We start from the raw sequence: 103,905 nt of genomic DNA, 5'->3' as shown, positions 1-103,905 counted from the left end.
ACTCCTCCTGGGCCAGTCTCGGCCTCTAGTGCACCCTGGGGGCTCGGCTTCCCAGCATCGAGTCCTCAGGGGGCCAGACGAGGGAGGCACATGGGAAAGCAGGGCTCATGATCATTTTCCACAATGCAAAGTTTCAATGGGTCCTGCTTGCCCATGGAGCAGAGGTCCACTGGTCAGGACACTGGCCGGAACCCACCAAGGTCAGGGACACTCCCTCCCTCTAGAAATGGGTGAGGCCACCAGCATGGGAGCCTTGTGCTGTTGACCAGGCCAGTAGGAGCTCTTGATCCTCTGGCTTCAGCAGGCCAGTCTCTTTCAGACCAACTATGCAGGGCCCAGTGCTCACAAGGACCAAAGCCAGCTTGTGTCCTGAGACGGCCTTTCTGGGGCTGGGGCATCAGGGGGCATGTGCTGCAGGGAGCTGACCCTGACTTCCTGGCAGGGGTCCAGGAGGGAGCTGAGCTGCACTGTCAACCCCTCTCCGCTCATCCCTCCCAGGGGTCTGGGTCTGCAGAGGAATGTGGCTGAGAAGGGAGAGGTACTTCCCAGGTGCTGCTGGCCTCCAGGGGTGGACACCAGGGGCCAAACCACAGCTTCTGTTCAGCTAGGCAGCTCATCTCTCTGGCAGCAGCATGAAGAAGACAGCCTTCAGGAAGCGGCCAAAACTGCAGAGTGCGGCCACCAGCCAGTGTGCACGGAGGCCAGGGTCCATGCTGACCATGCACCCAAGGATGTCAGTCTGTGAGGGAAGATAGACCTGTCAGAGCAAAGCCCAGCCCCAGCCACACGGTCAGCACCAGGCTGCCTGGGGAGGGGCCAGGACTGGACTGCAGGCACTTGAGGATCTGGGCAGCAGAAGGGAGGGCTCAGGTTGGAGAAGGAGAGAGGTCACCTGCACCAGGGCTCCCAAATGCCCCCTGCTTGCCGGCCACCCCGGAGGAGCCTCAACAGCCATCCCACAGGGCCACTGAACAGCTTTGGACCCTTGCTTGGAGTGGGAGCAGAGGCAGGGCTTTCCAGAAGCCAAGGAACCTGGACCCCAGGCCCTTCAGGAGGGATGGGTGCTGCCTACACCTCAGCCCCGCTTCCTGGACTGGCCTCGTGCTGCCCAGCGTACCCCCTGCTGGCCTCCTGGGCCCCGGGGCCTGCCAGCGTCTGCAGGGAGGAGGCAGGAGGTCAGCAGCCTCAGGTCTCTGCTGGGAATACACCCTCCCCAGGCAGCACAGTGTCCAGATGGGACCACAGGCCCAGCAGCGGGGGGACTGAGTCCCACACCCGCTCTACAGGCACAGCCCACCTTCATGCCCAGGCCCAGCAGCATTCACAGTGTGTCCAGGCCCAGGTGGCCCGTGGAGCATGGAGACAGCAGAGGGTCTACCTCCGACACCCTCCCCAAGGCCGTGCAGCCCTGCTCCAGTGGGTGATGCTGGGCTCCGAGGAGGAGAGGGTGCTATGGACAGGACTGAGGGGGCCAGAGTCCTGCCTCTCCCAAGGCCAGGGGCCCGCTCTGCTGGCCACCTTCTAGGGTTCACAGGTCTTTAGCTGGGGCAGGGCATGATGGGGAGGGGCAGGAATCAAGCCAGTGCAGGGTTCAGACAGCAGGAGCCAGCTGGGCACTGCCCCAGTGCCGTCCACTCTCCCTTGCCCTGTGTCAGGGCCCTGGCTCCTGGCACCCCAAGCCACCCCCACAGCCCTGCACCCGGGGCTCACCCATCCACCACGCCTCCTCAGCCAGGCCGCCAGGGTCCTGTGCACAGACTCCCCAGGCAGTCCACCAGGGCATGCACCATGGTGGGCTGGGCCTGCCGCACACAGTCCATGGCCAGTCCTGCAACCACTGCATACGGAGATACCACCTTGCCCCACGTGATGCCTGCAGAGAGAGTTGCTGGTCAGGCACTGGCAGTGAGAGATGCCCAGTGGAGGCCTCAGAACAGCCAGGGAAAGGAGCCAGATGCACAGCACGTGCACTGGGCAAGACCATGTGTGCAGCGTCCAGAACAGCACCTGCAGCCAGAGCAGGTCAGTGGCTTGGTGGGGTGGGCCAAGTGGAGGTCTCCACACCGGTGTACCAAACGCCATCAAACTGCCACTTCAGGTAGGTGAAGGTGCTCTACTCTTCTCACCTCCACACAAAGAAACAGCCCTGAGCTCAGACCACGCACTGTGCAAAACCCTCCCCTGTCCAGCCACACCCAAGCCTCAAGCCTGGCAAGTTGGCCCCATAGGTCATCTGCCAAGGGGCCAGCACGCCTGCTGGGTCCTGGTCCTCCACTGCTGAGCTCCTACCACAGGGCTCTGCTCAAGGACAGCAGGACAACAGGACCTCCTGACCATGCCCAGTCACAACACCAGACTGGACCTCCTGTGTCCACTGAGCCCCAGGTCTCCAGAAGACACCAGTGGAAGGTGAAGGGGATGATTCCCTGGAGCCCAACAGGGGGACCCGAGGTCGTCCTGCAGAGGACTGCACACTCTAGGCGTCCACACTGGCACAGCTGAGTCACAAGGTCATCCTGCAGAGGACTGAGCACTCTGGGCGGCCACACTGGCACAGCTGAGCCACAAGGTCGTCCTGCAGAGGACTGAGAACTCTGGGCAGCCACACTGGCACAGCTGAGCCACAAGGGCATCCTGCAGAGGACTGAGCACTCTGGGCGGCCACACTGACACAGCTGAGCCACGAGGGCATCCTGCAGAGGACTGAGCACTCTGGGCGGCCACACTGGCACAGCTGAGCCACAAGGTTGTCCTGCAGAGGACTGAGCACTCCATTGGTGGCCACACTGGCTCATCTGAGCCACAAGGTCCTCCTGCAGAGGACTGAGCACTCCATTGGTGGCCACACTGGCACAGCTGAGCCACAAGGGCATCCTGCAGAGGACTGAGCACTCTGGGTGGCTACACTGGCACAGCTGAGCCACAAGGTCGTCCTGCAGAGGACTGAGCACTCTCTGGGTGGCCACACTGGCACAGCTGAGCCACAAGGTCGTCCTGCAGAGGACTGAGCACTCCATTGGTGGCCACACTGGCACAGCTGAGCCACAAGGTCGTCCTGCAGAGGACTGAGCACTCTGGGCAGCCACACTGCCACAGTTGAGCCACAAGGTCGTCCTGCAGAGGACTGAGCACTCTGTGGGCAGCCACACTGGCACAGCTGAGCCACAAGGTCGTCCTGCAGAGGACTGAGCACTCTGTGGGTGACCACACTGGCACAGCTGAGCCACAAGGTCGTCCTGCAGAGGACTGTGCACTCTGGGTGGCCACACTGGCACAGCTGAGCCACAAGGTCGTCCTGCAGAGGACTGAGCACTCCATTGGTGGCCACACTGGAACAGCTGAGCCACAAGGTCGTCCTGCAGAGGACTGAGCACTCTGGGTGGCCACACTGGCACAGCTGGGCCACAAGGTCGTCCTGCAGAGGACTGAGCACTCTGGGTGGCCACACTGGCACAGCTGAGCCACAAGGTCGTCCTGCAGAGGACTGAGCACTCCATTGGTGGCCACACTGGAACAGCTGAGCCACAGGGTCGTCCTGCAGAGCACTGAGCACTACATTGGTGACCACACTGGCTCATCTGAGCCACAAGGTCGTCCTGCAGAGGACTGTGCACTCTGGGTGGCCACACTGGCACAGCTGAGCCACAAGGTCGTCCTGCAGAGGACTGAGCACTCTGTGGGTGGCCACACTGGCTCATCTGAGCCACAAGGTCATCCTGCAGAAGACTGAGCACTCTGGGCGGCCACACTGGCACAGCTGAGCCACAAGGTCGTCCTGCAGAGGACTGAGCACTCTGTGGGTGACCACACTGGCACAGCTGAGCCACAAGGTCGTCCTGCAGAGGACTGAGCACTCTGGGCGTCCACACTGGCACAGCTGAGCCACAAGGTCGTCCTGCAGAGGACTGAGCACTCTGGGTGTCCACACTGGCACAGCTGAGCCACAAGGTCGTCCTGCAGAGGACTGAGCACTCTGTGGGTGACCACACTGGCACACCTGAGCCACAAGGTCGTCCTGCAGAGGACTGTGCACTCTGGGTGTCCACACTGGCACAGCTGAGCCACAAGGTCGTCCTGCAGAGGACTGAGCACTCTGGGCGTCCACACTGGCACAGCTGAGCCACAAGGTCGTCCTGCAGAGGACTGAGCACTCTGGGTGTCCACACTGGCACACCTGAGCCACAAGGTCGTCCTGCAGAGGACTGAGCACTCTGGGTGTCCACACTGGCACAGCTGAGCCACAAGGTCGTCCTGCAGAGGACTGAGCACTCTGTGGGTGGCCACCCTGGCTCAGCTGAGCCACAAGGTCGTCCTGCAGAGGACTGAGCACTCTGGGCGTCCACACTGGCACACCTGAGCCACAAGGTCGTCCTGCAGAGGACTGAGCACTCTGGGTGTCCACACTGGCACAGCTGAGCCACAAGGTCGTCCTGCAGAGGACTGTGCACTCTGGGTGGCCACACTTGGCACAGCTGAGCCACAAGGTCGTCCTGCAGAGGACTGTGCACTCTGGGTGGCCACACTGGCACAGCTGAGCCACAAGGTCGTCCTGCAGAGGACTGAGCACTCCATTGGTGGCCACACTGGCTCATCTGAGCCACAAGGTCATCCTGCAGAAGACTGAGCACTCTGTGGGTGACCACACTGGCACAGCTGAGCCACAAGGTCGTCCTGCAGAGGACTGAGCACTCTGGGCGTCCACACTGGCACAGCTGAGCCACAAGGTCGTCCTGCAGAAGACTGAGCACTCTGGGCAGCCACATTGGCACAGCTGAGCCACAAGGTCGTCCTGCAGAGGACTGAGCACTCTGTGGGTGGCCACCCTGGCTCAGCTGAGCCACAAAGTCGTCCTGCAGAGGACTGAGCACTCTGGGTGGCCACACTGGCACAGCTGAGCCACAAGGTCGTCCTGCAGAGGACTGAGCACTCTGTGGGTGGCCACCCTGGCTCAGCTGAGCCACAAAGTCGTCCTGCAGAGGACTGAGCACTCTGGGTGGCCACCCTGGCTCAGCTGAGCCACAAAGTCGTCCTGCAGAGGACTGAGCACTCTGTGGGTGGCCACACTGGCACAGCTGAGCCACAAGGTCGTCCTGCAGAGGACTGTGCACTCTGGGTGGCCACACTGGCACAGCTGAGCCACAAGGTCGTCCTGCAGAGGACTGAGCACTCTGTGGGTGGCCACACTGGCTCATCTGAGCCACAAGGTCATCCTGCAGAAGACTGAGCACTCTGTGGGTGACCACACTGGCACAGCTGAGCCACAAGGTTGTCCTGCAGAGGACTGAGCACTCTGGGTGGCCACACTGGCACAGCTGAGCCATAAGGTCGTCCTGCAGAGGACTGAGCACTCTGTGGGTGGCCACCCTGGCTCAGCTGAGCCACAAAGTCGTCCTGCAGAGGACTGAGCACTCTGGGTGGCCACACTGGCACAGCTGAGCCACAAGGTCGTCCTGCAGAACTGAGCACTCTGTGGGTGGCCACACTGGCACAGCTGAGCCACAAGGTCGTCCTGCAGAGGACTGAGCACTCTGTGGGTGGCCGCACTGGCTCATCTGAGCCACAAGGTCGTCCTGCAGAGGACTGAGCACTCCATTGGTGGCCACACTGGCACAGCTGAGCCACAAGGTCGTCCTGCAGAGGACTGAGCACTCTGGGCGTCCACACTGGCACAGCTGAGCCACAAGGTCGTCCTGCAGAGGACTGAGCACTCTGGGCGTCCACACTGGCACACCTGAGCCACAAGATCATCCTGCAGAGGACTGAGCACTCTGGGTGGCCACACTGGCACAGCTGAGCCACAAGGTCGTCCTGCAGAGGACTGAGCACTCTGGGTGGCCACACTGGCACAGCTGAGCCACAAGGTCGTCCTGCAGAGGACTGAGCACTCCATTGGTGGCCACACTGGCACAGCTGAGCCACAAGGTCGTCCTGCAGAGGACTGAGCACTCTGGGTGGCCACACTGGAACAGCTGGGCCAGAAGGTCGTCCTGCAGAGGACTGAGCACTCTGGGTGGCCACACTGGCACAGCTGAGCCACAAGGTCGTCCTGCAGAGGACTGAGCACTCTGGGTGGCCACACTGGCACAGCTGAGCCACAAGGTGGTCCTGCAGAGGACTGAGCACTCTGGGTGACCACACTGGCACAGCTGAGCCACAAGGTCGTCCTGCAGAGGACTGAGCACTCTGGGTGGCCACACTGGCACAGCTGAGCCACAAGGTCATCCTGCAGAGGACTGAGCACTCCATTGGTGGCCACACTGGCACAGCTGAGCCACAAGGTCGTCCTGCAGAGGACTGAGCACTCTGGGCGGCCACACTGGCACAGCTGAGCCACAAGGTCGTCCTGCAGAGGACTGTGCACTCTGGGCGGCCACACTGGCACACTGAGCCACAGGCATTTGCAGGAGTGCTGCCCAGGGCTGACCGTAACCATCAGTAGTGGGACACTGCCTCCTGTACATCCACACAGTCCGCAGCTGTCCAACTCTAGACATGCCTGTTTCCCCTGACCCACCGGTCACTCCTTACAAACTCTTGCACCTGGAGTGCGGGGTATTCCTGTCCAACCCGCCTCACTCAGCAGGGTGCCCAGCATGGTGCCCAGGGTCCTGCCACCTTGGTGAAGGGCACTGGTCACTTTTGTCCATGATTGATCAGTGTTCCATGTCTGTCTGCCAAGAGAGGAAACTGTGGGCTGTTCCCACCTCTCAGCCAGGATGAAGAAGGCCGCTGCCCATTTCCAGGTCTCTTGGACCTCTGCCTAGTGCTGCCAGGTAACATAGAAACTCCATGTTTAACCCCAGGGACCTGCCAGGCTGTCTGCTAAGAGGCCACATCCCTGGTCAGGTTCCGGTGCTCACACAGCCGCCATGCTTGCAGTTGTGGGACTAACCATCCTGGAATGAGGAGGTCCAGCCCATCTTTGCCTAACAGCTGGTGGTGCTGGACAGTGGTTCATCCTGCTGGCCTGCATGTGTGTGGATGGGGTGGAGCCCAGGACCTGAAGGGTTGAGCAAGTTCTGCTTGAGCCGCACCCCAACCTGCTGGTGGCCATTTGGACATCGTCCTTGGAGAAACAGATACTGCGCTGACCATTATTTCATATGCATGCACATATGCACACAGGCACTAGGGACCGGGCCACCTCCACAGCCCTTGCCACTAGGCCTTGCCCAGGCTTGCTGGGAACCTGCGGTCCTCCTGCTTCTGCCTCGGAGTAGTGGGGATGGAGTGGGAGGCGTGCCCACCACACCCAGCTCCTCTGCCCAGCCTTCACATGGGACGCCTGGTTAGTAAAGGTTTCTAAGAGTCCTTCCTGCTCTTCTTCTGTGTCTTCTCGTCTTTCTGTGGTAAAATATATTGCTCTTATAATCAGGAGAAATAAAACCACTGCTGACTTTTGATCAGAAGTGAAAATAAGCCTGATAGCACATTTAATTTCTGTAGAGCACCAAATGTGGCTACAACAACTCTTCAATGTGCAATTCATTTGTAGAGTAAAATATCTGTTATATGAGGGGGATCTTTAGATAAGTTTTTATATTTTTTGATATGTTTACATTTTCTGTTAATTAAATGTCATCATAATTTGCACTGTTGGCTTTTTAAAAATCCAAGCCACGCATGTTCTATGATTGCAACAAGAGTTGAGCATTGTGTCTAGTGATGAAAATGTGTTCTTGAGAAGAAAAATAGATCCTGGTTTTAGAAAATATGAAAATATAATAGCTTTTGTACAAGGGTTTTCTTTTGTTATAGTGAAAGTCAAGGATTTTTTTCCTTGCTCTTATGGAGGAATAAAAAGAATTGTCTCCCTCTAAGAGTAATTTTTTTATTATCATAGCAATAATTCACTATTATTGTTAGGGGGTAAATATGCCTTGTATAGGAAAACACATAATTTCTTCTTGGGAGTTCCCTTTATAACTTTAGTATTTTCTTTTACTTGAGAATATTCCCATATTTCAGATTATTTCATCTTGAGCTTTGCAATGTAATATTTATTGATCTGTCTTTGTATATTTTCATTTCATAATGTCTGTCTCCCACCTACCTGTCTGAATCAGCTATAGCAAATTTTGAATTTGTTGCTTAAAAAGTAGTTTTATATGTTTCCTCACGGGTTTGTGTTAGTTTCGCATTTTAATCTTCTATTTTGTTAAATTACTCTGAAAGGCAGTATTCCCTTTTGAATCCTGCCTTAGTGTATTGTTATTTTTCTGTGGTTTAAGAACAGATCAAGAAGTTAAAGATGGCGGACTAGAGGGCGGCTGCATTTCATGTTGCTCCAGGACTCAAGATGCAAAAGAGGAGATAGTGACTTGGGACCAACTCAAAGCTGCCGGGTGAGTTTCTCCCATAGGGGAGGGGTCCCGGATGGGGCAGTAGCCCCGGAACGCAGAGAACTTTGTGAAGTAGAGTGACTCGGCGGGACGCCCCTCCCCCGCCGGAGCGGTAAAAACGGACAGCGAAGCAGAGCAAAAAATGGCGGATTGAAGTTTCCAGGACTGCGGGCAGCTTCTCTAACCTAAGGAGACTCGTCTGCGAAGGGTGAGGCTCCCAAGCCCAGGAGGGCGGTCCGGGCCCCTGGGAACGTTGCCTGAGAAGTCTGCCCTGCCCAGGCGGCAAGACACACCTCCCCCGCTGGAGCAGTGAACTCGGAAAGCGGGGAACTTTGCAAAGGAGGTTGTGCGACACACTGCTTGGTTTTGAAGCGATCTGCCAGGGCTCCAGCGGCTGCCAGAGAAAGAGTTGGGTGGCGAGCTATTTGGATTCAGCAACCGCCTGAACAACGGGGAGGGGGCTGTCCTGAGGAGGTGGAGGTGCACAGTGAGTGGCTTGGTCTCCAAGCGCCCACACAGAGCACCAGGTGGCTGCCTGGAGGAAGAGACGAGTGACGGGTCACTGGGGCTTGGAGCATATGTATGAGGCTCCAAGTGACTGCTCAGAGGAGGGGTCGCATAGCCAGGCGATTAGGTGCATAGCACGGTCCGAGCCGGGGATCTTAGCACCTTTTCTTGAAAGAGCTACACAGAGACCAGCTGAGGGGTGGAGCAAAGGTTCCAGAACTGCGGGCAGCTTCTCTGAGGAGGGGCCACCTAAGGAGACTCGTCTGCGAAGGGCAGGGCTCCCAAGCCCAGGAGGTAGGTCCAGGCCCCTGGAAACGTTGCCTGGGAAGGCTGCCCTGCCCAGGCGGTAGTTGTGGACTGAGGGGAACCTCTAGGAGGGGAACGGACTAGCGAGACCTCCCCACCAGGTGAGTCTTCCCCGCCGGGTGAGGTTTTCCCACAAGGATGGTAAAACCAGAGACACAGGCCCAAACAGGCATTGCCTCAGCCTGCAGTCTAGTTCCCCTTTGGATGACCATTGGTCAACAAGTAGAGGCACCTCTGCCCTCTAGCAGAGAATATACCCCACCTGAAGACCACCACCCCTAGAGAGGCAGCTACCTAGGGGAACACCGAAGTATCAACTTCCTCTAAGACTTCAGGCTACTGAAGGATAAGAGGGGATACACTAGCAATCTTCAGGGACATTATAAGTCAAGAGAGGAGATCTGCAACATCTCTGCAGTCCACTGACACCTGAATGACCTGAGAAAATAAGGGAAGAAAATGCCTCAAACAAATCTGGATGTTATATCAATAAAATCCAATGACAGCATGGCAGAAGAAATGTCAGAAAGGGAGTTCAGAATGTACATAATCAACATGATAAGGGAAGCAAACGATGAAATGAAAGAGCAAATGCAGGCATTGAATGAACGCACCAATAGACAGTTAAAAGAGCAAATACAGGAAGCAAAAGACCATTTCAATAAAGAGTTAGAGATATTGAAAAAAAAACCAAACTGAAATCCTTGAAATTAAGGAAACAATAAACCAAATTAAGAACTCCATAGAAAGTACAACCAATAGGATAGAACACCTGGAAGACAGAACCTCAGATATTGAAGACAAAATATTTAACCTCGAAAACAAAGTCGAACAAACAGAGAAGATGGTAAGAAATCATGAACAGAACCTCCAAGAACTATGGGATATCATGAAAAGGCCAAATTTGAGAATTATTGGGATTGAGGAAGGCTTAGAGAAACAAACCAAAGGAATGAACAACCTATTCAATGAGATAATTTCAGAAAATTTCCCAAATCTGAAGAACGAAATGGAAAATCAAGTTCAAGAGGCTTATAGGACTCCAAATACAAAAAATTACAACAGACCCACACCAAGGCACATTATAATGAAAATACCTAACATACAAAATAAAGACAGAATCTTAAAGGCTGTGAGAGAAAAGAACCAAATTACATTCAGGGGGAAGCCAATAAGAATATCAGCAGATTTTTCAATCCAGACCCTAAAAGCTAGAAGGGCCTGGAATAACATTTTTCAAGCCCTAAAGAAAATGCATGCCAACCAAGAATCTTATACCCAGCAAAACTTACCTTCAGATTTGACGACGAAATAAAATCCTTCCATGATAAACAAAAGCTAAAAGAATATACAAAAAGAAAGCCAGCATTACAGAACATTCTCAGCAAAATATTCCATGAAGAAGATATGAAAAACAAAGAAGCAAATCAGCAAAGGGAGGAGATATCCTAAAGGAACTCTCAAATAAAGAGGAACCAAGTCGTGTCAAAAGTAAGCAAATAAATGAATAAAATGAGTCAAATGACCGGGAATACAAATCATCTCTCAATAATAACCCTGAATATTAACGGCCTGAATTCATCAATCAAAAGACATAGACTGGCAGATTGGATAAAAAAGAAAGATCCAACAATATGTTGCCTGCAAGAGATTCACCTCATAGAAAGAGATACCCATAGACTAAAGGTAAAAGGATGGGGAAAAGCATACCATGCAAATGGACCCAGCAAAAAAGCTGGGGTATCCATCCTCATTTCAGATAATGTGGACTTTAAGCCAAAGTTAATCAGAAGGGATAAAGAAGGACATTTCATAATGCTTAAGGGAAGCATAAATCAGCAAGATATAACAATCATAAATATCTATGCCCCAAACAGTGGCTCACCCATGTATGTCAAACAAATCCTTCTCAATCTCAGAAACCAAATAGACCACAATACAATAATACTAGGTGATTTTAACACGCCTCTCTCACCACTGGACAGATCTTCCAAACAAAAATTGAACAAAGAAACCATAGATCTCAATAACACAATCAATAACTTAGACTTAACAGACATTTATAGAATATACCATCCAACCAAGAGTGAATACACTTTCTTCTCAGCAGCACATGGATCCTTCTCTAAAACAGACCATATATTATGCCACAAAGCTAATGTTAGCAAATACAAGAAGATAGAGACACTTCCTTGTATTTTATCAGATCATAATGGATTGAAGTTAGAAATAAATGAAAGAGTGAAAAACAGAAACTCCTCCAACACCCGGAGATTGAACAATATGCTATTATATGATGAATGGATAACAGAAGATATTAGGAAGGAAATTAAAAAATTCTTTTAGGTAAACGAGAACAAAGAAACATCATATCAAAATCTCTTGGACACTATGAAAGCGGTACTTAGAGGAAGATTTATTTCATGGAGTGCATTTAATAAAAGAAGTAAAACTCAAAAAATAAACGACCTAACACTACAGCTCAAAGCCCTAGAAAAAGAAGAACAGACCAACACCAAAAGTAGTAGAAGACAGGAAATAGTTAAACTCAGAGCTGAAATCAATGAAATTGAAACGAAAGAAACAATACAAAAAATTGACAAAATAAATAGTTGGTTCTTCGAAAAAATAAACAAAATTGATAAACCTTTAGCCACACTAACAAAGAGAAGACGAGAGAAAACCCAAATCACCAAAATTCGGAATGAACAAGGAAATATAACAACAGACACGATTGAAATACAAAACATACTTAGAAGCTATTTTGAAAATCTATATTCCAACAAAATAGAAAATTTCGAAGATATCAACAAGTTTCTAGAGACCTATGAATTGCCTAAACTACACGAGGAGGACAAACACAATTTAAATAGACCAATTTCAAGTAATGAAATAGAAGAAGTCATCAAAAGCCTACCAACAAAGAAAAGTCCAGGACCTGATGGTTTCTCAGCCGAGTTCTACAAAACCTTTAAAGAAGAGCTCATTCCAATACTTCTCAAAGTATTCCATAAAATAGAAGAGGAGGGAACCCTCCCAAACTCATTCTACGAAGCCAATATCACCCTGATACCTAAACCAGACAGAGACACATCGAGGAAAGAAAATTTCAGACCAATATCCTTAATGAACATCGACGCAAAAATTCTCAACAAAATTTTAGCAAATCACATACAAAAATGTATTAAAAAGATAGTGCATCATGATCAAGTGGGTTTCATCCCAGGGATGCAAGGTTGGTTCAACATCAGGAAATCAATAAATGTAATTCACCATATCAACAGACTTAAAGTCAAGAATCACATGATTATTTCAATAGATGCAGAAAAAGCATTTGATAAAATACAGCACCCCTTCATGCTCAAAACACTAGAAAAAATAGGGATAGTGGGAACGTTCCTTAACATTGTAAAGGCCATCTATGCTAAGCCCATGGCTAATATTATTCTTAATGGTGAAAAACTGAAATCATTCCCCCTAAAATCTGGAACAAGGCAGGGATGCCCTCTCTCACCACTCCTATTCAATATCGTCCTTGAAACTCTAGCCAGAGCAATTAGACAGACCAAAGAAATTAAAGGGATACGAATTGGAAAAGAAGAACTCAAACTATCCCTATTTGCTCATGATATGATTATATACTTAGAGGAACCAGGAAATTCCACCAGAAAACTCTTAGAACTCATAAGTGCATTCAGTAAAGTAACAGGATACAAGATCAATGCTCATAAATCCAATGCATTTTTATACATAAGTGATGAATCTACAGAAAGAGAAGTTAGGAAAACTACTCCATTCACAATAGCCTCGAAAAAAATAAAATACTTGGGAATCAATCTCACAAAAGAGGTGAAAGACCTCTACAATGAGAACTACAGAACACTAAAGAAAGAAATTAAAGAACACCTTAGAAGATGGAAAGATCTCCCATGTTCCTGGAGAGGCAGAATTAATATTGTCAAAATGGCCATACTACCAAAAGTGCTATACAGATTCAATGCAATTCCAATTAAAATCCCAACGATGTACCTTACAGAAGTAGAACAAGCAATCATGAAATTCATCTGGAAGAATAAGAAACCCAGAATTGCTAAAGCAATCCTCGCAGGAAAAATGAAGCAGGGGGTATTGCAATACCTGAACTTCAACTGTACTACAAAGCAATAGTAACAAAAACAGCATGGTATTGGTACCAAAATAGACAGGTAGATCAATGGTACAGAATAGAGGACACAGACACAAACCCAAATAAATATAATTTCCTCATACTAGACAAAGGGACCAAAAATATGCAATGGAGAAAAGATAGCCTCTTCATTAAATGGTGCTGGGAAAATTGGAAATCCATATGCAACAAAATGAAAATAAACCCATATCTCTCACCGTGCACAAAACTAAACTCAAAATGGATTAAGGACCTCGGAATCAGACCAGAGACCCTGCATCTTATAGAAGAAAAAGTAGGTCCAGATCTTCAACATGTCGGCCTAGGACCAGACTTCCTCAACAGGACTCCCATAGCACAAGAAATAAAAGCAAGAATCAACAACTGGGATAGATTCAAACTAAAAAGCTTTCTCTCAGAAAAGGAAACTATCAGCAATGTGAAGAAAGAGCCTACAGAGTGGGAGAAAATCTTTGCCAATCATACTTCAGATAGAGCACTAATCTCCAGAATCTATAAAGAACTCAAAAAATTCTACACCAAGAATGCAAATCATCCAATCGACAAATGGGTTAAGGAAATGAATAGACACTTCACAGAAGAAGATCTACAAGCAATCAACAAACATATGGAAAAATGTTCAACATCTCTAGTAATAAAAGAAATGCAAATCAAAACCACCCTAAGATTCCATCTCACCCCAATCAGAATGGCGATTATCAAGAACACAAGCAACAACAGGTGTTGGCGAGGATGTGGGGAGAAAGGTACACTCATACGTTGCTGGTGGGGTTGCAAATTAGTGCAACCACTCTGGAAAACAGTATGGAGTTTCCTTAGAAAACTTGGAATGGAACTACCATTTGACCCAGCTATCCCACTCCTTGGCCTATACCCAAAGGACTTAAAATCAGCATACTACAGAGATACAGCCACATCAATGTTCATAGCTGCTCAATTCACCATAGCCAGATTGTGGAACCAACCTAGATGCCCTTCAGTTGATGAATGGATAAAGAAACTGTGGCATATATATACAATGGAATATTACTCAGCCATAAAGAATGATAAAATTATGGCATTTGCAAGCAAATGGACGAAATTGGAGAATATCATGCTAAGTGAGATAAGCCAATCTCAAAAAACCAAAGGAAGAATGATCTCGCTGATAAGTGGATGATGACACATAATGGGGCGTGGGAGGGGTTAGTTTTAGGGTTAGAGTTAGAGTTAGGGAGGGGGCCAAGAATGGGGGAAGGACTGTATAGAGGGAAAAGAGGGATGGGAGGGGTGGGGGGAAGGGGAAAAAATAACAGAATGAATCAACCAACATCACCCTATGTAAACGTATGATTACACAAATGGTATGCCTTTACTCTTTGCAGAGAAAGAACATGTATCCCATTTGTTCACAATAAAAAAAAAAGAACAGATCAAACTATTTTTGTTTATTTTGACAAACAAGCTATATTCCTTCTCTTTTAGAGGAAGAATTATATTGTGTTACTAACTACTCTTTCCTGCAGTCATCTATCCTTAAATCAGTCTGGTATACACAGGACTGCAAATTGGGGTTGTTCCGAGCTACTCTTGTCAACTGCTGTTGTACATACTGTTATGTGTAAGGGCGTAAATATATTTATTATGTTTGTAAAATTCATTCTGTACAATTGCAGATCAAGATAGCTCTTCTGTGATATATAGGATATTATGGTTTAAAGTCTACCTTGGAATACAATTAGAGAACTTAGTATTTTCATGTTCTAAGACCTATTTTAAGTATAATATTTTACCTTTGCAAAAACTTTAATTAAAAATGTTATTTAACAAGGTAAAAAAAGAAAAAAAGAAATGAAATGAGCAGGGTGAACTCAAAGCCCTCAGGGAGGCACAAGGACCAGCAGCAGTGGCCGCTGCTCCCCGGGGCCTTGGTTGTCCTGTCACGGGAGCAGGAGCCTGGGAGCTGCGGCTCAGGGTGGTTACAGCAGAGGAAGCCTGGGTGGCAGCCCCCCAGCAGGGTGGAGCCTGGCAGGCTGCACTCCTGGCAGGAAAGCCAGCTGGAGGGCCAGTGTGCAAGGCCAGTGTGGGCACACCGCAGGCAGAGAGGCCGGGATGGCCCAAGCCAGCAGGCCAAGAGCCCAGCACCCATGAAGACTGGGACTGCCCACCTCTCCTGCCGTCAGCCCTGTGCAGGGGCTTCCTCCTGCCTGCCTCTGGGTGCTGCCCTGACCATGTGACGTCAGAAGCAGCTCCCCTTGCTCTGGCAACTCTGTCCTGCCGGCCCTGGGCTTCCAACTGCAGCCCCTCCCACCTGAGCCCCCAGGCACAGCTCCTGCATCAAGACTTCACTCAGGCCCAGACACCCGGTGTCACAGAGCTTAGATGAGACAGAGCACACCCTACTCTCACCTGGGGGCAGTGCACTGCCCTGCCTGATTCCCACCTGCCCTGTGGATCAGCTGGGCACCAAGCAGATTGCGGTCCTGGGCAGCCTGGCTTCTGAGAGTCCTGCCCAGCTGAGGCCTCACCCTCAGCCCCACCAGGCCCACAAGACCCCCGGCCTTGTCACACAGTTCCCTTCCTCCTAGGCCACCACACTCCCCCTCTGCACCCCCACCCCCGTGGGCTCCTGCATCTCTCTGTCTCCCTGCCGTACTCCGTGTGCTTGTGGTTCCTCTGGTGAGCCTCTGCTAGCAGTTAGGAGGCTGCAGCAGAAACTCCTGGGTCAGCGTCTGACCTCAGGCCACACTGCAGCCAGTGGGCACCAGGCCTGCCTCACCCGCCCACGTCATGAGACCAAGCTCCTTGGGCTGGTGGACGAGAGAGCCATGGACAAGGGCACGTGACTCACACCACAACAGGAGGAGCTCTTTTAGTTTGGAAAAATCTTTAGAAATTGGGGCATTTTATCCCAAAACCAATATTTCTGGCTTTTCCTGGCAATCAGAAGACAAGAGCAGCAAGTGGCCTCCTCTGGTCATGGCCCTAGCACCCTGGTTGCTGGGCCACTCAGGCCCTGGTGGAGCCCCACAGCCGGGACACCTAGTGGCCTTAGCATAAGGTGGGAGACTTACTTTGGTCATGTTTGACTTGAGCCCTGTCTCCAGCATGGTCTCCGGCCATGGTCTAGGTCACTGGGGTGCTGGGAATTCTGGCACTCAGCACGCCTCAGGGACCACCACTTGGCTGATGCCTCTACCTGGCTCTGCCTCGAGGCTTCTGTGTGGAGAAGCCCCCACATCCCCTCAGTGTGGCCAGACCTGTGTGGTGTGTGCTCGGGTCTGTTTGCTGGCCCAGCACCTGGCTCCTGGCTGTGTCGTCTGGGCACCATGTCCACTTACCTCTCATCAGTCATGAGGGCGACTGCCCATGGTGGTGATGAGAGCTAGCTCCTGGCTCTGAGAGGAGGTGTGGTTCTCGTCCCAAAGCAGTGCTGGTCTGCCTGCTGTTCTCACTTGTGTCTCTGAGTGTCTTGGGCGCTGCCCCATGACCCCTGTGGGTGGTGTTCCTGCTGGTTTTCCTCCTCCTTTCCCAGCTTCTGCAGCCTGTGGCCTACCTGTGTTTTCTTCCCTGAGTTCTTGCACTCGGGTGATTGGTCTTCCTTCACAGAAGTGGTTGGACTCAGCATGTGCACCTGCAGTCCCAGCAACTGAGGTGGCTGAGGCCCTGTCTCAGAATGAATAGATAAACCAGGGGTGGACACACCCTTTGCTCTGAGCACCAAGGACAGCATGTGTCTGGGACCAGTGGGTTGCTGAGGGTCAGTCATGTTGCCTGGTGAGATGCTGGCCTGCCCTGCACCTCAGGAGGTGTGGAGCCTGCCCAGTCTCTCTTCTCAGCAGCCTAGAGGGCCACAGGGGCTGTTCCCCACTGCCTGCCCACTCTTCACTGCTCTGGTGGACAGGGGCCACTCACCTGCCTCCAGCGGCCCTGGCCTGGTTCCCTCATCTTCCAGTCACACCCTGGCTCTCCCAGCTGGCTCCTACAGACCCCACGTTCTGGTGGCTGTGGAGTCTGTCTGTGACCTCTCTTCCCTGGTGGCTGTGGAGTCTGTCTGTGACCTGTCTTTCCTGGTGGCTCCCACAGCCCCATGTTCTGGTGGCTGTGGAGTCTGTCTCTGACCTGTCTTTCCTGGTGGTTCCCACAGCTCCACGTTCTGGTGGCTGTGGAGTCTGTCTGTGACCTGTCTTCCCTGGTGGCTCCTACGGACCCCACGTTCTGGTGGCTGTGGAGTCTGTCTGTGACCTGTCTTCCCTGGTGGCTCCTACGGACCCCACGTTCTGGTGGCTGTGGAGTCTGTCTGTGACCTGTCTTCCCTGGTGGCTCCTACGGACCCCACGTTCTGGTGGCTGTGGAGTCTGTCTGTGACCTGTCTTCCCTGGTGGCTCCTATGGACCCCACGTTCTGGTGGCTGTGGAGTCTGTCTGTGGCCTGTCTTCCCTGGTGGCTGTGGAGTCTGTCTGTGACCTGTCTTTCCTGGTGGCTCCCACAGTCCCATGTTCTGGTGGCTGTGGAGTCTGTCTCTGACCTGTCTTTCCTGGTGGTTCCCACAGCCCCACGTTCTGGTGGCTGTGGAGTCTGTCTGTGACCTGTCTTTCCTGGTGGCTGTGGAGTCTGTCTGTGACCTGTCTTTCCTGGTGGCTCCCACAGCCCCATGTTCTGGTGGCTGTGGAGTCTGTCTCTGACCTGTCTTTCCTGGTGGTTCCCATAGCCCCATGTTCTGGTGGCTGTGGAGTCTGTCTGTGACCTGTCTTTCCTGGTGGCTCCCACAGCCCCATGTTCTGGTGGCTGTGGAGTCTGTCTGTGACCTCTCTTCCCTGGTGGCTGTGGAGTCTGTCTATGGCCTGTCTTCCCTGGTGGTTCCCACAGCCCCACGTTCTGGTGGCTGTGGAGTCTGTCTGTGACCTGTCTTTCCTGGTGGCTGTGGAGTCTGTCTGTGACCTGTCTTTCCTGGTGGCTCCCACAGCCCCATGTTCTGGTGGCTGTGGAGTCTGTCTCTGACCTGTCTTTCCTGGTGGTTCCCACAGCCCCACGTTCTGGTGGCTGTGGAGTCTGTCTGTGACCTGTCTTCCCTGGTGGCTCCTACGGACCCCACGTTCTGGTGGCTGTGGAGTCTGTCTGTGACCTGTCTTCCCTGGTGGCTGTGGAGTCTGTCTGTGACCTGTCTTCCCTGGTGGCTCCTATGGACCCCACGTTCTGGTGGCTGTGGAGTCTGTCTGTGACTTGTCTTCCCTGGTGGCTCCTATGGACCCCACGTTCTGGTGGCTGTGGAGTCTGTCTGTGACCTGTCTTTCCTGGTGGTTCCCACAGCCCCACGTTCTGGTGGCTGTGGAGTCTGTCTGTGACCTGTCTTTCCTGGTGGCTCCTACGGACCCCACGTTCTGGTGGCTGTGGAGTCTGTCTGTGATCTCTCTTCCCTGGTGGCTGTGGAGTCTGTCTGTGACCTGTCTTCCCTGGTGGCTCCCACAGCCCCACATTCTGGTGACTGTGGAGTCTGTCTGTGACCTGTCTTCCCTGGAGATCAAGCTCAGGGAAAGCTTTGGTCATAGCATTCTTGTTCATTCCAGAAGAGGTGGAGATCATTCTGACCTACTTGGTCACATCCCCAGAAGACCAGAGACAGACTGAGGGACGAAGGAGCAAGGTCCCTGCCTCTCGTCTGCTTCTCTCTATCTCTGACTTGTGGGCTGTTCAGAGGACAGTGTGTCTCAGGCTCTGTCTTCCTCACCCTGTCTCTGAGGACTGCCTTCCAGGCTTTGGGAATAGGTCTCCCTCGGGCCTCTGGCCAGCTGCAGCATGGCCTACAGCTGGATCAGAGGGACAAAGATGAGGACAGCTGGGTGGGCTGCTTGCCTAGGGAGGGTGGCCAGGTCTGGGGAAGGTGGAGTCGTGCCCACCAAGGCGTGGGTTCAGATGTCCCTTTAGTGAGTGGTGTGGTCCCTCCTGGCCTGGGACCCGGGCCCTGCCTCCTGAGTGGTGTCCAGCTCTGCCATTGCTACTGAGCATCTCCCCACCAGGGGGCAGGCATGGTTCATCCCAGGCCCGGGCCTGCTGAGTAGAGGGACACCCAGGACCTCCTGGTGAGCCTGCTGGCCAACAGGAAGGCTTTCACATGAGCTGCCAGCCTCCAGTGTGTGGGCAGAGCTGGACAAGACTTCCTGAGCCGACAGAAACAGACTCAAGTGCCTGGGTGCACTGACCCCTGGTGCCGCCAGCTCATGCTGGCCTCTGCGAAGCGCCACAGCAAGGCACCTGTGCTGCTCTCCCTGGAAGGCTCAGGTGTGTGTTGGGAGTCAAGGCTGCAGGTCACCACTCTGTGGGGGCAGCAGGTCAGATTCTAGTCCCCTGACTGAATCACTGGCAGACCAGCCCCCGTCCACTCCTCTGTGCCCAGGTCCCTGCGTTGGTCCACTCCTGGGCTGCAGCACTGCCGAGGACCAGGTCAGCTGGTGAGAGCCACAGGCAGGGCTTCGACCTCAGCCTGTTCAGGCAAGGGCCTGGTGAGTTGGCCCTGCTTGGTGTGGAGGCAGGCCAGGCTGTGATGGTAGCCCTGCTGTTGTGGGGCCAGAGTCTGGAAGGCCCAGGTGTGAGGGGAACACCCCTTCTCCATGTTGAGCAGTTGTCAGTCAAACTAAAAAACCAGGAGGAAGGTGCCCAGGCACTGGCCTTTGCATTGGGGCCTCCAGCACTGGGCCTCCAGCTCACCCTCGGTCTGTGCCTCCAGGTCAGCATGGCAGCTCATCTTCAAGGAGCTCAGGCCAGAACCCTCAGAGCCCCTCCATCCCATGTCCACCCACTCTGACCTGGGGTCCTGAGCCTGGCCCTTCCCCCACCGCCCCTCCTGCCATCTGGCCAGGCCACCCCTCCACCTCCACTGTCTTGCTGTGGTTAGTGCCCAGGCTCCTAACAGATGGCCTGGAGGTGGGCGGAGCCCCCTGTACTCCTGCCGTCCCTAGAGTCCTTCTCCAGCCTCCAGACACAGGCCCTGGGAAGAGCCCACAAGAGGCAGCCCCTGCGGGCAGCCTGAGGTGGGGGACGCAGAGGTACTTCACCCTACTGACCTGTGTCACACGAAGCCGCTCGGCAGCACTCAGTACCCCACCCACCATCCCACCTCTGCCCACCCCCAAGCCTCTCAGCCAGCTATGGCGCTGGCTCACCAGGCACAGCTGGGGAAGACCCTGAGCCCTGCACCCCGCTCTCCACCTCCAGGGCCCTGACGCCATGCAGGAGCTGCTGTCCGCCCTGGCCCCCTGGCTCCTCTGGGTTGTGTTTCTGTGGTCTCTCGCGAGGTTCTGACCATGTGGCGCTGCTGGTTCCAGTGGTGCCCGTCTGAGGTGTGCTCTGGCAGCACGTGCCTCCCACGGGAAGCCCAGCAAGATGCGCAGGAGGAGGCTGCTGACTGCTGTCCTTCTGTCCTCAGAGCCTCCCAAGATGAACCCAGTGGTGGAGCTGCTGTCCTGGATGCTGGGCACCTGGCTGTCTGACCCTCCGGGAGCTGGGACCTACCCGACCCTGCAGCCCTTCCAGTACCTGGAGGAGGTGCACATCTCCCACGTGGGCCAGCCCATGCTCAAGTTCTCGTAAGTCCCCCACGCGGGCTGCCATTCTAGGCTGATCCAGAACAGAGAGGGTCCAGAGGAACCTGCAGGCCACCTGAGGCAGGAGTGGTGGCATGGTCTTCCTGAGGCCATGGCGTGTGTGACAGTGTTAGGCAGCCCGCAGGGCCGTCGCTGTGAACCAAACGTGCAGCAAGTGTGTGCTTGTTTCCATCTGATCTCGAGCTGAATTCCCGTGTGGAAGTCAGTCGCCCCAGTGTCTCTGAGAACAAGGGGTGTGGCTTTCCTCCTGATTTGCCCTGAGCTGGTTGTGAACCGAGGAATCCGTGAGTGCTGTGGTTCTGAGTCTTTGCCACAGTGAGGTCCTCAGCGGGGTCCCACAGCACACTCACTGGGAGAACCCTGCTGTTCTGGAGGAGGCAGAGGCTCCCGGGCCTCTGGAATGAGGGCCCTGTGCTCCTCCGGCCTCTGCTGTGTGACGGGGGCAGCAAGTCAGCCTGGGACTCAGGACCAGACCTGTTCCAGGCTGCACAGTGTTGGATAGGATGTGTGCACAGACTGCCGGTTGCGCATCCTAATCTGGAATACTCCACAGGCTAAGCCTTTCCGAGCCCTGACGTGATGCTATTTTGAGTTTCAGATTTTAGAAGCTCCACTTGTATTTATAACACCTCCAGTCTTGGAGAGATTTAGAAGATCTTGTTTAAAAACACTTCCACAACCAGACTCAGCGATCCTTCCACCGCAGCCTCCCAGGCCACTGGACACAGGCACCACCGCTGTGCCCAGGTGTGGCGTTCTTGATTGAGCAGACAAGGGCATGTGACCCTAAGGAGCGTTTGAGTCAGCTTTGCTTTACTGTGACCAGAAGACCCGAGGGCAGCTGAGAAGAGGCAGAGTCTGTGGGGCTCAAGTCCCCGAGGTCTCAGTCCACAGAGGGCCTTCTCCATTGCTCTTGGCCCAAGGTGAGGCAGCGTGTCATGGGGAAGGGTTCCATGGAGGGAGCTCATGGTGGGGGCAGGAAGCAGAGAAGGGCAGTGAGCACAGGGAAGATGTACCCCCAGGGCAGCCACGCCAATCTGCTCACAGTCCCATAGCAGTGGTGGACTGATGAGGGGCCAGCTGTCCACGGGGTGGAGCGTCGAGGGGCCAGCTGTCAGTCCACCATAGCAGTGGGATTCTGGGTGGTAGACATGATGCAGACCAGTGTCGTCAGCCTCTTTGAACTGTGACCTGCGCCAGAGGATCAGAAAGTCCGTCTTGTAACTAGTATGGGAGAGCAGTGGAGTGGGGTCAGGTGCCGGCACAGGTGGGCACACGTGTGCCCTGGACTCCGCAGTGCAGGTCCTTCACACAGGCACCCCAGGCAAGGTGTGGCCGGTGATGCCCAACCTGTCCGAAGTTTGCCGTGAGAGCGGTAGACAGGCTGCGGGCAGCATGGCGTCCTGAGCCATGCAGGGAAAGGGCTTCGGTCTGGGTGCTTGCCCAGCGGAGGGCGCATGCCGGCCAGGGGCCCATGCCTGCTCTGTCTCCACCACACAAACCAGCTCGACTTGGGCTCAACAGAAGGAGGTCCTAGAGCTGCCCAGTGACCATGGTCATTGGACAGCACTGGGTAGAAGGTGGGGAACAGCAGGCCTGGGGACAGTGATAGCCAGCCAGGACCCCAGGGCCTGGAGGGGCAGAGACAGCAGGGCCCAAGGCCACTTGTGTGTCGGGCTGCCACTGAGCGCCTCCGCACCTGGGCATCTCGACTTCCTGCAGGTTCGACTCCTTCCACCCGGACACACGCAGACCCCTGCACAGAGAGTGTGGCTTCATCCGCCTCAAGCCCGACACCAACAAGGTGGCCTTCGTCAGCGCCCAGAACACAGGTACTGCCCACACCCAGGGGAGCAGGGGCAAGGGTCTCTCAGACGACCTCTCAGGTGTACTTGCTTGGGGACTATGGAGGCGTGGTGTGCCTGTGGGCTGCAGCCGCCTCCTGAGGAGGACAGTCTGGCGGCAAGGGCCTTCTCTGGAAGTCTGGCTTGCCCCAGTTGAGGTCCTTCTGAAGTCGTTCATCAGCCACCCTTGCCACCCTCATTACTTCAGTCACTCAGACTGCCAGGTCATGGTGCATGCCTGCAATCCCCAGGACTCGGGAGGCTAAGGCAGAAGGATCCAGAGTTCGAGGCCAGCCTCAGCAACTTAGAGAGGCCCTAAGCCCTGGTGGTCAGTCTCCAGTACCGAAAAAGAAATTACTCTCAAAAAGCTTGCATGACCTTGACCTTGCCCACTTGACCAAAACTGCTCCCTTCCTGGATGTTCAGGATGCACCCAGCCCAGAGTGGAGCTGTTCAGGCCCTGGTGGGCATGGCAGTGGGTGGAAGTCAGGGGGTATGTCCACCCACAGTGCTCCAGCAGGGGCTTCTGGTAGGAGGGGCTGGGTCCAGGGCCTCTGCAGAGGCCAACCCCCCAGAGTACCCATTCTGTACTGTAACACACTCGAAACCCAGAAGGCCATGTGCAGGCGAGAAGGACCTTGTGCTGGAAGTCTCAGAGTCCAGCCTCCTTTGGTGGGAGGATGACTCAGAGTCCAGCCTCCTGTGGGGAGGAGGCTGCTCTCTGGAGCCAGAACGGGAGGCTGCAGCTGAGCTCCACCCTCGCAGGTGTTGTGGAGGTGGAGGAGGGCAAGGTGAATGGGCAGAAACTGGGGATCGCGTCCCACTCCATCGCCAGGATCTCCTTCACCAAGGAACCCCATGTGGAGCAGGTGAGCCCGGCCCTCCCCAAGATAGCTGTGGTGTGTGCGCGATGGCCAGTGGGGCCTCTGCAGGTGCTGCGTCTCCTCCCCCGAGCCCATCTCCCGGGCCTCCTGGCTCCTCCCTGGCTGATGGGCAGGTGGTCGCCAGGCTGCTTCCCTCTCACGAACACCCTCGTGCTTTTGTCTAAGTGTCCAGGTTGGCTCACTGCTGTGTGTGCCGCTGCCCCGTCCCTGGCCTCACTCTGGTGCTGTGAGTCTGACGGCAGCAGACAGTCCCTTCTTCACATTCAAATCCAGCCTTTGGTGGAGGGCTTGCACTTGCTGGGGTCGTGGGTTCTACTGCTGGTGTGTGTGGACACGTGTTCTACTGCAGCTGTCCGCCTGCGGTCTGCTTTCCGGCCTGGCTGGTGGCGGGAGCGTCTCTGTAGCCACCTTTCTCACCAGGTTTCCTTTCTCTCCAGGGCTTGGGTTCTTGCTCCGTGTTTCCTGTGCTCCTGCGGCTTCCTTTACAGTCAGACCCCTGACCTCCCAGATGGGTGCACCTGGTGACCACTGCAGTCCTGGCTCTCTACGGGGTGAGCAGGGTCCCTCACGGACACCGCCGCATGCAGTGTCCTTGGTGCAGGTTCTGGGGCTCTTGTGTCCTTGGTGTCACAGGAGGGTCCCGAGCGCCTCTGTCCACAGGTTCTTTTTATTGAGCATTTCCCTTTCAGGATGGACTTCTGAATAAGACTCGAGGTTCCAAACGTTTACATGGAGGTCACATGGAACGTGTGCATTAGCCTAGGAGCACCAGCTGGCAGGGCTGGCAGGGCTGCTGGCTCTGTGGCCGGTGTGTGGAGAGCTCTCGGCACCTGGTGCTGGGCGAGCGCTCTGCTGCTGGGCACCCTCCCAGCCCACCGTCTCTTGGAGGACTCTGCTTCTCCACTTGAAGCAGCCCATGCAGGAACTGGAAATGTCGGCAGGGTGGGCCCAGTGGGCCGGGGAGGTCCTCCTGCGCTGGCTCCGTCAGGTGGGTCTTCCGTCCCCAGCCGCATTCTCCTAGTCCAGGTAGAGCGCTCTCGGTAGCTCTGCTTTCGCCGGGCAGGTCCCTGTCGCTGGTCAGGCCTCGTGGCTGTGGGAGCAGGGCCTGTGCCCTGGCTGCTGCTGGTGCTGGGCTGCCTCTGCAGGTCCTGCATGCCTGCCTCACTCCCTCTGCCTGGCTCTCCTCCTCAACCACCTGCCCCGCTGCCTCGGTGGTCGGCCTCTTTCTCCTCCTCACACTTGCCAGCGGCCATCTGTTCTTCCAGGGTTTTATTTGGATTTCATTCATTTTTTCTGGAGACTTAGCTTTGGTTTTTATCAATTAAGCAAAATGTTCCTCTTTTGCCAGGGGGAGGAGGCAGTGCACTGGAGTGGGGGCCGGGGGTGCAGCCTAAGAAGCCAGCACCCGGGCCTGGGTCCTCTGCTGACCTGACTGACCACAGGTGGGAAGCAGGCCTGGATCTTCCCCTTGGATCACTGTGGAAACATGTCATCCTGGGGTCGGGGCCCAGATGTGGGAGGTGAGGGACTGGTGCTTGGTGAGCAGCTGTCTGCCCTGCCAGTGCTGCTGACAACCATGCGTTTTAAATTTTTTGGGGGGGCTACCAGGGATTAATTCCAGGGGCACTCGACCACTGAGCCACCTCCCCAGCCCTAGTTTGTATTTTATTTAGAGACAGGGTCTCACTGAGTTGCTTAGCACCTTGATTTTGCTGAGGCTGGCTTTGAACTCATGATCCTCCTGCCTCAGCCTCCCGAGCCGCTGGGATTACAGGCATGTGCCACCGTGCCCGGCCTGGAATTTCTTCACAATGAAGGTGCTGTGGGGGCATGACCTTGCTGCGCGTGAGCTCTGCTGCATCCTGAAGCCTCCGGCCTGGTCATGGTGTCCCCATGCTGTCCTGTTCTACGCCTTGACCTTTGGTGGGAGTCGCAGGCTTGGCGGGTGACGCCATCCCACCACATTCCTGCAGCTCGGGTTGGTTCAGCGTCGGGGTCGTCTGTGTGGACGGTGTGTCTGTTGCTCCTGGTGAATGTTCCTTTGGGGAGCCTCACACAGACTCACACTCCTCTTCTCGTGGAGGAGAAGGTTGTGCTCCCTCAACCCCAGGCCTGAGCGCACCTGCTTCCCCAGGCTGCCTCTGCTGCGGCCACAGGAGGCTCCTTTCTCACACACCTTCTTGGTGCTCAAAAGGGCCCTTTCCTCTGCTTTGTTAGGTGCTTTTCCCTCATCCAGCCCCACTCTCTGCCAGTTACCTACGCCCATTTCCATACACCAGAAACGAGATGCCTGCCGTCTCAGTGCAAGAGCCGCTTCTCCAGGCTGTTTTCTCCGTCTTGGTCCTTTTGCCTTGCTCTCCAGAAAACTTCCTCATCACCGTCTCCACGCTGTGGTGGAATTCTGAGCTGTGCTGGAGGGCTCGTTTCCATGGATGGTCTCCCTCTCCCTCTCCTACCTGCCCTTTTAAACATGCTGCTCTGGTTTCATCCACAGGTACGGCAGCTTCTCCTGCCTCTCTGAGAGCATTTGTTTTCATTTTTGTTTCTGAGATGGTTTCTCTTCTTGCTGCCCCAGCTGATCTGAACTCTTGCTGGGGGCTCTCCTCCTGCCCCTGCCTGCTGAATAGCAGGAGCTGCAGGTGCTGCCTGCACACGGCTTCTCACTGAGGTACTTGTGAAGGTTTTACTTTTCTTTTTTCTCCATTACTTTTTTCCTTCCAAGTTGCTTTCTAATATTTTTGTTTTGATTTTGCGTTTCTTCTTTGAGGTTTCTTTAGATGCATGATGTGCTGAGGGGTCCCACCACTGCCCCCAGCCAGGTTCACGAGGAGGACTGAGCACAGAGTGGCACTGGCAGCTGAGACTCCCACAGAAGGGACACAGGGAAGGCAGGAAAGGGACAGGGGCAGGTGGGTCTGGAGGAAACAGGCTCCCACTCCCCAGGCAGAAGGCACCCCAGGGTCCACCAGAGAGGCAGGTGTGCGGCACTGCAGGCTGCAGGCCCAGGGTGCACCCTCCCGGTGTGTGCTGTGCAGACCCCAGGGGAGAGTTTTCTGCAGGGACCCCAAGGAAGGAGACTTTCCTGCTGCTGGAAACTGGCCCAGCTGCCAGGTTCAGGGCTGGGCATCTTGCCTGGTGGCCCTGCACTCTGGGCCTAGCTAAGGGCCGGCTGCTGGTCTGAGGCACCAAAGCCCTGCTCTGTGAAGATGGGGCAGGTTCTGCAGAGTGTCCACTTCTATGTCCCCTTTAATTTTTATTTTCCATGCATCTGCGACTCAGCCTGTGGACATATTTTTAACAGTTTTTAAAGATATGATTCATGTACTGTAGCAATTAGTTCCTTAAAGTGTGCAATTCTGTGACCTTTAGTGTAACCACAGAGTTGATTTTAGAGCAAATTCACATCCCAAAAGAAACCTGGTGCCCCCGACTGTCCCCCCAGGTCCCCACCCTCTCTGACCCTCAAGAGACACTCATCTGTGTCTCCAAATTGGCCAGTTCTGGACACTTCCAATGTTGGTACCATTTTCTTGTGTCTGGATTCTCTCCACTGAACCTGATGTCCTCAAGGTGTGTCCACAGGAGGGGCTTTCTGTTTATCCACCCGGCACTGACAGGCAGGCTGTGGTCACGCTGCCTGTGGTCAGGAATAGTGCTTAAGGGCCCCCTGAACACACACCCTAGGCCTGGTCATGCCCATCTTTTCTGTGCCATCTGCTGTCCATCCACTTGTGCTGTAGCCAGCCATGTCTGGTAGCAGCTGGACAAACCAGGGCTGCCCTCTGTCCCCCGAGGTTCAGAGAGGACCCAGGACCCAGAGCCACCTTTCCTAGTGTCTGGAAGGAGCTCTTACAGCCAGAAACTGCCCTCTGCAGGTGGAGAAATGGATGTTCAGTCCATGTGCTTCAGGGTACAGTCCTGCCCTTGTGGTTCTGCGTGGGTACCCTGCCGAAGCCATCTTCTTGACCCTCGCACTCTGCCTCCTGAAGCCACACAGCTGCATCTGAAACTCTCTGAGTCCTCTGCCTGTTGTACAGAGGGGCTTGCCTGCCCTCCCAGTGGCATCCTGCTGCCCACACCTGCAAGGAGGTGCCACCTGCCACCTGCTGTCCATCACTGGGTCCCTTAATCTGTCCCAGTTCCTTGGTGGAACACATTTTGGCTGATTGAGAATCTGCACAGTTGGTCAGTTTGCATACGATCCTCCCACCCCCACCCCAGTGTGCAGTGTGATACATGTAGGTGGACAGACAGAATGAGACCGTTGCAGGAAGACTCTGCTCCTCAGGCACCCACAGGGTCCCCTGGGGCATGTCCCTGAGCTGGAAGGCTGGCAAGTGGCCAGAGAGTGCCCGCCTGTGTGTGTGTCTGCCCTTTCCACCAGAGGGACCCAGAAGAGGCGGGGCTGGGGCCAGGAACATGGCCGTGGGCCGAGAGTGGTGCCGGGACATGGGTATGACTGCAAGGGCAGGACCTGGGGGGGTGGGACCGAGGACTGGGGGCATGGCCCGTTGGTTGGCTGCTCCTCTGCAGTGCTTGCTGGGCACTGTCTGGGCACGTTTGGAGACTGGGCCTTGGAGAGTGGACAGGTTCTTGGGGCTAGTGCTGCTGCCCACATTTTTGGTTTGTTTTTTTCCTTGTGCATACTAGGGATTGAACCCAGGGGTGTTTAACCACTAAGCCACACTAAGCCCCAGCACTTTCTATTTTTTATTTAGTGACAGGTCTTGCTAAGTTGCTGTCCTCAAACTGGTGATCCTCCTGCTTCAACCTCCGGAGCTGCTGGGACCACAGGTGTGGCCACTGCACCCTGTTGACATTCTCCCACCCAGACCCACACCAGCCCTCTCTGTCTCCTGTGAGGGTCTCATTCTGTCTCTCCACCTGCACGCGTCACACTGCACTTTGAGACATAGGGGCTTGCCACCCTCCTGGGCTCGAGGCTCCTCTGCCATCCTGTGGGTGGTTGCTTGCCACCCTCCTGGGCTGGAGGCTCCTCTGCCATCCTGTGGGTGGTTGCTTGCCACCCTCCTGGGCTGGAGGCTCCTCTGCCATCCTGTGGGTGGTTGCTTGCCGCCCTCCTGGGCTGGAGGCTCCTCTGCCATCCTGTGGGTGGTTGCTTGCCGCCCTCAGGGTCTGCTGGGTCTGTGCTCCAGGCCTGGCCCACCCCCCTTCTTAAGTGGTGCTTTCTGAAGCACAGAACACTTACCCTGTTATCAGTTCCTTGTTTTGTAGTTAGTGTTTTCTGTGTCCTGTCATATTTTTTTACTTAAGCCAAACTGGAGAGACTTCCATCTCATTTTCCTCAAGAGGCTTCTCGGCCTTTTCTTTGGCTTGAGGTCTGTGGTGTTGGGCAACTGGTCCTTGCAGTGTGCAGTAGTGGCTGGGTACCCCCACCACACTCCCTGTCTCCAGCACCAGTTCTCAAAGACTCCCTTCCACTTGAGGGTTGTGAGTCCATGGATGGGGCTCAGCCTCCAGACTCCACCTTTCTCCCAACCTCACACTTTGTGGATACTGTGCTTTGTATTAAGGTAGCTGATACTCATTGTCTAGCAATTCCATTTTTCCACAATTCTTCTGGCTCTTCTGGGACCCATGTACAACCTGCTTGTCAGTTTCTAGAAGAGCAATTATTGAGATCACTTGAATTTCTAGGTGAACTTGTAAGGAGGCACTATCTTGCTGACCGAGTCCTCAGGTGCAGGCCATGGTCAGCTTCTTCATACTGTGGACATGTGGATGCCTATGCCTCTGAGCAGCAGAAGAGGCAGTGGCAGCTTCAAGCAGCACGAGGCTGTCACCCCATGGGGAGAGGAGGAAGTCGGCCGGTCCATCGTGAGGCTGGACTGACAGGTCTAAGTCTCTCCTGGCCAGGTTTTATGGCCATCTTCAAGGTTTGTTAAATTTTATCTCTGAGTATTTTGTGGTTTTGGCTATTATAAATGTTTTTTTTTTTAATTTTCCAATTATTTTTTGCTAATATATAGAAATAACAGTGGGCCCTTAAATATTCTTGTATCACATGACCTTGTTAAAATCATTTACTTGGGCTGTGGCTCAGTGGTAGAGCACTTGCCTCGCATGTGTGAGGCACTGGGTTCAATCCTCAGTACCACATGAAAATAATAAGATAAAGGTATTGTGTCCATCTACAGCTGAAACAGATATTTTTTAAAAAATCATTTACGTCACTGACTTTATGGATTTCCTCTCTGGGCCTTGGTCCTGGATGCCTGAGTGTCTCTCTGATGCCCTCATTGACTGATTGACACTGGGGATGCTAGGTGGCGCTCTGCCACTGGGCCACCCACAGCCCCTTCTGTTGAGATGGGGCCTCCCTGAGTTCCAGGCTGGCCTGGGTTGCAGGCAAAGGGAGATTTCTCCAGCGCTTCCTTGAAGTGTGGTGAGGCACAGAGTGATGGCATGGCCAGCCGTGGGCCTGCGTGTCACATGGCAACCCTGCTGTGGGGCCCTTCAGAGCACTGTGTGATCTCAGGTCAGTAGTGCTGGGCAGGCCGGACTGTCTTGACTTGAGACCTGAGGTCCATGTGCTCCTGTTCTCATGGAAAGAGCCTCATTGTGATTCTTGTGGATTAGTGGCTTGGAGGTGCTGGTGAGTTTCCAAGGATACATTGGCAGTGAGTTCAGGCAGTTTAATTTAACTTTTGCTAAAGTTTACTTAGATGTTTTGAAAAGATTTCTGATGTCTATCAATCATATCTTCCAAATAGTCATAGACATTAGGTAATAATACCTGCTCCAATATTTTCTTGGAGACCTTTTGTTTTTGGCTCTAATCTAGAGCAGTTATATCCATCATCCTTCCCTTTTTCATCATTCTGGTACTTCTTCTTCCACTCTTTTCCTGTGGTTGGATCTCCTGTTACTTAGATCACGTTTTGTCTTTTTTTCCTCTTGTTTTGCTGGAGTACATCCTCTAACGGCTTCCATGGAAGGAGTGGGAGGTGATGTTCTGGTGACTCTGAAATCCTTTTATTAGAATCATATCCAAATAGAAAGAGGCATCCAGAACAAAGTGACTGCCACAGTCCAGCAGAGTTCCATCATGATGTCATGGAGTTACAGGTGTCACAAGAGGAGGACAGGTGGCAGGTCATCAGCCTCCAGAGGCACCCTGCCTTCTGTACCTCAGGGTCCTCCCTAGCTGGTCTTGCCTTGCAGGCCAGTCCTTGCCCTCCCTGTTGGCCTGCTCTAGTGTGAAGACCCAATCCCATGTTTTGTGACCCCAAGGGGACATCTGGAAGGGCTCCTGTCCCAGATAGTGGCCTGAGGCTCAGTCATGGGCATACCTCATGCTCACGGTGGTCACAGATCTTCTCCAATCTCTGATGTTATTGTGCTGCAGAAAAGGACACCCCTCCTGCCTCCATGCAGCGTGCCTTCCCTCCCAGCTCTGCAGTGAGGGGTGTCATGAGGACTAAGAGGGAGAGGGTCTGAGCTCAGGGTCAGAGGCTGGGTCACATTCTTTGCTTCCCAAAACCCAGCAACCATGGCCAGTCACTTGGTGCCACTTCATACATAAGGAAAGAGGTTCAGAGATCAATAAAGTACTCACTGTCCCATGGTGCTGGCAATGTTCCAATGAGAGCAATGGAAGGGATCACATGGTGTTCAAACACCACACAGCACTGGGGATCATTACTAATCATGAAGGAAGTGAAGTCATTCCTGGAGTCAGTTAATTTGCCAATTTGCGGAGATTTCCAGGGTATGTTTTACCTGTGAGCTGAGGCTACACAGAACTGAGTGACTTCCTGCAAGCCAAATGGGTCCAGAATTTCCAGAGGTTTATTTTACAACAAAGAGTAAAAGCATTAGAGCAGCCTCACTGCCATTAGACTCACCTGGAGGCTGTTTAAGCTCCTGCTGCCCAAGCCTCGCTCCAGCCCTGGGTCCCTGCATCAGCGCTTTTTAAAGTTCCCAGAGATCCCAGCGAACAGCCAGATGGAGAACACCCCCACTGGAGGCTCCCTCTCAGGGTGGTTCTCACCCCTGGCTGTGTTCAAAAGGGGACGTTAAAGACCTCAGGTGCCAGGACTTCACCCAGAGAACTGCATTTACCTGCCCCAGGGCAAAAGTAGCCCAGGTTTCCCCCTGGGAATTAGCTGTGAGGGGCTTAGAATAGGCGTGTGGGGACCCCTGGAGTTTTAGGATGTAAACCCACTTGCAAGGAGGAACCAGGGGGAGCTGATGTCCCCTCTGAAGTCCCTCTTGGCTGCTTGTCTCTGCAGCAGCTGCTGCATTTATTTCCAAACCATTTCCTCTGCCATCATCACTGCCAATGTGGCAGACCTCATGAGCACAGGCTGAGGGCATGATAGATGCAGCCTCTCAGCTCACTGTGACACTCTTCTGGGGTTAAGTGGGAGGGTCTGGGCTGGAGGACTTCCCCTGAGTGCCTGCAAAGACACAGAGGTGGCTTCATGCTCCTCAGTGGTGGAGAGCCCACCTGGAATCTGGGGACCTGCCAAGATGGAGCACAGAGGGTCTCGACTCTGTGAGTGTACCTCCATGGGGGGTGGTCATTCAGAGTGGAAGCCAGCCATTCCCTTGCAAGAGATGAAGGAATGTCAGTCTGTCCTGTGGAGAGAGGTCTTGCTCATGGTGTGGAAATAACCAGCTTGTGCTGCTGTAAATCTCGTCACTTCCAAGTCCACGGAGGAGCCAGGCTGCAGCAGAGTTGCAGGGTTTAGATCCCACTTCTTCTCATCCCAAGGACAGTCTCCCAGGCTGTCCTCCTGTGACTATTGGCTGTTTCTCCAGAGTACCAGGCCCCTAGAGCTGCCCAGCACTTGGGGAAAGTCTACAGTCCTGCCTTTAGACCCCCACCAGTTCCAGGCTGACTGGAACCTGCACCAGAGGCTCTGAAGGGAGGCAGAGGGATTCTGTGTTGGTTTTAGCACTTGCTCACTGTTGACCTCAGACTTTGGATGACAATTCTATAAACTGTCAAATGGAATGATAACTCTTCTGCTTAACAGGACTTTGTGAGGCTCAAACATGGTCACGTGAGCAGATTGGCTTTGAAAAGCAATTCCAAGGCACATAAATGCCAGGGTTTATATTCAAGGCACCATCCCACTGGCTCAGTGGTGCTACAGAGCTGTGTGCAGAGCCCCTGATCCCCCATGGAATCAGGTGTGCAGTGAATTGCCTTGGGAAGCTCAATGTGCTGAGTGTGCACATGGTGAAAAGAGGCCGGTGAGCCTGGCCTCTGACTTTCATGGCAGCCAGGGAACTTGAAATGCTGCAACCCCTCATTCTCAAAAAGCTCTTTATAACCCTTCAGAAGTTTATGTCTATGCAGGTCCACATATCACAGGTATGTGACTAGATGGGCCCATTAAATCAGGAGCTAATGCCTGGTCTAATTAAATGCTTCTGACACTTGTTACCAACTACTGGGGTTGAAGTGAAGTCAGACAAATCGGTGTGTTTTATTGGGGACTTTGAGTACCACTCTAGTGGGACTGGCCTCTCCTGATTTGAGCCCCAGGACTAGAGAAACACAGTTGAAAGATGGATTCGATCCTTAACTGATTTTCATCTTAAGACACAAGCTGTGGGGATTATTACAAAATTACTCCAGTTAATTAAAAAATAAAAAGTTTTGAAGTAATTTATGAGTGTTTGTGCATTTTGTCCTAGAGCAGTCTTTGTGGATATGCTAAACTCGGGGACCATGTGACTTTCCTTTATCACTGACTGCAACACGGAAACTCGGCAAGATTTAAGTATTGACATTGATTTTTCTTTGTCATCAGATGAAACCTTCAGCAGCTCTGAAGAATTTTAGCTAGTCAGACTTGGAAAATTGATCTAGTAAATGTGTTAAATGTTCATTTCTGTGGTTGAAGTGGCTGGGCGATTTGTTATAACGTTCCCGCTTTCCCCCCAAATGCAGCCTAAGCCTTCTACTAATTGATTTTCATGTGGAGGTTTAGTTCTGTTAGAAAGCGATTAGAAACTCATTATTCAAGAAGAGTGGGATGTCGCCTCTCGAGGGGTTTAGGCCTCTTCCTTTATGACCGGCAAGGATCTCCATGCATCCAAGATGGAGTCCCTCTGCCCAGCCCATGCTTGCATATGGCTCCTTTCACTCCCCGGGCTGCCAGTCCCCAATGCTCAACCACCAGGAAATGCTCACCTTACACATCAGAGAGATGACCAGGTGTGAAGACTGGTGCTGGTTCTGGGGATGGAGTGCTACCAGCAGCACACCTGAGCCTGACTGGTGACCCCACGGGATACCTGCAGAGAAGGAGTGGGATGAACCACAGCCCAGGGCAGAGACTCAGGAAGAGAGTCCCCATAGAACAAATGGTCTTCCCTTTCAACACATAAGCTGCAAGGAACACTGATAGTCAAAGAGAAACTTAAGAAACATACCAAACAATCTCAATGTTTGAGACTCATCTGGATCCTGATTCCGATAAACCTGCAAAAAATGTAAGATGTTTAGGAACATTTGAACCCTGACTGGATATTTGGTGTGATGAAGAAATCAAGGTTACGTTCTCCCAAGCATGATAATGGTGTTGTGGTTTTCTTTCTTTTTTAAAGAGCACTTTCAGAGATACACACTGAAATACCTCTGGCGAGGCTGAAGAATTGCTCAAATATAATCTGGTCTAGGGATGGGATGAGAATAGAATGAAACTGAACCCAGCAAGGATCAATAATCACTAGAGCAAGACTGTGAGTATGTGAATATTTGTTGTGGCATCTCTGTGGAACTATTTGAAAACTTCTAGATTGAAGAGGATCTTTAAACAATGGTTTACTTGGAGCCAGGGTGTTGGGTGGAGCCCACCAGAGTATTGAGATCTGAAAGTCCCCCTTCACTCTGTGGCTCCCTGACTTCACATGCCACCAGTACTCAAGGAACCGCCACATGGGGCTGTCTGCTCTCAATGGAGGGCTTCGTTGGATAAGGATGGCGCAGAAGCTTCTGGTTGCCTAGCAGTGATGGGCAGCAAATCAATACTCCACTCTCTAGCACAGCAGTCAAATATTGATTATCTGGGTGATTTGAGATTCAACTTACTGGATGAACAAGTTTTTTTTTCCTGGTTTAATTGATCAGGACCATGACAGGGTGAGCTGAGGGAAGAGATGTTGACAGGAAAGGCCACCATCAGGAGAGGACAGTGAGGAACATGGAGTGTGGGGTGGGCAGTCAGGTTGCCCAAGTTGGGAAAGTTCCGAGTGTCCTGGCCACTAAACCCTCCAACTCTGCTTTCCTACTCGGAAGAATGGCCCCTTAGTTCAGCACCTCTGCAGCTGGACAGCGCCACTGGAAGGCCAGGTTCTCTACTGCTTTCTCTGAGTATACCCAGATGTCTCCTGTTACCAGCTGGGTTAGTGCAACTGACTAACCCATGACGTCGAGGAGGCCAAGGCCCCAGGCTTGAGCCTGGCATTGACTAATTGACTTCAGCCATTGGGCCAGCTTTTCTCTTGGTAGCTTTGTTCAATATGGTAGCATCTACCTTATTGATCATTAATAGCAAGTTGTTTTTTGCTGGGCAAGACAATAGGTATAGATCCATGTAACGAGAACTCTATCCCTCCATTCCATTTGTCCATTCCTGACAAACCTACTCCAAGTGTATGCTTTTCTTTGATGAAATCAGCAATGCCTATTGCTGCCAATCTCATATTCAAAAGAACAGCTGGGAGAATGTGTGAGGGTAGGAAGCCTGCCCCTTTGAATGAGCCAGCTATCATGCTTAACAAACAATTGCAAAACTCAGGGGCAGACAACAGTGAACATTCATCCCTCACTCATCTGTCAGGGTCTGGCTGATCTCATCGGGGCTCATCTGGAGTATCCTTCTTGTGTAACTGGGGTCCACACCTGCTCCATGTGCTTCCATCCTCTGGGGACCAGCAGTCACTCAGGGTGTGCCCTGCTCCCAGCAGGAGATAGGTGAGAAAGGGGCCAAGACCCTTCTCACAAGCACATTTCAAGCCACTGTTCACTTCATGTCTGCTAAGACACCATGGATCAAAGCAAGTCCCAAAGTCAAGCTCGATAATTGGTGAGGCAGGGAAGCAGACTGTCTACAGTGTTTGCTGCAAATGTTTGCTGAATGATATTTAATTAATCATAGCCCCCTTCCTGAAAGGCAGCCTGCATTCTAGCTTAGATGGACCTGAGAAGAACAGGAAGGGGAGGAGAAGCCCAGTGCCACACTGGGATTGCCTTGGCACAGGGGGTTCTGGCTCTGACTCTGTTGCCCTCCCTGGGTCCCTAAAGGTGGTAGGAAGCAAATAACTAATGAAGGAACCCAGCAACTGCTGGCTGCTATCAGTGGGCCCAAGGGACTTCTGGAGGTTGGGAACATGTGCCTGAATCTCTTTTAAGCTGTGCTATTTTGAAACATTGAGAGTTCTGTGTGTTTGTGTGTACATGTGTGCATGCACGTGTGCAAATGTGTGTATGCCTATGTGAGTGTGTCTCCCTCTATTTATAGACTCCTGAGGCAGCAGGGATAAATGAGGGCTTCTTCACCACCAGGCAAGGAAGGTGGAGGGATTGTTGAGTGTCAAAGATGCGTGGAAGATACATTCAAGTTGGCACTGAAATCTCTAGTGCGTGATACAGGTTGGAAAGAGCAAAGAGAGTGGGATTAAAACACTGCCTGGCTAGTTGCTAAATACAATGTTTCCCAGGAGGTGTTCAAAGCAGTTTAAATTCCAGAGCATGGAATAGCATGTGATTCTGTCCTCCTTGTGTAGTAACTACATGGGGTTCTGACTGGGGACTGACACAGCATAGCTGAGAAAGTGAATTCCAATGTATCCAACAGATTTTTAGGTTGGTGCAATAGCAGGTGGGCCCAGAGAGCAGCTGGTTGGCTTTCATGCCTGATCCTCAAAGAATGGGAGATGCTCCCCCTCCCTCCTCCTTGCTGAAAGAAGGCAAGAAGGCAAGAGTTCAGCCCCTGCACACAGAGGACCCCCAGCCCCTGCTCTGCTGCCCACATGTCCCGGTGCTGTTTGTCCAAGTGCAGGATCAGAGAGGAAATGGCAACATTTCTAGGGGTGGGGGAGGGACCACTTGAAGTATCTTTAAGCCCAAGATGGGTATATAAAGACATTCTAGGTTGAGAAAAAGGCAAGAAATAAGCAAAACAATAGTCCAGTACCTGCATCTGCAACTCCTGGCACAACATGCTGTGTAACAAATGGCCAAACACTTTGTGGGCTAATGCAACACCAGGCATTCCTGCTCAGGTCTGGGTGTGCTGGGGTAACTGCCCTCCATGCATATTCTCCTGGTGAGAATACACCAGCCAGCAGGTACTCACAGTAAGCTCCTCTCCTGGTGGTGGCAGATGTGCAAGGGGCAGGCTCAGGTGCGTGGCACTCTTTGTACCTCCCCTTGGGTCATGCCTATTTGCATTCCACTGTCGAGAACACGTCACATGGCCAAGCAAAGTCAAGGTGCAGAAAGTGTTCCTTGCCTTTGGTGGGAAGAACTGCAAAATCACATCATGAAAGGTAGGGACACAGGGAGGTGATGTAGAAGAACTCCCATCTACCTTGGTGACTGAGGGTCACACGCAAGCAGTGAAGCAATCAGCTGGAGTGTGCATGGAGGAGCTGGTGGGAAGACATGAAGGAGATGGCACAGGCAACAACCGGAGCCTCTGGTGCTGTGTCATGGAGCTCGGGCTATTCTAGTGGGCAGTGGGGAGTCTGGGAATGGCTTTAGCTGTGGAGCAGCATGAAAAAGTTGTGTCCTGGAAAGTCACCCTGGGGACTGCACAGAAGGGATCCAAGGTCCCAAGACTGATGACAGTCCAGGGAGAGACCCAGAACTCTCATGTGTGGGCATGTGCACACAACTCTGTCAACAGGTTTGGCCGGCCTGTGGTCATGAGGAAGGAGGAAAAGGCAGACGACAGACTTGAGAAACCTTGGCAGTGAAGGGGGCTTGGCACCTGGAGGGATTGGCCATGTCCACTGCCCTGGCAGATCTCTGGCCTCCCAGGTTGGGGCCTGCAGATCCCAGACCTCTCTTGCAACCAGAAGGAGATGCCAGTCTGCACAGGAAGAGCGAACAGGCAGACAGCATGATCTTCCTGATGACCCAGCGAGCCAAGCCATGGGAAGAGGAGCACCAGGGCATGGGCCCCTCTCTGGTCTGTCACTGCTGGACCCTCAGTGCTGTGTCCTGGTGCCCACAGGTGCTCAGGAGATGGCGGCTGATGGCAAGCTACCTGGCATTTGAGTCTGCAGTTCAGGGAAGACTCTGTCTGGAATGACAATTTGGGGGTCATCCAGGTCCAGGTGGTCGCTGGGGACTGACTTCTCTGAAATAGTGCTTCAAGGAAAGGCTGGTCCCCCAGCCCTCTGGCATTTGTTGTCACCTCTAAATCTTTTGTTCTCCAGCCAGAGTCCCTGCTCCTCCTGCTGGCCCATAGGCCCCCTGCTCTCTGCACCTCTGCTCCCTCCTACAGACGCTTGCCTCTCCAGCCTGTTTTTCTCCTGCCTCTGTGCTTCTCTCATGGAGTTCTCCAGTTTTAAAGCCCACTCTCTCATTTCTCATGTCCTGACATGCTAGCCAGTCTCCAGGACCCCCTTCAGTGTCACCTGCTCTGTGAGCCTATGCTGGTGGCTCTGGGCAGGAAGCGCTCCCTGCTCACTGTCTGCCTCATAGGCACCTCAGCAGCCTGGGGCTCTACACTGGGATGCTGCACGAAGTGCTGCCTGACACCTTTGAGCCTCTCGCTGCCCTGAAGGCCTGACTCAGTCTCCTGGGCTCACCAGATGTGCCTCCCCCAGAACACACACACTGTCCCCTGGCCAGCTCCCTGGGCAGCCAGACCGGATGCACACAGCCTAGTGGTTGGTTCCCTTCCTGCCAGTCAGCAGAGTCACTCAAACCAGCCCAGCATGTCCCCCTGAGGGAGCAGGGGCACCTCTCAAAACCTGCCTCCAGGGCTGGGGTGCAGCTCAGTGGTAGGTGTTTTCCTGGTGTGTGGGAGGCCCTGGGTTCCATCTCCAGCCTTGAAATAAAAAAGAAACAAAGAAAAACAAACCACCGCCTCCCACAGCCAACCCCTTGCAGGCTCACTGAGCTCCCAAATGCTACCCCTGCAGCTCTGCCAGGTGTGAGATGTCCTTCTCCCAGGAGTATCTGCTATTGACAGGCTGTTGTCAATCTCGGCTGTCAGGTGCAGGTATCAGGTGTTCAGCCTCTTCTTACTCTGTGGCAGAGGATTGAGACCATTTTTGCTTCAATCTACCTCACTAAAGTGCAGAGCAGCCTCCTATTGGGGAAGGAAGCTGATTGGATCCCTGTTATGTACTTCTTGCTGTGTGGCCTTGGGTTAGGTACTGAACTCCTCTGAGTCTTGTATCCTCATGGGCAAAAGGAGATTAAGGCTCCTGTGAGGTTTCCTTGTGGGCAATTCATTCATTTGACTGGTATTGATTGCATGCAGTCTGTGTGCTAGGCATTCTCTAGGCTGTGTTACTGACTTAAACACAGTAATGGGACTTGCGGGTTACACTGCAGTAATGGGACATGATGAACAGGAATGGTGGCAAGTGAATAAACAGAACATTGGAAGGTGTATGTGCTGTGGCCAAGTGGGGTGGGGAGGAGTATGGGACATGTGGGGCATGGGGAAGGAGGCCATCTGGAGCAGGCATCAGAGAAGGCTGAGAAGGTGACATTGACCCCAGTGTAAAGCTGAGGAGGGAGTTAGCCTTGTGTACCTCTGGGAAAGGATCATTCAGGCATTGGGAACAGCCAGTGCAAAGGTCCTGAGGCAGAAGTGTGACTGGAGCAGTGTGAGGGGAGCATGGGAGGAGCGGAGGACACAGAGGTAACAGGTCCACCCTGTGGAGCCTGCAGAGCCCCTGCACACCCTGCCATCTGGCTTCCTGTGCAGAGTACATGGTGGATGGGGCGGTAGGAATCCAAGGTGGTGGTGGCTAGGTGGCTAGGTGGGGACAGCTGTGGTCCCACTCAGGGCAGAGTCTTCAGAGAGACCAAGAAAGTGGATGTTTGCAAGGCCTCCGTTCAGGGCGGTGAGGCGGCACACGCTGGCACTAGTCCTGCCTGCCTGCCTGCAGCCCTTCCTCTGCTGCCTGTGGCCTTGGTGGCACTGTCCCTTCCTCAGGCAGCGCCACGTGTTCAGAACGTGCTCGAGTCTGCAGCGCCAAGAGCAGGGCTGGCCCCAGGTGAACGTCCAAACCTGTGACTGGCCTTGACAATGTGTGACCCAGTGACCACGGAGCCTGGGGTCCATGGAACACTCAGAGTCCTCCCCGGCCTCTGCTGTCCCCACCTGAACACCGCGGAGGCGAGGAGGCCCTGAGGCTGCTCCTGACAGCACGTGACTGGTGGGGATGCCCTTTGTGTGCTGGGGTGAGTGGGCTCCCCAGCTCCTCCCAGGTCAGTTCCAGGGGTCAAATGCTGCCCAGCTGCAGAGATTCCCCAAGGCCTTGGTGGCTGTTCACCCCTTTCACGACCCAGAGTGACCCACTCTTCCCACCAGCCCTGCAGGAGGGTGGGCTCGCACATGAGGCCTTGTGTGTCCAGGCCTGGGGCTGGGCCAGGGTGAGCTGGCTTGGGGAAGCTTCCCCTTGGGGGGTCTCCACCTGGGTTCCCCTCTGGGGTCCTGCACCCCCTCTCATCACCGTCACTGACCTGCTGTTGTAGGAGGCCCAGCTCTGCTCGAAGAGGGTTCGCTAAGTGGACAGTGGGAGGGAGCGGGCATGCAGGCTGCCTGTCAGACTGCTTATGTAAGTAAATGGCTGGCTCAGGAAAACATCTCTGAGCACCATCTGTCTTCATCTGAGCTTTGAAAAATCTGGTTCTCATGTCAGTCTCCAAAAACAAGAAGGCGGCCATTGGCCTCCTGCTCTGGGTGGGAATCATCTGCTCTGCTGCAGACTCTTCCTTCTGGCCACAGCTGGACAGTGCTGGGGCCGTGGCCCAGGGGCCTGCCGGGAGGGCCGGGGTCCCTGCTGCCCACAGCTGCCTCACTAATGCAACAGTGTGCTGCTGTTTCCTGTCCTCCACATCCCTGTGAGGTTCCTGGGCCAGGGAGACTGGGCGATGGAGTCACCCTGACTGGAAACCCTCCTCCCAGGCCACCTGGCTCTGTGATGTAGACATCCTACATCTACTAGCCAAGTCCAGGTAGCTCTGAGCAAGGCAGAAGCAGGAGGGTGGGAGGGAGGTGGCTCAGGTGGCCAAGCAGGGAGTCGGTGATGATAGAGAGATGTGACATCCGTAACGGTGACCCTGGCTGAAAATGCTGTGGGGGCCACTGGAGGACAGAGCTCACGCTGGACAGATAGATGCTTTTCAAATGTGTTGGCCTCTCTGACCCTTTTCTTTTGCTTATTATACTCTGATATCAACAGAAGTCCAAGCAGAGAAACAACACACCCAGGTATTTAAGTCGGAGGGACTCAATACAGGGAATGTAGGGAAAGCCAGTCCTGGGCACAGTCCTCGACCCTGCCCCGTCACACAGGGGCAGACCTGGGCCTGGGCATTTCCTCTTCTCTGCCAGCCTGTGCTGCGTGTCCCTTGGGATGTCATTCCCTGCTTTGGCCTCAACAGGGACTGTTGCTGCTCATCCATGTGCCTCACGTGGTGCTGGCCACCCCCTGCCGTATCTGTTCCTGGTGGGAAGGGAACCATCTTTTGCCTGAAGCCTGGAAGGGGCATGTTTACACCGTCTTCTTGTTTCAGCTGTGGGGACACCAATGCTGTGGAGGCTGGTGGTGCTGTCCCTCTCTAGGTGACCACAGCACCGTTCCATCCAGTGTATGTTCAGCTGGTGGCCTGGGGCTGCTGCTCCTGAAGACAGGACCCTCCCTGCAGTGGGTCATTCCCCCACAGGTGGCCACAGGTGTCAGCTGCTCTGCTGCCCAGGAAGATGGAAGAGCTGAGAGTGTGCAGGACAGTGAGGCCACCCAGAAGTTGGCCAGGACAGGAAGCTGCCACCATCAGTGGAGATGGAGGGTCACAGCAAGTGGAGGTGCCAGGGCTTGGGGCTGGGTCTCAGGGAGGGCCACGGGCAGGGTCCCACAGAGAAGGCGCAGCTCACGGCAGAGAAGAGGAGCAGGGACTCTTCAGGCCTCTGCCCTCCAGGCTTCCAGCAGGTTCTTCCTGTGGATTGAAGCCAGTCGGCAGCCAAGGGACACAGAAACCCAGGAAGTAGCCTGCAGGCTCAGACCATGAGCATGGTGCCAAGGGATGGCAGGGAACAGACCAGAGGACCACCCAGACCACCCCGTGATTTCTGTGTACTCAAGACAAATGCCAAAGGGGACCAAGGCCTCGGCAGGGCTGGCTTTCTGTGAGGACTCTTTCCCTGTCACATAGATGCCATCTCCCAGGGTCTCACATGGTCTGCCTTCTGCACCTGTCTGTCTGAATGTCCTCTTCTTGTAAGGACACCACGGAGATGGAATTGGGGCCTACCCACTTGACTTCACACCACCCTCATGATAACTCAGGCCCCGTCTCCAACACAGCCATGCTCTGAGGTGCTGGGGTTGGAAACTCAACCTGTGAATTCATGGGGACACAATTCAGCCCAATGGAGTCCCAGAAGCGCTGCCTCCTTAGGGCCACACAGGCCAGTCCTGCCACAGTGAGGGAGGGGACCACAAAGGGCAAGCATGCCAGCAGGTGAGCTACCTGGGGCTCCTTGAGGCCTCTCTCTTGCCCCCAGGAGAATCCTTCCCAGTCCCTCCATGGGTCTCTGATGATTCTCTGCATGTACACACATGTTCAGTTCTTCCTGCAGACGCACAAGCAAATGAAGTTCACACACACTATCTGCTCCTACTTTCTTTCTTAGCAAGGCCACAGAGAACCCACCATTTCTGCAGCTGGTTTCCCAGATGCCTGAGCTCTTTCCAGTGTCCTGACACTTCTGTCACTAACGACATACCACTGTGATGTGTTGAGGGCCATCTTGGACAAGAAGGCGCCTGGCAGTGAGCCAAAGGGTACTGGCTACCAAAATAAGGAAGTACCCAAAAAGGTTGCTTGCTTACTTGTTCCTTGGAGACTTAGGACGTGTTAACGCCAGGCTCTAGGGTTGGCTATCCAATATCATGCCAGTGTGGACAGCTCGTGATTCATATAGTGCTATGCTGACATTCCTCGGCATGCTCTCCTGCATGAGAGAAAGCTTTGCTATAATTGGCTGATGAGCTAGAAGCCTGGGGGAGGAGAGAGGGAGAGGGTAGAAGGGAGATAGTGGCAGAACAAAGGAGGCAGAAAAACAGGGAGAACGCAATAAATCTGGTCAACTAAAGATTAGTGGTGTCTCCTTTCTCCGTGCCGGTTCCGCTGGACGGAACAAGTGGTGGCCCGCACGGGGAGCTTCTTCCTCCTTCTGCGTCCTCCCACGTAAGTAACTTAAGGTAAGCTATAGGAAAACTAAGTAACTTTAGGTAAGCTATAGGAAAACTGTAGGATAACCCCGGTAAAGGGAGGCCACATAACCCTGGTAAAGGGAGGCCACATAACCCCGGTGAGGGGAGTCTACATAACCCCAATAAAAGGAGGCCACATAACGCCAGTGAAGGGAGTCTGCATAGCCCCAGTAAAGGGAGGTCTTGTAACTCCAGGATGGAGTCACAAGTGTCAAGAAATGATAGGAATCATACAAGATGTACTTAAGGCTAATGGAACTGCCGTAAAATGATCTACTGTAACAGCATATGTAACTACACTGGCCAAGGTAGTCCTTGGTTTTTGGAAGAGGGAGTCCTAAATATTCCACAATGGGAACATGACAAAGAGGATCTTATTAAAACAGAAAAGCAATCCCCATTACCTAGAGGTACTTTTCCCATGTGGCAGCTCATTAAGGAATGTCTAACATCTAAAAAAGGTAAAATAATAACTTTAGTAAAAAAAGGAAATATGTGTCTGGAAGAGATAAAGAAACAACTAAGTGTAACTTCTCATAAAGAGGAAGAAGAGGAGGAGGAGGAGGGGCTTACTGGGGAGGAATTAGAAAGAGCATCAAGGACACGGTTGTCCCATCAGTTATATCAGGAAGGAATACCAATCCCTTCCTGGAGGCAGCCGCTCCCCCTCAAGCAGCCTGCCCCCTATATCCCCCAAAGTACCCTTGGGAGGAGTTAGCTCATGCTATAAATCAGATGGGTTTTTCACCACAGAGAAAAGAAACCCCCCTTAAGGAAACCTCAGCAGTCCCACAATTCTTCCCTGTACTAGAGGACCAAAATAGACAAAGATTCCACCAACCTCTGGATTTCAAAGCAGTAAAACATTTTAAGGAGGCAGTGGCTACATACGGTCCACAGGCCCCATTTACAATTAGTATGTTGGAATCAGTATCGGGGCTAAATCTAGTACCGTAAGATTGGTACTATGTAAAGGCTATGTAAAGCTGTGCTATCAGGGGGGGCAGTACCTAGTGTGGAAAACTGCATGGCAGGAAGCCTCATTAGAAATGGTACACCGTAATGCTGCCGCAGGCTTTCCCCAAAGAAATGTAGAAATGCTAACAGGAGAAGAAAACTATGAAGGTATTCAACAGCAGATTATTTATGATCCTGGGGTGTATGCACAAATTGCTGCTGCTGCCACTAAAGCCTGGAAGTTAACTCAAGGGTCAGGAGATTTACAGGGGCAGTTGTCTAAGGTGATTCAGGGGAGTAACGAACCATTTGCAGATTTTGTTGATAAACTAATCCAAACGGCTGCTAGAGTATTTGGGGATTCAGAACAAGCTATGCCCTTAATAAAACAATTAGCTTATGAGCAAGCAAATAGATGGTGTAAAGAAGCTATAAGACCATGGAAAAATAAAGATTTAAGTACATATATAAAGGTCTGCAGGGATATCAATGATGCAGTCATTACAGGACAAGTAATAGCTGCTGCTCTTCATGGGCCAAATCAGGGGCAATCAAGAGCTAAAGGAATAATATGCTTTAAGTGTGGGCAAGAAGGGCACTTCAGAAGAGACTGCCCTGAAGGACCCATAGTGTCCCGACCCGCGGGACATCAACGCGGAACGGCAAACCTAAGAGAGAAGGAATGAAGGGACAAGAGACGCAGGGAGAGGCAGCAAGACAGGAATTCTGATCAAGCTGCAAATTTTTATTGTTCACACAGGGGTATTTATATGCTCAGGGAATGAGGGGTATGACGAGGTGCAGCCTGGTTGGCTGTGTTCTTCTATTGGGCTCCTGATAGGCTGCAAGTTCGCGCTGGCGGGAAGGTGAGGTTCGCAACGGCGGGAAGGTGAAGTCCCGGAAGAGAAGCAGGGACGGCACCATAGGCGCCATACTGTCAGAATTATCAGCCAGGAGGGGGGAGGGGCGCTGCTGCTTATTGTAAAGGTCAGAATGTTCTCAGAATGAGAACTTCTTGGTCCCTGACACCATAGGACTAAAGCCCAGGGGAACACCTAAGACTGGAGAACAACAAGGGACAAATCAACCTGCCCCAGGTCTATGTCCCCGGTGCCGAAAAGGAAGGCACTGGGTGAAATATTGTACATCAAGATTTGATATAGAGAGATATCCTATGCCAGCCCAGTCAAAAAACAGCCAGAGGGGCCCAACCCGGGGCCCTCAAATATACAAGGCCTTTCAGAATCCCATAGTCCAGATCCCCACTCACAATCCTTTCCGACTATCTCCTCATTGTCCTGAGGAACATCAGGGAGCGGGAGATTGGACCTCTGTGCCTCCGCCCGACTCATTCTAACCCCAGAGATGGGAGTACAAGTGGTCCCCACGGGCATACATGGACCACTCCCTGAGGGCACAGTAGGATTATTGTTGGAGCAGAGTTCCACAACTCTGTCAGGATTACAAGTATTTCCAGGAGTCATTGATTCTGATTATACTGGGGAAATAAAGATTATGTTATCCTCCCCTCGAGGGGTATCTGTTGTTTCTCCAGGAGACAAAATAGCACAAATATTGATATTGTCTGGCCATCATGGGACTTTTCCCAGTTCACAAAGGACTGGAAGAGACAACGGGTTTGGATCTGCAGGATCAGGTGTCTTTTGGGCACAATCAACAAAAAATAGACCCATGCTTAAATTGAAAGTTAATGGTACTCCCATAGAGGGTCTAATAGACACGGGTGCTGACATCTCTATTATAAGACAGAAGGACTGGAACAAATCATGGCCTGTTACAGCATCCAGTACTACCTTACGGGGACTTGGATTTGCCCAAACCCCATTACAAAGTTCAGTTGTGTTATCTTGGGAGGACCCTGATGGGAAAAGGGGGACATTCCAAATTTATGTATTAGCTCACCTGCCTGTCACTCTTTGGGGAAGAGACATTTGAATACAGATGGATGTTGTCATTTCTTCCTCAGTTGAACAAAATATTTCCTGTCTAAACCCAACCATTTTACCAGTCATGGTGGGACAAGGTTATACCCCTGGAAAAGGACTAGGCAAGAATCTACAAGGTATTACCTGCCCCATTCAAGCCGAAGAACAAACAGGGACTAAGGGGCTGGGTTTTCTGGAGGGACCACTGAACCATTAAAGAAAACATGGAAATCCAGTAATCCTATCTGGGTCCCCCAGTGGCCCCTTTCTAAAGAAAAAATAGAGGCGGCCCAGGAAATAGTTAATCAACAATTGAAGGAAAATCATACCATTCCTTCCACTTCCCCTTGGAATACACCCATTTTTGTCATAAAAAAATAAGTCTGGGAAATGGCGACTCTTGCAAGATCTGAGAGCCATAAATTCCAGTATGCAGATTATGGGCCCGGTGCAACTGGGTCTCCCCTCATTAGCTGCTATTCCAAAACATTATCATATCATCTCTATAGGCATAAGAGATTGTTTCTTTTCCATTCCTGTGCATCCCGAGGATAGCCCTCAATTTGCCTTTTCCATTTCCCTCTTTTAATAATGAAGGGCCTAATACTAGATACCAATGGGTGGTCCTTCCCCAGGGAATGGCAAACAGTCCCACTATGTGTCAAATATATGTTGGCCAGGCTATATCACAGACTAGACAAAATTGTAAAGGACTTTATTGTCTCCATTATATGGATGATATTCTTTTGGCTCATAAGGAACAGGAGATCTTATTAGGGGTATTTGATGATATTATCAAAACCCTAGAAAAATGGGGATTACATGTGGCCCCAGAAAAGGTGCAAACCTGCAGCCCTATTACCTTTCTAGGATATCAAATATTAGATACCTGTGTTAGGCCACAAAAAATTCAATTAGCCACAGGAAAACTTAAGACTCTAAATGATTTCCAAAAATTATTAGGTGATATAAATTGGGTAAGACCAAATTTGGGAATCACCACTAGTCAACTTAAGCCTCTGTTTGATATTCTCCAAGGAGATTCAGACCCTACATCCCCCAGAAATTTAACTCCTGAAGGTAGAAAAGCCTTGAGGTTAGTAGAACAAGCTTTAGAAAATGTTCATAGTGATAGAGTTGATCTATCCTTGCCTTTTAGCCTCATAGTGTTAGATTCTGAATACACTCCTACAGGTCTGGTGTGCCAAACTGGACCCGATATGGATCCATTTGCCAGTGTCCCCCAAAAATGTTGTTTCCCCATATCCTGTGATGGCAGCAAATCTAGTTACATTAGGACTTAAGACAGCCCTTCGAGTTTTTGGAATTCATCCTCAGTTATTGTCCCATACACAGCTAAACAGATTGAAATACTAGTTAACAATAATGAAGATTGGGCAATTGTCTATTGCTCCACCATGGCCACATTTGATAATCACTTGCCAAGTTCACCTATTGTCAGCTTCTTCAAAAGACATCCTGTTATTTTCCCTCAGGTTGTTAAGGCTCAACCTATCCCAGCAGCAAATACAATCTGCTGCAAATACAGATTGCTCCTCCTCCAGCACAGCTACAGTAGTTTCTGATAAAGTACAGACTATTATTACTTCTCATAAATCTGCTCAAAAAACTGAACTGGAAGCAATTATATCTGCCTTACAAACATTTCCTGAGAAACCTTTAAATATTTATACTGACAGTCTCTATATTGCCCAGCTTGTGCCCCAGCTTGAGACAACTGGACCCATTAGTCCTCAATCTACCTTACAACAATGCTTTTATCAAGTACAAACTCTTCTGTGGGCGTGCAAAGAACCTTTATATATAGGCCATATCAGAGCACATTCAGGCTTACCTGGGCCTTTAGCTCAAGGAAATTCTACTGCAGACTCAGCTTCTCAAGATCCTCATGTGTTTAACATTGTACAAAATCAATTAATTTCCATAAAGATTTTCATGTCAATGCTACTATTCTCAAAATAAAATATAACATTACAAAAGAACAAGCCAGAAATATAGTAAAATAGTGCCCTGCCTGTGTGCCTCATTTATCTGTTCCTCATTTTGGAGTCAATCCTACAGGACTTCTTCCAAATCATCTATGGCAGATGGATGTCACCCATTATCCCTGAATTTGGTACTTTAGGATTTGTACATGTAACTGTAGATAACTACTCAGGATATACATTTGCTACCGCCCATACAGGGGAAAAGACAAAAGATGTAATCAGTCATTGCCTTCAAGCCTTTGCTACTATGGGAAGGCCAAAATCATTTAAAACAGATAATGGGCCTGTGTATACTTCTTCATTTCAACAGTTTTGCTCAAAGTTTAATATCTATCATTCTACAGGATTGCCCTACAATCCACAAGGAAAAGCTATCGTGGAAAGGGCTAATCAAACATTAAAAGTCTGCTTAACTAAACAAAAAGGGGGAATAGGGGCATTATCCCCTCCCAAGAACAGATTTAACCTTGCTTTATTCCCCCTCAATTTTTTACTTTGGATGCTATGGACTGTACTGCGGCTGATAGACATTTTAGTGGAAAGTCTGGTGGCCATCCACAAGCAATGTGGAAAGACATCTTGACTGGAAAGGACCTGACCCAGTATTAATTTGGGGGAGAGGATCTGTTTGTGTTTTTCCTCAGGACCAACAACAACCTATCTGGGTCCCAGAGCACTTGGTAAGAACTATCCATAAGAAATAAAATGGCACCAAAACACAAAATGATGGTGATGGTGGTAAGCCTGCTGTTGTTAGCCCTTCCTAAAACTTTTGGGGATATATCATTCATGGCACACAAGTTTTCCCTCAATTATTTCCTAGTACAGAACTTCTAGGTATTCCTTACCTACCAGCTGGTTCCACTGTAAAGCCACTTATTACTAGTCTAAGCTTCAAATTAAGAGGTAGTCTTTGCTTCCTCTGGTTAGCCACCTCAGAAACTGCCATAATACAAGGAGGCAATCTCTCTCTCATTCATTAAAGGTACAGTCTAAAGCAAACCTATATATAGAGAAGTAATACACCTGTTTATAGTTATACAGGATGCGAGGCCAATTGCTCTTCCTTTTATCAGGCTTTCCCCCCTACTCCCGTATGTGTCACAACTCCATTTGTGTTCATTCTAACAGTTCTAAGTTTAATATTAACATTACTAATAACAATGATAATGATACCAAGGTCCTTAACTGTGTTTTGTGTTAAGAGTGTTATGTGTCTAGTTGTTGGGATGCTTCACTATTTCCTCTGGCTGTGATTGCCAGGATTCCAAAATTCATTCCAGTCCCAGTGACCTTAATTCATAGTGAGTGGAATTTCCTACCCGTGAAAGCAAAAAGAGATTTTGGTATCTCAGCCATTATAGCCATTGCTGTTGCTGCGGCGGCTGCTGCTGCGGCTGCTGCCACTGCTGCTGGACTTGCCCTAGGAACTGCTATTCCTACTGCTCACGCACTCAACAACCTGTCACAAGCCACTGCCAAAGCATTGACAGCCCAGGAAAACATCAATGTGCATCTCGCCACGGGAATCCTGATTCTAAACCAGAGTGGACTTACTACAAGAACAAGTGGACATGTTGACTGTTACCGCACAGACGGGCTGTTTAGTGCATGCCCAAGCACTATGCATTACCCCTATACCCTATTCTAATATTACTGCTGCTACAAATCTGTCCAAACAGCTTGGAAGCATGCTTAATGGGACATGGACTAAAGAGTTTACTAATTTGACTAGCCTATTAAGAAATTCTATATTTGTGGTAAATAGTACTCAGGTCAAGGTCCTGGGTAGGCCAGAAGCCATTAGTTTCTTACAGTTAGCATTACAATTTGGTAAACAATGAATGGGAAGTTTTGCTATGATGGGATTGTTGTTCTTGCTGTTATTATTGCTGCTCAGATATCTGTTGTCTCTAAGGAGTCATCAAAGACGGCAAGCCTTAGTGGTGTGGCAAGCCCTTACGGCCATGGACCAAGGCTCTGATCCTCAGATTGGTTCTCCCAATGACAGGACTGGTAGTCAATGACGGGTAAGCACAGGGTGGACTTTATACCAACCTAAGACAGGGATCAAAGCATGCCAACAGCTCTTTGACTCCCAATGACGGGTAAGGATAAAGTCTGACTCTGGCACCTAAGACAGGCACAGTCGCTGTCCTTTTCTTTTTATAACAAAAAGGGGGAGCCTGTTGAGGGCCGTCTTGGACAAGATGGCGCCTGGCAATGAGCCAAAGGGCACTGGCTACCAAAATAAGGAAGTACCCCAAAAGGTTGCTTGCTTACTAGTTCCTTGGAGACTTAGGATGTATTAACGCCAGACTCTAGGATTGGCTATCTAATATCATGCTGTGCATGGACAGCTCGTGATCCATATAGTGCTATGCTGACATTCCTCTGCATGCTCTCCTGTGTGAGAGAAAGCTTTGCTATAATTGGCTGATGAGCTAGGAGCCTGGGGGAGGAGAGAGGGAGAGGAAAGAAGAAGGGAGATAGTGGCAGAACAAAGGAGGCAGAAAAACAGGGAGGACGCAATAAATCTGGTCAACTAAAGATTGGTGGTGTCTCCTTTCTCTGCGCCGGTTCTGCTGGACGGAACAGTGACATGCTCTACATATCAGTCATTCCTCACCTGTGCTGGTGATTGTAGGACCAACACCTGCTGGGAAGTTGCTGGGTCAAAGACAACTGGCCTTGGGGAGGTGTCAGCCGGCCACGTTGCTCCTGCGGACCATCTTCCCGGTCCCACTTCTGTATGGACTGTACCCACAGCCTCCCTGACATGACCTAGGGGCCACACTCTCACTCCTGCCAGTCTGATGGGTAAAAAATGGCATCTCCACGTAGTTGTCTGTGAAGTTGAGGTGAAATCTGCACAACACAGGGTGAGCACTTTGGCAGCACTGAGGACATTCACTGTGCTGGGCAGCTGCTGTGTCTGTGAAGGAAACCCCAGAGCCACTGGATGGTCACTCTTCCTCCCCACTGGTCACTGGCCACCACCGATCTGCCATCTGTCTCTGTGGACCTGCCCTTTCTGGATATTTCAAGGAGATGCAATCATGTGCATGTGACCCTTTGTCACCAATTTCTTGCACAGAGCATCACCTGTCTGCACGGTGGCAAGCACAGTCCTTGTCCGTGTGAGTCAGAGCCCTCCTGGTGAATGACCACATTGGGCTTGTCCAGTCATCCACCGAGGGGCCTCTGGTTTTTTCCATCTTCATGTGGCTCCTGTTCATGATCCCCTCATTTTGGGCCAGGTCAGGTGCTTTCTGGGGCCCCTTCCCGAGCAGGCGTTGGCTGAGGTGGGGGCAGGATGCAGCTCAGAGCCTGAGCAGTGTACTAGTGTCCCAGTCTCAGCTTGGCACTCTGTTTGGGTTCCTGGGCCTTCCGGGTGTCAGAGGAGGGTCGGCTTCCTTAGGGACAGCCTTGCCTGGGTGTCTGGGCCTGCTGGAGAGGGAAGGAGGGCCCAGATGCCCCTGTCTGGCACCCCCTAGGCACTGCACGAGCCACCTCCTTGGACCCTGCAGCAGGTCTGGGTGGTTTCTTACTCCCCACCAGAGATGAGGGAACTGCCAGAGCCACCTGGGAACAGGCTCTTAGACAGCAAAGCACCGGATGCCTGGACCTCAGCAGCAGGGCAGCTCAGCACACGCACTGAGGATGTGCCCCATGGCCTCTGCAAGGTCTCCTTCTCCAGATGACTGCCCCAGGGTGACTCCTGCTGCGGTCCCCTCTCCTGGCCCCTCATCCACCAGCCCCTGAGGGCTTCTTTTAATGCATTATATTAGTAATCTGTTACACTTAACAAAATGCTCCAAAGTTAGCAGCTTAAACCAATAAACATTGCTACCTCGGTTTCTGAGAATCAGGGACCTAGGAGTGGCCCAGCTGAGGTAGGTTCTGACTCAGCCTTTCCTGAGATTGTCATCAGGCTGACAGTCAAGGCTGTGACATTCAAAGGTTCCAAGATGGCTCCTCATGTGGATGCAGAATGAGGGTTTTGTTTCTTCTCTGAGTGTGTGAGGGAGCTTGGGTCCCTTGCCACATAGATCTTTCTACAGGGTTAGTTGAGAGTTCTCACAACACGATAGTTGACTTCCATGGAATGAGTAATTTGAGAGAAGGAACAGGGAAGGAGTCACAGTCCTTTTATGACCTAATCTCAGAAATGAAATGTCATCATTTTTGCAAGGTCTATTTGTCAGAAGTGTCTGTAAGTCCAGCCCAGACTGAAAGAGAAGAACTTAAGCTTCAACTCTTTTTTGGTATTGGGATTTGAACCCAGGGATGCTCTTCAACTGAGCTACATCCCCAGCCCTTCCCATTTTTTATTTTGAGACAACATTCCATCAAGTTGCTGAGAATCTCACTCAGATGCTCAGGCTGGCCTTGAACTTGTGATCCTCCTGCCTCAGCCCCTAAGTGACTGAGATTACAGACTTGCATCACTGTGCCTGGCTAAGCTTCACCTCTTGAAGGCAGAAAAACCCACACATCCTCAGGTATAGCTGTGTTCCTTCAGCTTGCTCTAGGTCTTTGCTCTTTGGTGAAGTGTTCAGGGTTCAGCTATGTGCTGAGGTGGTGACCATACTCCTGGGTGGTGGGTTGGGGTCTTGGAACTCACAAGTGGTGAGAGAGGCAGCCATGCCTTTCTTACCTGGGATTGGGAATGCTTGACTCAGCATCCTCGATCTCAACTCACTCTCTCTTCTTATTTTGCTTTCTATTGAAGGGGGCAGACATCCATAACAGACAGAAGGAGGCCACCCCGCTCCTCCAGGGCCTTCTTCTGAAGATGGTCTGGGGAGAATCATAGGAAAGGATGGGAAGGGTTCTTAGTGCAGAGCTGGGGCTTTGACCTGGAGTGTGTGAGGACCCTATGGGATTTTGGGGTAGAATTTAGGGAGTCTGTGACTTTGGACAGGAAAAAAATTTGCTTATTTATTTTCACAAATCTCTGCCTGACATCTAGCATTTCCTTCAGTTACCATTGTAGTCAACAAAACCACAAAGCCTCAGGAGTATGACTTGTACTTTCGGCTTTATCGCAAGCATAGCTGTGTCCCGTGGCAGACCCTGAAACATCCTTTGCACTTGTCACCATTGTGATGTCCCTGGGGTGTGAGGTTATTCTCTAGGTCCTGCTGTTTATCGTGTTAGTGAGACATGACTTTCTACATCAAAGTTTTGGTTATTTAACATTTTGATAACTGTCTTTCAATATTGTTGGTTTTCTTATGATTCTACAAATTTCTTCTGTTCTTTTAAAATGTTCTTCTGAGAAGGGACTGAAGATCAGAAATTCTGGGGTTGTAGGGGAACTTGGGGGACAGACTGGAGCTGTCCAAGTCACATCAGATCATGGAGAGGTGCCGGGGCCCTTAGCAGGGCAGGTGTGGCAGGAACAGGTGACGCTTGTGGATGGCTGCCTGGAGGGGCACTGGAGGGGACAGCTCATGCCCACTGTCCTGCAGATGGGCCCACACCCCCATCCCTGTGCCTCTGGTGTGACGCCAGAGAAAGCCACTCGCCCTCACCGGCCCACCTCTCCCCTCACCCACTCCTTTTTCTGAGCTTGCTGCGCCTGCTGTCATTTCCTTTCCCAGTGAAATCTTTTCTCCTTTCTTCCAGGAGTCTCCTACTCTCCCTCAGAACCCAGCTCACACAGGACGGACGATGCCCCCAGAAAGCAGTGGTCATTTCCATGACTCCCTCTACTGGGGACACATTGTGGTGGCTTTTCCACAACCACCCCATTTGCCTCTGTTCACTCACATGGTTCCTGACACAGTCTACACTTAGCAGATGTCACCAGTGTGTAGAGTGGCCAAGGGAAATCAACACAGGACCCATCCGGGTCAAAACAGCCGCAGGGTCCACGCAGTCTGCCCTGCCCTCCGCCAGGCCCTGGGACGTCCTCCAGCCGTACTCCTTGTCTGGAAGCTGCGGATCGCAGGAGAAGGTTCCCTGGGTGACTCCTCTGGAACTGTCTGATAAACGGCCACCTCTCTAGCCCTTCGAGTCTACCTACAAATAGGAGCGACAGAGCGGCGGTTCCGCGGGGATCAGCCTGCGGTCTGCTCCGCCTGAAGCGCAGAGGAACCGGCCCAGCGCCCAGCTCTTCCACGAGGCCTGAGTGAGGCACAGCGGAGAGCCGGCCGGGGCGCCTCCCTCCGCGCCCTATCCGGGGTGCAGCCGCCCTCGAGGAAGAGGAGGAGGAGGAGCTTGTCGGAAGCTTTTGACGGGGCTCCTGGCTGGAGCCGGGCCTGGGCCGCGGAGGGGGCGGGTTTCTGGACCGAGCGGGGCCTGCGGAGCGGTCGCGGCGTCCGCCGCAGCCATGGCCCAAAGCCCCAGGCTTCCTGCAGCCGCTGCCGCTGCGCCAGCCCTGGACGGCGCCGCCGCCAGGCGCGCAGAGCGGGGCCACCGCAGGCTCCCAGCGGCCTCCCTGGCCCGGGCGCTCCCAGAACAAAGGAGGCCCCTGAGAGCTCCACCTAGTCCCCAGGATGAAATCCCACCACAGAACTCCAGTCAACAGTGGTTAAACCCCAGGTGGTTGTGGCTCCTGTGTTCATGTCGAAGCTGTCTGTGAACACCCCTGAAATTTACCCATCAGTTTATTCTTCGAATTATACAGAATCCTGCCAGGATGGTTGTGAGGATTATCCCACTCTATCAGAATATGTTCAGGATTTTTTGAATCATCTTACAGAGCAGTCTGGCAGTTTTGAAACTGAAATCAAACAGTTTGCAGAGACCCTGAATGGCTGGCTGGGTTACAACAGATGATGTTTTGCAAGAATTTGTGGAACTCATCTACCAACAGGTTACATCTATCCCAAATTTCTCTTATATGGGAGCTCGCCTGTGTAATTACCTGTCCCATCATCTGACAGTAAGCCCACGGAGTGGCAACTTTCACCAATTGCTACTTCAAAGATGTGGGACTGAATATGAAGTTAAAGATCAAGCTGCAAAAGGAGATGTAGTGACTCAAAAACTATTTCATGCATTTGTACTCTTTCTGGGAGTATTTTATCTTAACTTGGAGATCAAGGGAACAAATGGACAGGTTACAAGAGCAGATATCCTTCAGGTTGGTCTGCAGGAATTGTTGAATACCTTCTTCTCTAATCCTACGGATGACAACTTAATTTGTGCAGTAAAATTATGAAGTTGACAGGGTCAGTTTTGGAAGATGCCTGGAAGGAAAAAGGAAAGACTGAAATGGAAGAAATTATTCAGAGAATTGAAAATGTTGTCCTGGATGCAAACTGCAGCAGAAATGTAAAACAGATGCTCTTGAAGCTTGTAGAACTCCGGTCAAGTAATTGGGGTAGAGTTCATGCAACTTCAACACACAGAGAAGCAACACCTGAAAATGATCCTAACTACTTTATGAATGAACCAACATTTTATACATCTGATGGTGTTTTTTCACTGCAGCTGATCTAGATTACCAAGAGAAATATCAAGAATTACTTGAAAGCAAGGATTTTTGTCCAGACTTTGAAGAAAACAGAACAGATTTATCGGGGTGGTGATCCATATTTGAATGATATTGATGATGAGATGGACCCAGAGATTGAAGAAGCTTATGAAAAGTTTTGTTTGAAATCAGAGCATAAATGAAAACAGCAAAGTTAAATTTCAGCATATCAGTTTTATAAAACAGTTTAGGTGTGGTGATTTTGCAGAACACAGGAAAGCAAGAAAATGTGTCACACTAATACCAAATTAAGGATGTTGAGTTATGCTACTAATGTATGCAACTTTAATTTTGTTTAACACTATCTGCCAAAATAAATCTTATTCCCTATAATTTAAAATGTGTATATATATAAAACAGTTTATTAAGTACAATTAATTCCACTGTTTTGACTGCAATAAAATTGATTTTGAGATAAATGAAATGTTGAAAGTAAATTTTGCTAGATGGTTAGATACTTATACCTTAAGTTCTTGAGGGGGAAAAGTCGTAGCCTAGAAATATATATTACTGCAAAAATGTAGCATTCTTTTTTTAGGTATGAGTATTATAGATTTTACTTCAGTTTGACATTTATGTCTCGTACTAATCACAATCATAAAATCTTTAAAGTCTTGGAATATATCAACAATTGATTTACATATGTAGATGATATTTGATACTAAGGACTTTAAAAATGTCATTAATGGAAAAAACAAAACAAAAAATCTTAGAACTCCCCTACTAAACAACCAAAACTCACCCTTCACTGAGAATTTATTGTAATTCAAGAGTTGTTCTTTTGTTTCACCTCACTAACTTCATTGCCCAAAGGCCTAGAACATTATTCTGCTTTTATTTATATGGCTTTCTCACTTTTACTTTGTAGCATGAGTTGCATTGACCTTTTTTTTTTTGAACTAGAGAATTTTACTAGATATTTCAAGTTTTTGTCTGCTTTGTAATCAATATACCTTGAGGATCACTTTTCTAATGCTTCTATAATGTACCACCTCAGCCCTATTTAAGTAGTATTTTTACTTAATGTCAAATCTTTTCCCAAATAACTAAAACTTGTATATAAAAGGGTTGCTTGTAAATATGCATGTAAATAGTTCTGTTAATAACCCACTGTTTTACACTTGGCACATCTCTGTCCGCTAATACAGTTAGCTTTCTCACTTTTCTGCTTGTTTGTTCAGTCTGAATTAAAATTAGACTTTGAAAAAAACAGCGATAACTATCTGCATGGAGGTGTTGTGCCCAAAGGCTCGAGACCCCGCAAAGACCACCAGAGAACATGATCAATGCAAGCAACAAAGAGTCATTTATTAGCAAGCTCGAGCCTGGTCCTCTGCGTCCTCAACCGGTGACACTAAGAGGCCCCAAGCCCTCGCTAGCAGGGTTTTTATAACGAAAGGCAAGCAGTTTTACAGTGTTCTTTTAATTGGTTAACATTTGAACAGCTAAACATTAGTCCTCCTCTGGTTGGGTCCTGCCAATCTATTTGATTCTCATTGGGTCCCACCAGAACTGAACAGTCCTAGTGGAAGAAGGGAGGAGGGAAGGGGTGAACTATGCAGGAGATGAGTCGGGGCTAGGCCCCCCTTCCTTGACAGATAAGGTCTCCAGGCAACCGCACATTCCTCGGACAAATATCTCTTAACAACCTTGGTAAGCACAGGGGCCCAGCAGTCCTGTTTGTCCTGTATTGCCTGCATCTGGGTGATTGAGACAGTTAGCAGCACAGATATCACCCTGCTCTCAACAGAGGCAGTGCGAGGATTAAGAGGAATAATGTGTGCCAAGTGCCTGGTACACAGTAAGTGCTTAACAAAGGGAACAGAGATTCCAATTCCTCCAAGACAGCAAGCAATCAGAAAGGTGCTGTTCATGAAGGTCTGCAGGAGTTCAGAGGAGAGGGAGATGGCACCAGGCACAGGGGCAGGGAAGGGGGAACCAGGTCGGCCTGGGTCCAGAAGCTTGGCTGGGAGGCACCTGGTGGGAAAGGCAGGCTGTTTCTGGGGTTGGTGCACTGTTGGGTTTGGCCAGTGTGTTGGGTCCCGGGTGGAATGAGCACTAACTTTTCCATCATCCTTGAACCTCTTCATTCACACACAATGGAAGTGTTGATTGCAAATTGTCTCTTTCTCTTCATTCTAGAAGCACAAGAAATTTGACTTGGCAAATTCTGTTTAGCTGTTTTTCTGCATGTGGTTTCAAAGTTGTTTTAGAAACCATCCTGTCATCTGTGGTTCAATCTTCAGTCTTAGTAAGACAGAGCTCGATCCCACTTAGTCTAATTAAGGGGAGTTTGGGAAGGCGGTCACCAGCTGCCACCTGTGGGAACCACCTGCTGGCCCCCTCCCTCTTTGTAGGGTCCCGGGGGTCCCTGAGATGGTGCCGACCACTCTCAGGTGTAGACACTGGGATTCTGTGGGGAGACTGGTCTCTCCGGACAGCTGTTCTGAAGCCTCAGTGTATGTCTTCATTCCTTCACGAACTTCTGTGGCCAGCCACACAGGTGCCTGGGCCATTGGGGTTTGCAATCTGGGGCGTGCTTCTAGGCTAGTGATGAGAATCAGGTCCACAGTGTGATGAAGCCCTCCTTTCCTGCCCCTCGTCCCGGCTCCACTCTACCTTCCTCCTCTGCTCCTTGGGATGGGGAGCTTGGGCAATTTGAATGCGGGAAGGCAGAGGACTGCAGTGGTTAAGAGTTGGAGTCCATAGCAGGTGTAGTCCTGGTCTCTGGCTTCTGCCCTGTCAGCTGTTGGGAACTTGAACAAGTCTCTCAGCCACTGTGCCTCAGTTTCCCCACCTATAAAATGGAAATAACAAGGGCACAAACTTCACAAGGCAGTCATGAGCATTTGTTGAATTAATAATTGTAAATTTGTTAGAGCTGCGCCTGGCCTCAGGGGACCTGTACCCAGATGTCAGTAAACCCTCTAGGTTTCTTGTCCTCTTATCCTCCCATGGGCCTGTCCCTCCCTCCCACTGCTGTTCCACTTTGGACTTCTGCCATCCTTCATTCGCTCACCTGGGCTGGGCACCTGCTGCAGACAAGACCCCGACTGCAGTCACGGGGCACACTGATGGGCAAGTTCATCGTGGCTCTTGCCTGGGGAGCTTTATCAGAGGACACTTGCACACTTTCAGTCTGAGCCACCTGGCAAGAAGCATCCCTCCCACCTGCTGATACTCCGGAAGGCCGAGGTTGTGTGGAGGGGAAGCACCTGGCCTAGGCCTCACAGCTGACCGGTGCCAGAGCCCCGTCTGAGCCTCCTGTTGTCCCATCTTGTCAGTCCCCCAGCTTCCTGGAGACTTCTGCGTGCTCCTGGTATGTGGCAGCCCGAGGAAGCCATCCTCAGACATATGACACTCAATGCATCTGCAGGGCTCCCCAGTGCCCTCCATCTCATCTGTGCTGCTGGGACGGGGGAAGGAGCAGGGGGTGCCTGCAGGCTGGATGACCCAGGGCAGTTTGGGAATGCTGCTCTGCTCTCCTCTCCTTTCTAGAAAGGACAGGTAAATGGCTTAGCTGTGACATGATGAGGTGGAGTGTCCCCCGGGACAGCCTGGAATAGCTCCTCTCCCAGGGCCCCCAAGGGAGCCCAATTTGCCAACTCCTGCTTTCCAGCCTCCGGCCTCTGGCACCATGAGAGCATGCGTTCTCTGGCCACCCAGTTTGTGGCACTTTGTTGTGGCCGCCCCAGAAGAACCCCACAGTCCCTTGCCCCTGCTTGTCTCCTGCCAAGAAGGTGTGGCTAGAGAGAGACCCATTTTTTTCTAGTCCTTTTGATACTGCTCTGAAGAAAGCTCATCCAGGGCAGAGCAGACCTGCAGCCCAGAGCACAGGGCTGGTTGAGAGGAGGCAGGAAGGACTCTCCTCAGGCGCTGATGACATGGTTGACTCCCTCTGGCCTTGCACCGAGCCTGCACCCCACTGGGCATCATGGGCCTAAGCATAGTTGACCAGATAGGGGGTGCATGGGAAATGAGGGTCAGGGCTGCCATTGTAGATTTGGGAGCCACCTACCTGCAGGTAACATGTAGGGTTCTACAGGTAAATGGCAGACCAGCCTTATCCACCTGCAGGGCCTGCTTCCCAGGAAACACCATTCTGATCTGAGATCCAGCAAAGATGAGAGCAGTTTCATACCTGGTTCAGCCAGTGTCCCTCCTGGGCACCTCTCTGTAAATTTGATATTTATTTTCATTAATCAAAGTAAGAACCTAATCAGCATTGATTGCCACAGTTCAGATTTTTGTAACTTTGATGTGCGTTTGTGTGCTTTCAAAACACGTGATATTAGTAGGCACATATTCCTGGCATGTGAGCAAATATATGTGATTTTACCTAAATATCCCAGTGTATGCACATGATCTGTGTGTTTTGGTTTTGGGGCTTCATGTCCTGATCCAACATGCTAAGATACTGGGGTTTCCTTAGCCTGGGCCTGAGGTTTGCTTTGATTCTCTTTGCAAAGGTCTCTCTGCATTACCTGGAACATTGGTTCCAGAGAAGTGTGCAGAAGGACAGCAGGACATGCAGTGCCCCAGGCAGGGCCTGGCCAGGATGGTATTAACCAATGAATGCCCAGAAACAGATCCTGTGAGACGTGGCCAAAGGAATTCCAGGTCAGGAGGTGGTGTGAGGTAGCACTCTGAATCCATCAGCACAGGCTTCCACACACAGGGCTGCCATTTCTGCTTGTGGCTTAGCTGGCCCCAGCCCATGGAATGGCCGTGGGAGTCTTAAAGACCTCAAAAGCCCTGGGCAGTACATGTTAACAGGAGCCAGCACAACACCAGGGCTGCCTTTCCCCCCATCTGGGGGTACAGACCACAGGTAGGACAAGGACAATGACGAGGATGGAGGCAGTGAAGGTACCCAAACACTGCCGTTGGTGAGTGGAGTCCCCAGGAGGGAGCACGGGTCAGCAGGTGGGAGTGGAACTGGGGAAATGCCTGTATGCCATAGGCCAGGAAAGTTCTGGGGGGTTTCTTTGTGCAACCTGATAGCTCAGTTGCTGGAGAAGACCCTGGACTGGGGAATCAATGAAAAGAACCCTTGAAAAAGGTCAGTGGGGTCTCCCTGGAATCCCTTTGTCCCCACACTGAAGCATCAACAAGCTCCCAGCTTCCAGGTGGCTTGGCCTCCTGTGACCAGCACCTCTCTCAGTTTAGGCAGCAGATGGTACCCAAGCCCCAGGGCAGCTTGGCGAGGCTTGTCAGTGACAGTGGTCATTGTCTGGGTAGTCCCCAGCCTGGAGATTCTTGGCCCTGGAAGGGATTGGTGGGCAACTGACAATGGCAGCTCACCTTTGCATGAGCAACAGCAACCCCAGGGTGCCCAAGCCCAAATTCACACGTGGAAGACCTAGCTCCTGAGGTGACGCTATGTGGAGATGGGAACATGGGAGGTGATTAGGGTTAGATGAAGGTGTGTGGGTGGGGCCCTTGTGATGGGATTAGTGCCCAGAGAGGAGACACCCGAGAACTTCATCACCTTCTCTTTCCTCCATCTGAACAGGCTAGGAAGAGAACCCACACCAGACCCAACAGGTTAGCCCCTGGCCTCAGACTTTCAGCTTCCAGCCCTGCGAGAACCTAAGTGTGTGTGTGTGTTTTAAGCCACTTGTTTATAGTGTTTTCTTGTGGAAGCTTACGCTGACTCATACAGACTGTGGTAAGCAGGCAGTGTGTCTGTGGGTACTCTGAACTGGGTATCCCAGCATCATCTGTTGAAATCCTAGCCCTAGGACCTATGGCTGACTGTATTTGGAGATACAGTCTTTTTTTTTTTAATGTTTGATATTTATTTTATTAAAAACATAATCCAATGAAGGAAGCAAGATGAACGTGAAGTAAAGTGACTTGCTCATCCTGATCACACAGGGGCTAAGGCAAGACTGGGATTAGGATCCTTACCCCATGTCATTTCTACAATAACCTCTATTATTGTCAGAAATGGAAAGTTGGAGAGAAAGAGAGACCAGTTCACCAAAGACTAGCTCCTCATTATTTTTGCTCAAGCAAGTCTGTGTTTCTAGACTGTCTCCATCCACAGCCATAGACCTTCTCATGGCCCATCCGCCATTTCTATATTTTATCACACTCGTCAGTCAAAGCTCTAGGGATTTATTATAAATGGAAGTTGGACCATCTTGAATCTTTCTTTTCTACCCTCTTCCCTCCCAAAATATCCCTCCAGGGGAAGTCATAAAGCCATCATGTAAGAGGAATGGGGATGAGTGAAAGTAGGTAATGCTTTCTTCAAAACCCTCTGAAACAGCCACCAAATCCTGTTGGCTCCAGTTGAAAATCTGGTGGAAGAGGTAAGAACTTTAGCTCTCATCCTCAAGATTCTCCATTTCTACATCCTGGGGGGGGGGGGGATGTTGATCTTCTTTCATCATTTGGGCTGTGGTTCACTAGTCCTGACTGGTTTTGAAGGGACTTCCACTTTCCTTGCTGCCTTTTCTTTCTGAGTAAGCCATAACTGCAGTAGGAATTTTCCGTGTTTCTTCCCTGACAGAGTAATATTGGCACATGCACTGGGTGCCTGCTTCTTGAGGTGATGTTGTGTGATCAGTCCTTCATCTATTACAACCCCGACCACCTGAGGCCTCAGTTGCTTTTCTCTATTCAACACCCACCAGCACTTGAACAACTTCTTCTTCAGTTCTGTTTGGGGCCAGTTAATCTTTCCCCTGGACCCCCCATGGGTGCTTCCTGGAGATACTGTCTTTACAGTGGCAGCCAAGTCAAAATGAGGTCACTCAGGTCAGCCCTAGTTCAACCTGAGTGGTGGGTGTCTTCATGAGAAGAAATAGGGATTCTAGGCACATTGTGAGGGAAGACACATGTAGACAGCCATCTGCAAGTCAAGGACACCAAACCTGACCATGGCACCACGTCAAGCTTGAGCCCTCCAGAACCTACAGGAAATGAGTCTGTGCTGTGCAAGCCTGCAAGTCTGCAGCACTCTGCTACAGCAGCCCCAGGAAGCCGAAACAGCCGGGCAGCCTCCAGAAGAGACTCCATGATGCTGCCTCCCAGGCGTGAGCCTGTATCCACAGAAAAACAGGACCAGTAGAATACGTATGTGTAAATATTAGCAGATTTACTTTAAGGAAGTGCACAGGCAGGCAACAGGAGCAGGATATTGAGTCAGATGTGTTGCTGCCCTAAGGGTGGACCCAGTCCACACCGTGTCCTGCTCCTCAGCCCTGCCCTGCCTGGCACCCCCTGCCGGGGAGCACAGACGTGGCTTTGGTACCCGTCCACTCAGAGGCACTGCGGCTCTGCCTGCCTTAATGTAGCCCAGCCAGCCAGTGCCCAGGGTGGGACACAGATGGGGTTCTGTTCCCTCCAGGTCCTTCATGTTCTGCACACAGTGACCATGACATCGTCCCTCAAGGGTCCCAGCGGTCCCATGAGTGTTGGCCTCTGGACGACCGACCCAGGCCGATCCAGGCGGGAGCGACCCCAGCAGCCCGTCGGCGGCCAGAGGCATTGCCTTCGTACCTTCGAGAATCACGCATCCTGAGGACGGCCCCTTTGCTCTCAGGTGGCAGGCTCCTTGCTGAACTTCTGCATGGCTGCTGCAGAATCCCAGGCTCCCCTTCAGCAGCAGCCTATGGAGCCCCGCCAGCCCAGCTCCCAGCTGCCATCACTGAAAGGACTAAGAATGGCAACCCCGCAGCTCGTGCCCAGGCCTTGGAGGAGCTGCGGCTGCTTCCCGGGGAGCCTCACTCGCTGACAGATGAGGCCCTGGGAGCAGGCAGCATTCTACTCACTCAGTGGAAGATGGGAGGCAGGGCCACACCCAGGGCTCCTGGCCACCACAGCCATCTCTCCAGTGCCCAGCACTTTGATATGATGCTCTAGTTCCCTTACGTGGTGGGGGGCTTGCTGTGAACTGTAGCAGAGAAGCACACTGGCTCTCCTCAGGAGCAGGAGTTGGGTGAGGGGCCTCCTCCGGCTGAGGGAGGGGGCCCCAGCCTCTGCAGACAGGCCTGCCGTCTCCCCTGGCGCCACGCCTGGTCCACAGCACAGGACCACTGTACCCTCCCTGCCCCTGCTCACTCTGGGCAGCCCTGGTGCTTCCCTTTGTGCCAAGATGGTGAACTGGGCTTGTTGTATGTGGATGCCCTTGAAGTTGGGGCACCCTCACTTCTGGGTTCACTTTCCCTGAGTTCATTCTGGAGGGACCTGAGTACCTCTGACAGGGGAGTGAGATAGGACATTGTCCTCCTCTTCACACCCAGGGCAGAACCAGCTCCTTCCAGATCCTGACTGGGGCCCACCATCTTCCACTCAGCCACACACCCAGCATTGATGCTGGGGAAAGCTAATCCTCAATGGTGATCAATTTAGGTAAAGCTGATAGTTAAAAAATCATCTGCTTAACTTCCCTTCTGCTGGAGGAGAGGCAGTTCAAGTCTTCTGTCTAGGCTCCACTCTTGACTGAGGGGACTCCTCACGGTGGCCTTGGGAGAGAAGCTGCCTGGCCACATCTGTCCCGTGTTCACAGGGCACAGGTGTGGACTGAAGGAAAGAGCTTCTAGAACAGAGGAAAGCCTACAGGGTCCCTGCTGCAGGGCCACATCCACCACCCCAGCCAGGCCTGGCTCTGTCCTGGCTGTGCATCCTTCTCTTTACTCTGCTCGAGTTTGGTCTTTACTTCAGCACTGGAGGGAAAATGCTCCACGAGGGTTGTTGTAGTGGGGTTTTGGTTTTTTAATGCTCTTGTTTATTTAAATTGCTGGAACAGGGTTTGGCTGTGCAGGCAGTTGTCCCACCTGTAGTTGCACCCCATGTGCACACAAGGCCGTGGGTACCTGGCGGGTCAGCCACCCCAGCCCCTTTTTGCCTCTGGCTCCATCTTTCTTACCCCACTCAGAAAGTGCAGCCAAATTGCCGGCCTGTGTGAAAGGCTCTGGCCTTTGAGGGGAGCTCTCTAGGCACCTAATTTCTTTCAGATTTCTTTCTGTCCTCAGAGTTCCCCAAAGGTACTTGTAGAATGTTTGCCATTAAACTGTTGTAAATTAGGGGCTGAGTGTGTGGAGCGTTAATGAAGGCTGAGATTGGAACCATGCCATCCCCAGGCTGGCTGGGCTCAGTCCAAGGAGTCCCTCGCTGAGGCCCAGTTTCTGAGAATCAGGTTTCAGCCTGGCTTTCTTCTCTTTTTTTCCTGTCCTTCCCCTGCAGCTGTTTTCCCCATCCCTTCTCCTTGCCCACCTCTTCCCTTCCTTCCTCCAAACCCACTCCCTGTTCTTTCCTATTTTTCTAGAAGCCATGGTGAGGAACCATGGAATAAGGAGGCCAGGGAAGCCTTTCTTCCTGCCTGTGTGCAGCAGCTCCAAAGAGCTTATTCCACTTTTTTGGGGGGGTGGTGGTGTTCACCTCATTTTTTCTCTTGAAGCCAAAGTCAGAATTAATGCATGTAAAAGGCAGGGAGTTTGGAGAACTGCTTGAGTGAACATGGAGAAATTTCAGCTCTGCCCCCTGTGTTAGAAACGAACATTAGAGAGGTATAATGCAACTTGGTCCTGGAGGCCTCGGCCAGGGGGTCCCAGGACCACCACAGCGCTGACATATTGTATTTATACCTGGTGAGGGAGAGTCTTTGTTTTAAGCAGCTCTATTATGTGTGCATGTAGAGTCCAGGCTAAGCACACAGAAAAGATTCCCACATTTCCAGAAGTCCACACATGATCCCGTGAGTCCTGTGTCTAAGCAGCAGTGTGCGAGCTGCAGAGGACGGGTTCTTTCTAGAGTGGACCTCAGAGCTTGTTTCAGGAATGATCACCTTTATTCAAAACCCTCTTCTGCTCAGAGTACTTCCCACCAATTTTAGGGAGAGCACCTCTGCATCTGCTTTTGCAGATTCCATGTTTCCGAGCGATGCCAACTGTGCACATGCTGAACTTTAATCTGCTGGGCTTTTAGTTAGTAAATGTGAATGGCACCTGTGAAATAATGACAGGTAATTTCAAGCACATGCCCCTCAGCAGACATGGAGCCAGACACTCTGGGCATTGTCTCATGTAATTCCATCTCATTCCCCTTTCAGGGGGAATTGAGGATGGCCGGGCTGCCCACTGGCCAGGCCGCATGGCCACTCCTTGCCTCTGCACCCACCTTGCAGCACCCTGACCCCACAGTGGTCCCCTTACTCTCAAGCTTACCGTGTGACTTCTGAGGTCCCTTCTACTCTGACAACAATTCATTCATCACTTAGTAGTCACATGTATTGAGCACCTGCTGGGTACCAGGATGCCCGCCCTGCCACTTAGGGCAGTACTTGGTGACAGCTGCTTATCACAAGAGCTCATAATTTAGCCTTAACAAATCAGGAGGGGACACGGCCTCTCACTCTGTCCTATGATATATTGCTTATGCAGGGCACTTATTACTGTGGCATAAATAACTTATCAAAATAGTCATAAAGAACTTGGCAGATGAAATGCACTTCAGGGAAGACTGCATTAAGTCTTAATAGGAGGGATTCTTCCGAATCCCAGCCTGCGGCTCCATCTTACCTGCCAAGACTCTCCTCCCACCTCCTCATATCAAGGACTGATGTAATTTTCATTTATAAAATACGGCATTTTTAGATAAATTGTTGAAATTTCTCACAGTTTTCAAATAAAGAAAGAATGGGAAAAGGTGAGAAAGCAGCCTCCTTTGTTGTGTGGTAGAGTGCCTTCTGTATGCTGGGCAGTGCGTGGTAGAGCACCTTCTGTATTCCAGGCAGTGTGCCCCGTGCAGTGTGCCCCGTGCAGTGTGCCCCGTGCAGGACACCAGTGTGCCAGTGTCAGGCTGTCCCCAGGAACTTGTGTGCTGCCAGGCAGACAGGAAGCAGTCCCAGGACAGGAGGCGGGGACTTGGATGGTCACGGGAACGTGCAGGATCTGTGAGGTTGTGTGACGATGGTGAGGTGGTTGCAGGAGTCCCCTCTAAAGAGGGACACAGAGCAGGCAACTTGGTGTGAGTGCGAGTGACCTAGGGGAGGGCTGCCAGGAGTTGGACAGCATGACGTTTCTGAGAGATACTTCTGTCCTCCCTCTAGCCTGCCCAGCAGATCCCCCGGGACCGTGAAGTGGGTCGAGGGTCCCCAAGCAGATGGGCACACCTCAGCCAGGCTGGTGGGTCCAGCCTCCACAGGACTCCTGAAGCACAGGGCTCCCTGTGGCCAGGGCAGCAGGACGGAGGACTTCTGCTCTTCATGTGTGGGCACGGTGCCATCCACGGACCCAGGCGCCTGGGTTGGAAATGTTGGGTGATTTACAAAGTCTCCCCATGAAGAGTGGCCAACCAGGCATGTGAATAGTGACTATTAAATTAATAAATATGTATTGAGCATTTAAATGTGCAGGGTCCTGGGTTCACATACTCCAGTTTGCCCTGGGGTATCGCATAGCCAGTTTAAAGAAACCAACTTTTAAAAGGCTTTATAAAGTGAAGAGCATTTATCTGCCTACCAAGTCCCTCTTATGCTGTATCCTCAAAAGCAGGTCTTGATGGTGCCTCTTTGTGGGAGCAATTTATCAGCAATTAGCATTCATTTCTCACGAAGTTTTACGATTTTGTTTTTCACTAAATTCTTTAAATTCAGACCCTCTTGTAATGCATTCTGGTCTCCCTGGTCGGGAAGGCTTTTCTGTAGGTACACTTTCTGTAAAAACATGCATGTTGATGGTGACTATAGAGAAGGGTGTGAGTTAGGTAGGAATGATTCCTTTCAGCTTTAGAAGATTTTTTAAAAATCACTCAGCTTTCCCCTTTCCCCTTTCCTCCGAGTGGACACGTTTTGTCCACTTGAATAAAAGTTCCTCGTGTGAGACCTGTATCTGCGGAGTGTCTTTTCTGGGAGTTATCGACGAACCAAAACTGCCCCCTTTACATCTAACTAACATCTGGTGCCGAAAGACCCGGGATGGGTGTTTTTTTCCGCTGGCTAAGCAAGCGGAACCCCATCCGATTGCTCCTGCGCCCGCAGATTCAGGCTCACCTTCCATTTACCTGGATGCCCAGTTTTCTGCATACAACACCGGACTCCAAAATTGGTGAGTTCCCCTTAGGCAGGCCCCTGACCATTTAAACACATCTCGGCTACCCGCAGCTCCACCTGCAGTCCGCTGCAGCCCCCCTCCTTATTATAAAGCGGCCAGTCCCCAGCTCCCTCCACCGGCTTGCAGCCTTTCGCTGCCCGCCCTGCGGCTTCACCCCTCGTGGCTCCTGCCACTCAACCGCCGAGGTGTGGGGGTACCTCCTTGGTCCTCATAATTGGTCTTAGTTGTTGGGTGGATGTCTGAATTTTATGGTGCTGTGATTCTTTCTCAGGGTTTGAAGTTCACTCACTTCTGCCGCTGCTAGACCCTCTCGCTGCCCTGTGGCTTTCCCCCCCCCCGACCTCTCGAGGCTCTCTCTCGAAACCCTGGCCAGGTCTTCAAACCCTCTCTCGGCTTTTTTGCCCGGTTAAACAGTGATTTCGGGTGACAACCTAATCATTGTTTTTAACCTCTTGTTGCCTGGCACCGTGGATTCTGGGATGCCAAATCCACTACCCACGTGGGTCTCAGCTTACCATGAAATTCAAAACATCCAACCCAGCAAACTCGCCCCTGAGATGCTTATTAAACCATCTCAAACCCCTTCACCTATTCCTGAATCAGAGCTAAATTGTCCTTTAGATAGTAAGTCAGAATGGTCTATTTATGACACCCTAAATTCTAGCTTTATATTAGGTAAAATTGTATGTCTAATTATGCTAGTTATAATTAAGTACATATATGGGCAACCTGGTGAATGGAAAGGAACTTTTCCCCTTCTTGTTTTTCCTTTCTTTCTTGCTAAACCTCTCTTGGCTTCTCCCCCACCTCTTAACCCTTCTTTCCCTTCCAAGTTCACCTCATTCTGTTTCTCCTTCCGCTCCTCCATTCAGTTCACCAAGTTCCCCAACCATGCGGTCTCATACACACATTCTAGCTCCTTTACTGGAGATGGCTGACATGGAGGGAGTAAAACTTGAACACATTCTCTTGGCTAATTCCTTATTTTCAAATCTTTTCTTTCTTATCTTAGCTCTCCCTACAGATTCAAGAAATTAAAAGGTCCTAAGCATCAAGTCTCTGGTAGAACATATTAGCCCCTTTCAGATTCAGATCTCAGTCAAGGGTTACATTGAAATGTAAATGAAGAAAGACTGTGTAGGAGACCAGTTTCAAACCCAAGGGAAAAAAAGTGTCTATTTTAAATTTCTCCTGGGCTACAACTCAGAATTCTTTTCCCTTTCGCCTTTACTTTCCTTCTCATTTTCTCATGCTTTAATTAATAACCATTATCATTTTTCTTCCAGGACTTTGTTTTTCTTAAATGCTGTATTTTTGAGCTCACAATTTTGATCCTACAGACCTAGGTTAATGATTTCTGATCAGTTCTTTTTATCCAACTCGAGTTATTTTTGAACATCTGCTACCTTGCAATGGAGATAAATATTACAAGGCCTTTGCTTTTGTGTTAAATATAAGCATGCATAAAAATTAAATTTTTAAAAATGGATCCAAATATTTTTAATTCATGTGATTTAATGAGGTTCAACTTAAATTGGGTATACTAATAGAAGTAAAATGTCCTTAAAATTAACTCACAAGTCTCCAAGTGGTCAAACTAATAAAATATCGATGTTTATAAAATGTCTAACATCAATTTTCTAGGAATTTTCTTCAACAAAAAAGAGACAGCAAATACTATTGATACACTTGTCTGATATCTTGGTTTTTCTACAATAAGATGAGTGAATTGGAGTCAACATGTATGGGATTACTCAAATGTGTTTGTTAGAGACATCTAATTAATTTATAAGGTTATTCCATGGAGTAACATACTTAAAACATTATTCTTTGTATATTAAATGTGTTCATATTTTCCAGGTATACAAGCCTTTAAAAGCAGAAAATTTATCAAGCTGCTATTCTCCAAATTAAACTTGTCTGTAATGGTAACCCTATCATTTAATATTCTATTATAGGACCTGTCATCAATAGGGTATATGTAAAATAACATTTAAGAAAGAGTGTAATATGCAGTAGCAAAAATGGAACTCGGCCAAAATTCAAGATAGCTATTGCACAAACTGAATGTTTTACTGTTGGTAATTCTATTTTGTATTTTCCTTGTAAACTCTAATTGTTGCCTGATCAATATTTTTCAGAAGTACTGCTTCAAGAGTGAACACCGTAAATTAACTTGGAATAGTAAGCCATCACCTATAGAACAGATAATGCAAACCCCAATTAGATAAAAGGGGGTAAATAACTGTAAAGTTATAGACATTAAAGCTAAAGCCCAGTACTCTTACTTTATGACTGGTGAGACTGACTTGCTTGATGGTTAAGATCAAACTTAAAGATAGAAATTAAATACAGAGGCCAAGAAAAACTCCATATTTGGGTCTTACCCTCAAAGTCAGCCTGAACCCAGGAAACAAGAGGACTTCTCCAAAAAGCTTTGCAACTCTGGGTCACACAACCTCCTGAGCAAGGAGATTGGTGAGACTGCTAGAGAAAAAGCGACTCAGTGCATCTGCTGCAGAGGAGGGTCACAGAAAAAGGGAGACATCCCTGGCACTTTCAAGGAAAGTCACGTCATCGAAAATACCCTGCCTCACCAATTGCACTATGGAGCTAAGAAACTGCTCTTAAGTTCTCTATGAGTTACCCCTGTGGAAACTTAGCTGACTCTTTAACAGACAGGAACAGGTCACTTTGACCAGCTTGATCTTAAACACCTAGCAAATCAGTGGGCATTTAAAAATAATAGTAACTATCAAGAGAAACTGCTAGAGTCAGAATTTCTGTTTTTAGTCAGCTTAAGACCTACAGACACAAATAGGCTTAATCTATGTTTGCTAGTACTAAATGTTGTGTTCACATTCCTGATGACCTAGACAATGTTGAAGCTCCCAAATGAAGGCCTGTCCTCTCCAGGCTTTGCTAGGCCTTGTTATGGGAACAACTTCTCAGTTCTTCCACCCCCTGTCTTTACTTCCATGTCAATTAATCAACTTGTATTGCAGAAATATCAGGATTTCACAAAAATTGGAGCCTGGCTGCAGATGTGCCTCCAGAGAAACTATCAAGTCTCCAGTTCTTCCTGTCACAATGATACCAGCTCTACGTCCACACCCCAGCAGGAAGTAATTACAGAAGACTGACCTTCCTCCATGTACCCAAAAAAAAATTTTTTATGAAAAAGGAAATGGTATAAAGCCACCTTTTTCTCTCCCGCTACAGGCATCACCTGTCAATCTGTGTTAAGTCCGCCTCTCCCGTTACAGGAATTTCCGGCTTACGTCGCTGTAACCTTCCTGCCCCCCCCCTTACATTACGTTCCAATATGTCATTGGTCCATCAGTCAGTCTGTAATAATTCTCCTCCGTGATTGGTTCCTCCCAGCCCGCGAAATTCCAATACAAAGAACCGTGCGCCATCTTCTTTCCCTCTCTTTCCCCTTTCCCCTTTCCCCCGAGCGGACACGTTTTGTCCGCTTGAATAAAAGTTCCTCGTGTGAAAAAAAAAAAAAATCACTCATTATTCAGGAGTTATGATTTTTGTGTGTATTTGAAACAACTCTCATCTTCTAGTTGCTAAATGAATCCTGCAGCCCATCTAGGATTCCTAGTAACTGGGTGTTCTCTTTGCTTGCCACTGGATCTCACCTGCCCTGAGGGAAGGGGCTTGGTGGCTGTGTGTGTCCAGCAGCCAGACCCCTGCTGCAGGCAAGGGGCCTACTTATTTAATAAATAAACAAAACTTTGGTTCCCTTTTTGTGCATGGGAACTTATGATCCTTGCAATTTTGTAAAGTGGATCATGTCGACCTTAACACTGCCTCACATCCAACTTTTTACTGAAGAAACACCTGAGTCCTACGGGGTCCTTCCTTTACTTGGGAAGTGGGCGATGACTCTGTCTCGAGTTGCTGGGAGGTGGGCTGAGATGACCCTGGCATGAGGTGTCCAGTGTCAGAGTGATGCAGAGGCCAGCAGGTGGGTGGGGGGCCATGCTGAGGGGCAGAGGCAGGGCCCACCCTGCGCATGGCCTCGCCAGGGCCCTGGCAGGCTGAGTAGCCTGGGGCCAGTTCATGCAATGCTTAATATTTGACTTTGAAGGCCACGTGGGCAGTGTTGTCTGAGATTGTGGGGAGCAGGGGTGAGACCACATAGTTTTGGTGGCTCTTGGGAGGGTGGATTAAAGTGGTGGGTGAGGGAGGGAAAAGGAATCAGTGAGCTGAGAGGTAGTGTGGAGTGGAGTGAATGAGTTTGAAAAGCTTTTGTTTTGGCTTTGGTTTTGGGACTAGGGATTGAACCTGAGGGCACTTTACCACCGAGCTACCTCCCAGTCCTCAGTCCTTTTTATTATTTTATGCATTTATTTTATTTTGAGACAGGGTCTCACTAAGTTGCTTAGGGCCTCACTCATTTGCTGAGGCTGGCCTTGAACTTGATCCTCATGCCTCAGCCTCCAGAGTTTCTGGGATTGCAGATGTGCACCACCATGCTTAGGTAAATTTAAAAGTTGTTAATGAGGAGAGAAGTTGAGGGAGAAGGATGAGTTCATATAAACAGCAAGTCTTCTAGTGTGCAAGTCTGAACAGGGATGTCTTAATGGATGTCAAGATTATCAGGCTGCAGAGAGCTGCCCAGGAGGGTTGGGAGAGGGAGTCAGTGATCTTGGCTCTGAGTGGCCTGCTGGATGTTGAGGTAGAACTGTCTGGAAGGCAGCTGGACATGTGTCTGGAGTTTCAGGCAGAAATCAGGGCTACAGACAAATTTCAGTGCATTGAGCTTGTATATGGAAATCGATGTCTTTAAAGGGAATTTGATGATTCAAGAGAGTCTAGACAGAAAATAACCAGGGAAAAACCCTGACAAAGCAAAATTCATCGGACAGGGAGTGGAGAGAATAAGAAAGGAGCAGTAGGGAGGAGGGAGGAGAGAAAAGAGGAGTAAGAGGGAGGAGGGAGGAGAGAAAAGAGGAGTAGGAGGGAGGAGGGGGTGGGGAGGAGGAGGAGGGAGGGGAAGAAGAGAGTGAGGAGGAGCAGGGAGGAGGAAGGATAGAGAATAGGAGCAGTAGGGATGAGGAAGGAGAGAGGAGGAGGGAGAAAAGGGTGAGGAGGAGAGGGAGGAGGGAGGAGAGATGTGAGGGAGGCATGAGAAAGGAGTGAAGAGGAGTGAGGAGGGAGTGGAGAATGGAGGAGAGAATGAGGAGGGAGGAGAGTGAGGAGGAAGAGGGAGGAGAGAGTGGGGAGGAGCAGGGAGGATGGAGGAGTGTGGGGAGGAGCAGGGAGGAGGGATGAGAGAATGAGAAGGGAGGAGGAGGGAGTGAGGAGGAGCAGCAGGGAGGAGAGAAGGGAGCAGAGAGGACACCTGTAGCTCCTGCCTCCTTGGAGTGTGGGTGGGTGGCACACAGGCTCAGGAGGCCCTGCCTGCTGCAGCCTTCCTCTGGGCTCTTTCATAAGCATCTCTTAACAGGCCTCAGGTCGCGCCTTTCTCTCTGGCCCCTCTGCTCATGAAGGCAGGGGCAGCATGGGTGCCCCTGGGTGCCGAGGTCAGAAGAGCAGATGTTTCACAGCAGTCTGAGTCTGAGTGCTGCGAGCTGAGCCAGGTGCCGAGGTCAGAAGAGCAGATGTTTCACAGCAGTCTGAGTCTGAGTGCTGCGAGCTGAGCCAGGCTCAGTGATTCTTGTTTGCATTCAGGATGGAGCCTGGTGGTTGCTTCCCTGTTTTTCCTTTCTGTGTTAGGTACTGGTTCACTCAGTTTTCTGCAGATACGTACCTAGCTCTGGCATGGGCCCCATAATGTGCCAGGTGCTCAGTAACTGCTCATTGAGTAGTTGAAAGGTTAAGAGCCTGGCCTCAGGTTCACACCCAATCCCACTAACTGAAGGTGACTAAAGGAGTGTGGCTCACACTTGTGAGTGTGCAGCTGGGTAGACACACCTGCCCTCACCCCATCTTTGCATCCGGGGGGAGAGGCTGCACCCCATCTCTGCTGGTGGGAAGGTAATAGAGACACTTACTGTTTAACCGTGAAGAGAACCAGGTCTGACTCCCACTTCAGCTCCTGAAGTTACAACTGGGCACCATGAAGTGTGGCTGGGTCTTGGGTAACTGGGAGATCCCAACACCCCAGGGTCCAGTGGGATTTTCCACAGAATCCAGGCATCCGGCAGAGACTCGGGTGGGGAGAGTGGGCAGGAGGGAGGGCAGAAATGACTGGCTCCCAGAGGTGTTGTGGCTCCAGTTCATGATTCCCGATCCTTTCTCTGTAGCTAATTTTTGCTAAGTATAAGAATTCCAGGAATCTTTTAGGAACTGAGGAGACAGATCTCTCCTTATAAAACATCTGCTCTTTGGCTCCTCACAGCTCCACTGTCGGGGGAAAAAAGGGGAACAGAATTGATATGAAACAGACATTGCTTCAAATAATAAATCCCCCTTCACTGATTAATGAGATAATAAATTGAAGGCCAGAGGTGTCGGGCTGCTCAGGAGACCTCTCTCAGCACTGCCTTCTTTTCTTTCCTAAGAGCCATAAGTTCAGGATGGGAGAGCAAGTCACCAGAGCAGAGTTGAGGTGTCAGTGGACGTGGTTACTCCCTGTGGCCCACTAGCCTCAGCCTGTGGGGCAGTTTTACTTTTGACCAGTGCCTTTTTCCTGGTGGTCCTGGACTGAGCACTGAGGGACAGGTGACAGGGTGGGATGAGTCAGGCCTCTGAGGTTGTGCAGGGGATCCTGCAGCCCCCTTCTCCATCCCAAGCTTCTTTCTCCACCTTCCCCACACCGCTGAGTCCCCCGCCACCTCCCTGCACTGTCCTGGGTTTTCAGCCTCTCCCGTGGTCCCACCAGTGTGAACCACCTGGAGTTCATGAGACCACCCAGAACCTTTCTGCTGAGTGTTACAAGACCCTAGGAAGTGGGTTGGGAAGTGAGCAGGCTCCTGGCAGGCATTCCTCCTTGGCCAATGGCTGTGCTCCCTGCACCAGATCCAGTGCCCAGTTCACATCAGGCTCTCAGGCTTTGCTCCATGACACACAGCAGGGCATCGGAGGGATCCAGAAAAAGAAGAGTCGGGCAAGTCTTGGCCATCTTTAACAGCAGGACAGCACAGGGCTGTGGTGTCAGCACAAAGCCCTCCCTGCAGTAGCAGAAGCCACTGGAGCCCCAGGACTGGCACTTGTGTGTCTAGGGCTCCAGAAGTCCATTCTTCCTGCACCTTGCCTTTGCTATGGGGGACACAGGACAGAGGACCTGGTGGCCACTCTTCTGCCTGCCCTCCCCACATCCCTGCTGGCTCTCAGCCCCAGTACGGCACTCTATGGCACTGAGGACACTCCTGGGCACTGGAAGACAGACGTGGGGACTCGAGCAGCGAGGAAAGCAGCTCTGAGCTTGCAGGGTGCTCCAGGCCCTCCTCCTCTCTGTGAAGCAGGGAGGGCTGCTTCCAAGCCTCTGTGGGAAAGCACTTGTGCCACAGGCACCACCCACTTTAGTTGGGGGTCTCTGTTGTGTCCCAAAGAAAATGTGGTGAGGTTAGCATAAAAGCAAAGCGTGACAACCTGGAACCCCGCAGTCTGTGCGGTTGCTTTCTTAACTGCCGGTGATGCAGCCAGGACGGATCAGGGTGCCGGGCAGCCTTTATAAGTGGCCACATGATTAGCACCCAAGGGTGGAGTCCCAGGAGTGCCACTGGACCCCATTTGCTGTGTCCAGTGCCCTCTGGTTGTGGGGACCTGAGGCCTATCATCCTAAATTGTCATGGAACTGGCTCCCCTTACTGAAGACCAGTGGGCAGGCCAGAGCACTTGGCCCTCCTGCCAATAGTAGGCAGTTCTGCCACGGATGGCACATGTGCCTGATCTGTGCTCTTCCGGGGCTGAGCTGGGAGACAGGGAAAAAGAAGAGAAAATCAAATTAGATGTTTGACCAGCAAAATGAATTCTGTCTCCAGCCAGGCTGGCTTGCATTTGTCTCGCTTTTTATTTCCTGAACTTTCTCTCACCATAAATCCTTTGCCTGGTATTTCATCTGCAGAGAGTCTTTAATCCCCCTGCCAGTTTCCCACCTCGGCTGCTCTGTCCCTGCACCCCTCGCCTCCGCCCTCCTGTGCCACTCTGCTCTGCCCCACCGCCTTCCCCTGACTTCCTTTGTCTGGCAGTGTGCAGCATTCCTGGCTGAATGGCTGTATATGCACTTGGCCCTTCTTGTTGAGATTCCTCCCTCCAGCCCTGGGCCGTGTTCAGTCTGTCTTTCAAACATGGCTCTGGCCTCTGTGTGCACACAACCACCATGTGCCTACTTCTCCCTTTGGTTGTCTGTTTAGAAAAGTAAGTCTTGCTCAGGAAAAAAAGTTTCCCCCGAACTTCACCATCCTGGTCTAACTATTGCTGTGCTTTGTGTCCTGGGGTTGAGAAGACTTGGCTCACTTACTCTGCCTGGAGGTTAGGAGCAAGGGTGGCGGGCCTCACGGGAGGGGGTGAGGTGGGAGCAGCCCCTGGACCTGAAAGGGTGGGCATTGGGCCTGCCCTGCACCTGGTCCCCCACTCGCTTCTCCAGCTGACTTTACCTCCAGCCCAGCGGAGCTGACAGTCCAGAACAAAGGCTCCTTTCTTCTGCAGGTCAGTGTTGGGATAGTGTCGGGTTACCCCAGCCCCCACCCTGACCTGACCAGGCAACATGACGTGATATTATTTCTCAGGAGGGAATTTTTTGCCCCAGGTCAAAAGAATGCTAGCTGACTTTTGCTGAAATGAACCATGGCATGGTCTAATATATGTGCTCCTGAAATGAACCATGGCATGGTCTAATATATGTGCTCCTGAAATGAACCATGGCATGGTCTATGTGCTCCTGGTTCAAGGAGGGGCCCGGGTGGCCACTCAGGCTGAAGTCGGCAGTGGGAAGTGGGATCTTTCCCTGCTTGGTCCCACCTCTGGGTGCTGTTGGGAAGTGCCCTGGGGAGGCAGGCTTGGGAGCCGCCCTGTTACTGCCCTCTCACCATCTCTTCTTTCCAGTGTGTTGGTATCGAGCCGCTGCCAGCTGAGACTGAGCTGGGAAGTGGCACCTGCAAGGCCGGCGTCTGGGCGACTACCCCGGCCAGTCCTGGCTTCCCTGTGTGCTGGACGCCTGCTGGTGGCAGGGCACACTTCTCTCAGTGAGGAGCCCAGGCCTTTTGTGGGTAATTCCTGTGGTCCTATGTCTCCAGAAAAGCCCTAGTTCTGAGTCTTACGCTTGCTTATTTTGAATCCATAGTTACAAAAGATTCTACATGGAGAATTGCCTGGTACCAGTCAGGAATGGACAGGGCTCCCACCTCCATACCCAGCACCCTTTCTGGTCCTGGGGGCTCCTCAGAGGCCCAGAAGCACAGTGGCAAGAGTGCTGGGGACAGAGCCCAGCCCGGTGCCTGCCAGCCCTGTTGTTGATTGAGGAGTGATAAGCAAGTTATGTGAGCTCTCTGGCACTTCTGAGGAGCAGGAAACCTTACAGGGTTACTGGGCAGGTTAAATGAATTAATACACAGAGTTTACAGCAGCATGTGGTCCCTGGAGCACCACAGGAGGATTGTCTTAAAGAACCTCTTCCAGAAATAGTTTTTACAAAATATTTTTTATGTATAGAAAATATTTGGTACCATGTATTGAACCCAAGTGCACTTTACAACTAAGTCACGTCCCTAGCCCATTTTTTAAAAGTTTATTTAGAGACAGGGTCTCACTAAGTTACTTAGGGCCTTGCTAAGTTGCTGAGGCTGGCTTTCAGTTTGTGATTCTCCTGCCTCAGCCTCCCGGGGCCTCTGGGATTACAGATGTGTGCAAATGGTAGTGTACTGTGCATATTGTTCTAGATCTTACCTTTTTAAAAGATTATTTTTGCCTGCTTGTTTCTTAGCATTTATGTCTCAAAGATTTGGGTGATGGGTTCAGTCCTGTGTTCTGATTTTTGTTGTAATGTCCTGTTACCCTTCTGTGGGCTGGTCATTGAAGTCAGCTCCTGGATGTGCACCTCAGAACCATGCTGGGTACAGGGAGAGGCTCTAGCCCCCTGCTCCGCCCCTCCCTCTTCTTAGAGCAGACTGTCCTTTGCTAAGTCTTAGCCTCTGCAGGGTGTCCTTTGCCACAAGTGTCCCTCTGAACCTTGCAGGCCCACCTGTCCTCCCTGCCACCCAGCTCAGAGGCCAGGCTGCCACATGCCACTCTTGACTCCCCAGGTGCGCCTGTCAGTCCTGGCTGCTGGCATCTGCAGGTGTCCGTGGGAGCCCGGTGCCCTGATGACCCCAGCAGTCGGCACAGTGCCTGGTGCGTAGCCCATGCTCCATGGTTTTAGCTGATCAGTGCCTGGGAACTTCTGGGTGACAACATAAACATTTCCTTGCCTTCTCCATCTCTGGAGAGTTTGCCTTGGGAGGAAACAAAGAAACCAAAGCCCACTTTGAGCCTGAGACAGGGTCTCTCCAAAGCACACTCTGACTAGTGTGGGGTTGCTGCTGGCCCGCCACTCAGGCACTTGGAGACCCTGGGCTGAGAGAACCTCAGAAGACCTAGAGGCAGGACTCTGTCTTGCCCTGAAGAACTTGAGCAGGGAGCCCTGTCTGCCAGGGATGGCCTTCCGGGGGCATTTCTGTGGAATGGATGGTTGGGGTTGAGGACCTGGGAGCTGAAGAGCCCAGGCCCAGTACGATCCCTGGCACGGTGGTATGAGGGACAGCTGTGCGATTCCATTTCTGGGACCTTCTGTGTGGGTGGGGCGTGCATGACCACCAGGCAAGGTGTGTTCAGGGTGCTGTGCTCTGGAGACGAGCTGGTGCAAACCCATTCATTTTACCGACAGGGAGAGTGAGGCACAGGGACCGGAGGCCTGGCTTAGGACGCACAGCTCTCTGGCTGCAGGGCCTGGGAGCCACATCTGAGGACTGTGGCGCCTGGTGTGTGGCACCATCCACATTCCCTCCTAGAGCCTCTGTGCGGGCTGGCCATCCGCTGATGGTGGGTCTCGCCAGCTTGTGCTCCGTGTGTGGCAACCGCCATGAGGCACGGGCTGCACGGGCACAGTGAGGACGACCAGGTCTTCAGGACACAGCCGGCGGCAGTGGCTCTCACCCACGTCCCCAGCTAGCGGAGACCAATAGCATTTGCTCCATGGGGATAAAGGGAGTTCATGGGCCCCACTTCCAGATGAAGTGACCCTTAGGGAAGAGCGGAGGAGGACCGTACTCCTTTTTCCCTGGTTCATCTTCTGAAGTTCAGGATTTCAACTTCTACTTGTGCCTGAAATTATCTTTCAGATAACCCCAGGAATCTTAGAAAACAGAGTCACTGCCTTCTCTCTAGGTTCAGTTTTCTTCATCCTAAGAGATGAAGTTATAAAAGGATCCCTGTGCTTTTCTAGATCAGCATCTCAGCACAGAGAGGGGCTCCGACTGCCTTCTCAGTGCCGAGCACCATGCTGACCTTTGTGATCAACTGACTTCATCAACCACCAGCCCCCACGCTGCATGAATGGCTGCGGCCTTGATGTGAGCTGCACTGAACGTGACCAGGGTACCAGGCTGACCTGCTGGTGGTTTTCTGGACAGGGACTCTGTGAGTTAGAACAGCATTTATTTGTGCCCTCCCAGCTAAATAAAGCCCCCAGGCAGTCACAAGTGGCATGACACTGAGGGGAGCGGGAGAAGGAGTGGAGGGTTGGGCTGGGTGGCGAGCGACCACGGCCCTGTTACCTGTGGGCTTTGGCCTCCCTGCATGGGATGTGCCTGGCAGGTTCTTGGAGGTTGGCCAGGAGTCGGCACTGCCCAGGGTGATGGCCGCTTGGTTACTGGGGGCCTTCCTGGGACCCCCTGTGCTCTCTGGAGGTGGAAGCCCAGGCGGTGTCAACGTGGACTGGAATGTGGCCTTGTGCACCCTGGGTCGGGGCAGGAAGGTTGGCTTGGTCTCTGCACATGGGCCTCTGGAGCTGCTGCACGAGATCCCCAGTGAACTATGGAATGGTGGTTTTCCAAGGCTGGGCTGTGGAATGGGCTTCAGTGCCCAGGCAAGGATGCCCCGTTCCTGCCCACCCCTCAGTCCTGGTGTCCATCTTGGGTCTCCTGCTGCTCCCTGCCCCCAGAACCTCCTCCCCACCTTCCCTTAGGCCCATTCCTCTGGCATGTAGTGGCTTGCTGATCTTTCAGTCCTGATGGAAAACATGGTCAGGCCAAATCACAGCTATATTGGGTGAGCCTCCTGGGAGGTCCTCCCATGAGTGCCAGTGAACCAGAGGGGAAGGCCTCCACTGGCCAGGCCATATCTCAGAGCTACTGAGGTCATCAACCCATAAGTCCATTCACAAGGACAGGCTGACCAAGGCCGTCTCCACCTCACACTGAGACTCCCAGGGAAGGCTAAGAGTCACATTTTCTGATGAATTCCAAGGCAAAAACATTTCATGTAACAGTGAAACAAAAATCCCCAACTGCATTTCTGTGACGCTGACAAGAGGCAGCTGCATGTTTTGAGGTGATCGGGTCCTTTTCAGTGAAGTGATAATCGCTGATATTTATTGATCCTCATCATGTGCTCAGGCACAGGGGTTATAGGACATGGGTTATCCTCATCGAGACTCTTCCAGGATGGAATATGTTTGTCCTAACCTGCAGATTTTGAGGTGGAGGTTCCAGTGAGGTGAGTAATTTGCTCCATCCTAGGACTGAAGGGTGGGAGGGGCTGAACTGGAGCCTCTGGGGCCTTCCCGATGCCTCCTCCCCCCTGCCTCCACCTGGCCCTGCTTGACTTCACACTCATGGGCCACATGCTCTCCCCTCCTCAGTCCTTGGGAGATGGTGGCCCAGCCTGTGGCTGGGTGGCCTGGTGGGTAGAGCCTGGGGAGCAAGGTGACAAGGTCCAGCCCCTGTGAGCCTGCTCGCGGGCTGCGACTCTTGGTCACAGGGTTGACCTTTCACCTCGGCCACTGCCTTCAACTGCCTGTTGTCCATCAGATAGGGCCCAGGGACTGTGGATAAAACAGGTGGTCACCTGGTTAGCCACCTGAGGCTGTAGTTGGTGGCTCACTAATGTCATCTCTCTAGTTTGAAACTTGATATTATTGCCATTTTTTGAAGGTATGATCTTATTTATTACTCTTAAAAATTCTTATATTTGACTGGACTCAGACTTAGAAGCTCTGAGAGAGGACAGCCTGCATCTCTTGGCAGTCTGTTTCTGGTATTTTTCTTTGGCTTCTTTATTCTCTTGGCTAAAAGTTTGGCACATTCTGTAACCTCTTTCTTATCCTTCTCATAACGCTGTTTCTTCAGAGCAATACGCCAGTCCTTGTGTTGCAGGACCGTGGAGAAACAAGACACTGAATCGTGCTTTGATCCTGGGTATTTTTACCTTCCTTGTTTAAGAGTCTTCTGACAACACATTGGCGGACATCATCTTCCTTAGAGAGATTAAAAAGTTTGTGGATTCTACTAGCTCTTTGGGGTCCCAGTCGATGAGGTACAGTCGTATCCGTAGGTCCAGGAAAGTCCTTCTTTCCTTTTTTTACAATAACCCTGTTGAGAACTCGGATTTGCACCCACAATGCAACCTCGAACAAGTCGGCACTCTCTCCAGTTCACCTTGGTCTATGGCAGGAGTGTCCCTTACTCAGTAGCAGGTGAACGGGCGCTGATCAGGACAACTGCTTCATGGGGAAACCTGCGTGTCATTCCGCCACTGATCTGTACCACATAACCCCTCCTGTCTTCACCCAGAGCCTCAGCAGCAACTTCTGTGGCCATACACTTCTCAGAAAAAGTACGAGGTTCACGTTCATCTTCCACTTCAGTGAGTGTCTGGCAGCCAGAGGCTGGGAAGGAGATATTCATCCTCATCTTCGAGCAGCTGAGTGCCCACGTAGCACCACAAAAGAGTGTGATTGCCGTTTTTAATAACCCTGTGCCACTTCTGAGTGCGCCCGTGTGTGAGAGGAAGGGTGTTGTTGTCGAGCAGGTCTGTGAGTTCAAGAGTGCTCAGCTGCAGGCGTCTCTGAGCTGCATCATGTCCTCTCGGCTGTGAATCTCCCAGAGGGGTATTCATGATGCAGTAGTCAGCACCTCAGGATTTGTTTGGCTGGGGGCCCTTCTCCCTGGACCAGGGTTTGTGTAAGAGGCCATCTTAAAGTGCATGGTCAACCCCCAGTTCCTTGGGGAATTGATTCCAGGACCCACTCTCTCTGCCTTTTCCAGGGTGCCACAGCCTAAGGGTGCCCATGTCCCTGTGTAAAGTGGCATGGTCAGGCGTGTGCTGTGACCTGTTCCTGCCTCCCTTACACCTCCAATGACCACTAGAGGACTTTCAATACCAAATGCAATGCAGATGCTGGGGATAGCCCTGCTGCTTGTTCAAGGAGTAACACAAGGGGAAGATCTCCCCGTGTTTGGCACAGACGCAACTTTCTTTTTACTATTTTGGTCTGTGGTTGGTTGAATCTGCAGATATGGGCCATTGACTGTGTTCGCCCTGCTGTCCCGTCTGTTTTAAATCTCCGAGGCAGCGCGGTGCTTTCACATCAGGGGCTAGTTAAGGATGAGCGTACACATTCCCCAAACTTCTGCACGGGTGTCCGTTCAGTGGGTTCTGTCTTCACCCCAGAACTCTTCAACATCGCTCACCTCCTTTTCATCCAGTTTCTGCTGCTGCTGGAGGTGCACCCGGCTCAGCAGCCCTGCAGGGACTGGAGTTTGGGTCCGGGGCTGGCCCACGCCCCCTCAGTCTGTGCTGCCTCCCAGTGGATACAGCACTCCCTGGCGCGGGGATCCTGGTGCTGACCCTTCTGGAAAGGGCTTGCGAGGTGTCTGAGCATTTCTTTGGCTTTTCATTGCTCTTAATTTGTAAAAAGTGACATTGTCTAAACTCTCTGGCAAGACTTAACAGTCCCACCACAGATGACTCCATTATTAACAAACACAAGCACTATTTAGAGGTTCTAAGAGCAGATCTAAGTTGACTTGTACATAGAATGGGGGCTCTAGAGGTGATGGGCACCAACTTGGCCTTCTCCCAGGCTGGAACAGGACTGAGCTGGGCAGGTGCACTTGCAGCTCCTCAGTGGCTCTCTCCTACTCCAATTCACACCTTCATTTCTCTCACTTCTCTCTCATTGTGTGCAGCTCCAGTGGTGATTTTGGTGATCTTATGATTTGGAAAATAGAGTGAAAGAATTTTTTTTCTAATAAAGTTTCCATCAGATAAAAGACTTCATGCTGTCTTCCTCAGTAGTATTGAAAGGCCACTCCTGGATACCAGTAGGGCGGCCGTGCTCGGGGGCTTATCCTACCACTAGACTGAGGAATCATTGGAATGGAATAAAGGCACCAGGAGCTCTGTGGACTTCCACTCTCCAACATTTGTGAGATACTGGGGTTCCAAGTCTGCCAACAAGGGAGCAGATCGCTTCCAGCAAATAAATAGGTGTGGTCAACTTGGGTTACAGAGTAGATGCTCATCTGCCCCTGTATGGGTGGATTGTTCTCCAGTCATCCCAAAAGCTACCTGAGGCTGGGCGAGGTGGTGCACACTGTAATCCTGGTGGCTTGGAAGGCTGAGGCAGGAAGATCACAAGTTCAAAGTCAAACTCAGCAACTTAGTGAAGCCCTGTCTCAAAATAAAAAGTAAAAAGGGCTGGTGATGTGGCTCAGCGGTTGAGTGCCCCTGGGTTCAACCCCTGGAACAAAAAAAGAGATAAGAATTAACAGAAAGCAACCTGAGTGTGAAGATGGAGCATTCTGGCTTCAAGATAAAACCCATATTTGCAGTTGGCCACTGGCTTTGTTTTTAGGGTTACTATCTCCACTGAGATGCAATGCAATGGGGAGAGGGCCAGAAGCAGAGAAGTGGTGAGAAGACCCCAGGTAATCCAGTGCAGCAGAGAAGGTCAGGGTTGGGCTAGAGAGAAGCAGAGGAGGCTCATGGGAAATGGGCTTCCTGCTCTGCACTGCCAGCTCCGCCCTGTTCAAAAGCACCTTCTGATCCCTTTGGGCTCTTGGGTGGGATTCATGACACTCTGCTGCTGATATCCACCAGTTTGAAGACCAGTTTGACCTCCCCCTGCCCTACACTCAGAGCCAAGTAGTGGGCAGGGCATTGGACACTCCTTGCCCAGGCTTGGCAGGGAGAAAGGGATGGCCAAGTGAAAGCTAACTGGACACTTCTCCAAACAACTCTGTTGGGCTGTTCATGGTACCTTTCAAGCAGCAACTCACCGGGTTGTCACTCAGCCGCTGTACATGGGGACTGGGTGGGAGCAAAGAGCAGTGGGGGCTTTCCTAAACTCTGGAATTCCACTCAGCACCCTCTTAAGCCTGGTTATTAAACCTGAGCACGCCCCTTTCCTGCAGAAGTTCTACTTCACATGTCCCTTCATATTCAGACATAAACTGTGACCCTTTCCCTGGAACAGTAGCTCACAGTCTTTGTCACAGGAAATGCCCTTCTCTGGGAGCAGTGGTAGCTCCGCTTTTCCCTAGCCTGGCCAGGACTTGAATAGGCTGAAATTGGGGGCTGGGGCCTGCTGTGGCCAGTACTTTGGTGAGCACCCCAGGGCTCGGGTGTGTGGGCTTTTTGAACATCTGCCCAGGGGTCCTGCAGCCACAGGGCCTGGCGGGTGAGCTGGCCCCAGGCTGTGGATGAGGCTCCAGCCTCTTTCCTTCCTCATCTGCAGGAGGGTGAAGTGCGCGTGTGGGGAGGGGGTGTCCTGAAGGTGGGGGGCGGGGAGGAAAGGAGGAACAACTGTAAAAAATGTTCATTTATTAATCACTGAATATATAGCAGTTCGTCTGAAATGCTGTTGCTATGCCAACACCCTGGGAGTTTATTTTCTTAATCCAAGAGAGGAGCCTTGGTCCCCTGCTCCCCTGCTGTGCCATTTGAATTTGCTGCTGCCACCCCACCACCCTGGTGTCTGTTGTGAGGCATGGGGGTGGGGAGGCCGCCAACCACCAAGGCAGTCAGAGGCAAAGCAGCGAGAGGCCTTTCTCATGCGACTTAGTAAAAATGACACAAATTAATAAACTCTACTTAAACCAGACCAAGATTAATGGTTCTCTTTCAGTGCAGCTTAGCCTAACTGTCACTCCACAGGCGTTTGTCGGACAAAATCAACACTAATCAACATTTATTCGTCTCTTGCCCTTGGGTCCGGGGAGCGCGGCGGCTGCGCCTGCTCCGCTCCTCTCGCCACGCTTTTCGCCCTCCATCCAGCCTCGCCATACATCACCCTTCCTCCCAGCGCCTCTCCTCTCGCCATCCCCAGACTCAGCCATCAGGGCACATTAGAGGCATGATAGATTTTCTGTTTTAATTTACATCTATTACGTTACCACGTAGCCGATCTTGATTCAGTGGAGACCAGCATCTCCCAATGCCAGGCTCCCTGGGCGGGTTCCTGGTTCACTTATTAAGGTTCCTTAGGGTGCCGCTCCTGGTAGCCTCCCTGGGCCTCCCGCCTCCCTCGGGCCTGCTCAGGGACGAGGTCTGGGCGCAGCTCCTCACAGCTCGCTCCTGTGGGCTGGGCTTCCCGCGCACACCACCAGGCAGCCGGGTCCTCCCTGGCTTCCTGATTGGACTCGCTGAGCCCAGGAGCTGAGTTGGCTGGGCCTGGTCTGGGCTGGGCTTTTGGGTCAGTCAGAGCCCCCCAGTGAGATGTGTGGAGAAACGCAGAGCCGGGCAGAGGCCAAGCAGGCTGGTGGCCAGAGAGAGTCTGTGGGGCCTGGCAAGGCCTCCTGCTGCGGGGCTGCCTCCCGGGGCAGGAGGAGGCCCTGGGCGTGTCTCACTTATGACACTGGCCTTCCGCCCTTCTCTCCTCCTGCCTCGCCAGAGTTCGTGTCTGAGCACATCTTTACTTGTGGACACAGAATGCATTTCCTCCTGAGCTGTGGTTGGACTTGGCTATTTTATTTTATTTCGCTTATTCATTTATTTGTGTGTGTGTGCTGGGAATTGAACCAGGGGTGCTCTACACTAAGCTACATCCCCAGCCCTTTTTATGTTTTTTGAAACAGGACCTTGCTAAGTTGCTGAGACCAGCCTCAAACTTGGAATCTTCCTGCCTCAGCCTCCCGGGTCACTGGGATAACAGGTGTGCACCAGCCTGCCTGGCTCTGGAGTGTTTATGAGGACTGACTGAGGCCTCATTAAGCTTTGGATCCATGCAGAGAAGAGATTGCTAAGGGCACAGAAATCCCCCGTCTGCTTATGCCTTTTTACTCTGTATCCCTTTCTGGGACATGGTGGCTATGGGGTTCCCGGGATACTGTACCTCGGTTCTCAAATCACCACAGGTCTAACCCTAGACCTCCTAGCCTCTGAGAAGGCCCAGGCTCTTCATTTGTTGCAGTGAGCTGATGCTTCTAAACTGTAGTAAGATTGTGGCCAGAGTACAGAGGAACACCATGGCTGCGTTGGGGTGAGAGGTGTGGTTGGTGTGTTTGCATGTGGCTGCCCAACTGTGAGATGTGTTAGGAGGATAGCTCAGGACTTCCATTTTGGTTTCTTATTACACAGCAGTAAAGTAAATGGCACTTAGTCTAACTGCAGTTACAGAACTGTAGCTCAATTTGAGAAACAGGACTCCACTAACAGGAGTGCGTAGTATCTTGAGGTTAGGAAACTGACCTTGTTAATTTAATGAGTAGAAACATCCTCAGCTGGTTCTGAGGAGGAGTGAAACATCAATGAGGTTCTCACTTGGGTTGATCTCACTGAAACCAGGGTGTCATCGGAATGAAGCCCAGAGAATATTCCAAGTCCTGGGGAGAGATGGAGAGGACAGTGCTGTCCCCTGGGCAGTACTGAGCTTGCCGTTCCGGGTAGGCAGGGAGCTGTCTGGGTGGTCCCTCCTCGTGGGCTCACTGAGAGTACCCTGGAAAGTTGGGCCCAGGAGAAGGGTGCACCTCAGGTACTGGTGTGAGTCCTGTGAGGACGAGAAGGAGAAGGGTGCACCTCAGGTGCTGGTGTGAGTCCTGTGAGGACGAGCAGGAGAAGGGTGCACCTCAGGTGCTGCGGTGAGTCCTGTGAGGACGAGCAGGAGAAGGGTGCACCTCAGGTGCTGGTGTGAGTCCTGTGAGGACGAGCAGGAGAAGGGTGCACCTCAGGTGCTGGTGTGAGTCCTGTGAGGACGAGCAGGAGAAGGGTGCACCTCAGGTGCTGGTGTGAGTCCTGTGAGGACGAGCAGGAGAAGGGTGCACCTCAGGTGCTGGTGTGAGTCCTGTGAGGACGAGCAGGAGAAGGGTGCACCTCAGGTGCTGGTGTGAGTCCTGTGAGGACGAGCAGGAGAAGGGTGCACCTCAGGTGCTGGTGTGAGTCCTGTGAGGACGAGCAGGAGAAGGGTGCACCTCAGGTGCTGGTGTGAGTCCTGTGAGGACGAGCAGGAGAAGGGTGCACCTCAGGTGCTGGTGTGAGTCCTGTGAGGACGAGCAGGAGAAGGGTGCACCTCAGGTGCTGGTGTGAGTCCTGTGAGGACGAGCAGGAGAAGGGTGCACCTCAGGTGCTGGTGTGAGTCCTGTGAGGACGAGCAGGAGAAGGGTGCACCTCAGGTGCTGGTGTGAGTCCTGTGAGGACGAGCAGGAGAAGGGTGCACCTCAGGTGCTGGTGTGAGTCCTGTGAGGACGAGCAGGAGAAGGGTGCACCTCAGGTGCTGGTGTGAGTCCTGTGAGGACGAGCAGGAGAAGGGTGCACCTCAGGTGCTGGTGTGAGTCCTGTGAGGACGAGCAGGAGAAGGGTGCACCTCAGGTGCTGGTGTGAGTCCTGTGAGGACGAGCAGGAGAAGGGTGCACCTCAGGTGCTGGTGTGAGTCCTGTGAGGACGAGCAGGAGAAGGGTGCACCTCAGGTGCTGGTGTGAGTCCTGTGAGGACGAGCAGGAGAAGGGTGCACCTCAGGTGCTGGTGTGAGTCCTGTGAGGACGAGCAGGAGAAGGGTGCACCTCAGGTGCTGGTGTGAGTCCTGTGAGGACGAGCAGGAGAAGGGTGCACCTCAGGTGCTGGTGTGAGTCCTGTGAGGACGAGCAGGAGAAGGGTGCACCTCAGGTGCTGGTGTGAGTCCTGTGAGGACGAGCAGGAGAAGGGTGCACCTCAGGTGCTGGTGTGAGTCCTGTGAGGACGAGCAGGAGAAGGGTGCACCTCAGGTGCTGGTGTGAGTCCTGTGAGGACGAGCAGGAGAAGGGTGCACCTCAGGTGCTGGTGTGAGTCCTGTGAGGACGAGCAGGAGAAGGGTGCACCTCAGGTGCTGGTGTGAGTCCTGTGAGGACGAGCAGGAGAAGGGTGCACCTCAGGTGCTGGTGTGAGTCCTGTGAGGCTGAGCAGGAGAAGGGTGCACCTCAGGTGCTGGTGTGAGTCCTGTGAGGACGAGCAGGAGAAGGGTGCACCTCAGGTGCTGGTGTGAGTCCTGTGAGGACGAGCAGGAGAAGGGTGCACCTCAGGTGCTGGTGTGAGTCCTGTGAGGACGAGCAGGAGAAGGGTGCACCTCAGGTGCTGGTGTGAGTCCTGTGAGGACGAGCAGGAGAAGGGTGCACCTCAGGTGCTGGTGTGAGTCCTGTGAGGACGAGCAGGAGAAGGGTGCACCTCAGGTGCTGGTGTGAGTCCTGTGAGGACGAGCAGGAGAAGGGTGCACCTCAGGTGCTGGTGTGAGTCCTGTGAGGACGAGCAGGAGAAGGGTGCACCTCAGGTGCTGGTGTGAGTCCTGTGAGGACGAGCAGGAGAAGGGTGCACCTCAGGTGCTGGTGTGAGTCCTGTGAGGACGAGCAGGAGAAGGGTGCACCTCAGGTGCTGGTGTGAGTCCTGTGAGGACGAGCAGGAGAAGGGTGCACCTCAGGTGCTGGTGTGAGTCCTGTGAGGACGAGCAGGAGAAGGGTGCACCTCAGGTGCTGGTGTGAGTCCTGTGAGGACGAGCAGGAGAAGGGTGCACCTCAGGTGCTGGTGTGAGTCCTGTGAGGACGAGCAGGAGAAGGGTGCACCTCAGGTGCTGTGGTGAGTCCTGTGAGGACGAGCAGGAGAAGGGTGCACCTCAGGTGCTGGTGTGAGTCCTGTGAGGACGAGCAGGAGAAGGGTGCACCTCAGGTGCTGGTGTGAGTCCTGTGAGGACGAGCAGGAGAAGGGTGCACCTCAGGTGCTGGTGTGAGTCCTGTGAGGACGAGCAGGAGAAGGGTGCACCTCAGGTGCTGGTGTGAGTCCTGTGAGGACGAGCAGGAGAAGGGTGCACCTCAGGTGCTGGTGTGAGTCCTGTGAGGACGAGCAGGAGAAGGGTGCACCTCAGGTGCTGGTGTGAGTCCTGTGAGGACGAGCAGGAGAAGGGTGCACCTCAGGTGCTGGTGTGAGTCCTGTGAGGACGAGCAGGAGAAGGGTGCACCTCAGGTGCTGGTGTGAGTCCTGTGAGGACGAGCAGGAGAAGGGTGCACCTCAGGTGCTGGTGTGAGTCCTGTGAGGACGAGCAGGAGAAGGGTGCACCTCAGGTGCTGGTGTGAGTCCTGTGAGGACGAGCAGGAGAAGGGTGCACCTCAGGTGCTGGTGTGAGTCCTGTGAGGACGAGCAGGAGAAGGGTGCACCTCAGGTGCTGGTGTGAGTCCTGTGAGGACGAGCAGGAGAAGGGTGCACCTCAGGTGCTGGTGTGAGTCCTGTGAGGACGAGCAGGAGAAGGGTGCACCTCAGGTGCTGGTGTGAGTCCTGTGAGGACGAGCAGGAGAAGGGTGCACCTCAGGTGCTGGTGTGAGTCCTGTGAGGACGAGCAGGAGAAGGGTGCACCTCAGGTGCTGGTGTGAGTCCTGTGAGGACGAGCAGGAGAAGGGTGCACCTCAGGTGCTGGTGTGAGTCCTGTGAGGACGAGCAGGAGAAGGGTGCACCTCAGGTGCTGGTGTGAGTCCTGTGAGGACGAGCAGGAGAAGGGTGCACCTCAGGTGCTGGTGTGAGTCCTGTGAGGACGAGCAGGAGAAGGGTGCACCTCAGGTGCTGGTGTGAGTCCTGTGAGGACGAGCAGGAGAAGGGTGCACCTCAGGTGCTGGTGTGAGTCCTGTGAGGACGAGCAGGAGAAGGGTGCACCTCAGGTGCTGGTGTGAGTCCTGTGAGGACGAGCAGGAGAAGGGTGCACCTCAGGTGCTGGTGTGAGTCCTGTGAGGACGAGCAGGAGAAGGGTGCACCTCAGGTGCTGGTGTGAGTCCTGTGAGGACGAGCAGGAGAAGGGTGCACCTCAGGTGCTGTTGTGAGTCCTGTGAGGACGAGCAGGAGAAGGGTGCACCTCAGGTGCTGGTGTGAGTCCTGTGAGGACGAGCAGGAGAAGGGTGCACCTCAGGTGCTGGTGTGAGTCCTGTGAGGACGAGCAGGAGAAGGGTGCACCTCAGGTGCTGGTGTGAGTCCTGTGAGGACGAGCAGGAGAAGGGTGCACCTCAGGTGCTGTTGTGAGTCCTGTGAGGACGAGCAGGAGAAGGGTGCACCTCAGGTGCTGGTGTGAGTCCTGTGAGGACGAGCAGGAGAAGGGTGCACCTCAGGTGCTGGTGTGAGTCCTGTGAGGACGAGCAGGAGAAGGGTGCACCTCAGGTGCTGGTGTGAGTCCTGTGAGGACGAGCAGGAGAAGGGTGCACCTCAGGTGCTGGTGTGAGTCCTGTGAGGACGAGCAGGAGAAGGGTGCACCTCAGGTGCTGGTGTGAGTCCTGTGAGGACGAGCAGGAGAAGGGTGCACCTCAGGTGCTGGTGTGAGTCCTGTGAGGACGAGCAGGAGAAGGGTGCACCTCAGGTGCTGGTGTGAGTCCTGTGAGGACGAGCAGGAGAAGGGTGCACCTCAGGTGCTGGTGTGAGTCCTGTGAGGACGAGCAGGAGAAGGGTGCACCTCAGGTGCTGGTGTGAGTCCTGTGAGGACGAGCAGGAGAAGGGTGCACCTCAGGTGCTGGTGTGAGTCCTGTGAGGACGAGCAGGAGAAGGGTGCACCTCAGGTGCTGTTGTGAGTCCTGTGAGGACGAGCAGGAGAAGGGTGCACCTCAGGTGCTGGTGTGAGTCCTGTGAGGACGAGCAGGAGAAGGGTGCACCTCAGGTGCTGGTGTGAGTCCTGTGAGGACGAGCAGGAGAAGGGTGCACCTCAGGTGCTGGTGTGAGTCCTGTGAGGACGAGCAGGAGAAGGGTGCACCTCAGGTGCTGGTGTGAGTCCTGTGAGGACGAGCAGGAGAAGGGTGCACCTCAGGTGCTGTTGTGAGTCCTGTGAGGACGAGCAGGAGAAGGGTGCACCTCAGGTGCTGGTGTGAGTCCTGTGAGGACGAGCAGGAGAAGGGTGCACCTCAGGTGCTGGTGTGAGTCCTGTGAGGACGAGCAGGAGAAGGGTGCACCTCAGGTGCTGGTGTGAGTCCTGTGAGGACGAGCAGGAGAAGGGTGCACCTCAGGTGCTGGTGTGAGTCCTGTGAGGACGAGCAGGAGAAGGGTGCACCTCAGGTGCTGGTGTGAGTCCTGTGAGGACGAGCAGGAGAAGGGTGCACCTCAGGTGCTGGTGTGAGTCCTGTGAGGACGAGCAGGAGAAGGGTGCACCTCAGGTGCTGGTGTGAGTCCTGTGAGGACGAGCAGGAGAAGGGTGCACCTCAGGTGCTGGTGTGAGTCCTGTGAGGACGAGCAGGAGAAGGGTGCACCTCAGGTGCTGGTGTGAGTCCTGTGAGGACGAGCAGGAGAAGGGTGCACCTCAGGTGCTGGTGTGAGTCCTGTGAGGACGAGCAGGAGAAGGGTGCACCTCAGGTGCTGGTGTGAGTCCTGTGAGGACGAGCAGGAGAAGGGTGCACCTCAGGTGCTGGTGTGAGTCCTGTGAGGACGAGCAGGAGAAGGGTGCACCTCAGGTGCTGGTGTGAGTCCTGTGAGGACGAGCAGGAGAAGGGTGCACCTCAGGTGCTGGTGTGAGTCCTGTGAGGACGAGCAGGAGAAGGGTGCACCTCAGGTGCTGGTGTGAGTCCTGTGAGGACGAGCAGGAGAAGGGTGCACCTCAGGTGCTGGTGTGAGTCCTGTGAGGACGAGCAGGAGAAGGGTGCACCTCAGGTGCTGGTGTGAGTCCTGTGAGGACGAGCAGGAGAAGGGTGCACCTCAGGTGCTGGTGTGAGTCCTGTGAGGACGAGCAGGAGAAGGGTGCACCTCAGGTGCTGGTGTGAGTCCTGTGAGGACGAGCAGGAGAAGGGTGCACCTCAGGTGCTGTGGTGAGTCCTGTGAGGACGAGCAGGAGAAGGGTGCACCTCAGGTGCTGGTGTGAGTCCTGTGAGGACGAGCAGGAGAAGGGTGCACCTCAGGTGCTGGTGTGAGTCCTGTGAGGACGAGCAGGAGAAGGGTGCACCTCAGGTGCTGGTGTGAGTCCTGTGAGGACGAGCAGGAGAAGGGTGCACCTCAGGTGCTGGTGTGAGTCCTGTGAGGACGAGCAGGAGAAGGGTGCACCTCAGGTGCTGGTGTGAGTCCTGTGAGGACGAGCAGGAGAAGGGTGCACCTCAGGTGCTGGTGTGAGTCCTGTGAGGACGAGCAGGAGAAGGGTGCACCTCAGGTGCTGGTGTGAGTCCTGTGAGGACGAGCAGGAGAAGGGTGCACCTCAGGTGCTGGTGTGAGTCCTGTGAGGACGAGCAGGAGAAGGGTGCACCTCAGGTGCTGTGGTGAGTCCTGTGAGGACGAGCAGGAGAAGGGTGCACCTCAGGTGCTGGTGTGAGTCCTGTGAGGACGAGCAGGAGAAGGGTGCACCTCAGGTGCTGGTGTGAGTCCTGTGAGGACGAGCAGGAGAAGGGTGCACCTCAGGTGCTGGTGTGAGTCCTGTGAGGACGAGCAGGAGAAGGGTGCACCTCAGGTGCTGGTGTGAGTCCTGTGAGGACGAGCAGGAGAAGGGTGCACCTCAGGTGCTGGTGTGAGTCCTGTGAGGACGAGCAGGAGAAGGGTGCACCTCAGGTGCTGGTGTGAGTCCTGTGAGGAGGAGCAGGAGAAGGGTGCACCTCAGGTGCTGGTGTGAGTCCTGTGAGGACGAGCAGGAGAAGGGTGCACCTCAGGTGCTGGTGTGAGTCCTGTGAGGACGAGCAGGAGAAGGGTGCACCTCAGGTGCTGGTGTGAGTCCTGTGAGGACGAGCAGGAGAAGGGTGCACCTCAGGTGCTGGTGTGAGTCCTGTGAGGACGAGCAGGAGAAGGGTGCACCTCAGGTGCTGGTGTGAGTCCTGTGAGGACGAGCAGGAGAAGGGTGCACCTCAGGTGCTGGTGTGAGTCCTGTGAGGACGAGCAGGAGAAGGGTGCACCTCAGGTGCTGGTGTGAGTCCTGTGAGGACGAGCAGGAGAAGGGTGCACCTCAGGTGCTGGTGTGAGTCCTGTGAGGACGAGCAGGAGAAGGGTGCACCTCAGGTGCTGGTGTGAGTCCTGTGAGGACGAGCAGGAGAAGGGTGCACCTCAGGTGCTGGTGTGAGTCCTGTGAGGACGAGCAGGAGAAGGGTGCACCTCAGGTGCTGGTGTGAGTCCTGTGAGGACGAGCAGGAGAAGGGTGCACCTCAGGTGCTGGTGTGAGTCCTGTGAGGACGAGCAGGAGAAGGGTGCACCTCAGGTGCTGGTGTGAGTCCTGTGAGGACGAGCAGGAGAAGGGTGCACCTCAGGTGCTGGTGTGAGTCCTGTGAGGACGAGCAGGAGAAGGGTGCACCTCAGGTGCTGGTGTGAGTCCTGTGAGGACGAGCAGGAGAAGGGTGCACCTCAGGTGCTGGTGTGAGTCCTGTGAGGACGAGCAGGAGAAGGGTGCACCTCAGGTGCTGGTGTGAGTCCTGTGAGGACGAGCAGGAGAAGGGTGCACCTCAGGTGCTGGTGTGAGTCCTGTGAGGACGAGCAGGAGAAGGGTGCACCTCAGGTGCTGGTGTGAGTCCTGTGAGGACGAGCAGGAGAAGGGTGCACCTCAGGTGCTGGTGTGAGTCCTGTGAGGACGAGCAGGAGAAGGGTGCACCTCAGGTGCTGGTGTGAGTCCTGTGAGGACGAGCAGGAGAAGGGTGCACCTCAGGTGCTGGTGTGAGTCCTGTGAGGACGAGCAGGAGAAGGGTGCACCTCAGGTGCTGGTGTGAGTCCTGTGAGGACGAGCAGGAGAAGGGTGCACCTCAGGTGCTGGTGTGAGTCCTGTGAGGACGAGCAGGAGAAGGGTGCACCTCAGGTGCTGGTGTGAGTCCTGTGAGGACGAGCAGGAGAAGGGTGCACCTCAGGTGCTGGTGTGAGTCCTGTGAGGACGAGCAGGAGAAGGGTGCACCTCAGGTGCTGGTGTGAGTCCTGTGAGGACGAGCAGGAGAAGGGTGCACCTCAGGTGCTGGTGTGAGTCCTGTGAGGACGAGCAGGAGAAGGGTGCACCTCAGGTGCTGGTGTGAGTCCTGTGAGGACGAGCAGGAGAAGGGTGCACCTCAGGTGCTGGTGTGAGTCCTGTGAGGACGAGCAGGAGAAGGGTGCACCTCAGGTGCTGGTGTGAGTCCTGTGAGGACGAGCAGGAGAAGGGTGCACCTCAGGTGCTGGTGTGAGTCCTGTGAGGACGAGCAGGAGAAGGGTGCACCTCAGGTGCTGGTGTGAGTCCTGTGAGGACGAGCAGGAGAAGGGTGCACCTCAGGTGCTGGTGTGAGTCCTGTGAGGACGAGCAGGAGAAGGGTGCACCTCAGGTGCTGGTGTGAGTCCTGTGAGGACGAGCAGGAGAAGGGTGCACCTCAGGTGCTGGTGTGAGTCCTGTGAGGACGAGCAGGAGAAGGGTGCACCTCAGGTGCTGGTGTGAGTCCTGTGAGGACGAGCAGGAGAAGGGTGCACCTCAGGTGCTGGTGTGAGTCCTGTGAGGACGAGCAGGAGAAGGGTGCACCTCAGGTGCTGGTGTGAGTCCTGTGAGGACGAGCAGGAGAAGGGTGCACCTCAGGTGCTGGTGTGAGTCCTGTGAGGACGAGCAGGAGAAGGGTGCACCTCAGGTGCTGGTGTGAGTCCTGTGAGGACGAGCAGGAGAAGGGTGCACCTCAGGTGCTGGTGTGAGTCCTGTGAGGACGAGCAGGAGAAGGGTGCACCTCAGGTGCTGGTGTGAGTCCTGTGAGGACGAGCAGGAGAAGGGTGCACCTCAGGTGCTGGTGTGAGTCCTGTGAGGACGAGCAGGAGAAGGGTGCACCTCAGGTGCTGGTGTGAGTCCTGTGAGGACGAGCAGGAGAAGGGTGCACCTCAGGTGCTGAGTGTGAGTCCTGTGAGGACGAGCAGGAGAAGGGTGCACCTCAGGTGCTGGTGTGAGTCCTGTGAGGACGAGCAGGAGAAGGGTGCACCTCAGGTGCTGGTGTGAGTCCTGTGAGGACGAGCAGGAGAAGGGTGCACCTCAGGTGCTGGTGTGAGTCCTGTGAGGACGAGCAGGAGAAGGGTGCACCTCAGGTGCTGGTGTGAGTCCTGTGAGGACGAGCAGGAGAAGGGTGCACCTCAGGTGCTGTGTGAGTCCTGTGAGGACGAGCAGGAGAAGGGTGCACCTCAGGTGCTGGTGTGAGTCCTGTGAGGACGAGCAGGAGAAGGGTGCACCTCAGGTGCTGGTGTGAGTCCTGTGAGGACGAGCAGGAGAAGGGTGCACCTCAGGTGCTGGTGTGAGTCCTGTGAGGACGAGCAGGAGAAGGGTGCACCTCAGGTGCTGGTGTGAGTCCTGTGAGGACGAGCAGGAGAAGGGTGCACCTCAGGTGCTGGTGTGAGTCCTGTGAGGACGAGCAGGAGAAGGGTGCACCTCAGGTGCTGTGGTGAGTCCTGTGAGGACGAGCAGGAGAAGGGTGCACCTCAGGTGCTGGTGTGAGTCCTGTGAGGACGAGCAGGAGAAGGGTGCACCTCAGGTGCTGGTGTGAGTCCTGTGAGGACGAGCAGGAGAAGGGTGCACCTCAGGTGCTTGGTGAGTCCTGTGAGGACGAGCAGGAGAAGGGTGCACCTCAGGTGCTGTGGTGTGAGTCCTGTGAGGACGAGCAGGAGAAGGGTGCACCTCAGGTGCTGGTGTGAGTCCTGTGAGGACGAGCAGGAGAAGGGTGCACCTCAGGTGCTGGTGTGAGTCCTGTGAGGACGAGCAGGAGAAGGGTGCACCTCAGGTGCTGGTGTGAGTCCTGTGAGGACGAGCAGGAGAAGGGTGCACCTCAGGTGCTGGTGTGAGTCCTGTGAGGACGAGCAGGAGAAGGGTGCACCTCAGGTGCTGGTGTGAGTCCTGTGAGGACGAGCAGGAGAAGGGTGCACCTCAGGTGCTGGTGTGAGTCCTGTGAGGACGAGCAGGAGAAGGGTGCACCTCAGGTGCTGGTGTGAGTCCTGTGAGGACGAGCAGGAGAAGGGTGCACCTCAGGTGCTGGTGTGAGTCCTGTGAGGACGAGCAGGAGAAGGGTGCACCTCAGGTGCTGGTGTGAGTCCTGTGAGGACGAGCAGGAGAAGGGTGCACCTCAGGTGCTGGTGTGAGTCCTGTGAGGACGAGCAGGAGAAGGGTGCACCTCAGGTGCTGGTGTGAGTCCTGTGAGGACGAGCAGGAGAAGGGTGCACCTCAGGTGCTGGTGTGAGTCCTGTGAGGACGAGCAGGAGAAGGGTGCACCTCAGGTGCTGGTGTGAGTCCTGTGAGGACGAGCAGGAGAAGGGTGCACCTCAGGTGCTGGTGTGAGTCCTGTGAGGACGAGCAGGAGAAGGGTGCACCTCAGGTGCTGGTGTGAGTCCTGTGAGGACGAGCAGGAGAAGGGTGCACCTCAGGTGCTGGTGTGAGTCCTGTGAGGCGAGCAGGAGAAGGGTGCACCTCAGGTGCTGGTGTGAGTCCTGTGAGGATGAGCAGGAGAAGGGTGCACCTCAGGTGCTGGTGTGAGTCCAGTGAGGACGAGGAGGAGAAGGGTGCACCTCAGGTGCTGGTGTGAGTCCTGTGAGGACGAGCAGGAGAAGGGTGCACCTCAGGTGATGGTGTGAGTCCTGTGAGGATGAGCAGGAGAAGGGTGCACCTCAGGTGCTGTGGTGTGAGTCCTGTGAGGACAAGCAGGAGAAGGGTGCACCTCAGGTGCTGGTGTGAGTCCTGTGAGGACGAGCAGGAGAAGGGTGCACCTCAGGTGCTGCTGTGAGTCCTGTGAGGATGAGTAGGAGAAGGGTGCACCGCAGGTGCTGGTGTGAGTCCTGTGAGGACTAGCAGGAGAAGGGTGCACCTCAGGTGCTGCGGTGAGTCCTGTGAGGACGAGCAGGAGAAGGGTGCACCGCAGGTGCTGGTGTGAGTCCTGTGAGGACGAGCAGGAAAGGGTGCACCTCAGGTGCTGGTGTGAGTTCTGTGAGGACGAGGCAGGAGAAGGGTGCACCTCAGGTGCTGGTGTGAGTCCTGTGAGGACTAGCAGGAGAAGGGTGCACCTCAGGTGCTGGTGTGAGTCCTGTGAGGACGAGCAGGAGAAGGGTGCACCTCAGGTGCTGGTGTGAGTCCTGTGAGGACGAGCAGAGAAGGGTGCACCTCAGGTGCTGGTGTGAGTCCTGTGAGGACGAGCAGGAGAAGGGTGCACCTCAGGTGCTGTGGTGAGTCCTGTGAGGACGAGCAGGAGAAGGGTGCACCTCAGGTGCTGTGGTGAGTCCTGTGAGGACGAGCAGGAGAAGGGTGCACCTCAGGTGCTGTGGTGAGTCCTGTGAGGACGAGCAGGAGAAGGTGCACCTCAGGTGCTGGTGTGAGTCCTGTGAGGACGGAGCAGAGAAGGGTGCACCCTCAGGTGCTGCGGTGAGTTCTGTGAGGAGGAGCAGGAGAAGGGTGCACCTCAGGTGCTGGTGTGAGTCCTGTGAGGAGGAGCAGGAGAAGGGTGCACCTCAGGTGCTGGTGTGAGTCCTGTGAGGACGAGCAGGAGAAGGGTGCACCTCAGGTGCTTCGGTGAGTCCTGTGCGGACGAGCAGGAGAAGGGTGCACTTCAGGTGCTGCGGTGAGTCCTGTGAGGACGAGCAGGAGAAGGGTGCACCGCAGGTGCTGGTGTGAGTCCTGTGAGGACGAGCAGGAGAAGGGAACACCTCAGGTGCTGGTGTGAGTCCTGTGAGGACGAGCAGGAGAAGGGTGCACCTCAGGTGCGTGTGAGTCCTGTGAGGGCGAGCATGAGAAGGGTGCACCTCAGGTGCTGGTGTGAGTCCTGTGAGGATGAGCAGGAGAAGGGTGCACCTCAGGTGCTGGTGTGAGTCCTGTGAGGACGAGCAGGAGAAGGGTGCACCTCAGGTGCTGGTGTGAGTCCTGTGAGGACGAGCAGGAGAAGGGTGCACCGCAGGTGCTGGTGTGAGTCCTGTGAGTTTGAGCAGGAGAAGGGTGCACCTCAGGTGCTGGTGTGAGTCCTGTGAGGACGAGCAGGAGAAGGGTGCACCTCAGGTGCTGGTGTGAGTCCTGTGAGGACGAGCAGGAGAAGGGTGCACCTCAGGTGCTGGTGTGAGTCCTGTGAGGACGAGCAGGAGAAGGGTGCACCTCAGGTGCTGGTGTGAGTCCTGTGAGGACGAGCAGGAGAAGGGTGCACCTCAGGTGCTGGTGTGAGTCCTGTGAGGACGAGCAGGAGAAGGGTGCACCTCAGGTGCTGGTGTGAGTCCTGTGAGGACGAGCAGGAGAAGGGTGCACCTCAGGTGCTGGTGTGAGTCCTGTGAGGACGAGCAGGAGAAGGGTGCACCTCAGGTGCTGGTGTGAGTCCTGTGAGGACGAGCAGGAGAAGGGTGCACCTCAGGTGCTGGTGTGAGTCCTGTGAGGACGAGCAGGAGAAGGGTGCACCTCAGGTGCTGGTGTGAGTCCTGTGAGGACGAGCAGGAGAAGGGTGCACCTCAGGTGCTGGTGTGAGTCCTGTGAGGACGAGCAGGAGAAGGGTGCACCTCAGGTGCTGGTGTGAGTCCTGTGAGGACGAGCAGGAGAAGGGTGCACCTCAGGTGCTGGTGTGAGTCCTGTGAGGACGAGCAGGAGAAGGGTGCACCTCAGGTGCTGGTGTGAGTCCTGTGAGGACGAGCAGGAGAAGGGTGCACCTCAGGTGCTGGTGTGAGTCCTGTGAGGACGAGCAGGAGAAGGGTGCACCTCAGGTGCTGGTGTGAGTCCTGTGAGGACGAGCAGGAGAAGGGTGCACCTCAGGTGCTGGTGTGAGTCCTGTGAGGACGAGCAGGAGAAGGGTGCACCTCAGGTGCTGGTGTGAGTCCTGTGAGGACGAGCAGGAGAAGGGTGCACCTCAGGTGCTGGTGTGAGTCCTGTGAGGACGAGCAGGAGAAGGGTGCACCTCAGGTGCTGGTGTGAGTCCTGTGAGGACGAGCAGGAGAAGGGTGCACCTCAGGTGCTGGTGTGAGTCCTGTGAGGACGAGCAGGAGAAGGGTGCACCTCAGGTGCTGGTGTGAGTCCTGTGAGGACGAGCAGGAGAAGGGTGCACCTCAGGTGCTGGTGTGAGTCCTGTGAGGACGAGCAGGAGAAGGGTGCACCTCAGGTGCTGGTGTGAGTCCTGTGAGGACGAGCAGGAGAAGGGTGCACCTCAGGTGCTGGTGTGAGTCCTGTGAGGACGAGCAGGAGAAGGGTGCACCTCAGGTGCTGTGGTGAGTCCTGTGAGGACGAGCAGGAGAAGGGTGCACCTCAGGTGCTGGTGTGAGTCCTGTGAGGACGAGCAGGAGAAGGGTGCACCTCAGGTGCTGGTGTGAGTCCTGTGAGGACGAGCAGGAGAAGGGTGCACCTCAGGTGCTGGTGTGAGTCCTGTGAGGACGAGCAGGAGAAGGGTGCACCTCAGGTGCTGGTGTGAGTCCTGTGAGGACGAGCAGGAGAAGGGTGCACCTCAGGTGCTGGTGTGAGTCCTGTGAGGACGAGCAGGAGAAGGGTGCACCTCAGGTGCTGGTGTGAGTCCTGTGAGGACGAGCAGGAGAAGGGTGCACCTCAGGTGCTGGTGTGAGTCCTGTGAGGACGAGCAGGAGAAGGGTGCACCTCAGGTGCTGGTGTGAGTCCTGTGAGGACGAGCAGGAGAAGGGTGCACCTCAGGTGCTGGTGTGAGTCCTGTGAGGACGAGCAGGAGAAGGGTGCACCTCAGGTGCTGGTGTGAGTCCTGTGAGGACGAGCAGGAGAAGGGTGCACCTCAGGTGCTGGTGTGAGTCCTGTGAGGACGAGCAGGAGAAGGGTGCACCTCAGGTGCTGGTGTGAGTCCTGTGAGGACGAGCAGGAGAAGGGTGCACCTCAGGTGCTGGTGTGAGTCCTGTGAGGACGAGCAGGAGAAGGGTGCACCTCAGGTGCTGGTGTGAGTCCTGTGAGGACGAGCAGGAGAAGGGTGCACCTCAGGTGCTGGTGTGAGTCCTGTGAGGACGAGCAGGAGAAGGGTGCACCTCAGGTGCTGCGGTGAGTCCTGTGAGGACGAGCAGGAGAAGGGTGCACCTCAGGTGCTGGTGTGAGTCCTGTGAGGACGAGCAGGAGAAGGGTGCACCTCAGGTGCTGGTGTGAGTCCTGTGAGGACGAGCAGGAGAAGGGTGCACCTCAGGTGCTGGTGTGAGTCCTGTGAGGACGAGCAGGAGAAGGGTGCACCTCAGGTGCTGGTGTGAGTCCTGTGAGGACGAGCAGGAGAAGGGTGCACCTCAGGTGCTGGTGTGAGTCCTGTGAGGACGAGCAGGAGAAGGGTGCACCTCAGGTGCTGGTGTGAGTCCTGTGAGGACGAGCAGGAGAAGGGTGCACCTCAGGTGCTGGTGTGAGTCCTGTGAGGACGAGCAGGAGAAGGGTGCACCTCAGGTGCTGGTGTGAGTCCTGTGAGGACGAGCAGGAGAAGGGTGCACCTCAGGTGCTGGTGTGAGTCCTGTGAGGATGAGCAGGAGAAGGGTGCACCTCAGGTGCTGGTGTGAGTCCTGTGAGGACGAGCAGGAGAAGGGTGCACCTCAGGTGCTGGTGTGAGTCCTGTGAGGACGAGCAGGAGAAGGGTGCACCTCAGGTGCTGGTGTGAGTCCTGTGAGGACGAGCAGGAGAAGGGTGCACCTCAGGTGCTGGTGTGAGTCCTGTGAGGACGAGCAGGAGAAGGGTGCACCTCAGGTGCTGGTGTGAGTCCTGTGAGGACGAGCAGGAGAAGGGTGCACCTCAGGTGCTGGTGTGAGTCCTGTGAGGACGAGCAGGAGAAGGGTGCACCTCAGGTGCTGGTGTGAGTCCTGTGAGGACGAGCAGGAGAAGGGTGCACCTCAGGTGCTGGTGTGAGTCCTGTGAGGACGAGCAGGAGAAGGGTGCACCTCAGGTGCTGGTGTGAGTCCTGTGAGCACGAGCAGGAGAAGGGTGCACCTCAGGTGCTGGTGTGAGTCCTGTGAGGACGAGCAGGAGAAGGGTGCACCTCAGGTGCTGGTGTGAGTCCTGTGAGGACGAGCAGGAGAAGGGTGCACCTCAGGTGCTGGTGTGAGTCCTGTGAGGACGAGCAGGAGAAGGGTGCACCTCAGGTGCTGGTGTGAGTCCTGTGAGGACGAGCAGGAGAAGGGTGCACCTCAGGTGCTGGTGTGAGTCCTGTGAGGACGAGCAGGAGAAGGGTGCACCTCAGGTGCTGGTGTGAGTCCTGTGAGGACGAGCAGGAGAAGGGTGCACCTCAGGTGCTGGTGTGAGTCCTGTGAGGACGAGCAGGAGAAGGGTGCACCTCAGGTGCTGGTGTGAGTCCTGTGAGGACGAGCAGGAGAAGGGTGCACCTCAGGTGCTGGTGTGAGTCCTGTGAGGATGAGCAGGAGAAGGGTGCACCTCAGGTGCTGGTGTGAGTCCTGTGAGGACGAGCAGGAGAAGGGTGCACCTCAGGTGCTGGTGTGAGTCCTGTGAGGACGAGCAGGAGAAGGGTGCACCTCAGGTGCTGGTGTGAGTCCTGTGAGGACGAGCAGGAGAAGGGTGCACCTCAGGTGCTGGTGTGAGTCCTGTGAGGACGAGCAGGAGAAGGGTGCACCTCAGGTGCTGGTGTGAGTCCTGTGAGGACGAGCAGGAGAAGGGTGCACCTCAGGTGCTGGTGTGAGTCCTGTGAGGACGAGCAGGAGAAGGGTGCACCTCAGGTGCTGGTGTGAGTCCTGTGAGGACGAGCAGGAGAAGGGTGCACCTCAGGTGCTGGTGTGAGTCCTGTGAGGACGAGCAGGAGAAGGGTGCACCTCAGGTGCTGGTGTGAGTCCTGTGAGGACGAGCAGGAGAAGGGTGCACCTCAGGTGCTGGTGTGAGTCCTGTGAGGACGAGCAGGAGAAGGGTGCACCTCAGGTGCTGGTGTGAGTCCTGTGAGGACGAGCAGGAGAAGGGTGCACCTCAGGTGCTGGTGTGAGTCCTGTGAGGACGAGCAGGAGAAGGGTGCACCTCAGGTGCTGGTGTGAGTCCTGTGAGGACGAGCAGGAGAAGGGTGCACCTCAGGTGCTGGTGTGAGTCCTGTGAGGACGAGCAGGAGAAGGGTGCACCTCAGGTGCTGGTGTGAGTCCTGTGAGGACGAGCAGGAGAAGGGTGCACCTCAGGTGCTGGTGTGAGTCCTGTGAGGACGAGCAGGAGAAGGGTGCACCTCAGGTGCTGGTGTGAGTCCTGTGAGGACGAGCAGGAGAAGGGTGCACCTCAGGTGCTGGTGTGAGTCCTGTGAGGACGAGCAGGAGAAGGGTGCACCTCAGGTGCTGGTGTGAGTCCTGTGAGGACGAGCAGGAGAAGGGTGCACCTCAGGTGCTGGTGTGAGTCCTGTGAGGACGAGCAGGAGAAGGGTGCACCTCAGGTGCTGGTGTGAGTCCTGTGAGGACGAGCAGGAGAAGGGTGCACCTCAGGTGCTGGTGTGAGTCCTGTGAGGACGAGCAGGAGAAGGGTGCACCTCAGGTGCTGGTGTGAGTCCTGTGAGGACGAGCAGGAGAAGGGTGCACCTCAGGTGCTGGTGTGAGTCCTGTGAGGACGAGCAGGAGAAGGGTGCACCTCAGGTGCTGGTGTGAGTCCTGTGAGGACGAGCAGGAGAAGGGTGCACCTCAGGTGCTGGTGTGAGTCCTGTGAGGACGAGCAGGAGAAGGGTGCACCTCAGGTGCTGGTGTGAGTCCTGTGAGGACGAGCAGGAGAAGGGTGCACCTCAGGTGCTGGTGTGAGTCCTGTGAGGACGAGCAGGAGAAGGGTGCACCTCAGGTGCTGGTGTGAGTCCTGTGAGGACGAGCAGGAGAAGGGTGCACCTCAGGTGCTGGTGTGAGTCCTGTGAGGACGAGCAGGAGAAGGGTGCACCTCAGGTGCTGGTGTGAGTCCTGTGAGGACGAGCAGGAGAAGGGTGCACCTCAGGTGCTGGTGTGAGTCCTGTGAGGACGAGCAGGAGAAGGGTGCACCTCAGGTGCTGTGTGTGAGTCCTGTGAGGACGAGCAGGAGAAGGGTGCACCTCAGGTGCTGGTGTGAGTCCTGTGAGGACGAGCAGGAGAAGGGTGCACCTCAGGTGCTGGTGTGAGTCCTGTGAGGACGAGCAGGAGAAGGGTGCACCTCAGGTGCTGGTGTGAGTCCTGTGAGGACGAGCAGGAGAAGGGTGCACCTCAGGTGCTGGTGTGAGTCCTGTGAGGACGAGCAGGAGAAGGGTGCACCTCAGGTGCTGGTGTGAGTCCTGTGAGGACGAGCAGGAGAAGGGTGCACCTCAGGTGCTGGGTGAGTCCTGTGAGGACGAGCAGGAGAAGGGTGCACCTCAGGTGCTGGTGTGAGTCCTGTGAGGACGAGCAGGAGAAGGGTGCACCTCAGGTGCTGGTGTGAGTCCTGTGAGGACGAGCAGGAGAAGGGTGCACCTCAGGTGCTGGTGTGAGTCCTGTGAGGACGAGCAGGAGAAGGGTGCACCTCAGGTGCTGGTGTGAGTCCTGTGAGGACGAGCAGGAGAAGGGTGCACCTCAGGTGCTGGTGTGAGTCCTGTGAGGACGAGCAGGAGAAGGGTGCACCTCAGGTGCTGGTGTGAGTCCTGTGAGGACGAGCAGGAGAAGGGTGCACCTCAGGTGCTGGTGTGAGTCCTGTGAGGACGAGCAGGAGAAGGGTGCACCTCAGGTGCTGGTGTGAGTCCTGTGAGGACGAGCAGGAGAAGGGTGCACCTCAGGTGCTGGTGTGAGTCCTGTGAGGACGAGCAGGAGAAGGGTGCACCTCAGGTGCTGGTGTGAGTCCTGTGAGGACGAGCAGGAGAAGGGTGCACCTCAGGTGCTGGTGTGAGTCCTGTGAGGACGAGCAGGAGAAGGGTGCACCTCAGGTGCTGGTGTGAGTCCTGTGAGGACGAGCAGGAGAAGGGTGCACCTCAGGTGCTGGTGTGAGTCCTGTGAGGACGAGCAGGAGAAGGGTGCACCTCAGGTGCTGGTGTGAGTCCTGTGAGGACGAGCAGGAGAAGGGTGCACCTCAGGTGCTGGTGTGAGTCCTGTGAGGACGAGCAGGAGAAGGGTGCACCTCAGGTGCTGGTGTGAGTCCTGTGAGGACGAGCAGGAGAAGGGTGCACCTCAGGTGCTGGTGTGAGTCCTGTGAGGACGAGCAGGAGAAG

General features: G+C 53.0%; 1 protein-coding gene and 2 pseudogenes across 1 annotated transcript; 2 read left to right on the top strand and 1 right to left on the bottom strand.

Moving 5' to 3' along the window:
- The first annotated feature begins 20,700 nt into the window (after nt 1-20,700).
- LOC124975740 (peroxynitrite isomerase THAP4-like) lies at nt 20,701-24,407 on the top strand. Its single transcript, XM_047538311.1, has 4 exons — nt 20,701-20,903; nt 22,644-22,753; nt 23,531-23,634; nt 24,339-24,407. The coding sequence occupies exons 1-4, from the start codon at nt 20,701-20,703 to the stop codon at nt 24,405-24,407; spliced, it is 486 nt and encodes a 161-aa protein (XP_047394267.1).
- Nucleotides 24,408-24,580: 173 nt separating this feature from the next.
- Nucleotides 24,581-55,645, top strand: LOC124975739 (polyadenylate-binding protein-interacting protein 1-like; annotated as a pseudogene).
- Nucleotides 55,646-61,831: 6,186 nt separating this feature from the next.
- LOC124975738 (uncharacterized protein C11orf98-like) lies at nt 61,832-63,031 on the bottom strand (annotated as a pseudogene).
- Between the last annotated feature and the right edge of the window lie 40,874 nt (nt 63,032-103,905).

Source organism: Sciurus carolinensis, unplaced genomic scaffold (genome assembly GCF_902686445.1).
Source record: "Sciurus carolinensis unplaced genomic scaffold, mSciCar1.2, whole genome shotgun sequence".
Classification (NCBI taxonomy): Eukaryota; Metazoa; Chordata; class Mammalia; order Rodentia; family Sciuridae; genus Sciurus; species Sciurus carolinensis.
The sequence above is the reverse complement of the archived record's forward strand: the minus strand, read 5'-3'. Positions and strand labels throughout refer to the sequence as shown.

Coding starts and splice junctions, on each gene's coding strand:
- LOC124975740 (XM_047538311.1), top strand. CDS start 20,701: ATGCGCAGGAGGAGGCTGCTGACTGCTGTCCTTCTGTCCTCAGAGCCT. Junction 20,904..22,643: donor CAGCCCATGCTCAAGTTCTC/GTAAGTCCCCCA, acceptor GACTTCCTGCAG/GTTCGACTCCTTCCACCCGG. Junction 23,635..24,338: donor AGGAACCCCATGTGGAGCAG/GTGAGCCCGGCC, acceptor TTTCCCTTTCAG/GATGGACTTCTGAATAAGAC.